The following is a 144,179-nucleotide window of genomic DNA, read 5'->3' as shown; positions in this document are numbered from 1 at the left end:
AAAATAAGTATACATATTAGGTATCGCCGCATCCGTAATAACCTGCTCTATAAAAATATCACATGACCTAACCCCTCAGGTGAATACCATTAAAAAAAAGTGTAAAAAAAGCAATTTTTTGTCACCTTACATCACAAAAAGTGTAATAGCAAGCAATCAAAAAGTCATACGCACCCTAAAATAGTGCCAATCGAACCGTTATCTCATCCCGCAAAAATCATACCCTACCCAAGATAATCGCCCAAAAACTGAAAAAACTATGGCTCTCAGACTATGGAAACACTAAAACATGATTTTTTATGTTTCAAAAATGAAATAATTGTGTAAAAATTACATAAATAAAAAAAAGCATACATATTAGGTATCGCCGCGTCCGTAATAACCTGCTCTATAAAAATATCACATGACCTAACCCCTCAGGTGAATACCGTAAAAAAAAAAAAACTGTGTAAAAAAAGCTATTTTTTGTCACCTTACATCACAAAAAGTGTAATAGCAAGCGATCAAAAAGTCATACGCACCCTAAAATAGTGCCAATCGAACCGTTATCTCATCCCGCAAAAATCATACCCTACCCAAGATAATCGCCCAAAAACTGAAAAAACTATGGCTCTCAGACTATGGAAACACTAAAACATGATTTTTTATGTTTCAAAAATGAAATAATTGTGTACAAATTACATAAATAAAAAAAAGTATACATATTAGGTATCGCCGTGTCCGTAATAACATGCTCTATAAAAATATCACATGATCTAACCTGTCAGATGAATGTTGTAAATAACAAAAAATAAAAACGGTGCCAAAACAGCTATTTCTTGTTACCTTGCCTCACAAAAAGTGTAATATAGAGCAACCAAAAATCATATGTACCCTAAAATAGTACCAACAAAACTGCCACCCTATCCCGTAGTTTCTAAAATGGGGTCACTTTTTTGGAGTTTCTACTCTAGGGGTGCATCAGGGAGGCTTCAATTGGGACATGGTGTCAAAAAACCAGTCCAGCCGTGTGCCCGTACAGCGGTTTACGACCACATTTGGGGTGTTTCTGTAAACTACAGAATCAGGGCCATAAATATTGAGTTTTGTTTGGCTGTTAACCCTTGCTTTGTAACTGGAAAAAAATTATTAAAATGGAAAATCTGCCAAAAAAGTGAAATTTTGAAATTGTATCTCTATTTTCCATTAATTCTTGTGGAACACCTAAAGGGTTAACAAAATTTGTAAAATCAGTTTTGCATACCTTGAGGGGTGTAGTTTCTAAAATGGGGTCACTTTTTTGGACTTTCTACTCTAGGGGTGCATGAGGGGGGCTTCAAATGGGACATGGTGTCATAAAACCAGTCCAGCAAAATCTGCCTTCCAAAAACCGTATGGCATTCCTTTCCTTCTGCGCCCTGCCATGTGCCCGTACAGCGGTTTACGACCACATATGGGGTGTTTCTGTAAACTACAGAATTAGAGCCATAAATGCTGCGTTTTGTTTGGCTGTTAACCCTTGCTTTGTAACTGGAAAAAAAATTATTAAAATGGACAATCTGCCAAAAAAGTGAAATTTTGAAATTGTATCTCTATTTTCCATTAATTCTTGTGGAACACCTAAAGAGTTAACAAAATTTGTAAAATCAGTTTTGCATACCTTGAGGGGTGTAGTTTCTAAAATGGGGTCACTTTTTTGGACTTTCTACTCTAGGGGTGCATCAGGGGGGCTTCAAATGGGACATGGTGTCATAAAACCAGTCCAGCAAAATCTGCCTTCCAAAAACCGTATGGCATTCCTTTTCTTCTGCGCCCTGCCATGTGCCCGTAAAGTGGTTTACGACCACATATGGGGTGTTTCTGTATACTACAGAATGAGAGCCATAAATATTGAGTTTTGTTTGGCTGTTAACCCTTGCTTTGTCACTGGAAAAAAAATATTAAAATGGAAAAACTGCCAAAAAAGTGAAATTTTGAAATTGTATCTCTATTTTCTATGAATTTATTTTTTACTCCATTTTACCAGTGTCATGAAGTACAATATGTGATGAAAAAACAATCTCAGAATGGCCTGGATAAGTCAAAGCGTTTTAAAGTTATCACTACATAAAGTGACACTGGTCAGATTTGCAAAAAATGGCCTGGTCCTTAAGGTGAAAATGAGCCCGGTCCCTAGGGGGTTAAGGGAAACTGTACAAAACATTTAAAAAAAAAAAAAAATTCAAACTGTAGCTCCTTTTACTTTAAATATGCAAACTGTAACCAATTTGAATTAGTATAATTAGATCCCTATTTTGTGTAGACCATTTTGTTATATAATATGTATAGTTTCACGTGAATTGGGCGGTAACGGTTTTGGTTGGTGTGGGTGTTTTTTCTTTTATGTATTTTATTCTTTTTTTAACTTAATTTTTAATATATTTCTGCTAGATTATATGTTCCCCGAGAGGTCATAAAAAGACCTTTGGGGGACACTGACACTTTTTTTTTTTTTTTTTCACCTTTTCCTTTTTATTTTTTTATTTTATTTGTATTTTATTAATATTTTATTGTATTATTTTTTTATAATTGGTTTATTACTTTTATTTTTTTAAATATATTTTGCCATATAATATGTCCCCCACAAGGTCATAGAAAGACTGTTGAGGGACAATGAACACATTATTTTTGCACTTTTTCCTTTTTCTTTTTTTTCTTTTATTTGTATTTTATTTTTTATTTCCTTTTTTTTATTTTATTTGTATTTTATTTATTTATTTTTTTGAAATTTCTATTATTTTTTAAAACATATTTTTGCCTCATAATATGTTCTCCAAAGGGTCATAAAAAGACTGTTGGGGGACAGTGAACACTCTTTTATTTTTCACTTTTTCCTTTTTATTTATTTTTTTATGATACTTTTTTATAATTTCCTATTTTTTTCCACATAACATTTTTATTTTTTATTTTATTTGGATTTTATAATATTTTTTTTTTTTTTTTTTTGTTATAATTTTTTTAATATATTTTTTCCACATAATTTGTCCCCAGGAGGTCACTGAAAGACCTTTGGGAGACAATAAGAGACTTTTTTGTACTATTTCCACTGTAACTGGAACATCCCAAGGAACCCCAGCTACAGGGAAAACAGCCCCCTGTGGGGGTTGGTAAAAGGTAGAGCTGATCAGAGTTTCCTGATCCTGCAGCTTTGCTCTTCTCTGCTCCAAGCCGCGTACAAACTGCACAGCGTGCCACTAACCTATCTGAGGAGAAGGCAGAAGCACAGATACACTGCTTTTGCCTTCTCCTTGGGTCTAGTGATGTCACTATGTAACGCTCCAGAGTGGCATTACCACCTCCTTTTGTACCCCCCATGTGGCAGGCGCAGCACTATAAAGTGCCTTTTGCGCTGTGGCATTAGAAGAATTTTGATATCTCTGACTTTTTAGTCCAACCAGACTGTCTGTTACTCTGTAATTCTTCTAGCGCCGTTTTATGGAAACAGTAGGTTTAAAGAGCACACCAAATGCTTGAAATAACTTCTTTATTAACTTCAACTTTTCTTCATATATAACACTGCTGCCTCCGCAGCAGATAGTTCATGTACAAACTTATGTTGCATAAATATTCACAAAATGGCGGTATGCAAAGGATGGTGGTTTAACTGTTCAATCATGTCATTCAACATAAAATGGTGGATATATTTCTCTCTTCAGTATCTGTACTCTCACTTTAAGTTATTTAAGCACTTTATATTCTCTCTGAGAGGTATATCTGAGATTTGCTATTGGTTTGTTTATATGCAATTATTTGATGATTGATTGCTTTTATGGCTTAGTATGATCTGGTATGAGCAGTTCGTATATGTATGTTTGCAATTTGGATTGGTGGAACTGTAAGTAAACATACATATAACTGGTTCAGTATACAGTTCTAATCACAATATTAACAATAGGAACATTATATAACTATCCTAAATACCTATTTTGGCCTCTTGTTTCCATAAAACACAGCTCTTAGTGGAGTGAATGTCTGTTCAGCTCCTCTCTGGTGTAATGATTCCAGCTAGGGAAATTTCCCACACAGGCTCAGTGTGAGGCTGGCTGTGATTGGTCAAGACTTCTGCTGTGTGTGAGGCTGGGCAGTAACAACAGTTTAACTCTATGCTTTCTGTTGTGTCTGTTGTATCATTTAGCTTACCTTACATTCATATAATGAATCTTACAGGCATATTATCTTTTCTGCTTCTGTGAACACAATATATAACTGTTACATGACATCCAAAAGATGCAGTCACAGTAAATAACTCTGCTTTTGTTTTTAACATATACACATAGTAACTGTATTAAGGTTATTGGCAGGTCTAGCTGTATAAACATATAAGCCGTATTAGCAACCTAGGACAGGTCTTAGCTGGCCAGCTAAACTCCCCAAAAAATTACCTATAATTCTATGTTCTTAGTGGTAGGACTTAAACATGAATTTGAGGAATTTTCCATCAGGTTCTCAACTTCAAAGTGTCTTTTATCACTCTCAAGTAGAACAACTAACTTCTGTATAGGACGTTCCAACTTGAGTGGAGTAGTGAGACGTTTTCCTTTTTTGTCAAGTTTTGAGTCTCCTATTTGTAACAACACTCTCATCCTTTTGAACTTTTAGAACTTTGGCCAATTTCCATTGACTTCTAGGTAAATCTTCTTCTTTTACTAACACTATGTCACCAACTTGGACATTTCTTCTGGGTGTTCAGATTGGTTAAGTACTCTTTCCTCCATCTATTCCAAAACTGTTCTGATAGATATTGAACTCTTCATCATCTCCTTTTAGCAAATAAATCCTCTTTGGTGAACTTGGCAGGTCGGTGGCTGTATGTAATCAGACTTAAGGTGAAGTAGATGGTTGGGAGTTAAAGGGTCCAAACTTGTTGGGTCGTTGATGTTATCAACTGTAAGTGGACGACTGTTAACAAGAGACAATACTTCATAAATTAGGGTCCTAATTGAAGCATCATCTATTTTTCTGTGTTCTTTTTCAACACTGAACTTAATACATGTCTTACAGTTCTGATTTGTCTTTCCCAAACTCCTCCTGTATGGCTTGCATGTGGAGCATTCATATGAAAATCACACTGTTTCTCTAACAAATACTCAGTTACTTTTTCTTTATCGATCTCTTTTAGAGCTTTCTTCAATTCATTCTTTGCTCCGACAAAATTAGATCCTTGTTCAGATCTAAGCTCTCTGACAGTACCTCTAATGGCTATGAAACATCTTAAGGCGTTGATGAATGCGTCAGTTTACATATTTTCTAACATTTCCAGGTGAATCGCTCTGGAACTCAGACATGTAAATATTAGTCCATATCTCTTGTACTCCTTGCGGTTTTGTTTGGTGATGAATGGGCCAAAGCAATCCATTCCGCTATAAAGAAATGGTGGTGATGGGTTTACACGATCTGCCAGTAAATCTGCCATTCTTCCATCAAACAGCTTTGGGTAAAGCTTCTTCCTTGATGCAAGGATTTGTTGTGGTAGTGATCAATAATCAATCTTGTGAAGGTAGAGTTTTTGGGTAGAATTGATGGATGCTTAACTCTGCTAGGTAGCAATGCATTTTCCAGTCTCCCTCCCACCTTCAGTATACCATCCTGCAGAACAAGATTAAAGGGCTTCTGTCAGCCCACTAAACCGTTTTTTTTTTTTTGCTTAATAATAACCCCTACACTGCGATTTATCCATACATAAGTAAAATAAGAATTTTGGTTCAGTAGAATTTGCTAAAACCCTATTTTTATAATATGTAAATTACCTTGCTACCAGCAAGTAGGGCGGCTACTTGCTGGTAGCAGCCGCATCCTCCGATGGTAATGACGCCCCCTCTGCTTGTTGATTGACAGGGCCAGCGGACGGGATCTTTCTCCGCTGGCCCTGCCTGTTTTCATTCAATATCTGGCGCCTGCGCCGCGGCCGTACCTATCTTCAATCGGCGCAGGCGCACTGAGAGGCGGCCACTCACTCGGCGCTTCATCCTCAATGCGCCTGCGCCGATGACGTCACATCTACACCCGGCGCAGGCGCATTGAGGATGAAGCGGCCGAGTGAGTGGCCGCCTCTCAGTGCGCCTGCACCGATTGAAGATGACCGATGACGTCACATCTACACCCGGCGCAGGCGCATTGAGGATGAAGCGGCCGAGTGAGTGGCCGCCTCTCAGTGCGCCTGCGCCGATTGAAGATAGGTACGGCCGCGGCGCAGGCGCCAGATATTGAATGAAAACAGGCAGGGCCAGCGGAGAAAGATCCCGTCCGCTGGCCCTGTCAATCAACAAGCAGAGGGGGCGTCATTACCATCGGAGGATGCGGCTGCTACCAGCAAGTAGCCGCCCTACTTGCTGGTAGCAAGGTAATTTACATATTATAAAAATAGGGTTTTAGCAAATTCTACTGAACCAAAATTCTTATTTTACTTATGTATGGATAAATCGCAGTGTAGGGGTTATTATTAAGCAAAAAAAAAAAAAACGGTTTAGTGGGCTGACAGAAGCCCTTTAAGCTTATACAATGGGTGGTTGTTTGGAAGCCTTTTAGGTTCTTGAATTAGTCTCTTCAACTCTTCACTGTAGAATCTCTGTTGAATGAGTCTTATGACTGTTTCTTCAGCTTTCATTCTTTCCTCTACATTCAATGATTCCTTCTTTCTGATTCCCTTTGCCTAACGTTGAATTCGAGCTACTACGTTTATGACTGTATTCCATTTTGGACATCTGGCTAGTCTTTCAAGTATGTCATCTTGACACGGCAGCAGTGCTCAATGTTTGAACAACCTTTACTTCTGGATCACCCATAGACAATTCTGTATGACCTTTACTGGGTATGATTTCCTTTTCCCAAAGGAACTCTGGGCCTGTGAACCAGTTTGAATTCTTCAATTCTGTTACATTCAGGCCTCTTGAAGCATGATCTGCTGGGTTATGCATTGTGTCAATGTGATGCCAACATTCCAGATTTGTTATTTCCTGAATTTTCTAAACTCTAATGGCGACAAAGATATGGAATCTTCGGGCTTTGTTGTTTATGTATCCTAGGACAACTTGTGAGTCTGTCCAAAAATATTCTTCATCTATTTTCGATTCCAATTCTTCTTTCAGAAACTTGCTTACTGATGCTGAAACAACAGCTGCTGTCAGTTCAAGTCTTGGTATTGTCTGAATACTGGTAGGTGCAACTCTGGCCTTTCCCATAACCAGGGAACAGTGTATCCTTTCTTCTCCTATCACTCTGATGTAGGAGCACTGACCATAACCTTAACTACTGGCATCTGAAAAGTGATGAAGTTCTATTCTTTTGTACTTTCCGAAATCATGAGGTACAAAACATCTGGGTATTCGAACTTCTCTCAAGTTTTGCAAGTGTCTTATCCAACTCTCCCACCTTGGCCTCAAATTTTCAGGTATGGGCTCGTCCCATCCCAACTTCTGTCTGCATAATTCTTGTAGTATTTCTCTTGCTCTGAGGATTACTGGGGCCAAGAATCAGAAAGGATCATATATAGAAGCCACTGCGGAAAGAATGGTACATGTAGTTGCAACTTTCTCTTCAATAGATACTTGAAAGAAGAACTTGTCATTCTCTACATTCCATCCCAATCCAAGTACATTCTGAACTGGAAGATGATCATAATTGAGATCTACATTCTTCATTGTTCATGCACGTTCAGAGTCACTGATGGATTCCAGTACCTCTCTGTTGTTTGAGATGAATTTGTGAAGGCGCAGGTTTCCTCTTGCATATAACTCTTGGCTTTCTTTCACTAGTTTGATTGCAGATTCTGTGGACTCTAGACTTATAAGACCATCATCTACATAAAAGTTTTTCTTCAGAAAATTTGCTGCTGATGGGCAATCCTTTTCATTCTGATTGGCCAGGTACTTCATACCATAATTGGCGCAACCTGGAGACGATGCTGCTCCAAACAAGTGTACTTTCATTCTGTATTCTGCTGGCTCTGACTCTGTATCTCCGTTCTCCCACCATAGAAACCTCAGGAAGTCTCTATTTTCATTCTTCACATGAAACTGGTGGAACGTCTTTTCAACGTCACACATGACCGCTACGGGATACTTTCTGAATCTATAGAGTATTCCAGGCAGAGTGTTTGTAAGATCTGGTCCTTTTAATAGATGATCGTTCAATGCAAAACCATCGTACTTTGCTGAGCAATCAAATACTACTCTAATCTTATCTGGTTTCTTTGAGTGGTAAACACCTTGATGTGGGATTTACCACACTTTTCTTCTTTAGGTTGGTTATTAACTTTCTCTGCATGTCCTTCAAGGATGCCTTCCATGAATTTCAAATAATCATTCTTGAGTTTGGCAAGATTTTTGTTATTTGGCAGACGAGGTCGTTCTCTAAAAGTTAAGGGCATTTCGAAATGACCTTGTTGATTCTGCTGAATACTTTCTTCTAGAGTGTGTACGAACTTTATTTCTTCTTGGGATACACTCTTTTCTTTAGAACTTATGTCTGCAAAGTCGGATTCACGGATCTTGATTACTTTTGCTGGACTTAGAGTTGGTAACTCTTGGACAGATATTTGATGACACAATCCTGTCACCTGTCTTGAGTTTGCAATCTGCTGTTTTCCTCCAACAACACCCCATCCTAGATCAGTTTAAACCGCGTAGGGTTCACCCTTTCCTCCTGTGATTACCTTTCGTGGTACCAAGGCTTCATGACAATCGTAGCCTATCAACAGTACAACACCAAACTCCTTCAGCGGGGACATTTCATGAGATAGGTGCTCCCATTTATTGGCTGTTTCACAGGTAGGTATGCGATCTAGATCTAGAGGTATATTGTCTTTTGTATAAGCTGGAGGTAGATCTAATGTGAAGTTTGAATGAAGTCCTCTAACTCTCAGTCCTTTGACCCTTTGACTGCTCACTAATGTGTCTCTCCCTGTCATTGTGGTGAGTTTGAGCTTCACTGGTTCTGTAGCCACTTGTAATTTCTTGCAGATTTCTTGATAAATGAAGGTGACGTCACTCTGGCCATCCAGTAGCGCATAGGCATATACCTTCTTGTTCCTCCTTTTAGGACTTGAAATGAACATTGGTACAACCATTGATGTGCCATTGCTTTCTCCTTCCCTCACTCTGCAAGAGAATACTGATACTTTCTTTTCTTCCTCAGTATCTTTAGGTATTGAGGATTTATCTTTCTTTGGACGTTCTTTATGTAGTGGTGTAGGATGGCGTCCTTTGCAAACGCTGCATGTGGCCTTTTTCTTACACTCCTTAGCAACATGGCCTTTTTATAGACATCCAAAACACAATTGGTTATCCAGTACAATTTTTTTCTTTTCATCTGGGGACTTCTTCAATTGTTGGCACTTGTGTATGGAGTGGTTCTCTCCACAGAACATACACTTGAAGGTAGTCTGAAGATTTGTCGGTTCTGTCTCTCTACTGATCCCAGTAGTGACTTTGAACTTGCTGTCATAGGTATCTGGACCTTTAACTGCTGTGTTGGTTGCAAAGCTAGTTGCTCTTGCATGTCTTATCTCTCTTGCAGGCCTTTCTTCTAATGATTTTAAGACATAAGATGATGTTACTGGATTAAATGCTATCCTTATTGACGAACTCAGAGAACTCTTTAAAACTTGGGAAGTTCTTGCCCGGATCTAACTGTTCAGTCACATAGCGATTCCATCTAGAAGCCACTTCTTCAGGTAGCTTAGCTAGCATCCTGTGATTCTCTAGATAGTCGTTCAGTGCTTCTAGTCCTTGAACATGTGAGATGGCATTGCCTCATGCTTGCAGGAAGTCACCATACTCTTGGAGTCTGAAGTGTTATTTAGAACCTATTTTAGGCTAGTTATTTAATTTCTCTCTAAAAGCTCTTTGTACTAAGAAAGGATGACCATATCTTGCATTTTTTTCCCCCAAGCTTGCTTGTAGGCTTCTTTGTCTTTTCTATAGAAGTTACCTTCAAGAACTTTCTTTGCTTCCCCACCAACATATCTCTGAAGGTAGAATAACTTGTCGACTGGACTGAAGCAATGATGCTCAATGGTCATTTCAAAGCTTGCCTTCCACTCTATGAACTTCAGTATGTCTCTTGAAAAAATACAGTAGGTTCCGGAACAGGAAGTCTAGATAGGACTGTTCTCTGTTGTCTTGCTGGGATAATGGTTGTAACATTCTCCTGAGCATTGCCGTGACATCTAGGAATAGAATCATCCGGTTCTATTTCACTTAGTTCTGAATTAGGTGAGTCCCTTTCTTTATCTTTTCTGGTAGAGATAGAGGGTAAATCCACACAAACCTTTTCCTAACACTGGACTAGGCCTCTCTTTGTCTTTCTGAGCAGGGATGGAAGGATAATGACTTATTTTCTCACTAAGTGCTGGAGATTTCCTTCCATTCTCCTGGGAGTATGTAGGAAAGTAGAAGTCTGCCTCTTCACTTAGTACAGATTTGAACCTATGACTACTCTGATTCATATCCTCTTCGTGTACTCTGAGTCTGCCTTCTATGATCTTAACTTCTTCCTGCCTTTCCAGACTTTTCATCTGTTGGCCCTGTGCTTCAATTTCAGCTTCCATTTGATGGCGCTGTGCCTCTATTTCAGCTTCCATTTGATGGCGCTGTGCTTCCATTTGACAGTGATGGCAGTTTCCATCTCCATTTCTGCTCTCTTGACAGCAAGTTGTTCAGCTTATTCCTTTCTTTTGGCTGAAGTACTTGGGGACTCTGATATGTGGGTGGCACTTCTGCTAGCGAAGGAAGTCACACTTGAGATTGTGGCTCCCCCTGAGGACCTAGCATAGTCTGTCATAAAAAGCTCATTCACTCTCCTTCTTGCTTTAACTTCATCATAGTTTGCTGCAGATGAAAGTTCTCTCATGTGCTTTACTAAATCTTTAGTGACCGCAGTACATGTGTCCATGTTCCTTACAATATCCTGGGAAGTCGTTGTAAACAACCGCAGGTTGACATATGCTGCCATAAGCTCTGATTCAGATTCTTCTACCGTCTCTACCATATCACTCAAGTTACTTTTTATACTTTCTTGTTTTAGCTTTCCACGAATTATTCTAATGTATAATTTCCACTTATCATACATTACGGCAAACCTTTTCTCTTTTAATGCTGCTTCTTGCTCTAAATTTTCCAGCATCTTTGGGGTTGGTTTTCTGTCACAAGATGAACGTCTTAGTTCATCTGTTTGGGCAATTTTTGTTTGAGGCAAGACTAATGCTGCATCAGACTCTTCTAACTCAGACAGGTTCTCTTGCTCTTCACCTTCTAGCCTATCTATCTTTGTATCCTCTAACAATGGCATGGTAATACTAGGCTCAGACATTTTTACTTTAAATGCTATAACAATCAGTAATAATATTAAAAGTCCTTTCACTTTAAATGCAATACTGACAAATGCAGAAATAAATGACTTTCACTTTAAATGCAATAGCAATAGATGCAGGCAATAAATGACTTTCACTTTAAATACTTTAGAGTCCGTGTACTACAAACTGTCCTTTGTAAAAAAAAGTATTTTATTCCTGAACATGAAAATGTCTCTTTATGCCAAAACCTATGTGCAATGATAAGTAGTAAAAGGAAAGCTCTGATCTTATTCTGAAGAGAAGGAACAAATGTTAGTCCTAAAGGAGACGTGTCTTTTCTTGATGTGATGCGATGCTCTGTGCAGACTTGCGATGCTCTGTGATGACTTGCGATGCTCTGTGATGACTTGTGATGCTTTGTGCTGACTTGCGTTGCGCTGGCTTGGATACGCTGTTGCAGGCTTCGGGGCTAATGGCAAGAAAATAGTTGACTGCAGTGCGTGGTCTCTCTGTGGATAGTGGTGCAGGCACTCTAGCTCTGGACTTTGGCCTCCCACCATGCGTCTCTTTCTCTCTCTAGGGATTGCAGGAGGGTTGGCGCTCTTTCTCGGATTATTTTGCCTTTGCCGTTGTGCCACTTTAAGAGTCGGCTGCAGTTTGACTAATGCATGCGTTCTATGGTCTCTATTGTAGCTCCGCTGAGGTTTCTTTGCTTGCTTACTCAAGGAACAGTTGCTGCGCGGTGGTATATGCTGGCTCTCTGCTGCTCTAATGCACTCTTTTCTGTGCAAGTTGAGGAGCGCTATCGCTTTGCCCTCTGAGGGTAATAGTTCCACTGTGGCAGGCGCAGCACTATGAAGTGCCTTTTGCGCTGTGGCATTAGAAGAATTTTTATATCTCTAACTTTTTAGTCCAACCAGACTGTCTGTTACTCTGTAATTCTTCTAGCGCCATTTTATGGAAACAGTAGGTTTAAAGAGCACACCAAATGCTTGAAATAACTTCTTTATTAACTTGATATATAACACTGCCACCTCCGCAGCAGATAGTCCATGTACAAACACATGTTGCATAAAGATTCACAAAATGGCTGCATGCATAAGATGGTGGTTTAACTGTTCAATCTTGTCATTCAACATAAAATGGTGGATATATTTCTCTCTTCAGTATCTGTACTCTCACTTTAAGTTATTTAAGCACTTTATATGCTCTCTGAGAGGTATATCTGAGATTTACTATTGGTTTGTTTGTATGCAATTATTTGATGATTGATTGCATTTATGGCTCAGTATGATTCGGTATGAGCAGTTCATATATGTATGTTTGCAATTTGGATTGCAATTTGGATTGGTGGAACTGTAAGTAAACATACATAAACTGGTTCAGTATACAGTTCTAATCACAATATTAACAATAGTAACATTATATAACTGTCCTAAATACCTATTTTGGCCTCTTGCTTCCATAAAACACAGCTCATAGTGGAGTGAATGTCTGTTCAGCTCCTCTCCTCTGGTGTATAATGATTCCAGCTAGGCGAATTTCCTACACAGGCTGGCTGTGATTGGTCAAGACTCCTGGGCAGTAACAACAGTTTAACTCTATGCTTTCTGTTGTGTCTGCTGTGTCATTGAGCTTACCTTACATTCATATAATGAATCTGAAAGGCATATTATCTTTTCTGCTTCTGTGAACACAATATATAACATCCAAAACATGCAGTCACAGTAAATAACTCTGCTTTTGTTTTTAACATATAAACATAGTCACTGTAGTAAGGTTATTGGCAGGTCTAGCTGTATAAACATATAAGACGTATTAGCAACCTAGGACAGGTCTTAGCTGGCCAGCTACACCCCACTATCTGCATTGTGTGATCCTGTGTCATCTCAGATATTTATTACCATTTCCTGCAATGTGTGTATGTATTTCCTTGTAAAACAATGTTAAAGTGTAATGTGCCTGGTTCACCAGCAGGTGGCGGCAATCTGTGCAGAGATAGTTTGCCTGGAGAGGAACCTCCTTGTTCCTTCCAGCCCTCTCTAGAGAGGGAAGAGTTTAGTCAGTGTTAAGCAGTCTAGTCTACCCCTTCTTAGGGGAAGGGTGTGTGTCGGCCAGCAAAGCACTGCCTGCTCTGGGTCTGCACGTTCTACATGGTTGCTTGTCCCCTCCTGGGCTCGCATTGCCTAATAGCCAAGCTTAGAGAGCTTAAAGCCAGGAAGAAGTTCCTAGGATTGAAGTAAGAGACAGACTACAGCTAAGCTAAGTTCCAGCAGAAGAGAAGTTCCTATTTACTCCATCTAACATAGCAGAGCTGAGAAAGCTAGCATAGCAGAGCTAAGATTGTTGCAGAAGTGTTTGCCTGCCAAAGTTAAGCCAATACCTTCTGATGACCAAGATACCGTTTGGAAACTGTTTGGATTACCGTTTATACCAATTAAAGTTGTGTTCTACGTTAATGCAAAGTCTGGACTCCGTTTATTCTACTTATTCATCACCCAAGTTCAACAACCCCCTTTTGCACTTGCTTCGGATTATACCACGTCTGGGATCCAAGGATATCCAGGTAGGAGCACCGTGACATGTGCATACAACATCTGCAGAGACATTGTAGGCCACTCTACACCACTCTGGCAATCATACATCTGGGTACCCACACTACCATCTACAAAGGGGACTCCATGTCCTCATTGATTAACTGCAACTGGCGTCACGACTACTTGCTCTATAAGAGGGACATATTTCGTACAAACATCCTAAGAGCAAGGGATACCCCAGACACGATCAGCTGTGTTTCTGCCTAAAAGGACAGGGGCCGCAAAACTTGGCTCTGGGGGCCGCATGCGGCCCCCCGGTCCGCGGGTTGTGCCTCCCTGCTTTAGAGGGTAGAGTCCTGACCAAGTTTTCACCCCTAGTAGAAGAGGAGATAATCCCAACTAAGGGTTCATGCACACGACCACGCGGTCCGCAATGCATAGGCACTGACTGTGGGGCAGACACATGCAGATCGTGGACCCATTCACTTGAATGAGGTCCGCGATCCACTAGTCCGCACCGCAAAAAAGTAGTGCATGCTACTACTATTTTGCGGTGCGGAGGCACGGACAGAAAACCCATGGAAGCACTCCGTAGTGCTTCCGTAGGCTTCCGATCTGTGGCTCCGTTCTGCACCGCATCTCCCGGATTTCGGACCCATTCAAGTGAATGGGTCCGCATCCGTGTTGCGGTGTGCACACGGCCGGTGCCCGTGTATTGCGGACCTGCTGTATGCGGGCTGCAATACAGCCCCAGCCAGGCAACGACCGTGTGCATGAGCCCTAAGACTGGGCCCCCTCTTGCCCTGTGCCCCATAGCAGTCGCATGGTCTGCTACTATGGTAGTTACACCCCTGTCCGCAGCATAAATTGACACGTTGCAGACAAAATCTGCACCACGGGTCAGGTTGCACAGCATGAACGATACAGATTGTGTCCGGATCTGTTCAGGGAAAAATTTATGGTTTTGCACGCAAGTGCAGTCAGTTTTGTCTACGATTGGGTTCAGTGGTTATGTTTTTTTCACGCGGATGCTATTAGATTTTGATGAGTTTTTCCCTTTACTTCTATGGGACCAGGGCCGCATGAAAAACAAAGAATATAGAACATGCTGCGATTTTTCACGTAACGCAGAGATGATGAAAAACAACGCTCATGTACACAGACCCATATAAATTAATAAGTCAGGATTCAGTGCAGGTGCTATGCTTTCACTTTATTCATTGCACTCGTACTGAAAACTCGCTCATGTGAAGGTGGCCTTAGAAACAAATGGGTTTTTTGCAGATCGCACGTGGACCCAATATACGGCAGTATTACCAGACACCCATATAGCCTGTGTTTACAATGGACCCTCAGGGTATGTTCACACCGAAAAAACGTATGCAGAATCCGCTTCAGGATTCCTTATGTTTTTTGAGGATGTGGTTTTTATACCAACAAGATTTTTCTCAGGTTCCACTGCAGATTTTTTCAGCAGCATGAAGATGAGACTTGCTAAAAACTCATTCAGTCTGCTGGTATGGTAAAACACTGTTAATTCTGCGGGGGGGGGAAACTATGGCGTTTCCGCAGTGTGTGAACATGTTTTTCTGCTATAAAGAAGAGGATAAAAATAAACACCAGAAAATAAATAAAAGCTTCAACGTGCTGCATTACAAAAAATAAATCCCAGAGAGACATTTAAAGAGGACCTTTCATGGGTCCAGACATTATGAAATAACTAGCAAGTTATGTAGGGCACTGTGCACGGATGTAATATTGCTTACTAGTTTGTCTGGGCGCCGCTCCGTTTGGCCTTTTAAAGGTTGTCAGGCAGCAGTTATTAAAAATACTGCAGTCTATGGTTCTATTCACACAGCCGTTTTTCCTTGTACCTCCACATTCATTTCTCCAATTGCTCCGCTAGATTTATTTCAAGCTGGCAGCTTAGGGGGCTCGTCCTTTCTCATTGAGCATGTCTTTTCTGCTGCAGTTGAAGGATGGAACTCAACTAAGCATGTATATCAACCTCCGTGAGCTGGACAGAGAATTTAGAAAAATAACAAACAGCAGGTGGCGCTATACGAATAGATTTCAATGGATAACTCAGCGGCTATACTAAATTTTGAATTACATGCCATTACAAAAATATTCAGATCCAGGTGCTGGTTTGAAAAATGTAGAATATTTTTTGTGAGACAACCCTTTATATATACAGTGGATATAAAAAGTCTACACAACCCTGTTAAAATGTCAGGTTTCTGTGATGTAAAAAAATTAGACAAAGATAAATCATTTTAGAACTTTTTCCACCTTTAATGTGACCTATAACTCAATTGAAAAACAAACTGAAATCTTTTAGCTAGAGGGAAGAAAAAATATAAAAATAAAATAATATATTTGCATAAGTGTGCACACCCTTAAACTAATACTTTGTTGAAGCACCTTTTGATTTTATTACAGCACTCAGTCTTTTTGGGTATGAGTCTATCAGCATGGCACATTTTGTCTTGGCAAGATTTGCCCACTCTTCTTTGCAAAAACACTCCAAATCTGTCAGATTGCGAGGGCACCTCCTGTGGACAGCCCTCTTCAGATCACCCCACAGATTTTCAATCGGATTCAGGTCTGGGCTCTTGCTGGGCCATTCCAAAACTTCTGATGAAGCCATTCCTTTGTTGATTTGGATGTATGCTTTGGGTCGTTGTCATGCTGAAAGATGAAGTTCCTCTTCATGTTCAGTTTTGTAGCAGAAGCCTGAAGGTTTTGTGCCAATATTGACTGGTATTTGGAACTGTTCATAATTCCCTCTAGCTTAACTAAGGCCCCAGTTCCAGCTGAAGAAGAACAGCCCCAAAGCATGATGCTGCCACCACCATGCTTCACTGTGGGGATGGGGTTCTTTTGGTGATGTGCAGTATTGTTTTTGCGCCAAACATATCTTTTGGAATTATGGCCAAAAAGTTCAACCTTGGTTTCATCAGACCATAACACCTTTTCCCACATGCTTTAGGCAGACTTCAGATGTGTTTTTGCAAAATATAGCCTGGCTTGTATGTCTTTCTTCGTAAGAAAAGGCTTTCGTCTTGCCATTCTACTCCATAGCCCAGACATATGAAGAATACGGGAGATTGTTGTCACATGTACCACACAGCCAGTACTTGCCAGATATTCCTGCAGCTCCTTTAATGTTGCTGTAGGCCTCTTGGTCGCCTCCCAGACCAGTTTTCTTCTCATCTTTTCATTAATTTTGGAGGGACGTCCAGTTCTTGGTAATGTCACTGTTGTGCCATATATTCTCCACTTGATGATGACTGTCTTCACTGTGTACCATGGTAGATCTAAAGCCTTGGAAATTCTTTTGTACCCTTCTCCTGACTGAAACCTTTTAACAATGAGATCCCCCTGATGCTTTGGAAGCTCTCTGTGGACCATGGCTTTTGCTGTCAGATGCAACTAAGAAAATTTCAGGAAAGACCAACTAGAGCAGCTGAACTTTATTTGGGATTAATCAGAGGCACTTTAAATGATGGCAGGTGTATGCTGACTCCTATTTAACATGATTTTGAATGTGATTGCTTAATTCTGAACACAGCTACATCCCCAGTTATAAGAGGGTGTGCAAACTTCTGCAACCAAATTATTTTTGTTTGTTTTTTTCTTCCCTCCACCTAAAAGATTTCCGTTTTTTTTTAATTGAGTTGTACAGTTTATAGGTCACATTAAAGGTGGAAAAAGTTCTGAAATGATTTATCTTTGTCTCATTTTTTTACAGCACAGAAACCTGACATTTTAACAGGGGTGCGTAGACTTTTTATATTCACTGTGTGTATATATATATATATATATATATATATATATATATAAAAAAAGGGAAAGTAGTGGCGGCACTGGAGACAAGCAGTGTGGGTGCTATGTCCAGGGATATTGCTGCTTACCCCAGATGAACAAGAACGAAGAAAGGACAGCACTCCAAGTAAAATTCTAGTGGTCTTTAATCACCCATGCAGATGGCAACGTTTCAGCTCAAACAAGAGCCTTTTTCAAGCTTCTAGCTTGAAAAAGGCTCTTGTTTGAGCTGAAACGTTGCCATCTGCATGGGAGATTAAAGACCACTAGAATTTTACTTGGAGTGCTGTCCTTTCTTCGTTCTTATATATATATATATATATATATATATATATATATATATATATAAATATCTCAAAGAAGAGGCAGCACTCAGGGATAAGGTGAAAAAACGACCCTCTTTATTTACCCTGTGCAACGTTTCAACTGCTCATTGCAGTCTTTCTCAAGCATAGCAATTGGTGTCACAGCATCTACATTTATACCCACAATGCTTAGTGAGTCAATTAACAGGGTGATTGGAAATAACATAATCAATAATGTATAAAAACGTGAATTACATAAAATTTTTCCATACTCATATGCAAATTCATTTATATATCATGTGTCAAAATCACAATTTTTACATACATGGTGACATCTCATAGGCAATTTTCAAAATTCACAAATAAACACTGCCTAGTTCATAAAGTGCCTCGTGCTCTGTGCTTAGGTTATAGTGATCACCTGACAGTGTTGATTAAGCGGTCAGTGGCCGCATGGTTTAAAAACTTTCAGAGTGGAGTATTGTGATGGCAGTCGTCTCGGCGTCCCTGAGGTCTCACCGCGCATGCTCGGTATCCTGGATACCGGTGTACACTAACAGAGAACGCGCCCAAAAGTGACGCCGGTCCTGATGCGCACACCAGCATCTAGGCACCTCGCCCGAAGCATGACGATACGCAGGGCGGCGTCTCCCTGTTCGGCCTCCCGGTCACATGACAAAGTCACGTGAATCGTTGCCTGACAACTAGGAAGCGCTTACCCTCAACACCTCGCCATCTCCAGGGTCAGTCAGAGCACGGCAATGAGACCTATATTGGGAAAGAGACAGCTAGAGAATGATCGGATTGTGAACACTATTCACATGGTTATTGCAGACAATTATAATATAATAGATACATAAATCAGGATTTCAAATCGTGAATATCGGAGGATTGTAGTCCTAAAAGGGACATAACATATATTGTATATTGAGTGGAGAAAGGGGGTGCGGTATATAAGGATGCACCACACAAGTGGTCACCCCCATATACCTAAAGGATCATAGGGTACAGAGTGTTGTCCACACCCCGCATCCCCACATTCCAATTCCACCCCCTATACATCTCCTGTAGCCATAACTTCCTCCATTCACGACTTATCCATGTGAAGCCATGATTCAAGTGTGAACCCCATTCTCTTGTTCTGGACCTAAACCGCCAAGGCGACTGCCACCATTCTCCTCCACCATGAAAATAACTCCTGCCACCATTCTTCTCCAAATGAAAAAGGATAATTAGAATAGACACCAAAGGTGATCACATAACCAAATTGGCAAACGAGGAAAATAAGCCCCCATGGAGGCGAGAGAGAACCCAACATTCTACATAATGTTCCACTTAAAGTCCACATTCAGACCCTTAGGTTTGAGTGACTGTAGGCGATGTATCCACCGCAGTTCCCGTTGTTTAAGGGTCACTGTACGGTCGCCACCTCGTCTACCCCTTTGAACCTGATCTATAATCATACATTTAAGGTCTTTCTCAGTATGGCCAAACTCCACAAAATGTTTAGAACTGTCTGAACTTATTGACCATTTGTCCATATCTGACAGGTAGGTTTTTTGGATCCTGTACGATTCTCTTCACACGCAGTAGTTGACTGCGTGGTAGGGACTCAATACAGGGTCTAGGATGACAGCTTTCATATCGCAATAACGTATTGCAATCAGTTGATTTGGTGAAGATGTCCGTAGACAATCTATCACCAACAATAGTCACCATTGTGTCAAGGAACTGGACCTGTTTGTTGGAGTGTGTTAATGTGAATACAATCTCACTGTCCATATCATTCAGATAACAGTGGAACTGTTCCAAGGATTCTATGTCCCCTCGCCATATATTTACAGTACAGACCAAAAGTTTGGACACACCTTCTCATTCAAAGAGTTTTCTTTATTTTCATGACTATGAAGGCATCAAAACTATGAATTAACACATGTGGAATTATATACATAACAAACAAGTGTGAAACAACTGAAAATATGTCATATTCTAGGTTCTTCAAAGTAGCCACCTTTTGCTTTGATTACTGCTTTGCACACTCTTGGCATTCTCTTGATGAGCTTCAAGAGGTAGTCCCCTGAAATGGTCTTCCAACAGTCTTGAAGGAGTTCCCAGAGATGCTTAGCACTTGTTGGCCCTTTTGCCTTCACTCTGCGGTCCAGCTCACCCCAAACCATCTCGATTGGGTTCAGGTCCGGTGACTGTGGAGGCCAGGTCATCTGGCGCAGCACCCCATCACTCTCCTTCATGGTCAAATAGCCCTTACTTTCAAAGTTTTCCCAATTTTTCGGCTGACTGACTGACCTTCATTTCTTAAAGTAATGATGGCCACTCGTTTTTCTTTACTTAGCTGCTTTTTTCTTGCCATAATACAAATTCTAACAGTCTATCCAGTAGGACTATCAGCTGTGTATCCACCTGACTTCTCCTCAACGCAACTGATGGTCCCAACCCCATTTATAAGGCAAGAAATCCCACTTATTAAACCTGACAGGGCACACCTGTGAAGTGAAAACCATTTCAGGGGACTACCTCTTGAAGCTCATCAAGAGAATGCCAAGAGTGTGCAAAGCAGTAATCAAAGCAAAAGGTGGCTACTTTGAAGAACCTAGAATATGACATATTTTCAGTTGTTTCACACTTGTTTGTTATGTATATAATTCCACATGTGTTAATTCATAGTTTTGATGCCTTCAGTGTGAATCTACAATTTTCATAGTCATGAAAATAAAGAAAACTCTTTGAATGAGAAGGTGTGTCCAAACTTTTGGTCTGTACTGTATATATATAGTATATATAGCACCACGCATGGCATTAACCCCTGATAAGGTGCCAAATCATGTACTAAAGCCCAAATAATATGCAATAAAAAATAATAATAAAGTAGATCCAAAAACAAAAGTGGTAGTGCCCCAATAATGTGACATCCAAGAAAAAAACAAGATGTATAATGCACACCCACATGGAGAGAAGTCAACGACAATGCCATGCAATTGTGCCCCGCCCATATCACCACAGCTAGTATGGCTATGTATACATTTGAGGGCATTTTTTTATTATTATTGCATTGCGCTGATTTAGAGCTAAAAATCATTTTTTCAATTGGTCTTTGTTTAAAAAAACAGAGCCCCTTTCTCTGTACAGCCTTGAGATTCTCTAGTAACAGGTTCTGTATTTTTACTGTTTGCCAGTCAGGCAGCCCAGCCGAAGACTCCTTATCTCTGATCTCTGACTTATACACTCATTATAGCTCAGTTCTTAGCTTACTGATAAGGTTTATTAGATGACCAGCACAAAGTGAAAGTAGGATTCACACAACTTCACACAACTTGTGACAGAATGGCTGAATATTTTAATACAGATCAAAATAAAAAATATATTTTTAGCCCAAAATGAGTACAATGCAACCGTAGAAAAATGCCCCTGAAGGTGTACATAGCCTTTTAAGGGGTTATCCAATACCATAAACTGCTCACCCATGTGGTGGGCCCCTCACAGGGAATATACTTACCCCGCTCCCTGCACCGCTCCTGGTCCCCTGACCGCCGCTGCTGCTTCTCCCCATGCGCCGATGAAAACATCTGGTGTTGGGGCAGAGCAGCCAATGGCAGACGGAGACGAGCCTCCCTAGCATCGCGGGTGACGTGGCTTATGTGATTCAGAGGTGCAACGTGGTAGAGATTGCCAAGGCAAAGCAAGATGGCGCCAGGAAATGAGTAGTACGAGTGCGTGAGACAAAAACTGCACATAGTCTGGAAGCCGTTCTCTACAGTATAACGCAGCATCAATTCCCTAACCACATAGGTACGGAAATAAGCACAATTACGGTACATCAAATTCACAACCCCACCTTCCAGAAATCCACTCACTGATCACATCATGCCACACACAATGTGTTGCCAATCAAAGTACACGCAAAGCCAGAATGGAAAATGATAACCCACAGTGTGTAAATACCATAACAATACAAAATGGCACAAGCAAAATAAAAATATATATGCATAATCACATGCCACCCATACCTTGTACATCGCAGCATACCATACCACCTGTGCTACAGTCACACATCTGCGAAGTGAAAACTATGTGATCACAACACCACACACAAAAATAACAATGAAGAATGGAAAGTGACCCAGCCATACACCTGAGATAACCCTAACCCACCACTCAACCCAAACATTTTGTGAAAAAATGCCACACATTATCATCACCCTAGTTATGTATACATCCATCACCACACCTAAAAAGTAGACTCATCATACCCCTACCCACCACTGACTCAACCCATACATATAGTGACGAATAACACCCAATATCACCCACCTGGTTAAATATCCATCTTTATTATTAAAATAACATAAAAAGTGTTGAAAAGGCTCAAGTGAGGCTTATAAGCCTTTTGCTTTTACTAAGAAAGCTCCTCCGTCTGCAAACACAAATCTGATAATTGATAGCATTGAATACAGTAATCATGTATTCACAAAAATATATAAAAATGTAAAAATGGGGGAGAGAGGGAGATCGCTGCCTATGTAAACTTAGATGCCACAGTCGCCATTGATCACAGCATCTAAGGGTTTAAACAGTCAGGATCGGTGACAGCACTGATCTTGCCAGTTGCAGCAGGCTGTCAGCTGTGTTAATGTAATGCTTGCCATGCTGTGTATTTATGGCATGAGGCGGGAAGGGGTTAAGGAGTATTATCCCCTTCCAGGTGCAGATTTTACTTTCCTGACACATCCTAATTTTGCAAATCTGACATGTGTCACTTTATACGGTAAAACTTTGGAATGCTTTTACTTATCCAAGCCATTCTGAGCAGTGATGGTCGGTCCGCAGTGTTCGCAGCGAACATCTGTGATCGCTGCCAGTTAAACATGCGGGCTGCCATCTTTAGTAAGGTAGACTCACCTGTGTGAAGCCGTCTGGCGATGCACAGGTGAGCCCTTACCTGTGCCTGTTTCGGGAGCCAGTCTGAAGACCGGCTGACGGAACTCCGGCACCGCTAGGCACGTCATCCTGATGAAGCGCCCCGGCGGCTGTTCTCGGAACTGCCTGCTCCCCGTCTCTGTATTCCAGTGATGGCCAGTTCGCCGTGTTCGCCAGCGAACACATGCGGGCGGCCATCTTAAATCACAAGTCCGGCGAGGCACAGGTAAGCCCTTACCTGTGCCTGCGCCCGCGAGCCGGTCTGAAACAAATGCGGTCACCAGGAGCAGGCAGTTCCGAGAAAAGCCCGATAAAGGCCTCCGGTGACTGTTCTCGGAACTGCCTGCTCCCGGTGACCGCATTTGTTTCAGACCGGCTCGCGGCACAGGCACAGGTAAGGGCTTACCTGTGCCTCGCCGGTCTTGTGATTTAAGATGGCAGCCTGCATGTGTTCGCGGGCTAACACAGCGAACTGGCCATCACTGCTGTATTTGATACCGTCTCGGGGATCAGGAATCTACGTGAACAGCCACCGGGGGCCTTCATCAGGATGACGTGCCTAGGGACAGGTAAGCGTTGTGGCTGTTCGCTGTCCATGGAGGACAGCGAACGGCCATCGCTAATTCTGAGATTGTTTTTGGTGAGACATCGTACTTCTTTATGTTAGTGGTAAATATGGGTCGATATGTTTTACTTTAATTTATTTAAAAAATAATCAGAATCAGAATTTATAAAAAAAAATTGAAAAAAAATAACAATAGTTATTAATTACCATTCACCATATGTCTACTTTATGTTGGTGTCATTTTGTAAATGTAATTTTTTTTAAGGCTATTTTCACATATGTGTATTGACATTCTGGTTTTGAGATCCAGCAGAGGATCTTAAAACCGGGCCAAAACGGTTCTGCTTTGTTCCCATTCATTCTGAATGGAAAGAGATCCATTCAGGATGCATCAGGATGTCTTCCGTTCAGGCAGCATTCCGTTTTGTGACCGGACACAAAACCACTGCAAGCTGCAGTTTTGGGTCTGGTCATCGAAACGGAAAAAAATCGATCCAGCACTACAATCCTTTTAGGATCCTTTAGGATCCAAAAAAACCTTATCCGTCACCCCTTGACTTTCAATGTATTTAGTGGCAGATCCAGTTTGTTCCGTTTTGATTTCCCCCAACCACATCCTAAAGAAATGGATGTATACTGATGTGTAATCAAAACATTTTGGTCAGGTTTTAAGATCTTCTGTCGGATCTCAAAACCTGAAACCAAAACGCATATGTGAAAGTAGCCTAAGGCCTCTTGCACACGAACGTGTGCGCCCCGTGGTTGTGCTGCGGGCCGCAATGCATGAATACCGTCCGTGAGACAGCCGCAGCGGATCGCGGACCCATTCCCCTTAATGGGTCCGCGATCCGGCCGTTCCGCAAAAAGATAGGACATGTTCTATCTTTTTGCGGAACGGAAGTACGGGACGAAACCCCACAGAAGCACTCCGTAGTGCTTCCGTAGGGTTCCGTTCCGTGCTTCCATTGCGCACCATTCCGCATCTCAAGTGAATGGGTCCTCATCTGTGATGCGGAATGCACACCGAACGGCACCCGTGTATTGCGGATCTGCAAATCTTCACATTCTAGAAATTTTTAGAAACTACACCTGTCAAAAAAAATAAGCAAACAGCAAAACAAACATCAATATTTATTACCCTGATTCTGAAGTTTACAGAAACATATTTTCTCCTGAATACAGCAACTGCTGTATGGACACACAGCAGGGCTCAGAAGGGAAGGAGCGCCATTTGGCTGTTTGAGGGCAGACCGCTTTAATGGCTCTTGGATGCTTTATCATTTGCAGAGCTCCTGTAGTACCAGTACAATGTAAAACCCTGAAAAGTTGCCCTATTTTGGAAACTAAACCCTTCAAGGAATTCGCCTAGGGGTATAGTGATTTGCCTGACCCCACAGGTGTTTCATAGAGTTTTTTTTAACCGCCTCCGGACCGCCTAACGCAGGATCGCGTTCCGGAGGTGGCAGCCCTGCGCACAGTCACGCATATATGCGTCATCTCGTGAGACGCGAGATTTCCTGTGAACGCGCGCACACAGGCGCGCGCGCTCACAGGAACGGAAGGTAAAAGATTGGATCTCCAGCCTGCCAACGGCGATCGTTCGCTGGCAGGCTGGAGATGTGATTTTTTTAACCCCTAACAGGTATTTTAGACGCTGTTATGATAACAGCGTCTAATATACCTGCTACCTGGTCCTCTGGTGGTCCCCTTTGTTTGGATCGACCACCAGAGGACACAGGTAGCTCAGTAAAGTAGCACCAAACACCACTACACTACACTACAACCCCCCCCGTCACTTATTAACCCCTTATTCACCACTGATCACCCCTGATCACCCCATATAGACTCCCTGATCACCCCCCTGTCATTGATCACCCCCCTGTCATTGATCACCCCCCTGTAAGGCTCTATTCAGATGTCCGTATGATTTTTACGGATCCACTGATAGATGGATCGGATCCGCAAAACGCATACGGACGTCTGAATGGAGCCTTACAGGGGGGTGATCAATGACGGAGGTGATCACCCCATATAGACTCCCTGATCACCCCCCTGTCATTGTTCACCCCCCTGTCATTGATCACCCCCCTGTAAGGCTGCATTCAGATGTCCGTATGATTTTTACGGATCCACTGATACATGGATCGGATCCGCAAAACACATACGGACATCTGAATGGAGCCTTACAGAAACATAGAAACATAGAATGTGTCGGCAGATAAGAACCATTTGGCCCATCTAGTCTGCCCAATATACTGAATACTATGGATAGCCCCCGGCCCTTATCTTATATGAAGGATGGCCTTATGCCTATCCCATGCATGCTTAAACCCCTTCACTGTATTTGCAGCTACCACTTCTGCAGGAAGGCTATTCCATGCATCCACTACTCTCTCAGTAAAGTAATACTTCCTTATATTACTTTTAAACCTTTGCCCCTCTAATTTAAAACTGTGTCCTCTTGTGGTAGTTTTTCTTCTTTTAAATATGCTCTCCTCCTTTACCGAGTTGATTCCCTTTATGTATTTAAAAGTTTCTATCATATCCCCTCTGTCTCTTCTTTCTTCCAAGCTATACATATTAAGGTCCTTTAACCTTTCCTGGTAAGTTTTATCCTGCAATCCATGTACTAGTTTAGTAGCTCTTCTCTGAACTCTCTCTAGAGTATCTATATCCTTCTGGAGATATGGCCTCCAGTACTGCGCACAATACTCCAAGTGAGGTCTCACCAGTGTTCTGTACAGCGGCATAAGCACTTCACTCTTTCTACTGCTTATACCTCTCCCTATACATCCAAGCATTCTGCTGGCATTTCGTGCTGCTCTATTACATTGTCTTCCCACCTTTAAGTCTTCTGAAATAATTACTCCTAAATCCCTTTCCTCAGATACTGAGGTCAGGACTGTGTCAAATATTCTATATTCTGCCCTTGGGTTTTTACGCCCCAGGTGCATTATCTTGCACTTATCCACATTAAATTTCAGTTTCCAGAGTTCTGACCATTCTTCTAGTTTTCCTAAATCCTTTTCCATTTGGCGTTTCCCTCCAGGAACATCAACCCTGTTACATATCTTTGTGTCATCAGCAAAAAGACAAACCTTACCATCGAGGCCTTTTGCAATATCACTTATGAAGATATTAAACAAAATCGGTCCCAGTACAGATCCCTGTGGAACCCCACTGGTAACATGACCTTGTTTTGAATGTTCTCCATTGACTACAACCCTCTGTTGTCTGTCACTCAGCCACTGCCTAATCCACTCAACAATATGGGAGTCCATGCTCAATGACTGCAGTTTATTGATAAGTCTTCTATGTGGGACAGTGTCAAAAGCCTTACTAAAATCTAGATATGCGATGTCTACTGCACCTCCACCGTCTATTATTTTATTCACCCAGTCAAAAAAATCTATAAGATTTGTTTGACATGATCTCCCTGAAGTAAACCCATGTTGTTTTTCATCTTGCAATCCATGGGATTTTAGATGTTCCACAATCCTATCCTTTAATAGGGTTTCCATTAATTTGCCTACTATTGATGTCAGACTCACTGGTCTATAGTTGCTCGATTCCTCCCTACTACCTTTCTTGTGAATGGGCACGACATTTGCCAATTTCCAATCTTCCGGGACGACTCCTGTTACTAATGATTGGTTAAATAAATCTGTTAACGGTTTTGCCAGCTCACCACTAAGCTCTTTTAATAATTTTGGGTGTATCTCATCAGGCCCCTGTGACTTATTTGTCTTCACCTTAGACAGCAAACTTAGAACATCTTCCTCTGTAAAGATACATGCATCCAACGATTTATTAGTCATTCTTTCTAGTGGAGATCCTTCTCCTTTTTCTTTTGTAAAAACTGAACAGAAGTATTCATTAAAGCAGTCGGCTAGCCCTTTATTCTCTTCTACATACCTTCCGTCCTTTGTTTTTAATTTAGTTATTCCTTGTTTTAATTTCCTTTTTTCATTTACATATCTGAAGAATGTCTTATCCCCTTTTTTCATAGACTGAGCTAGTTTTTCTTCTGCCTGCGCTTTAGAAGTTCTTATAACTTGCTTGGCCTCTCTCTGCCTAATCTTGTAGATTTCCTTATCTTCATTGCTCTGGGTTTTTTTTATAATTACAAAATGCTAGCTTTTTATTTTTAATGATTTGGGCCACTTCTGCTGAGTACCACAGTGGTCTCCTCCTTTTTTTGCTTTTACTGACAAGTCTAATGCAATTTTCTGTTGCCTTCAATAATGCACCTTTTAAGTAGTCCCATTTCTCCTGGACTCCATGTAATCGTTCCAGTCTGATAAGGACTCATTTATGACTAATTTCATTTTTGAAAAGTCTGTTTTTCTAAAATCTAAAACTTTTGTTTTTGTGTGGTGGGACTCTTTCACAGTTCTTATATTAAACCACACTGACTGGTGATCACTAGATCCCAAGGTTTCGCCTACAATGACATCATATACCGAATCCCCATTTGTAAATACCAAATCCAAAATGGCCTCCCTCCGGGTTGGCTCCTCAACCACTTGTTGTAGAGATAACCCCAGTAGGGAATTTAGAATATCTGTACTCCTGGTAGAACTTGCTATTTTGGTTTTCCAGTTTATATCTGGAAGATTGAAATCTCCCATAATGATAACTTTTCCTTTCATTGTCATTTTAGCTATTTCTTCAACTAGTAGATCATCTAGTTCTTTAACTTGACCAGGTGGTCTATATATCACACCTACACGAGTTACTGCATGGTTAGCAAACTGCAGCGTAACCCAAACTGACTCTATGTTGGCCTCACCAACTTGTATTAGGTTAGATTTAATGCTATCTTTCACATACAGGGCCACTCCTCCTCCTTTCTTGCCTTCTCTGTCTCTTCTGTATAAAGAGTACCCTGGTATGGTTATGTCCCAGTCATTTCTTTCATTAAACCATGTCTCCGTAACAGCCACTAAATCTACATTCTCAGATGCCATTATTGACCCAAGTTCATTGATTTTTTTACCTAAACTGCGAGCATTTGTAGACAGGACTCTGAGCTTATCATTTCTTAACCTCTGTGCTTCTGACCTGTTCTGGCATTGTTTCGGGGGGCAATTGGACTCTTTTATTTTCACTCTTTTGCCCCCCCTTCCTAGTTTAAATACTCTTTCGCAAATTCTTGGAGTTGTTCACTAAGTACATTTGTTCCTTTGAGAGAAAGATGCAAACCATCTTTTTTGTACAGTTCCTTTCTATCCCAAGTAGAGCTATCATGAGAAACAAAGCCAAATCCTTGCTCTTGACACCATTTACCAAGCCATATGTTGAACTCCTTTATGCGCCTCTGCCTATCATTCTGAACATTATGCACAGGCAGAACTTCAGAAAATGAAATGGTGGATGCAAAATCCTGTACGTCATTACCAAGTGTGATAAAATATTTTTTCACCTCTGACACTTCATTGCAAGCCAGGTCATTTGTCCCTAGATGGACAAGAACATCCACGTCCCCTTCCTGCTTTGCTTGCTTAACAATATTAATAATACGTCTTCTATCTCTTCTAGCAGTAGCCCCAGGGAGACATCTCACAAAACCATTTTCTTTAAGCTCCACACTTCTTATGATTGAATCACCCAGCAACAGCTGCTTCCTTTGAGACTTCACTTTATCTTTTTTGTTGCATACATTAGACATAGGAGTCGATGGTTTCTCACCCTCTGTGCTTGAGTCCATATCCATGTTGTCCTTACATTCTGAGAGTGCTGCAAATGAATTATGGAGAACCACCGACTGTGGGACATGTCTTCTATCCACCACTCTAAGACTTCCAGAACCTACAGTAACCCATCTGCCATTTCTGGGGGTCCTCTGTGGCAGTGGCATTGCAGCAGTCCTAGCTGGAGTTTGTTTAACAGATAATTTAAATATTTCAGATTTCAAAAATTCTATTTCCTGCTGCAGTAAGGAGAACTGTCTACTGATCTGACAGCATCCGAATCTCCAAAGAGTGGAACATGAAATAAATGCACAACAATTCCTGCACTGAACCAAGTCTGCCATTTTAAAGAGGAGAAAAAAAAAATAATTGTAACTTTAAATCAAACAAATCTTACCTTTTTTTTTTTTTTTTTGTATTGTTTCCACCTTCCAGCCTACCTCCTGACTATCTCCTGCAATATCTCTTTACTATACTTAATGTAGTACTTGAAGCTAATGAATTAGGCCAGCTAATGAGTCTGTCTCTATATATACACACACTCCTTCCCAAACTCCTCCCCCAGCAACAAATGTAACACCTTAGTGAGCTAGGCTCATTAGCAAACGCACAATAGCAAACAGCTGACCTACAGGGGGGTGATCACCCCATATAGACTCCCTGATCACCCCCCTGTCATTGATCACCCCCCTGTCATTGATCACCCCCCTGTAAGGCTGCATTCAGATGTCCGTATGATTTTTACGGATCCACTGATACATGGATCGGATCCGCAAAACACATACGGACATCTGAATGGAGCCTTACAGGGGGGTGATCACCCCATATAGACTCCCTGATCACCCCCCTGTCATTGATCACCCCCCTGTCATTGATCACCCCCCTGTAAGGCTGCATTCAGATGTCCGTATGATTTTTACGGATCCACTGATACATGGATCGGATCCGCAAAACACATACGGACATCTGAATGGAGCCTTACAGGGGGGTGATCACCCCATATAGACTCCCTGATCACCCCCCCTGTCATTGATCACCCCCCCTGTCATTGATCACCCCCCTGTAAGGCTGCATTCAGATGTCCGTATGATTTTTACGGATCCACTGATACATGGATCGGATCCGCAAAACACATACGGACATCTGAATGGAGCCTTACAGGGGGGTGATCACCCCATATAGACTCCCTGATCACCCCCCTGTCATTGATCACCCCCCTGTCATTGATCACCCCCTGTCATTGATCACTCCCCTGTAAGGCTGCATTCAGATGTCCGTATGTTTTTTACGGATCCACTGATACATGGATCGGATCCGCAAAACACATACTGACATCTGAATGGAGCCTTATAGGGGGGTGATCAATGACAGGGGGGTGAACACCCCATATAGACTCCCTGATCACCCACCTGTCATTGATCACCCCCCTGTCATTGATCACCCCCCTGTAAGCTCCATTCAGACATTTTTTTGGCCCAAGTTAGCGGAAATTATTATTTTTTTTTCTTACAAAGTCTCATATTCCACTAACTTGTGTCAAAAAATAAAATCTCACATGAAGTCACCATACCCCTCACGGAATCCAAATGCGTAAAATTTTTTAGACATTTATATTCCAGACTTCTTCTCACGCTTTAGGGCCCCTAGAATGCCAGGGTAGTATAAATACCCCACATGTGACCCCATTTCGGAAAGAAGACACCCCAAGGTATTCCGTGAGGGGCATATTGAGTCCATGAAAGATTGAAATTTTTGTCCCAAGTTAGCGGAAAGGGAGACTTTGTGAGAAAAAAAAAAAATCAATTTCCGCTAACTTGTGCCAAAAAAAAAAAAAATTCTATGAACTCGCCATGCCCCTCATTGAATACCTTGGAGTGTCTTCTTTCCAAAATGGGGTCACATGTGGGGTATTTATACTGCCCTGGCATTCTAGGGGCCCTAAAGCGTGAGAAGAAGTCTGGGATCCAAATGTCTAAAAATGCCCTCATAAAATGAATGTGGGCCCCTTTGCGCATCTAGGCTGCAAAAAAGTGTCACACATGTGGTATCGCCATACTCAGGAGAAGTTGGGCAATGTGTTTTGGGGTGTCATTTTACATATACCCATGCTGGGTGAGATAAATATCTTGGTCAAATGCCAACTTTGTATAAAAAATGGGAAAAGTTGTCTTTTGCCGAGATATTTCTCTCACCCAGCATGAGTATATGTAAAAAGACACCCCAAAACACATTGCCCAACTTCTCCTGAATACGGCGATACCACATGTGTGACACTTTTTTGCAGCCTAGGTGGGAAAAGGGGCCCACATTCCAAAGAGCACCTTTAGGATTTCACAGGTCATTTACCTACTTACCACACATTAGGGCCCCTGGAAAATGCCAGGGCAGTATAACTACCCCACAAGTGACCCCATTTTGGAAAGAAGACATCCCAAGGTATTCCGTGAGGGGCATGGCGAGTTCCTAGAATTTTATATTTTTTGTCACAAGTTAGCGGAAAATGATGATTTTTTTTTATTTTTTATTTTTTCCTTACAAAGTCTCATATTCCACTAACTTGTGACAAAAAATAAAAACTTCCATGAACTCACTATGCCCATCACGAAATACCTTGGGGTGTCTTCTTTCCAAAATGGGGTCACTTGTGGGGTAGTTATACTGTCCTGGCATTTTAGGGGCCGAATGCGTGAGAAGTGGTTTGAAATCAAAATCTGTAAAAAATGGCCTGTGAAATCCGAAAGGTGCTCTTTGGAATGTGGGCCCCTTTGCCCACCTAGGCTGCAAAAAAGTGTCACACATGTGGTATCGCTGTACTCAGGAGAAGTTGGGCAATGTGTTTTGTGGTGTCATTTTACATATACCCATGCTGGGTAAGAGAAATATCTTGGCAAAAGACAACTTTTCCAATTTTTTTTATACAAAGTTGGCATTTGACCAAGATATTTATCTCACCCAGCATGGGTATATGTAAAATGACACCCCAAAACACATTGCCCAACTTCTCCTGAGTACGGAGATACCACATGTGTGACACTTTTTTGCAGCCTAGGTGGGCAAAGGGGCCCACATTCCAAAGAGCACCTTTCGGATTTCACAGGTCATTTACCTACTTACCACACATTAGGGCCCCTGGAAAATGCCAGGGCAGTATAACTACCCCACAAGTGACCCCATTTTGGAAAGAAGACACCCCAAGGTATTCCGTGAGGGGCATGGCGAGTTCCTAGAATTTTATATTTTTTGTCACAAGTTAGCGGAAAATGATGATTTTTTTTATTTTTTATTTTTTCCTTACAAAGTCTCATATTCCACTAACTTGTGACAAAAAAATAAAAACTTCCATGAACTCACTATGCCCATCACGAAATACCTTGGGGTGTCTTCTTTCCAAAATGGGGTCACTTGTGGGGTAGTTATACTGCCCTGGCATTTTAGGGGCCGAATGCGTGAGAAGTGGTTTGAAATCAAAATCTGTGACACTTTTTTGCAGCCTAGGTGGGCAAAGGGGCCCACATTCCAAAGAGCACCTTTAGGATTTCACAGGTCATTTACCTACTTACCACACATTAGGGCCCCTGGAAAATGCCAGGGCAGTATAACTACCCCACAAGTGACCCCGTTTTGGAAAGAAGACACCCCAAGGTATTCGCTGATGGGCATAGTGAGTTCATAGAAGTTTTTATTTTTAGTTCACAAGTTAGTGGAATATGAGACTTTGTAAGAAAAAAAAAGAAAAAAAGAAAAATCATCATTTTCCGCTGACTTGTGACAAAAAATAAAAAGTTCTATGAACTCACTATGCCCATCAGCGAATACCTTAGGGTGTCTACTTTCCGAAATGGGGTCATTTGTGGGGTGTTTGTACTGTCTGGCCATTGTAGAACCTCAGGAAACATGACAGGTGCTCAGAAAGTCAGAGCTGCTTCAAAAAGCGGAAATTCACATTTTTGTACCATAGTTTGTAAACGCTATAACTTTTACCCAAACCATTTTTTTTTACCCAAACATTTTTTTTTTATCAAAGACATGTAAAACAATAAATTTAGAGCAAAATGTATATATGGATCTCGTTTTTTTTGCAAAATTTTACAACTGAAAGTGAAAAATGTCATTTTTTTGCAAAAAAATCGTTAAATTTCGATTAATAACAAAAAAAGTAAAAATGTCAGCAGCAATGAAATACCACCAAATGAAAGCTCTATTAGTGAGAAGAAAAGGAGGTAAAATTCATTTGGGTGGTAAGTTGCATGACCGAGCAATAAACGGTGAAAGTAGTGTAGGTCAGAAGTGTAAAAAGTGGCCTGGTCATTAAGGGTGTTTAAGCTATAGGGGCTGAGGTGGTTAAATTTGGACATGAAATAAATAATTTTATTTTATTTCAATTATATGTAGTTTTAGCTTCAAAGGTTTCATTTTTCAAATGTGGTAAGCTCCCCGAATTTTGTTACGTCATTTTTCCAGAGTACGACAACACCCCCATTGTTTTCATAAACTGCTGTTTGGGCACACTGCAGGGTTCAGAAAAGAAGGAGCACCATGTGTATTTTAAGGCTGCTTTGGCGATCTATACAGCACTAGTTGACAACTACAGAGGTTCTGAGGTGAAATAATAAAATAAACTTCCCTCATTTTAGATACCACACCCTTTGCAAAATTTACCAAGGGGTGTAATGAGCATTTTGGTGTTTTACAAAAATGTTTGCACAGCAGATGGTACAAGGTGAAAATTTCAGTGCCTAATATGTTGTGCCCAGCTGGTGCTATCTGAGAGCCAGACCACACTCATTGAATTCATAGACAGGTTCTACTGGGTACAGAAATGCCATAAAGGTGGATGTGAGCTGCTCATTGGGCACACTGCAGGGCTCAGAAGGGAAGGAGTGCCGTTTGGCTTTTAGAGGGCAGATTTTGCTGGAATAGTTTTTAGGTGCCACATTACATTTGCAGAGACCCTGAGGTATCCATACAGTGGAATCCCCCAATAAGTGACTGTGGATGAAAAGCTCCACCCCTTTTTACAGCTCCTTGCTCCCTGTGCTCAGGTCCCCCTTCTTAACCAGCCCATCAGTGACAGTGGCTCCAGATGAGCGCTCTGTCTCTCTGCTCAGCAGAGAAACTTTATCTGCAGGATGATCTGCAGACAGTGTCACTTGTTTGACTGCACACAACATCTGTGACCTTTCCTGACATGCAGCTACTCGATCTGCAGTGTGCCCCAGACCCTGATTTCTACACTCTGCACTTTGTGAAAAAGAAGCACAGGAGAGAGATCTCTGTGTTCTGCAGTTAATAATTTATGAAGACTGAAAACAAAAGTTCATGGGGATTAGTATGTGCAAGTGAGGTTGTGAATGGCAGGAGATGGTTGAACACTTGCTAAATCGAGAATCCATCATGCACACTTCATAGAGAAGGAGGAGGGGGCAGAGGCACACCATATAAGAAGCATTAACAGCTGAAGGAACAGTTCATGGGGCCAGGGATGGTATGGCACACTATATAATATGCAGTAGGCACAGTCTATGCTGGGTATGGCACACTATATAATACACAGCAGAAGGCACAGTTCATAGGGGTATAGCACACTATATAATAAGCAGCAGCAGACACAGTTCATGGGGGGTTAGGTACACTATATAATACACAGCAGCAGACACAGTTCATGGGCGGTATGGAACCCTATATGATAAGCAGCAGCAAGCACAGTGAGGCAGGGGAGGGGCCAGGGCACAGGTAGTGGGAGGGACCAGGAATGGGTAGTGGTAGTGGGAGGGGCTAGGGATAGGGCATGGAGGCCCAGTTAAGATTTTTGCTATGTGGCCCAGCCATTGTCTGAGGACCATAAGTGGAGCACTGTGGAGCTGTGTGAGAGCTTATTTTTTGCGGGTTGATTTGCCATTATCTTTGATTCTATTTTGGGGCACATATGACTTTTTGATAGCTTTTTATTTTATTTTTTGTAGTAGGACAAAGAAAATGCAGCAATTCTGCCATATCTTTTTGGGGTTTGTTTTTTCGGCATACACTGTGCGGGATGACATATTAACTTTATTCTGCTGGTCAGTACGATTACACAGATATCAATTTCATATCGTTTTTTTTACCATTTTTACACAATAAAAGCATTTCTGGAAAAAAAATCACGTTTCTGTGTCACCATTTTCTGAATGTTCTTGTGTGAGAGATTTTTTTTTGCAGAAAGAGATGAAATTATTATCATATCATATGAAGTGACATAATAGTATCATTTTGGGGTACATATGACTTTTTGATACAACTTTTTGACACAGCTTCTTGGGAGGAGAGGTGACCAAAAGATTGCTGTTATTGCATCAGTTTATGGGGGCCCATATCTTCTTGGACATAAGGTGCAGTTATTGTTAAAATGTCCCTAAGATGCCATGGGAATTTTAATATGACCTTATTCTACATTTTACTATGGAGCCTCATGGTTTTCCCTTCTGTACGCCATTACTTTTTGCATTTTTTATGTGCTGTGACATCACTACATTTTTCCTTTGATATTATTATATTACATTATATTAGCATTTGATATCAGATTGCAGTTACAGTGTTGTAACCAGAGGCGTAACTACTAGGATAGCAGGCATAGCAGCTGCTGTGGGGCCCAACAACTAAGGAAAGGGGACAATATCTACTCAGACATAATGTCTGGTTAGCGGTAATATAGAAGGTGGCATGGAAAATGTAATATGACCTTATTCTAAATTTTATTATGGAGCCTCACAGTTACATTTGCTGTTCAGGTTATCCCTTCTGTGCGCCATTGTTCTTTTGTACTTTTTGTGCTATGACATCATTACATTATTCCTGCACTGTGACATCATATGTGCATTATATTTTCATTTGACGTCACTGTTTGCATAATTTCAGTGTTGTATCATCACAGGGTAGATTACCTCTGTCCTGTGACAGCTCTGTGTGTATTATGCAAATATTATGACATTAAAGGAGTTATCTGACCCCTGAAATGCCCCCCATATGCCCGGGCCCCTCGCACACAATTTACTTACCTGGCTCCCCGGCACCCGTTTTGCTTCTGAAGCCCGCGCGGCCGCCACTGCATCTCCCTGTGCGTGGATGAAAACATCCGGTTTTGGGGAACAATGGCAGGCGGTAACGGGGACGAACCTCCCTAGTGTCCCTAGTGTGAAGGGCCTTGGCATATGAAGGGGCATTTCAGGGGTCGGATAATCCCTTTAATATGTGCCCTATTCCAATACTATGACTTCACTGTGCACATTATTCCGTTATTATTGCATCATTGTGTACACCTGGACTGTGACATCACTATGTGCATTAGGCAGCATTCACAGGACTGTGTCAGTTTTGCGGCTGTATGCACCCCTCATCGTGGTGTGGATCTATTGACTTCTATGGGTCCACAATCTGCATGTTGGAGCCAAATATAGTTCATATCCTCAGGGTTGGACTGGGGTTCGCAGCAAAGAAGATTATTCTGGGGGCCCAACCCCTACATCATCAATAATGTCTTAAAATGTTTTGATTCACAGAAATAGACCCTAGTGGCAAGTGACTGGCTCCAAAGGCGGCTACAAATGTTTTTCTTCTACTAGACCTTTGGGGCCCACTATGGTATCAGAGCCTGGGCCCACCAGAGGATCCTCTGGTACTCCGGTGGGGCAGTCCGACGCTGCATGAACCCAGAAGACCACCAAAGGGCATAGAGTTTGTACAAATCTGTGAAACTAGTCTAAGATCAATTCAGACAGTGAAGGGTCAATACAGTATACAGGCTATGGTCGGGACTGGCAACAGAGAATTAGAGTCAGTAAACAGACAGAAGTACAGTACATGGGCAGACAATCAGGACAGCACATCCTTTATTAGTAATCTAGCAAGCCAAGAACCTTCTCCCTGGCATGGAACAATTAGGACACACGTGCTCTGGCCCTTTATAGGTCAGCAGGAGCACGCAGATGCACTCTAAGGTAAGAGGGAGAGAGCTGGGCAGCAGAAGCAAGGCACTTCTTTCAGGGACAGCAGATGTGACAGCAGTTACCAGGCCCTCTACCAGCAACAAGAGAAGAAGAAGTGGGTCCAGGCTACTGGAATGAAGCAGGACAGTCCTGGTAAGTGATGTTGCTGCCCCTCTCCTCCATGTGAGCTGTAATGACCGGCGTCATGCACAGGGAGGGAAAAGGGAAAGCCCTGCCCAAGGGAGAGGGAAAGGTGGTGACCCCTGACTCACCTTGCAGCTGGCACCTGACTGCCCTGACGTCCCTAGACGGGTTCCTCACCCGTGCGGCGATCACGTGCCTAAACCCTGGCTTTCCCTAAAATGAGCCCTAGATAGTGAACGGGCCGGTGGGATCGTTAGTCCGCACCACTGACACTAAGAGGGAAACACCAGGGAGAGGACAGACAATACAGACAAACACATACACCCAGGTGGGCGACCACAGCAGACCACAAAGGTCCAACAGGGATCTGGAGGGTAACGTTCTGGACCAACAACCAGAGAACGCAGCAACACAGCTCCAGAGGGTCAGTATAGAAGTCCAGGCAGGAAGCTCTATATCTGGCAACCAGAGAAGTGGGAGAGGGGAATATAAGGAGGTTGGGAGTGCTGGACAAGGAACAGCTGAGGAGAAGGAGCTACGGATCCCTGAGTGAGCCAAAAAGGGTTGCAAAGCAAACCCAGAAAGCTACCATAAGGAAACAGCCCTATCTTACATAGAGCGCGCAGCCAACCGCTGCGACTTCCTGACCCCGGGTATAACGGAGTCAGGCGTGGTTCTTGACACCCTCGTGACATGAGCATGGGCCTCCAGTGTAACAATACATATTAGACAGCTGTTGGCTGACTGTTTGGCCAACAGCAATCTCTCCCGACCCCTCCATACCCATGCACACTCTGCTCAGCCGAGCATGCATGTCTCTTGAATGGGAAGAGGAAGAAAGCCGCTGCTAGGTTATCTCCCTGAGAACAAAAGCACAACAGCTGAAATCCAATAGTCAGATGCTTAACTCCACCGACATCTGCAATCAGGGAAGACTGAAGGGGGGTGGTTAGGCAGGGGCAGACAGGGAACTTAAAGGGCTTCTGTCACCCCACTAAACTCATATATTTCTTTTTGTGTACTTATAATCCCTATCCTGCCATATTGCCATACATTATGTTATTAATAATTTTCGTTCAGTAGATTTAGCAAAAAACGTACTTTTATGATATGCTAATTACCTTTCTACCAGCAAGTAGGGCGTCTACTTGCTGGTAGCAGCCGCAGAAAACCGCCCCCTCCTTCTGTTGATTGACAGGGCCAGCCGCGATCTCCTCCTCCGGCCAGCCCTGTCAGCATTTCAAAAATCAAGCGTGTTGATGCGGCGCAGGCGCTCTGAGATAAGGAGGCTCGCCTCCTCAGCACTCCCTCAGTGCGCCTGCGCCGATGACGTCTTCTCTTTTGGTGACGTCATCGGCGCAGGCGCACTGAGGGAGTGCTGAGGAGGCGAGCCTCCTTATCTCAGAGCGCCTGCGCCGAATCAACACAGGCGCGCGATTTTTGAAATGCTGACAGGGCTGGCCGGAGGAGGAGATCATGGCTGGCCCTGTCAATCAACAAGAGGAGGGGGCGGTTTTCTGCGGCTGCTACCAGCAAGTAGACGCCCCACTTGCTGGTAGAAAGGTAATTAGCATATCATAAAAGTAAGTTTTTTGCTAAATCTACTGAACGAAAATTATTAATAACATAATGTATGGCAATATGGCAGGATAGGGATTATAAGTACACAAAAAAAAAATGAGTTTAGTGGGGTGACAGAAGCCCTTTAAAGTGGCCCTGGAAACAAACCTAAAAGCGTCCCCATGTTATAAGGGAGTCCACATTGACAAAAGGTGGGACAACAGAAGTAGGCAGGGACAGCAATACCACAGTGTAGCACATGATAGGGTTATTGGGGAAGTTCTCTCGGGTCCTCCACACTCCATCTCCCCCATAACTCCCAACCTCTCCCACCCCATCAACCCACCAATAAAGACACTGAGGCAGATAATTGGAATTAAATGGCCACAGCAGCCTTTTATTAATATAACATAACATCAAAAAACATGTACACCATGAACCTGACGAAGGAGGTCCTGAAAGCCCTATTTATACTCTAAAACAAGTGCACCAAAACACCCGGGTAAATACAACTTGCCTCCAGCCGCGCCACACCAGCTCGGAGACCCCTGAGTGCTGTATCCCCTTTAAACCGACCGATTACCAAAACCTGGGAGTCCAGCCCCACCAATTGAGGCCCTCCCATCCACAAAACACCAAGTCCTAGCCCAGCTTCCAGGACCTCCTACCGCCACACCTGCCGTGACAAACAGATTCGACCTACCGCCACAAAAACAGGGGGGGTGGGTAGGAGCTCGTTCAAACTAAAGATGGCGCCGGATAGCCCTTGGCGCCACCCTTATAAACCCTCAGCTCCACCCCTACCCTCTAACCGCTACCTCCCACTACTTAACCCCTTCCTCACCTCACCAGCCCTCACCTACTTAACCTGCGTCCCCTCGCTCCCCAAAACCTATCATGGCAGCCTCCCTTAAAGGCTGTCGCCCCCCAGTACAGCTGTACTTGATAGGGTTATTGGGGAAGTTCTCTCGGGTCCTCCACACTCCATCTCTCCCATAACTCCCAACCTCCCCCACCCCATCAACCCACCAATAAAGACACTGAGGCAGATAATTGGAATTAAATGGCCACAGCAGCCTTTTATTAATATAACATAACATCAAAAAACATGTACATCATGAACCCGACGAAGGAGGTCCTGAAAGCCCTAGTTACACTCTAAAACAAGTGCACCAAAACACCCAGGTAAATACAACTTGCCTCCAGCCGCGCCACACCAGCTCGGAGACCCCCGAGTGCTGTATCCCCTTTAAACCGACCGATTAACAAAACCTGGGAGTCCCGCCCAACCAATTGAAGCCCTCCCATCCACAAAACACCAAGTCCTAGCCCAGCTTCCAGGACCTCCTACCGCCACAGACGCGCAACTTGAACCAACTACCTCAAGCTTGCGCGCCCCTCCACACCACCAATGCCCGTTCGATCCTGCAGACCCAGGGCCCATAAATCCACACCCACCGCATTAAGGTGAACCCCGTCCGCTCTCCAATAAGCCCCCTCGCCAGACTCCAAATCAAAATGCCGCACCACCACCGAACCATTCCGGGCCACAAATTTTCCTACCGCCCTATTCACCTTTATACGAGCCCTATTGATCCGCTCCACCGAATGCGCCTCCCGCCAACTCTTCCTCGGGACAATATCCGACCACACCACCACCAGCCCCGGAAACAAGGCCCACAACCTCAGCAAGTCAAATTTAATGTCTCTTATCAGCTCCCTCACCGGCTTCACCCCCAAATCATTACCACCCGCATGAACAACTAGGACATCCGGGGGGCGATCCAGCTGAACAAAACGATGCACCTCCCTCAAAACCCCTCCCCACAACATACCTCGATAGCCCATCCACCGGATGGCCGCAACATCCCTGCTAATACCCAACTGCCGCCAGTTAGGCCTAACATCAGCCCGTATTGCCCCCCAGAAAACAAAGGAATGGCCGATAATCCACACCAACGCCGGTGAACGACCTAAAATACAAAAGAAACAAGCAACATCAGAAAACAAGCCCTAATCCACAACCCATTAGACTTCCCCAAGCCGCACGTATGAGCGGAACCTACTAGACTCCCAACGCCCAATCCTCCGAATAACCACATCACTCATACTCCTCCGCGCAGCCTCCGTGGCTGCCCCTATCCTGAAAGAGTGACCCGTGTAGCACCTTGGATCCACCCCCAGGCTCCGCAAACACTTCTTCAACACAGCCAGAAACTGATACTGAGACAAAAATGCCCCATTCTCGTGCCGAAGCAACGGGGCGCCCACCTCCCGCAATCCCACGCCATACTCCCGCAAGCAGACCACCTGCCACATAGCACAGCCCGGAACCGGAAACAAACAAACACAACGACCCCGCCCCTCCTGATCCGTCTTTGACGCCCTCAGCCGAATCACCACCCGATCCGGGAACACATCCACATCATCATCCCGCAACCCTCCAGCACAGCGAACACTCCCACTCACCAGTTCCCCCAACCGAAACGCCCCGAAAAAGGCCAGCGATTACGCTGCCTTAAACAAACGAATCTCGCTCCCCGAGCTGCAAACCAACTCAACCTGCACCCCCAGTTTCAGCAACAAATCGAAAGACGCCGATCCTCTGACCGCCACCCCCTCCGCCAGCCCCTCAAAACATGCTGAACCACAAAAGCTTTGGTACAGTCCTCTAACCCCGAAACCCAAACGCCAGGCCCGCCATGCACTTGTTAACCCTGGCCACCGAACAACCCTCCTCTTTCTTCCACCCCAAGAACAGCACTAAAGGAATCTCACCAGCATCCACCCCCAACCCCAACATACCACACCAACCCACCCAAGCAACCCAAGCAGCCTCGTACGCCGCCCACGTACCTGCCGACAGGGACGCCCTGAACAGCCTGTTCACCGTACCTCCAAGATCTCCCACATCAACCCCGGGCACTCCATCCCGACGACGTCCGCGTCCGGCGCCAACTGCCGAAAACGATCCCACTGCGAACGAGAAAGAGCATCCGCAACACCATTAGAAACACCTGGCACACGTACCGCCACAGCCCAAACATTCAATGAAAAACAACTCAGAACCATATGCTGCAACAACCTCACAACCTGAGGGGAAGAAGCCGACAACTGATTAATTGCCTGCACTATCCCCAAAATGTCACAATGAAAACGCACCTTTTTGTTCCTAAACTTGTCCCCCCACAACTCCAAAGTCAATACAATGGGAAACAACTCCAACAAAGCAACGTTCTTGACCCAACCCTTCTCCACCCACAACGTAGGCCAGCGATCAGCACACCACTGCCCGTTACAATAGACCCCAAAACCAACCCCCCCTGCCACATCTGAGAAAAGGTCAAAATCCACACTATCCACCGCGTCCCCCAAAACCAGCGCCCTCCCGTTGAATTCCTCCAAAAACCGAGCCCACACCCCCAAATCCCCCCTCAGCTCCCTCCCCAAATGGATGAAATGGTGAGGAGCCGTCACCCCAGCGGTCGCCGCCGCCAACCACCTGCAAAATATACGCCCCATGGGCATAATCCGACATGCAAAATTCTATTTTCCTAACAATGACTGCAAATCCCGCAAACGAATCTTAACTAACCGGCTCGCCCCGGCCACCACCGCACGCAAATCGAACAACTTATCCTCAGGAAGCCTACACTCCATGGCCACCGTATCCAACACAATACCCAGAAAACTAAGCTCCGTAGTGGGCCCCACCGTTTTACCCACCGCCAACGGAACCCCAAAAGACGCAAACACCGATTGCAACGTAGCAAGCAATACCGCACAAACCCGGGAATCAGCCGGACCTAAACACAAAAAGTCATCGAAGTAATGAATGACCGGCGTACTCCCCGCCACCTCCTTCACAACCCACTCCAAAAAACAACTAAACGCCTCAAAATATGCGCAGGACAGGGAACAACCCATCGGCAAACACCTGTCCACATAAAAACCCCCTCCCAAAAACACCTCAACAAATGCAGGCCATCTGGATGCACCGGAAGCAGCCGAAACGCTGCTTCGATATCCGTTTTTGCCAACAAGGTCCCCGGACCCAACTGCCGAACCCACTCCACAGCCGCATCAAACGAGGTATTGACCACCGAACATAATTCGGGGTCAATGCCCTCATTGACCGACGCCCCATTTTGGTATGATAGGTGATGAATCAACCGAAACTTGTTCGGCTCCTTCTTAGGAACCACCCCCAAAGGTGAGACCCGAAAATTAGGCAAAGGCGGCCCCGAGAATGGGCCATCCATCCTCCCCAACCCCACTTCCTTCGCCAATTTTTCCGCCACCACCCCCGGATGATCCCCCGCCGAGCGCAAATTCTTCCCCACAAAAGGGGCCGGCCCCGGATCCGACGGGATCCTAAAACCAGAACTAAAACCTTCCCACAACAACTGCGCCGCAACCCGATTCGGGTACCTATCTAGAAACGGCAACATCTTTTCCACCCGCACTGGCGTCCTGCCCTTTTCCACCATTCCCCCCCCCCTGCTGCCATCCACCCCTAAAACACCGTGACGCTCCATGTCCTCCACCGCAGTTGGTGCACTCGTGCTTGAACTTGCACTTAGCACCGAACTTACAGGTTCCCTCATTAAAGAGGAAACACAATCCCTTTGCCACCGCTGTTGACACACCTGAAGTTCCAGCCCCAGAACCCCCATCCCCCCGAAAGGACTGCCCCTGCCGCCCCGGCGCAGTCACCCGCATCCACAAACCTATATCCTTATGGTCCCACCGCATAGTCGGGCGGACCGCTCTCCTCTGCCTAAATTGTTCATCGTACCGAAGCCAACCCACACCCCCATAAACCCGGTACGCTTCCCCAATCACATCCATGTAGCAAAACAGCGCGGACCAACACTCCGGCGCCCTTTCCCCAATCACGCTAGCCAGTATCGCGAATGCTTGCAACCAATTAGAGAACGTGCGCGGAATCAAACGATACCGCCGCTTCTCATCCTCTTCCTTCTTCCCCTCCTTGCGACGCGCCCTAGCCAGGTTAAACCTTTCCAGCGGCAACAATGAAAAAATTTCAATATACTCCCCCTTCCAAATCCTCTCTCTCACCTCCTGCTTCAAATGTGCCCCCAAGGGGCCCTCGAAACAGACATATACCTCCCCCTGCGCCGCATCATCAACTTTGCGCCTCTCCTCCTCCCCACCTACCTGCGTCTGCACTGAAACCGCCTCACTAATCCAACCGGGCACCACAGGAATCCCCGCACCAACCCCGCCCGGCTCCAGAGAAGCCTCAGGCCCCCCCCACGCCGGCAACGGAGACACCCCCGACCCTCCCAAACCAGCCACCCATCCTGCCAAACTCCCTAAAAGCTGGCTAAGGCCCCCAATTAATTCTCCTTGACCTCCACCAACCCCTACACCCCCATGAACACCAACTAATGCCTGCAATGAATTCCCCATGGTCCTACCTGGCTGCCCGGGCGCTGTGAACCCCGCAGCCATGGATCCGGAATCCTGATGATCCATCCTCTGCGACGAGACGTCATCACCGGGCACCACCACAGAACAGGAACCCCGCACCCCAGCCTCCAAGCTGCTGGGTGCGCCAGAAGATGGCGAAGATGAGGCAGGCGGCTCCTCTTCACGCCTGCGCTCCGCTGGGCCCGCTTCATCCCACTCAGCCTCCCAAGGCCTGGGCCTCCTGTGGCCTGTCACCACGCGCCCAGCCTCGCTTCCAGCACGTGCACCGCTCCCCCGTCGCGCGGGCCTCCTCACCCCAGGGGAGGGGGGGGACCCCGCAGGCCCTGGTCCGGATCCCATGTCGCTAGCAGGGGAAGGCAGGGGAGGAGAAACCCTGCCCTGCACAGGACTCCGCCGTACAGCGGGATTCCTCCCACGCCGGGAGGATGCTGCTGGGGGTCTGCTGCGTCCTCCCCGGCGCGGAGGGTCCCTAGAGGGGCTCCCAATCCGGCGCCGAGCCTGTGAGGTGTCACTTGGGCTAAGGCGCGCCGGCGGCCGTACCCGCCGCGGCCGTCTGCCCTCCGGCGACGCGCTAGCTGTGCCCGCCGCCTCCCCACTCAGCAGGCTGGATACCTGCGCCTCAAGCCACTCCGGGCCCCGCTCCTCTGCCACCGCCCGCAATCTTTCAAAAATCGCCTCCATCTCAGGTATGCTCTCACTGCAGCTCGTTCAAACTAAAGATGGCGCCGGATAGCCCTTGGCGCCACCCTTATAAACCCTCAGCTCCACCCCTACCCTCTAACCGCTACCTCCCACTACTTAACCCCTTCCTCACCTCACCAGCCCTCACCTACTTAACCTGCGTCCCCTCACTCCCCAAAACCTATCATGGCAGCCTCCCTTAAAGGCTGTCGCCCCCCAGTACAGCTGCACTAGATGCTGCCCCAGCAGAACCAGATACCACAGTTCAACACAAATTACTGCTGCCTGAGCCACAGGTTCAGGCAAACAGTTATCTAATGTGCATATCTGCTGTATGTAATACAAGACAACCAGCAGGCACTGAAGTTCTGGAGCTAATGGAGGACTTCCTAGATGACGTTGCAGGAAATATGGGTGCTTTGATAAAGTGTGCAGTCTGTTAGGGGACATTCACGCAATGACTTTTACAGTGGACGTTTGGCACTGTCAGCCGTGCTGAAATTCTGCCCTAAAAGCAAATTCGGGAACCCCCCTTTATAGTGTTTTATCAGGATATGGTGGAACCAGGTCTGTTACAGAGTATATGTTATATCCCACTGCCAACAATTAACATGTGATATGTAACTGACATACTTTTATGCTAACGGACCAAGAAATAACCAAAAAAGCAATTTGCATATTGATATAATTTTATTTAATAGATTAAAAGATACTTTTAAATCCTTCTTGAGCAGCAAAGAGGGCGAGAGCTCTCCTAAAAGCATTTCATTTGCCATGAAAAACACATCCACAGGATGAGATCTTCAGAGTGCATCAGTGGGTTTAAAGGGGACCTGTCATCTCTCCTGACATGTATTTAGTCAGTACTCTGCTCTGGGCTATTCCTCTGTCGTTGCTCCTAGAAATGGGCGAATAAATTGGCAGGTGGGTGTTACCATTTGTCTTACATAGTCCAATCAGTCCTGACAATGCCAGACTGTGTAGGGACAAAACCCCAAATGGCAACATTACTTAGTTGTCAATCTATTCTAGGAGTAATAACAGAGGAACTACACAAGGTAGAATTATGAGAAACGTTGCCCCAGAACTGAGATAACTTGGAGAATACAAGACATACATGGGCAGCACTCATGCTTTGCAGTGCTGGAGTCCTAGGCTCGAATCTGACCAAGGACAACATCTGCATGGAGTTTGTATGTTCTCCCCGTGTTTGCGTGGGGTTCCTCCAGGTACTCCGTAGACATATTCATAGGGAACGTAGATTGTGAGCCCCACTGGAGACAACAAGCAATGATATGTCTGTAAAGCGCTATAAAATAATAGGTACATGAGAGGAGTAGTGTCAGGTCCTCTTATCCTAAAGAGGAACCCAGGTTGTACAGTAGCACGATACGCTACAATCATCTATTGTTGGCATCAATGGACCTTTTCTTTATCCTTCATATAAAATAGCAGAAAATCCTCATTTCGGTTCCTTTATCTTGCATCATCAATAACATTTCTATTTATTTATTTTTTCTTTAAAAATCTAATATTATGTGGATTATCACGTTCTACGGTTTCACTTACGTCCTAGAACAGTGGAGTAAACATACAATAAACGCATTTCCAAATAAATGTTATCAGTGTACATTTAAATATCTAGGTCAGATGGAAGCAGTCATAGTAAAGAGGACCCGTCCCCTCTCCTAACTTATCTGAAGTGGTAAATATGTGTTATTCCCAGTGAAATAGCAATTCTGGAACAAAATTCTTATACCTCCCTGTTGTTCCTACATATTTATGAATAGATTGACAACTGGCTGTTAACATTCTGCTTTTTCTAAGGGGCTTGTCCCTATACATTCTGTAACACCCAGTTGTCAATTTTTTTATACATTTCTTTGAGTAATAACAAAGAAATAGTAGAACACAGAACTCTAGGAAAAGATGCTTTAGAATTGTTATTTCACGATGAATACAAGTATTTACTAAAATAGATATGTCAGGAGAGCTGACAGGTCACCATTGAAGGGCATCTGTCAGCAGTTTTGTCCCTATGACCCTGGCTGACCTGTTACATGTGCGCTTCACAGCTGACGGCATCTGTGTTGGTCCCATCTTCATATGTGTCCGCATTGCTGAGAAATTTTAATATATGCAAATGAGCCTCTAGGAGCAACTGGGGCGTGGCCATTACACCTAGAGGCTCTGCTCTCTCTGCAACTGCCACACCCTCTGCACTTTGATTGACAGGGTCAGGTGTGTGTCAAAGTGCAGAGGGCGCGGCAGTTGCAGAGAGAGCAGAGCCTCTAGGTGTAACGGTAACGCCCCCATTGCTCCTAGAGGCTCATTTGCATATATTTAAACATCATTTTTCTCAGCAATGCGGGCACACATGGACATGGCACCAACACAGATGTCTTCAGCTGCCAAGCGCACATGCAACAGGTCAGCCAGTTTCATAGAGATGTAGCAGAGCTAAAATTGACTCTGAAAACTCTGACAACACAATGTTATCTCGTGCCATCTTGTGACAAAAGCAATTGGAATACATTGAAAGAGTTAGTTAACCTTTTTGTGCCATTTTTTTACTTAACGCGTTAACAATCAAGTTTAGCTGGGCTGCATCTGTAGATACAAATCTGCTGACAGATGCCCTTCTAAAGGAATTGTCTTCTGGCTCCACTTAGAGGTCAATTATGGAAAGCAGTCTTACAGATGAACATGATAATAGCACGTGGTCTTGTAAGATTGCCCTGTTTGTAGCAATGCAAAAGGACATCAAATAGCAGCAGCTTAAACAGGAATGTATTGGTTTGGTTAGAAGCAAGTAGAAAAAATATTTTACAAAATATTTGATTGATATTTCTTAACTAATTTTAAAGTGTATGAACACCTGAAGTGTTTCTTTTTGTTGTTCATTTGGTTCCAAAATGCAAAATGAAGCTACATGCTAAATAGTCTTCATTAAAAGTGTCCTACCATTTGGCTTCTGCAGTGTGTGTGCAAGTCCTTCACTTAGCTAGTGCTGCTGCTGATCTGGAATACGTCAGCCAGAACTCTGCTCCTGTTTCTGACGGCTCTCTCTGCTCTCCACCATCCTTCTCTCAGAGTTAGGCCTCATGCACACAACCATGTCTGCTTATTGGTCCACAAACCACGGATCTGCAGAATACAGACACCTTCAGTGTGCAGTCCGCATTTTTCTCACTCCCATTACTAGAAATGCCTATTCTTGTCACAGTGCCACAATACGGACAAGAATAGGATATTTTATATCATTTGTGGAACAGATGCATGGATGCAGACAGCACATAGATGACCTCTGTGTGCTGTCCATTTTTGTTTTTGTCCTTTTGCAATCTGTAAACAATGCTGATCAGACACAGATACAAAATATGGTCATGTGCATGAGCATGAGTTTTCATTGAGACAGCCCTCTGATGTTAGCATAATAGCATCGGAGCATTTAATGCTCCGATGCTCTCCCTTTCCCTGCGCAGGATCGCGCAGGGCAAGGGCTTTTTTATTTACAATAACACATTGCCATGCGGAGGCTTCTGCCCAGCAGTGTGTTCAGTGACGTCACCGGCTCTGATGGGCTGGCTTTAGCGCTGCCCTAGCCATTTTACAGGCTAGGGCAGCGCTAGAGCCCGCCCATAAGTGCCACTGCTGGGTGGAAGCCTCCGCCTGGCAGCCCTAAGGAGAGCCCGGTACGTCACCGGATCTCCTGAAAATGCCTTTGCCCTGCGATGCTCTTGTCAGGGGGGCTGCCTGGGTGAAAATATGGGTATGTCCGGGTTCAGCTCTGAACCCAGACAACCTCTTTAACAAATTGGACTGTAGAGAGGTAGGAAGCATCCAGGAAAAGCAGCTTATAGAGCCTGTAGCAAGTGGGCCCACCTCTGAGTTTTGACCCCGTAGCAGACGCCTGCCCTGCTTCCACTATAGCTACGCCCCTGCTTTATGGGATGCAGAAAGAGGAATCATCACAGAAATGAAGCTGTGCTGATACATGAGAGCTAGTAAAGACAGCAGCAACCTGAACTCACATCCAGCATGTATTACTGGGACGGACACATCCATACCAGAAAAGTCTGACATTAGGAGCAGGTCGCAAACTGAATGTCAAGATGTGAAAAGGAATGGATGGATGAATATTGCAGCTGGAAATTTAGTGCAACTTTTTTTTTAAACTCAGGATAACCATTAACCTATGTAAACATATCAAGGGTGTCAATAGTTTATGGCAAAGGTGTCCATAGTTTAACAGGCAAATAAAGGCAAGCAAAAAAAAAACTGATTAATACATCATCACCATTTATATTGCTTTTGGAATGGCATTCTACCATATTTTACCCATGCCCTATATCAAATGTTGTGAGGAGGTAGAATTATATCCTATGAATATGTGAGGGCTGGGGCATAGATAAGAAATATTTTTTGAGATGTTCATGCATTTTATGTAGATAAAAAAAAGAAGAAGAAAGGATTGTAATAAAGGGTGATGTGGGACAAATTGGTTATGCAAAGAGGGAAATAAAATGTAGGTGCAACCGTTAGGTAAAATGAAGGAAGAAGATTGATCATGCCCTGGTTGATTATCTGCAATTAAGATCAAGGTGCAGGACCAAAAAAGAAAATTGTAGAAGATTGGATACACAATGTTACATGCAGTAAAATGTAACAATTGGGACAGTTCCAGTGTTACTGTTCTGATGAACCTCCAGGCCGTTGCCCTTTTGGAAATTGATTTTCACGTTGAGGGATCTTCCATGCTTTATAGTCAACATGCTTGAATGGCAATCTTATGAGCAGAACATCTTTCCTTCACACCAAAGGAATGGAGCATGTCTAATTACTTAGTACAAGGTCGATGTAAACAACACACAGTGAAGGGGGAGACGGACAAGAGCTAATTTCGATGTGGAGAACCCATAGAAGACTGTCTGGTGAATGTATCTCCTTGTACTATATGTCATATTTAGAATAATTGTCCTGAAATAAATTTCTTTTGCTGCCATCTACCGTTCCGATTTAACGCGGTAGCGTAGCACAAGGTAAGCCAGGAGGCGGAGTCCAATAAAGAAGCCTCCCAGCACAAGAAAGTCAAGGTACAGTTTTGCATCCTCAACATCGAGTTGTTGTAGGACTACATGAGGATCTTGGAATGTGCAGGGTTCTTCATTGCATTGTAATTTAGTTCGGTTCATGCCATAGATGGTCAGGATAACTCCTTCAAACCCATATCTGTGAAGCAAAATCAAAAATAACCTTAAACACAATCTTATTAAATATATTAAAGGGGTTTTCCGAGACAAGGAACCTATTTTGATGTGTCTAGGCTCACCTGTCACTGGCGCTCCATTTCCAGCACCGAGCTCCTTTCTCCTTCCCAATGGATTGGAAGTGTGACGTGCCATCTACATTCACATCACCGATGCTAGACAATTAATGGCCTCAGTGGTAATGTGTGTAGCCATGGCAAGTGACCACTGGCCACCAGCAGTGGCCAGTGACATTTCTTTTGCTTTTTAATCTCTACACCCTGCCTGGCCACATGAAAAAAGGGTCAATGTCTCGGGGAACCCCTTGAAATACAAGACATTGGAGGACATTGGTCACTGTAGGGGCCTAGTGTCATAGATCACAACCACCTGCACAAGCCAAGTAAGAGCATCCTAGCTTAAAGGGATTGTCCAGTCCAAAAAAAACTAAAAAAAAAAAAAAGGTCAAAATGGTTTAAAAAACCTTTAACAAAAAAAATGCTCACCTTCCCCTCCAGTTTTGCTACTTCTGCCCCTTCAGTTTTCCCCGATCCCTTTCAACGGTGATTTGCCACTGCTCAGCCAATAACCGGGTGCGGTGTGTTACCACTGTGGCCAGTGATTGGCTGAGCAGTCACATTTCCATGTTTAGCGGGGCCAGGAAGTAGAGACCAGAGGTGGATCTGGGAAGCCTCAGAATGGGAGAGAAATAGGATCGGTAAGGTGAGGATGACTTTGTCTTCCTTTTTTAAACCATTTGCCCCATTTTTCAAAAAATTTTCTAAGCGTACAACCCATTTAAAAGGAATTTAACTCCATAATAGCATTTTTTACAGACTAAAATCTGTTTTCTATTCTAATTATATATATATATATATATATATTTTTACCTTTATTATGAGGGTGTACATCTTACCTGAGCTGTACAGATCTGCTTTACAGCATGCACTTGAATGTGGGAAAACAAGGTAGGTAAACAGCGAATTTGAAATGGATGGGTGAGTGTTATGGGCATGCTCTGTGACCTGTGCAGTATCATTATGCCGGGAGGGGAAGAAGTTTAGTACTTAGCAAAAATAGAAATTTTACTCTATAAACCCTTCACACAGTCATTAGAGGGGTATTTTGCTTGTAAGAAGTCATCCTCTATCCACAGGAAAAGGGATAACTATTAGATCGGTGGAGGTTTGACTGCTGGGACCCCAACCGATCACAAGAATGGGGACCACGAACCCCTTGGAGCCCCCCAAAATGAAAGGAGAAGCAGGTCAGGCATGTGCACTGCTGCTCCATTCATCTCTATAGGAGCTCCATAAATCGCTGAGCCCTGTACTTGGCTATCTCCGAAACCCCCATAGGGATGAATAGAGCAGCAGGAGCCCGTTCTGCCAACCTGCCACTCCATTCATTTCAGGAGTACCCCATTCTCGTGCTCAATGGGCTTTCCAGCGGTAGGAACTGCACTGATCTAATAGTTACCCTCTATCCTGTGGATAGGGATAGCTTCTCACAACTTGAATACCCCTTTTATAAACACATTAGAAAGAAGAAGGTCCAATACTGACCCCTGTGGCACCCCACTGGTAACTGTGACCCTATTGGAGTATTAACGTGAACGAGGCTGAGGCTATGTGACCAAGGTACGGTGACGTTACATGGCCTAGAAAGAGGCCACGGCCCTCAAAGATGATTGGCAGGGGTCCCGGGTGTTGGATGCCCACTGATCTGCTATTGATGACCTACCCTGAGGATAGGTCATCAATATTTATATATATATATTTATATATATATATATATATATATGTCCAGCAAATAGTCACATTGTGTATCTCCATATTATAAAATATCTGTATAAGTTGGCATTAGGGGGGATTTGTCACTTCCTTCCACTCTGACCTGACATATGAAATGTATGAACTCCATTGCAGATAGGTTGGAATGGTTTTAAAGCTGACAAAGAAGCCTGAGAATAGTAACACCGGTATTGCCGTGACGGGGCCCACGAAGGTTGCAACCTGTGGAGAAAAGAAAGTACGTCATTCGGTGGGATTATATACTGCTTTAATCAATGACTATGGAGATAACCCAGGAGCACAGTCTCTTCTGTACTTCTTCAGAATAACCTTCAAAGGGTCATGGTAAAAAAAATAAACTCTCTAGAATGATTACCGATACAGAGAAGCTCCTGAAGACTTAGGATTCTTGAAAGATTACCTACCTTGATGCAAACTTTGGGATTCAACTTCTTCCTTACTTCTCATTATGCCTACCTTCCTCGTCCCCCATCCTTCTTGCTCATGTCCCCACATCTATTTTTTATATCTAAATAGTCTTTAAGGAAATGGTGTTTATTTTAATCTGTGATCTGCAGTCAACATGTTACAGAGCAGGAGGAGCTGAGCATGTTGTTTTATGGGAAAGTTTTATGGGAAACTATTCACTATAACTTGTATTTTAATCATCTTTATCTTTGCTCATTCTGGTCTTAGGAGTCCAGTGGGTGGTTCTATCAGTGATTGACAACCTTCACTATATATGCAAAAATATCTGACAATTACTAAGTAAGACCACCCACTTGACTCCCAAATCTAGAATGATCAGAGAAATACTGTAATTTTTCGCCCTATAAGACCCACCTGTTCTTAAGATGCACCTAGGTTTTAGAGGAGAATAAGAAAAAAATATTTTTCGTTAGACCTCAGATCAGACCAGCAATCAGACCCCCAATGTTATCAGACCTCAGCTCACAGCCCCAATCAGACCCCCAATTGTAATAAGACCCCAATCAGACCTCAGCTCAGACCCCAATGTGAATGACCCCCAATCAGACGTCAGATCAGAGCCCCAATATGAATAAGACCCCCCTTCATTCAAACCTCAGATCAGACTCCCAATTTGAATGACCCCCATACCTCAGCTCAGACCCCCATGCCTCAGATCAGACTCCCATACTTAATCAAATAAAAAATATATATATCAATTTACTGCAACTGCTGTCTCTCTCTGGACGCTGCCTCTCCTAGGATCCAGCTCTCTTGTTCCTGCAGCGCGCTGTGCTGTGACCCGACGCACACAGCGGGAGGTCACAGAGCACCGACATCCTCATGCTGTGCACAGTCACAGCTGAGGACCAGAAAGCAGTGAGTACAGAGCCCAGGGAGCGCTGCATTCACTGCTCCTTGATCCTCCGGTATTCACCCCATAAGGCGTACTAGCATTTTCCCCCACTTTGGGGGTAAAAAATTGTGTCTTATAGGACGAAAAATACGGGTTAAATGATTCTTTATAATATCCATCTGCTCAGCTCATCCTGCGCTATAACGTGCTGCCTGCAGACTGTACAGTATTTTCATGGTGACAGGTTCAGCTTAAAGATGCAATGGTCAATTTTGCCACAGCATCTGAGGAGGCTTTCCCTGGGAGCGCTGCGCTCCCAGGGCCTAAATGGCTTCCCAACGTGGAGATCAGGGAAGCTGTTCATTCTCTATAATTGCCTGGATCCTTCTGAAGAGTTCTAGGCTAACAGAGTGGTAGTTCCTATTCAGCCCTGCAGGTGGCAGTGCTCCATAGAAAAACAGCAAAAGTCCCTTACACTGCAATGTTATATTATTGCAGTGTGAGGGACAAGCAATCTAAGGATCACATCTCAAAGGTCCCTAAGGGGGCTTAGTAAGAATGAAAAAAAAAGTTTTAAAAAAACGAAAAAAAAGATAAATAAAAATTCAAATCATCCCCCCCTTTTCCATAATAAAAATAAAAAATAACAAAAGTAATGGTTCCGGGAAGGAGTGAAAAAATGTAAGATCACAAAAAAAACTCCCAAGCCGTCTCTTCTGCATTTCAGTTACTAAGAAAATTTGTGACGTAATTAAAGGGGCGGTCCAGGCTACAGATATTGATGACCTTTTCCAAGGACAGGCCATCAATATCAGATCTGTGTTCTGCTGATCGTCTCCCACTCACTTGCTTCTAAAAAAAGTTCTACAGATTGGTGCGGGTCCCAGTCTGACATTGGTGGCATATCCTAGCAATATGGCACCAATGTCTGAGGTGAGACAACCCCTTTAAGAGAATAGCTTATCAGTCAGCGAACAGGAGATGCAAGTGTGGAAACTGTTATATCTATCTACTAATTATCTATCTATCTACTGTATCTATCTATCTATCTATCTATCTATCTATCTATCTATCTATCTATCTATCTATCTTTAGTATCTATCTATCTACAGTGCTGCCCATAATTATTCATACCCCAGGCAAATTGTGACTTAAAGTTACTTTTATTCAACCAGCAAGTAATTTTTTGACGGGAAATGACATTGGTGTCTCCCAAAAGATAATAAGACGATGTACAAGAGGCATTATTGTGGAAAAAAAACATTTCTCAGCTTTTATTTACATTTAAGCAAAAAATACAAGATGTTCCGCACTGTGGAAAATCTCAGAGGACGTGGTCGGAAGCCAGAAGTGACACCTGTGCTGGCCAGGAGGATAGTTAGAGAGGTGAAAAAGAATCCAAGGATCACCACCAAGGCCATCCTGGTGAATCTGGGCTCTGCCGGTGGCAATGTCTCAAGGCAGACAATCCAACGGACACTGCACAATGCAGACCAAGGAGGACGCCACTTCTCCAGATTAGGCACACAAAAGCTCGCTTGGCCTTTGCAAAAGCTCATCTGGACAAAGAAGAAGACTTCTGGTCTTCTGTGTTATGGTCAGATGAAACAAAAATTTTATTGTTTGGTCACAATGATGTTTCCTTCATTTGGCATAAAAAAGAGAAGCCTTCAACCCAAAGAACACCATCCTCACTGTCAAACATGGTGGTGGAAACCTAATGCATTGGGGGTGTTTTTCAGCCAATGGACCAGGGAACCTAATCACAGTAAACGGCACCATGAAAAAAGAGCAATACATGAGGATTCTCAACGACAACATCAGGCAGTCTGCAGAGAAACTTGGCCTTGGGCACCAGTGGACATTTCAGCATGACAATGACCCAAAACACACAGCAAAAGTGGTGAAGAAATGGTTAGCAGACAACAACATTAACGTTTTGGAGTGGCCCAGCCAGAGTCCAGACTTGAATCCAATTGAGAATCTGTGGAGGGAGCTAAAGATGAGGGTGATGGCAAGAAGACCCTCCAACCTGAAAGATTTGGAGCTCATTGCTAAAGATGAATGGGCAAAAATACCTGTGGAGACATGCAAAAAGCTGGTCTCCAATTATAGGAGGTGTTTGATTGCTGTAATAGCCAATAAAGGCTTTTCTATTGATTATTGAGAAGGGTATGAATCATTTTGGACTGGACACTTTTTGCTCAAATGTAAATAAAAGCTGAGAAATGTTTTTTTTTCCACAATAATGCCTCTTGTACATCGTCTTATTATCTTTTGGGAGACACCTATGTCATTTCCCGTCAAAAAATTACTTGCTGGTTGAATAAAACTAACTTTAAGTCAAAATTTGCCAGGGGTATGAATAATTATGGGCAGCACTGTATATTCCCCTATAGGATATGCCATAAATATCTGATAGGTGCACGTCCCACTTCTGGAACTCATTCCTATCTTCAGAATGGGGCCCTGAAGTATACAGAGAACAAGCCATGCCTGCTTGGCCACCCTCCATTGACCACTATGAGATGAGCCAGGTCAGCTATGTTCAGAAGTCCCATAGCGGTGAATGGAGGGGTGGCAGCGCTTGCGCAGCTTGCTCTCCATTCACTGCTAAGGGACTTCAGAAAATAGTTGACCGTGCTCAGTAGCCCATAGCCATGAATGGAGAGGACACCACAAACATGCAGTGTGCCGTCTGTTCATGGCCTAATTCCGGAGATACAGTAGGAGTGGGTCCCAGAGGTGACACTTATAGCATATCCTATAAATATTCAATATATTTCCCAGATGGAAATAGCCCTTTAAAATAAATAGCCGACAAGATGCAGAGCTAGAAGAGAGATGGACCTTACCTGCAGTGGCGTACCGCCAATAGAGGCAGGGTACGCCACTGCTATGGGGCCCGCGGCACCGGGGGCCCCGGAGCGCTCGGAAGGCCCCGCCCCCTCCGTTTATTTTAGCTAAGTAGTAAGCAGTACACTAGTACAATTATGAAGAACACACTGGGCGGCGCAGGGACCGCGGCACTTGCCTTTGATCGGCGGGCCCCCTCCTCCCTCCTCCCTCCCCTATTAACCTGCTCATCATGCTGCCTCACTTGATTCTCCCGCCCGGCCAGCCTGCAGGTGTGTTCTAATTTTCACACTGGCCAATCAGCGCAAGTCAGCAGCACACAGAGGCAGCTGCTGATTGGCCAGTGTTTGTGGGTAGCAGGGACGGGCGCCGGACAGACACTGTCTGTACACATTCATTCTCTCTCTGACCTGAGCGAGAAGTGGAGTAGGCAGCTGCCTGGCTGTACCCTGCATCGATCCCAGCCTCAGACTGAAGGACTGCCTGCCCGCTCCTGACCGGACACGGTTGGTGCCGGACTGCCGGTGGTTTGTTATATTGGGAAGGGTCCCCAGCCAGGAATAGGATGGATAGATAGGTTAATGCAGGCAGCAGCAAGATAACTCATAGGGAGGGGGGGCCCATAGAGAACAGTCTGCTTTCCTTCTACTCTGTCCTGTATGAGCCTCCCTCCCCCTGAATCCTCTATGAGCCCCCTTAATGCCCCCATTACCCCAAAATGTCCAGGGGGGGGAGAAGTAGGAGGAAAGCACACTGTCCTGAGCATTTTGGGGGGCATTAAGGGTTTGGGGGGCTCATAGAGGACAGTCTGCTTCCCTCCTACTCTGTCCTGTATGAGCCCCCCCCCCTGAATCCTCTATGAGCCCCCCAATTACCCCAAAATGCCCAGGGGGAAGGAGGAGTAGGAGACAAGCACACTGTTCTGAGTCTCTCCGCCCCCCCTGAGTCCTCTATGAGCCTCCTGCCTCCCAACCCCTAATGCCCCCATTACGCCAAAATGCCCAGGGGGAGAGGAGTAGAAGGAAAGCACACTGTCCTGAGCATTTTGGTGGGCATTAAGGGTTTGGGGGGCTCATAGTGGACAGTGTGCTCTCCTACTCCTCCGACCCGGGGATTTTGGGGGGCATTAGGGATTCTTTAATGGGGGTGTGGCATGGGAGGAGCCAGGACAGGAGGTGGGATGGGCCAGGGGTGGGTAGTGGGCGGGGTTATGGGGCCCAATTCAAATGCTTGCTATGGGGCCCAGTGATTTCTATGTACGCCCCTGCTTACCTGTAAGGAGTTGGAGGCTGCACCAATTAGAAGCCCCAATGATTGTGCAACAAGAGCAGTAGACGTGGCAAGGGCGGAGAAGAGGAGGAAACGAGTGGCTTCGGGTGGCTGACCCGTCATCCAGTATACAATGCTGCAATATGCGATAGGGCAGATTACCTGTAAAACACAGGAGATAAAATAACTATAAATCATACGACGAAACAAGAGTTTCCAATTTTCATTCATTTCTTCAAAAAGTCTGGAATAAAACGAATATACTTCTGAAACTGACTTTTAGGTATAATTATAGAAAATACAAATACTGCTTGCCCCCATGTTCTTCCAACTCTATGTTGTGCATTTCCTTTATTATTCCTCCTAGAAATTATGAATTAATTACTAGCATTTCACAATGAAACTCCAGATGGGTGTTACCCATTGGGAGTGTGTCCTTGCACAGTCTGACACTATCCAATCTGTTCCACCAGGGGTCTTCAGTGAAAACTATTAGCAATATATTCATAACTTCTAACAGGAAAAATAAAGGAATGGCATAGCATAAATTCATAATAATAGATGCTCCAGAATTGTTTTTACACAGAGAATGCAAGTAGTCACTAAAATAGACATGTCAGGAGATGTCAACTGAACTTGTCTGTTTTGGTGAGACTGGCTAACCATCTAATATGTATGGGGGTACCAACTCTACCCTGACAGCAGATGTCTGAATGTATTTTGGAGGTTTGGTCTGGGGTCTGAATTTTGAGGATATGTTTTGGAATCTGAATGCATTTATGTTGCTATAGAAGCTGCAGATGCTCTGAAGAAGGGTAAAGCCGAAGATTTCTATGCAAAAACAGACGGGAGGAGTCATCATATTGGTCTGGGCTGGATGGAGATGAAAAGGAAAGAGTACTATCAGAGAAGACACCACCTATAAGTAACTGGATTTAACTGTTATGTTTTCAGTGATGTACTCCAGTGCTGGAGTACCAGAGGATCCCCCAGTGGGCCCATGCTCTGATACCATAATGGGCACCAAAGATCCAGGAGGAAAAACCTTATTTGGCTGTCTTTGGAGCCGATCACTTGGCCACTATGCTCTATTTCTGTGATTCAAAACCCCTTAAACTTTATTAATGATATAGTGGTTGGGCCTTGAGAATAATTTCCTCTGTTGGGCGCCAGGAACCCCAGTCCGACACTGGTGAACTCTGCAGCATAATCTGCAACCGTGATTATATGCTTAATTGGCATTGCCGCGTCTGAAAATATCCGAACTACTCCAAAATATCATGTAATTTATCCTGGACAGTGAATGACGTAAAAAAAAAATCCTAATGCTAGAATTGCCATTTTATGGTCACCTTGCATCCCCCAAAAAATAAAATAGAAATAAAATAGAAAAGTTGCATATTCCCCAAAATGATACCAATAAAAATTATACAGTAGCCAATAAGAGTCCTTACACAGATCCACTGGCAAGAAAATAAAAGTTACAAGTGTCAGAATGGGGACCGAAAGCAAATTTAAAAAAAAGTTTTCATTTTTTAAAAGTAGTAAAAAAATATATATATATTAATGTGGTATCTCAATAATCATACTGACAAACGGGTCATTTTTACTGTATACTGAACACTGTAAAAAACAAAACCCAGCATTTTTTGTATTTCACCCGTATGCATTTTTTTGCAGTACATTTTGTGGAACATTAAATGGTTGCATTAAATAGTACAACTCGTCCCGTAGAAAAAACAAGCCCTCATACACTATGTCAAAGGAAAAATAAAATGGTTATGAATAAAAAATGTTTGCCTCTTATAAGATGAGGAAAAAAAATCTAAAGTTGTTGCCAAAATTGACCTGGTCCTGAAGGGATTAAAGGGGATTTTCAAGACTTTTATACTGATGACCTATCCTCTGTATAGGTCATCAGTATCTGATTGGTGGGGTCCAACACCTGGGACCTCTGCTGATTAGCTGTTTGAGAAGGCACCAGTGCTCACAGTAGTGTCGTGGCCTTCATCAGTCACATCACCTAGGCACATCTCAGCCCCATTGAAGTGAATGGGGCTGAGCTGCGATACCAAGCACAGCCGCTATACAATGTACTGCGCTGTGCTTGGTGAGCAGAGAGGAGGCAACGGCACTACTGTGAGCACTGGTGCCTTCTCAAGTAGCTGATCGGTGGGGGTCCCAAGTGTTTGACCCCCAACGATCAGCTACTGATTACCTAATCCTGTGGAAAGTCTTGGAAACCCCTTTAAAATACAGTACACATTGAATATTGGGTCTAACAGTATCAAGACACTTTACCTGGAAGGGGACATCTGCCATTGTCTTGGCTAGATAATATGACTTTAGGCTGTACCAGTAGTTTAGGTGTTCTCTGAGAAAGACAGACATCTCCAGAGGAACTGCGGGTAAAGAAAAGACAGTGTTCTGATAGAGGACAACTAACAAGAAATTAGTAAGAGATTCGAGTATGATGTTATAATCATAGATGGCAGGATGATAGACAGAAAGAGAAATGGATGGAAAAGAAATTAAAAGATTCAAAAGAACCCAAGAGAAGAGAAATGAAGAAGAAAAAGAAGAAATGGAATGTGTTGAAGTAAAATAGTAAAGTAAGAGGACAAAAGGATAAAGAAAAAGATGTCCAAGAAGCTTGTCATAGACACAAGAGAAAAAGTCTGCTGTCTCCAGGAGGACCACTTGTCAACAAAGCCATTAATGCACCATCCAGAACATACCAGTCTTGAAGTTTTCTGGAGCCTTAAGCCTACCATACACATTACATCTTTGTCGGCCAAACTCATCAAAATCATTCATGTAGTGTTTATGTGGCCTCCTCTGATGGCTGATGTCGGTGGAAGTAAGAATCAGGCATGGGTGTTACCTAGGCAGTATTGCACCTTCCATGGAAGCAAATCAGACAGATGCCATGGTGGAAGAGGAGCTCGGTACTGAACTGCTTTCACAACTTCCCAATACAAGGAAATGGTTTTCCTTCAGCCGACATTAAGGGGATCTCATTGCTTAGAGAGTTATACATCTCCTATTGAGTTCTATTGTAGCTGTATAAATTCATATGTACTTAGCTTCCCCTAGTGGTAGCTGTAGACAGCCAGAACTTTATCATTTACAATGAAAATAAAAGCAGCCCATTTGGAGCTCACACTACATTTGGGGTGAACACCAGACATTTTTTGACATGTGCAACTTTCTCATGTGGAGCTCTAACAATTTCCATCACTAAAAGGGTGGTTTAACTTTTTTAAACTTTTTTAAAGCCACATTTTTTGCAGTGTTTTCTCCATTTATTAGTGAGTTTTACTCATTTAAATTTTCTCAAACCATCTAAACAACTTTTTAACTTGCCGGACAACCCCTTTAATATTAGTGCAGAGACTTTCGAATGTGGTTGCTTTAAAGTGGGCTTATATAGTTTGCCTGAAATGTGTTATTAGAGCCCCTTTAACATTCGGTATCAGTTTGGTGCCAGCTGATAGTAGCATAGGCAGACTTTTTTTCTAGTGACTATGACCAGCTTAAAGGGGTTTTCTCACAAAGAACATTTATCACCTTCCAGAGGATTCACCCAACTTCTCCCACACATCCACGGTATGGATCGGTGGTCATGCGGGTTCTATGTACAACTCTATGGTACTTTCAGAAACAGCCAATTGAGGGCACTTTGACTTCTTCGTAACTCCTATAGAGTTTTATAAAGCAACAGCCCAACCACCCCTCCATACTAATTCCGGATGTGGTTGTGAAGAGTAGTGAGGGGCTCAAGGCCTCATTATTAGGGATCGGTGGGGGTGTTCTTGAGAAAACTCCTTTAAGATTGAAAACTATGATGTTACCACTAAAAATAGTGAATGACTGAATAGTCGTTGCTCTTACAGGTCAACACAGTTGGCATAAGAGCTGCAAACATAAGAAAGAGCATGGAGAAGAAGAGGAAGCCCGTGTTATTGAATACTTTGCTGGCATCGTCACCAATGTGCAGGTACAGCAGCCCGATCAGAACCCCGATACACAGGTGAGACATGAAACGCAGGTGAGTCAGGACCTGGGAGGGTGGGAAAGGACAACCAACATCACATGTAATGCCCCCGTACGGAGAGAACATGTTGCCTGTAAGAAGAACACAACAGGCAGCATCATGTGATAGAAACAGACTCCTCGGGTGGAGATCGAAAGTCAAACTCATGGCCGAGGAGGGTTCAAGACAAACAATACAAAACCCCGAGTGCAAAAGGGAAGCTTTACGTTTACACAAATGACAAGAGGAACCCGGGACGGTATAAATACACTACTGGTGAGAAAAGTGCATCTTACCTCTCTCACTTCAGAACCTATGGTGGTTACTCCATGCCGCCCCCCAGACATCTGCCTATCTGCCCCATTCACTAATTCATACCGACCACCTGCTTTTAACATACCGTGTCTCTCAGGATGGAGAGGAACGTGCGTTTGAAGAGGATGCAGAACTGGTTCATGGAGCTTGTAGCAAAAGTATGGCTCTCGATGTGGCCAGAGACATCCTGCTGGAAGAAGAAAAGGGCTAGTACATAGTGAAGACATTTATGAAATAAAGGAAGATCAAATATTAGGCCTTATTCACACTTCAGTGTTTGGTCAGTGATTTGTGAACCAAAACCAGAAGTGAAGCCTACACAGAGGCAAGGTATAATGGAACGATCTGCACTTGTTCTTTGTTTTGGATCCGCTGCTGGATCCATTTTGGTTCACAAATCACTGATGGAATAATTGCTATAAAATAAAATAACCATTGCCCATTAATTCAACCATTGTTCCAACATTGCCGCTCCAGTGGTCACCACCAGTTCTGCAGTGATGACATGTCTTATGTAATGTCCCGGAGTGCCATTTACCACTCTGCAGAGGGAGGAGTTTAGTTAGTCAGTAGGTCAGTGTAGCCTACCATCTCCTGGGGTAAGATTGTGTGTTGGCTAGCAGAGCACTGCCTGCTCTGCTAAGCCCAGAGGCCCAGCCTCTGACGTCTACATGGTTGCCTGTCCCCTCCTGGGCTGGCATTGCCTCCTTCCAAGCTGAAGTAGAGTTTGAGGTACTCCTAAGAGACAGACTACAGCTAACGTAAGTTTCAGCAGAAGAGGAAAGTTTCTATTCATCCAGCATAGCATAGCAGAGCCGAGAGAGCTACCACATAGTAGTGCTGAGATTGTTGCAGAAGTGTTTGCCTGCCAAAGTAAAGCTAATACCTGCTGATGACCAAGATACCGTTTGGAAACAGTTTGGATTACCGTTTATGTCAAGTAAAAGCAATTTTTCACCGTTACCACAAAGTCTGGACTCCATTTATTCCACCTTCTACACCATCCAAGTTCAACTACCCCCTTTTGCACTGCTTCGGACTACACCACCTCTGGGATACACCGATATCCAGGTAGGAGCACCGTGACACGTGCATGAAACATCCACAGAGACATTTTAGGCCACTCTACACCACTCCGGCAATCCTACCTTGGGTACCACCAATACCATCTACAAAGGGGACTCTATGTTCCCGTTGCTTAACTGCAACTTGCCTCACGTTTACTTACTTTAATAAAGGGACATATTTCGTAGAAACCTCTTGAGGGGCAAGGGATCCCCCAGACGATAGCAATAGGCCGCTGCATCCAAGTGGCGACAAAAACTCCTATAACGCCTAGTGCAGTGTCCTGAAATACACTGTTTAATGTTGTGATTGTGTTTCATGTAAACTCTCCTTGTAGAGATGTTCTCATAAAGTTGCATAGGGAGTGGGAGGTTCTAACAAGCCTCCCAGGGTTAACTCTGCCCTACACTGAGTGTGTTCAGAAAGCAGGAAGAAGAAGGTCTGTGTGTGATGCCTGAGGACAACCTGCACCTCAGCTTCCATCTTCCTCCATAGTTAATTCTAGGTACCAGCCCATAGAAGGGAAAATATCACAGTATCTCCAGAAAACTCAGAGAGGTAATGAAGATATTGACAAAGGAAGGTAACTGTATATGACTCCAGCCTCCTTTGCATTAGGTGGAGAGATCGCAAGCTATCTGCTACCCACCATACTTAAAGACAAAAGGATAATTTGTCTGAATATAGTATTCCTATAAAAAGAAAACTGAAGTATAGGATCATACAGTACAATAAAAACCGCATTAACCTCCACCTTGGAGCATTAAGAGAGAGAAAGACTGACTGTGATAAAGGACCATTCCACATGCAACTTCTGAGAACTAATGGGAATCATTGTAAAAGCTGCTCTGATGTAAATGCCTTTACATACATTGATAACCTGTGGATCAGCTTCAGTAAAATACAAGGAGTTTATTTAAAACTCTAGTCTCTTTATTCCATATTATCTTAACTACTATTCTCAACATTTGCACCTAACGGTGCTGGTGTCACGAACCAGGGGCCGAGCCACAAGCACCCTAAACATCACCACCATCAAGGGCACCTCAACCAACATCTGGCTGATGTTCCCTGCAAAAGAGAGTGCCCCGGAAGATCTCATGCTGTCTTCCCATCCACTGCACTGCCGGCCCCAAGGGACAACGAAACCGTGAGTACTACTATCCTCGGCACCTTATCACTAGTACGCTCACACCCGAAATAATCCTTAGGGAGCCCTGGCACGCTGCATAGAATTGGCGTCACGAACAGAATCTAAATCCTTTGTGCCTTATAGAACAGGATTTGTGCAATATAACTGTGTGCCATATTGCCATAACCTTATGTGAATAAGCCCCACTTGCTTTATTCAGAGACTTTGCTTGATTCATGTTTTATTGGGCTGCAGAATTGTTCAAATCGCTTGGAATTGCATGGACATACTATACAAGTTTATTAATACAAAGTCCCATTGCTTGCTGTCAGTTGTACTGCCCCATAACTGTGAGCTACGCCCTGTTAGCGGCGGGAAAAGAGAAGCCAATCCTCATATCCAAAATAACTTCTTGCCGTTGTACCAATACCAGCACTGCTGCCAGTACTTACGAATCCAGGGCCGCCTCTACTGCGTTGCAGAACGGACCTAGGGGGAGGGCCGCGCATTAGAAGTGAGCGTGACATGCGTGACGCGAGACAACGTGTGGGTGAACGAAAAAAATAAATAGGGAGATCAACAGCCCTTCTCCACCGAACAAATATAATAGTGAGTGCCGCTGGGAAGAAGTAACCTTAAGCGGGACTGTTTGGGAGCATAATCGGCCTTACAGAGCACCATACTGCTCTGTATTAAGTGTCACAACGTCTCTTAAAGGGCCAGACACCCACAAAGTAGCAGTTGCCCATAGCAACGAAACAAGTGTGTAAAACGATATTTAACCTGCATTATATTGAAGGCCTGTCACTGCCATGTCTTAACAAGGAGATAGTGTGCAGCCTGACCTCAACAGGTCCCCGGCAGTAGCCGCAGCTGGTCCTAGTGCATCACCAGCCGATGCAGGACCAAGCATGATGACTTTAAGCGTACTTTCACACTAGCGGCAGGACGGATCCGACAGGCTGTTCACCCTGTCGGACCCGTCCTACCGCTATTTCGCCGTGCCGCCGTACCACCACTCCGTCCCCATTGACTATAATTAAACTAAAAAGTCGGACATGCAGTACTTTTAGTCCGGCGGCCTTTCGACGTGCACTGCCGTGCTGTGCCGGAGCTCCGCCCCGTCCCCATTATAGCCAATAGGGGCGGTACGGCGGCACGGCGAAATATCGGCAGGACGGATCCGACAGGGTGAACAGCTAGTGCTAGTGTGAAAATAGCTTAACAATGCCTTATTTCTTTGGAGCACCCTGGTTTCCACGATATTCTGGGGAAGCTCATACTTTAAGGGAATTTAAAGATTTTTTTTTGGCTTTGTTTAGATTGTACCCTGTGTCAGCAGAACAGCAAATGGAAATCCTCAATTGGAAGGTGCTGCCCTCAGAAAAGTGAAATCCTGGCCCAGCTCAGAGAGAAAAACACTGGAGCAGATATTTGGACGACTCTACACCACTTTTGAACCCAGGACTGTGTCAGAGGTCAAGATGAGATTCTTCAGCAAGCGACAGCAGCCTGGTGAGTCACTTAGAGACTTTACATTGTCCTTACAGGAAACCTTGCGGGCTGTTATACAGGTAGACCCCTATGAAGCAGAGGATCAAGATAACCAACCAGTAATCCTGAAACCCAATACTTAAACACTCCTGTGGTGCCGAGCTGCCCTTGGACTCCAAGGTGAGTATTATCAAGCCCTGGTAGAACCCATCAACCTGGAGGGCCATCCTCTAGTCCAAGCTACAAGAAGCCTAGTGACTGTTTATCAAGGTAAAGTGCCGATTCGTCTCCTGAACTTGGGTAGTAAAAGTATAACTTTGACCAAGCACTGCCCTGTTGCTCAATTGTTACAAGTCACTTTTCAAGATATTATCAGTGTACCTGCAGCTACGACTGAACAATCTACTGAAAAGCTGAATACTCCAAAGACATCTCGGTGGACAGAACTCCATGTGGGAGATGCTTCTACACCTGAGGAACAAATTGAAGGAGTCTTAAAAGTCGTCAAGGAATATCATCAAGCCTTCAGTAAACATCCTTCAGATTATGGAGAGGTCAGTGTAATTAAGCACACCATCCCTACCGGTTCACACCCTCCAATTAACTAGGTACTATGTACCAATCTGTCAAAAAGATGATCCAGGAGATGAATGGTTTAAAAATCATCAAAGACAGCCTTAGTCCATGGGCTGCACCTCTAGTCCTTGTCCGAAAGAAAGATGGTAATATTCGGTTTTGTGTGGACTACAGGAAGATTAATCAAATTACCCACAAGGATGCCTATCCTTTACCAAGAATCGAGGAGTTCTTGACAGCATTAGGATCCTCAGCTTACTTTTCTACCATGGATTTAACCAGTGGATACTGGCAGGTACCCATGGCTCCTAAAGATCGTTAAAAAACAGCATTTACTACCCCTATGGGCCTATTTGAATTTAACTATATGCCGTTTGGACTTTGCAATGCACCTGGAACTTTCCAAAGAGTAATGGAATGCTGTTTAGGCCACAACAACTTTGAAACTGTCTTGTCATACCTAGATGATGTAATCATCTCTAAATCCTATGAAGACCACTTAAAACATCTTGCAGAAGTTTTTCAAGTCCTCATCAAGCACGGACTCAAGATCAAACCCTCTAAGTGCTACCTACTAAAACCAGAAGTCAAGTACCTGGGACATATTGTCAGTTCTGAAGGTGTTAAGCCAGATCCAGAGAAGATAGCTGCAGTCTGTAATTGGCCTACTCCTACCACATTAAAAGAGGTGAGAAGTTTTCTTAGTTTTGCAGGATACTACAGACATTTTATCCCTCACTTCGCCCAGATTGCTGAGCCGATACAAGAACTCCTGAGAGGACATCCCAAGAAGTATCAGAAAGCCCAGATACCATTCGAGTGGAATGAAGACAGAGATATAACTTTCCAACTCCTGAAGAAAAAGTTGACCAAACCACCTGTCTTAGGCTATCCATATTACCAACAGCCATTCCATCTCTACACTGATGCCAGTAAGAAAAGCCTGGGAGCTGTCCTGTCTCAACTGCAAGAAGGTAAAGAGAGAGTAATTTCTTATGCTAGCAGATCTCTTAGAGGGGCCGAGAAAAATGACCAGAACTACAGTTCCTTCAAGCTGGAATTCCTCGCACTTGTGTGGGCTGTCACTGAAAAATTTAAAGACTACATCGCAGCAACCCCATTTGTGGCCTATACTGATAACACCCCACTGGCGCACCTAAACACAGCCAAGTTAGGAGCCTTAGAACAAAGATAGGCCTTACGTCTTGCCAACTACAACTTCGTGGACAAGTACAGAACAGGAAAGTCAAATGAAAATGCAGACGTCTTATCTCGTCTTCCTACCACAGAAGACCCTACTGAACAGGAAGACAATTGGGAAGAAGTAGAGATGCCGGCTTTCTATAAACATTTTGCTCAACAGGATGCTATCACCATCAAAGGCCAAGGTAAAGAAGTCCTCAACTTCCAAAAGCAGAGAAATCCAGAACCCCAAGTAGAGAAACAAAGATGGATAATTTTGCAAGCAGAGAGGAGGGTATTAGGTGAGCTACAAGACTTACTAGTGAAAGAACACCAGAAAGAATCCACAGAAAGAATGCAGATCTAGAGCTGCTCAAGCTATGGAGACACAGAAAGCAACTCTTAATGCAAAAGGGACTAATAATGAGAAGAACCCTAGATCCCATCACCAATGATCGGCTGTATCAAATTATAGTGCTGCGCCGAGATGCCAGAATTGCCCTCGAAATGTACAACGACAGGTCAGGACACTTTGGTGTACAAAAAACAGAAGCTACCATCCGCCGAAGATTTTATTGCGTTGGAATGAGAGAAGATATTGAGAATTGGTGTAGAGAATGTTCTACTTGTGCCATTGGAAGAAGTGAAAGACATGACCAAAGAGCACCATTACATCCCATCGTAAGTAAAACACCTCTAGAAATAGTGGCCATTGATCACGTAAATCTAGAACCAAGTCGCTCAGGATATACCTACGTCATGACAATAGGTGATCACTACACCAAATTTGTAGTAGCTGTATCTGTTAAAGACTTGACAGCTAAAACAACCGCAAACGTTTTCTGTAAGAATTTCCTGTTGCCCTATGGATGCCCTGAAAAGATTCTCACAGATCAAGGATCTGCTTTTGAATTCCAACTCTTCCATGAACTATGTTCACCTCACAATTGTCAAAAGATGAGAACAACAGCGTACCATCCTCAAGGTAACGGACTTTGCGAGAAAATGAACCAAACCTTGATTGAGATGTTGAGAGCTGAACCATCTGCTAAAAGAGCTGATTGGCCAACTCTACTACCTCAATTGATGTATATTTAAAACAACACCATCCATTGTTCTACGGGATACACTCCATATTACCTTATGTTTGGCCGTCAAGGAAAATTACCTTTAGATCTCACCTTGGATGTACAAGTTCCAGATTCCATCAATCCTCTACCACAAACTGATTGGGTCAGTGAACATCAAAAACGCCTAGCTGATGCCCAAGAGATTGTTCAGATTCACATGGCGAATGTACGCCAAAAGCAACAGAAAGACTATGATCAGTCTGGAAAAGCAGAACCTTTAAGAATTAGTAACCATGTGTGGCTGAAAAATAATCATTGCACCAGTAAACTGGATAGTAAATGGGAAAGAGAACACTACGTCATCACAGCTATTCCCAATCCTAAAACTGATATCTACGAAATCACCAAGGAGAACAGAGCACCACAAATAGTGCATTGCAACCGTCTAAAGCTGTGTTTGAAGGAAGAAGCTCCAATCCAAGAAGAAACTCCATCCACAGACCAAGTGTCTGAAAAGTCACCTGATCCAGAGGAACCAACACAGTCTATTGCAAAACTATTATTGGAATCAGATCCCCTACAGTGGTTTCTTATGCCGGGACTTAACTTTCTTGTTCCCGCCAAGACTAATGCAGCCCCACTTCAGCCGGAAGAAGTACCTCGTGAAGGATCCTCAGAAGCTCAAGAAGTACCAAGTGACCTTGAACCAAGGCCTATAGAGCCACAGCTACTTCGGAGATCCGACCGGACCACTAAAGGTCAGCCGCCTGCCCGTTATAGGGAGTACCTACAACAGCAGCCGAGGAGGAGACTTCCAGCCCTTCCAGTTCAACTGTGAGTACATGCTTGAATCATTTTGAGCTACAGAGCCAGAGTAAGAGACTCATTGCTTTGATTATTTGCCTCGCTCTAAGGGACTCTCTAAAGACTCCTTTGCCCTTGTTTTGCAACGTTCAAGTCAGGTGCCCGGAGATGGACTTTAACGCACTAGAGCCCTCCATGATATTCTACAGCCTTTGTGCTTCATACCCAGGGAACGGACTCATGCCCTGTGAGCCCCCTGAGGAGTTTACTTTTTGTTTAATGTTTATGGACTATCCTGATCTTTACTGTTCGCTGTACCAGGTCAGCGCCCCAGTTCCCCATTTACAAGAGAAACTACGGCCCTTGTCACTCATTTTATATTGTGATGCTCCTGATATATATGTGCCTAACCCAATTCTCTTGCAGCCAAAGAAAATAGAAACCACAAGAATGGGTTAATGGTATGGTGAATATGCATGAATGCTCTTTTTGTTTTTTTCAGGTGATGCATCATCGTGGCAAGAGTGTGTCAAGGGCGACTTACGTTAAAGAAGGGGGGGGGGGTGCAGTGTCCTGAAACATACTACTTAATGTTGTGATTGTGTTTCATGTAAACTGTCCTTGTAGAGATGTTCCCATAAAGTTGCATAGGGAGTGGAAGGTTCTAACAAGCCTACCAGGGCTAACTCCGCCCTACACTGAGTGTGTTCAGAAAGCAGGAAGAAGAAGGTCTGTGTGTGATGCCTGAGGAGAACCTGCACCTCAGCTTCCATCTTGGAGGGTTACAAAACCTCCATAGTTAATTCTAGGTACCAGCCCATAGAAGGGAAAAGATCACTGTATCTCCAGACAACTCAGAGAGGTAAAGAAGATATTATATAAAGGAAGGTAACTGTCGTGTATATGACTCCAGCCTCCTTTGCATTAGGTGGAGAGATCGCAAGCTATCTGCTACCCACCATACTTAAAGACAATTTGTCTGAATATAGTATTCCTATAAAAGGAAACTGAAGTATAGGATTATACAGTACAATAAAAACAGCATTAACCTCCACCTTGGAGCATTAAGAGAGAGAAAGACTGACTGTCATAAAGGACTATTCCCCCATGCAACTTCTGAGAACTAATGGGAATCATTGTAAAAGCTGCTCTGATGTAAATGCCTTTACATACATTGATAACCTGTGAATCAGCTTCAGTAAAATACAAGGAGTTTATCTAAAACTCTAGTGTTTTTATTCCATATCATCTTAACAACTACTCTCAACATTCGCACCTAACGGTGCTGGCGTCACGAACCAGGGGCCCAGCCACAAGCACCCTAAACATCATCACCATCAAGGGCACCTCAACCAACATCTGGCTGATGTTCCCTGCAAAAGAGAGTGCCCCGGAAGATCTTGTGCTGTCTTCCCATCCAGTGCACTGCCGGCCCCAAGGGACAACGAAACCGCGAGTACTACTATCCTCGGCACCTCATTCACTAGTATGCTCACACCCGAAATAATCCTTAGGGAGCCCTGGCATGCTGCACTAGGCCTGTAGTGGGTCTGTTGCACTTATAAATCTGTCACTGGAAAAACCTTTGAAATTATTTTTTTTACATACAAATGTTATTCAGATTTGACTGTAATCAGACCATTTGCACTTTTATGTGGTTTTCATGTTTTTGGTGTATGTTTTGACACAGTTTATGGGGTACGGTAATGGGGCAGCCTAAAAGCAGGAAATGGTGAAAAGTGAAAAAATATATATAACCATGTTTCCCCTTCTAAATTTCCCACCACACCAGTATCATTGCTTCAGTAGCCTACACTGGTTCTGAAGTGATGACATCATATGCATCATTTACATGACTGCCGCAGCCTATCACTGGTGAAGCTGGGATGTAGAGCAAATGACTAGTGAGATCAGTCACCCACCAGCTATGGCACCTGCTCAGCTCCTGAGCGAGTGCCATCTTCAAAGACCCACAGATGTTGGGAGGGGTTAAGATCCCCATACACATAAGAGAAAAGTCAGTCAAACCCACTAGAACCAGACAACTATCTTATGCATGGTGGCCTCCTGACTCCCGTTTTTTTTTCTCTGGGGCATTCACACGACTGTATTTTCTGTCTGCATCCAATCCACATTTTTTGCAGATCGGATGCAGACCCATTCATTTTAATGTGGCCTCAAAATATGCGAACAGCACATCATGTGCTCTCCGCATCCATATGTCCGTTTCGCGCCCCCCCCCCCCCCCCAAAAAAAAATAAAAAAAATAAAAATAAATAGAGCCTGTCCTAAGAATAGCCATTTCTAACAAAGGATGGGATGTGCTGATCCACAAAATACAGAACATGTATGGCCGGATTCCGTGTTTTGCAGATCCGCAATTTGTGAACCGCAGGCCGTAAAGAGTGAAATGTGGAGGTCAAATATCTTAATTTCCTCACCCTGCTGCAGAAGACATGTAAGAAGAAAGCCCTGCAGGAGGAAGCCCTGCAGGAGGGGAGGAAGGAAGCGCTTCCCTCAATCAATGTGGATCCCAAGATGGAAACAATCTCCTAACAATTTTGCTGCAGTTAAGAGATGAGGCTGAGATTATACGGAACGTCAATCCTCCCCTCACTAAAAGCAAGTGACTTGCAATAAATTCTATATTACTTCAGGTCCATGCGCCTCCTTATTGAGAACACCAGTGACATATGCAATTTAGAGCACGAGGATGCAGCTGAATACACCTCATGTCATCTTCTCTGTGAAGGCCTGTGTCATATTGCTGCCTAGTCGTCCTGAAAGCAGGAGGCAGAGCAGCGATGTCATCAGGTTATGGGGTCAAGGCTTTTAAAGGGGTTTCCCAGGCCTTGCAAGCCCTCGTTAATTACTCATAACTCAACTGTAGAAGAACATTTGTAATATACAGTACTTATCGTTTCGAAGTTGCGATGATTGGACATTCAAGAACATGTTCACATGACGCTCCTGCTGATGTCACATCCTGGGTTATGGACAGAACTTTACTTCCACAGTCCATGTTGGAGAGGTGCCGTGGATGGCGCCAGAACTATTTGCTAAAAGTTGTTCTTTTAGACTCTAGAGAGTGACCAAGTTTTCACCTCCAGTAGAAGAGGAGATGATCCCAACTGGGCCCCCTCTTGCCCAGGGCCCCATAGCAGTCGCATGGTCTGCCACTACGGTAGTTACGCCCCTGAAACCAATGTCTCTGGTTTGTTTCCATCCTGTATGTAGCACTTCCTGTTCCTGTATCCAACCAAACCCATGATGCATTTCTCCTTTCTCTGCCACAGCTCCAGCACCGTCCCTAATAACACCCAGCTATTTTATAGCTCCTCCCACCCAGCTATTTACATAGACACTCCCCTATCACTGCCCCTAACACCACCCAGCTAGTTCATAGCTCCTCCCACCCAGCTAGTTACATATACACTCCCCTATAACTGCCCCTAACACCCAGCTAGTTTATAGCTCCTCCCACCAGCTAGTTACATAGACACTCCCCTATCCCTGCCCCTAACACCCAGATAGTTTATAGCTCCTCCCACCAGCTAGTTACATAGACACTTCCCTATCACTAAATAAAAAGAGAAATCCGCGCTGATCAGAATCGGTGTAAGTTCACATTAGGAGTAAATAAGGAGTGTCTTTGCGATGTTATTCCTCAGTATCCTGCGTGGATTATCACAAAAGTCGATGCTCTAATCTCCTAGAGAACAGAAGAAATGGCCCGACATAGTGAAGTACTGAGTTTAAATACAAGGATTTATTCTACTCACAAGATCCATAAAACAACAATCATATAAAATGTGCACGTCCACTCATCGAACGCCCGATCCGGGTTTCGCCTCCGCTTCGTCAGGGGCACCTGTGGACTCATCTAGATTGCTTCTTTTTCAAGGTAATGTGGGCGTTACCACAACCTCGATTCACATGATTATAACATAACAACATTCCCCATATCATTTACAAAATTCCAATACAATCATATTCACATACATAAAAATCAAATACTGCATTTAAAAACAGTTTTTCTGACATATCTTTAAAATCCATGAAAATACCTGTCTCCTCCTCTTTTAGTCATGTGGTTGATTACACCCATTCATCTTCTACTCCATTATTCTCTCCTACACCACAAAGATTTTACCCACCGTCATCTCAGCTCCACTTATCGTTCACCACACCAGCGTCAATATGCACTTTAGTTTTTACATTTTACTACACTTATCCCCTTCTAATAGATATCCTAATATGCATAACCCCACATAAAATATACATTTTCTTTTTTCATTGCGTAAAATAACCCACATTTTGATATCTATCTTGCAAGTGAGAAAATTTCACACCAACTTTCCCATATTGTTGCCAAAGGGTTATATTTACAGTCACAGATTCACAATTCTTGAATGTGTTGCATATCAATGGTTTATTGTGGAAGGTGCCCACCTCACAACAAAGACCGCAGCGCAATTAGTGAACATTGATTCGGGACTGCAATTTTGTTGCAGATTGCGTGGTAGTTTGTTCTTTTTTTTTATTATTATTATTATTATTATTATTATTCAGTCTTTCTTTTTGTTTATTTAGTTTGTATTGGGTGTATTTGTTTATTTGTCATTGTATTTTATTTGTAAGGTGTTTTTGGTGGGATTTCTGATCAAGTTTTCTATGGATATTTTTTATTTTAGAGCAAGTTTTAAATGTAACACGGAGGAAGTATTGACATTAGAATAAGAAAGTAAACAACCGAATGATTTAAAGGGTATTTTTTTTAGAATTAGAAAAACATAAGATTAAGGCCTCATGCACACGAACGTTTTTTTTCACGGTCCGCAAAAACAGGGTCCGTAGGTCCGTGATCCGTGACCGTTTTTTAGTCCGTGGGTCTTCCTTGATTTTTGGAGGATCCACGGACATGAAAAAAAAGTCGTTTTGGTGTCCGCCTGGCCGTGCGGAGCCAAACGGATCCGTCCTGAATTACAATGCAAGTCAATGGGGACGGATCCGTTTGACGTTGACACAATATGGTGCCATTTCAAACGGATCCGTCCCCATTGACTTTCAATGTAAAGTCAGGAGTTAATATACCATAGGATGGGAGTTTTCTCCAATCCGATGGTATATTTTAACTTGAAGCGTCCCCATCACCATGGGAACGCCTCTATGTTAGAATATACTGTCGGATATGAGTTTGATCGTGAAACCTCATTTCCGACAGTATATTCTAACACAGAGGCGTTCCCATGGTGATGGGGACGCTTCTAGTTAGAATATACTACAAACTGTGTACATGACTGCCCCCTGCTGCCTAGCAGCATCCGATCTCTTACAGGGGGCCGTGATCAGCACAATTAACCCCTCAAGTGCCGCACCTGAAGGGGTTAATTGTACTATCATATCCCCCTGTAAGAGATCAGGGCTGCCTGGCAGCAGGGGGCAGACCCCCCCATCCCCAGTTTGAATATCATTGGTGGCCAGTGCGGCCCCCCCCCCCCCTTCCTCCCTCTATTGTAATAAATCGTTGGTGGCACAGTGTGCGCCCCCCCGCCCCCCCCCCTTCCTCCCTCTATTGTAATAAATCGTTGGTGGCACAGTGTGCGCCCCCCATCGGCCCCCCCTCCCTCTATAGCATTAACAACATTGGTGGCCAGTGTGCGGCCTCCCATCTCCCCCCCCCCCCCCCCCCCGATCATTGGTGGCAGCGGGTTACTAGCAATAGTACAATAGTTAAAGATTCATACTTACCTGTGAGCTCGATGTTCGTGTCCGGCCGGGAGCTCCTCCTACTGGTAAGTGACAGTTCATTTAGCAATGCGCCGCACAGACCCTGTCACTTACCAGTAGGTGGAGCTCCCGGCCGGACACGAACATCGCAGCAGCAGCCAGCAGCAGGTAAGTATGAATCTTCTACTATTGTACTATTGCTAAGTAACCATGGCAACCAGGACTGTAGTAGCGTCCCGGTTGCCATGGTTACCGATCGGAGCCCCAGCGATTAAACTGGGACTCCGATCGGAACTCCGCTGCCACCAATGATGGGGGGGGGGGGGAGATGGGAGGCCGCACACTGGCCACCAATGTTGCTAATGCTATAGAGGGAGGGGGGGCCGATGGGGGGCGCACACTGTGCCACCAACGAATTATTACAATAGAGGGGGGGGGGGGGAGGCCGCACTGGCCATCAATGATATTCAAACTGGGGAGGGGGGGGAGGTCTGCCCCCAGCTGCCTGGCAGCCCTGATCTTTTACAGGGGGATATGATAGTACAATTAACCCTTTCAGGTGCCGCACCTGAAGGGGTTAATTGTGCTGATCACGGCCCCCTGTAAGAGATCGGGTGCTGCCAGGCAGCAGGGGGCAGTCTTTTACACAGTTTGTAGTGTATTCTAACTAGAAGCGTCCCCATCACCATGGGAACGCTTCTGTGTTAGAATATACTGTCGGTTCTGAGTTTTCACGAAGTGAAAACTCAGCTTTGAAAAAGCTTTTATGCAGACGGATCTTCGGATCCGTCTGTATAAAAACTAACCTACGGCCACGGATCACGGACACGGATGCCAATCTTGTGTGCATCCGTGTTCTTTCACGGACCCATTGACTTGAATGGGTCCGTGAACCGTTGGCCGTGAAAAAAATAGGACAGGTCATATTTTTTTCACGGCCAGGAAACACGGCTCACGGATGCGGCTGCCAAACGGTGCATTTTCCGATTTTTCCACGGACCCATTGAAAGTCAATGGGTCCGCGAAAAAAAACGGAAAACGGCACAACGGCCACGGGTGCACACAACGGTCGTGTGCATGAGGCCTAAGGAGGTGAAAACCACTTGAGATGTGATCACATTGGAGAGATATTTAACTGAGGAAAAAATTCCGGAAGGCTTAATATGGCAATTACCTCTGAGTTCAGAGGATGCTCATGATTTGGAAGAATGGGAGAAATTAATGAATCAGTGTGGCTTTAATGTTATGCGTTTTATTATTAATAGAAGAAAAGATAAATTGAAATGTATTAACAAAGCGATAGATGAGATTCAAGAGAAGCTAGAACAGTTTAATAAATTACCGTAGATGACTATGTGGAATTATCTAAATTATGTCAAAAAAATGTGGCAAAGACAGAAATTGATGTAAAAACAAAAAAACATAGGAAATATATTAAAATATCAGAAGATTATCGACATAATAAGATATATAAATGGAAATCTAAAGGAAAATGAACATATTGTGATCCTCGATAAAACAAGATAAGAGGAAGTCATGTATAAACTACTGCAGGATGAAACCACGTATAAGAGATTGAGGAAGGATCCTACCCTACAAATGGATATATTATTGATGAAGGGTAAGGAAATGGGTATTTTGAATGTAAAAGAGTTTGAATTTATTCAGATTAAATACTCAGTTATGCCAGTGATCTACTATCTGCCCAAAGTTCATAAAAATGTCATGGATCCCTCCCCCCCTTGGCCTATTGTATCTGGGATCAATTCCCTGACTAGCCGGCTAACTGAATATGTTGATTTTTTTTACTGCAAAAATATGTGAGCAAAACCCCTTCTTATCTTAAAGATACAGGAGATGTGTTAAAACTTATAAAGAGTTTGTGCCAATATACAGAAGGTATGATACTGGCCACTGTAGATCTCTGTATACTGTTATCCCCAAATACAAGGGTCTGAATGCTATTAAAGACTGTCTTGATAAAGATCAAGAAATGACAATTGAACAGGAGACATTTATATTAGAATGTTTTGAATTTTGTTTATGTCACAATTTTTTTTTGGTTTGATGGTGGCTGGTGCTTGCAGTGCACCGGGACAGCGATGGGGGCGAAATTCGCCCCCAGTTTCGCCAACCTATTTATTGGTTCATGGGAAGAGGAATTTATAAAACCAAGGTTGGGTAAGAAAGATAGAAAAGGAGAATTGATTATGTGGAAAAGATATATTGACGATTGCCTTCTGATAGGGAAAGGAGATTGTGAGGGATTAGAAGAATTTTTGTGTTATATCAATACGAACGAATGGAACTTGCGGTTTACAGAAAATGTGAGCCACAAGTGTGTTGATTTTTTGGACTTTACCATTTTTGCTGATGAAGGTAGATTAAAAACAAAAACATATTTTAAACCTACAGATACAAATGCATATATTTCCACGACCAGTTGTCATTACAAACCCTGGATTAAGAATATCTCTAAGGGACAGTTTAAGAGAGTATATAGAAACTGCACTCATTTGCATGACTATGAGGAGCAGAGTAGCATGATAAAAAAAAAATGTTTTTTGGAAAAAGGCTATAAGAAGGAAGAACTAGAGAGAGTTTCACAGAAGGTGGTTGAGGAAAGCGTTAATTTGCAAATCAATAGAAGGAAGAAGGAAGAAAAAGACTTGAGTTTTATTACACAATTCAACAATAATGCACGGCAAGTAAAGGAAGCTATGAGAGAAAGAATTGGTCTGTCCTTAAAAATTACCCCATATTAGGAGATATTATCCCCAAAAATCCTACAGTTATTTTCAAAAAAGCACCTAATCTAAAGAATAAACTTGTACATAGTTTTATATTCACGCAATCTGGTAAAACTAATAAACATCGTTTCACATGGTGCGGTTTATGCTTATCGTGTAAGAATCGTCTGAAAGAAAATAAACAGTGCAGAAAAGGAGCAACGGTACCACTCCTAAAATAATGGGAGAACTTTTGTGTGAACATAGGAGTGTTGTCTACATGCTGGAGTGTCCATGTGGCCTCCAGTATGTAGGACGGACTACTAGGAAACTAAAAGTCAGACTTCAAGAACATATACGAAATATAAAAAAAGGATTAGATACACAGTGTCTCTGCACATTTAAAAAAAATACTTAACAAAAACCCAGAAGGTTTGAGGTTTATTGGACTCGAACAGGTCCATAATAACTGGAGGGGGAGGGGGGAAGTCCATTGAATAGAATAAATCGAAAAGAAATACAGGTGAAACTCGAAAAATTAGAATATCGTGCAAAAGTCCATTTATTTCAGTAATGCAGCTTAAAATTAGAATATTGTGAAAAGGTTCAATATTCTAGGCTCAAAGTGTCACACTGTAGTCAGCTAATTAATCCATACCCCCTGAGCAAAGGGGACCTCAAAATTGTTACTTTGGGGTTTCATAAGCTGTAAGCCATAATCATCCATATTATAAAATATTACAAATAAAGGCTTGAAATATCTCGCTTTGCATGTAATGAGTCTATCTCATATATTAGTTTCACCTTTTAAGTTGCATTACTGAAATAAATGAACTTTGCACGATATTCAGATTTTTCGAGTTTCACCTGTAGAATGGATCTATAAATTGGGAACTTTGTACCCTGATGGTTTAAATGTTGAATTTGACATAAAGGAATGTATAATAGATAAATAAAATATGGGTTTGCCATTGATATGCAGCACATTCAAGAATTGTGAATCTGACTGTAAATATAAACCTTTGGCAATAATATGGGAAAGTTGGTGTGAAATGTTCTCACTTGCAAGATAGATATCAAATGGGGTTATGTATATTTTATGTGGGGTTATGCATATTTGGACAAGTGTAGAAAAATGTAAAAACTAAAGTCCATATTGACGCTGGTGTGGTGAACGATAAGTGGAGCTTAGATGACGGTGGGGGGGGGGTGTAGGTAAAATCTTTGTAGTGTAGGAGAGAATAATGGAGCAGAAGATGAATGGGTGTAATCAACCACATGACTAAAAGAGGAGGAGACAGAGGGAATTTTTATGGATTTTAAAGTTATGTCAGAAAAACGGTTTCTAAATGCAGTATTTGTTTTTTATGTATGTGAATATGATTGTATTGGAATTTTGTAACTGATATGGGGAATGTTGTTATGTTATAATTGTCACGGGGCGCCAAAGGCGCACTCGGTCTCCCATCAGCTGCAGACCTGCTGCTTAGCTTCGGGAGCGAGGATCTGTGTTTGGCCTCGTTCCCAGGGCGGCTTTGCTAGCTGGGAGGCTCCCTGCTCCTAGGTTTGCCTTGAGCGCCAAGCTGATCACTCGGTGCTCGACTTGTCTGTCTGTCGGTCATGTGATGCTGGCCACGTCACATGACCTTCAGACCCCACTATAAATACAGGCAGCCTGCTGGCCACAGGTTGCCTGTTAATTCTAGGTTCCTGGCTATTTGTTGGACTACTGATTACTCACCTGATCCTGTTCCCTGATGATCCTTTGCCTGATCCTCCTGTACTGCGCATCCCTCCTGGTATTGTGACCTCGGCTCCCACCTGACTACTCTTTGCGGACTCCTCTGGTACTTCTCTACTCTCCTGGTATTTGACCCCGGCTTCTCCTGACCATTCTTTGCTTAACCCTTTGTACTGCGTAGCTCTCTTGGTTCTGACCCGGTCCATTAACATTCCGTTATTTGTCATGTATGTCTTCCCAGCACGTATCCTAAGTTAGGGACTGCCGTCTAGTTGTTCCCTGTCATTAGGACTTGCAAGGCAAGAAGGCAGGGCCAGGGGTGAGGGTGGAGCACAGTAGTCACTATCCTCCCCCCTGTGTGTAGTGTACGTGACCGTCACAATAATCATGTGAATCGAGGTTGTGGTAACGCCCACATTACCTTGAAAAAGAAGCAATCTAGAGGAATCCACAGGTGCCCCTGACGAAGCGGAGGCGAAACCCGGATCGGGCGTTTGATGAGTGGACGTGCACATTTTATATGATTGTTGTTTTATGGATCTTGTGAGTAGAATAAATCCTTGTATTTAAACTTAGTACTTTACTATGTCGGGCCATTTCTTCTGTTCTCTAGGAGATTAGAGCATCGACTTTTGTGATAATCCACGCAGGATACTGAGGAATAACATCACAAAGACACTCCTTATTTACTCCTAATGTGAACTTACACCGATTCTGAGCAGCGCGGATTTCTCTTTTTGTTTGGTTTTCAGTTAATTGTGGAAGGTGCCGACCTCACAACAAAGACCGCAGCGCAATTAGTGAACATTGATTCAGGACTGCAATTTTGTTGAAGATAGAATGTTAGTTTGTTTATTTAGTTGGGATTGGGTGTATTTGTTTATTTGTCACTCCCCTATCACTGCCTCTCACAACACCCAGCTAGTTTATAGCTCCTCCCACTCCTCTATTACTGCCCCGCCCATGGACATAACATCACAGGAAATAAAACAGAGCTGCGTGGACAGTGTCATGTGACCACAGCCCAGAACGGGAGATAGGAGCAAATTTACAGCGACATTCATAAATGATTTTTTAAAGGATGTTGATGCAAACTGGAAAACCCCTTTTAGGATGAGTTTTGGGGGCTCGCTGGGTCCTACAAAACCCCTTTATGAATATGTTAGTACTGTCTGTGCAGCTGAAAGATATGTACATACGCTTATCAATGCAATGCTGGAGTTACCAGCTCCATCCACCATAAGATGTACAGAGCTGTGAAGTTCCAGTGCCAACTCCCAGCATCGGAGCTACTCTCAGACAGCTGATCGGTGGGAGTGCCAGGTGTTGGACCTCGCCGATCTGATACTAATTACCTATCCTAGCCACCAACATCAAAATCCTGGACAACCCCTTTAAAGGGGTTGTCCCACAAATAATATTCTACAGCTACTGGATCTTAAATACTTTTGTAATTGCATGTAATAAAAAAATTTATTATAGGTGCTGAGTAAGGCTGGGTTGACATCACGTTTTCCCCAAACTTTGAACGTATACAAAAAACGTATGTACAGTACAGACCAAAAGTTTGGACACACCTTCTCATTCAAAGAGTTTTCTTTATTTTCATGACTATGAAGGCATCAAAACTATGAATTAACACATGTGGAATTATATACATAACAAACAAGTGTGAAACAACTGAAAATATGTCATATTCTAGGTTCTTCAAAGTAGCCACCTTTTGCTTTGATTACTGCTTTGCACACTCTTGGCATTCTCTTGATGAGCTTCAAGAGGTAGTCCCCTGAAATGGTCTTCCAACAGTCTTGAAGGAGTTCCCAGAGATGCTTAGCACTTGTTGGCCTTTTTGCCTTCACTCTGCGGTCCAGCTCACCCCAAACCATCTCGATTAGGTTCAGGTCCGGTGACTGTGGAGGCCAGGTCATCTGGCGCAGCACCCCATCACCAATTTTTCGGCTGACTGACTGACCTTCATTTCCTAAAGTAATGATGGCCACTCGTTTTTCTTTACTTAGCTGCTTTTTTCTTGCCATAATACCAATTCTAACAGTCTATTCAGTAGGACTATACACAATCCACCTGACTTCTCCTCAATGCAACTGATGGTCCCAACCCCATTTATAAGGCAAGAAATCCCACTTATTAAACCTGACAGGGCACACCTGTGAAGTGAAAACCATTTCAGGGGACTACCTCTTGAAGCTCATCAAGAGAATGCCAAGAGTGTGCAAAGCAGTAATCAAAGCAAAAGGTGGCTACTTTGAAGAACCTAGAATATGACATATTTTCAGTTGTTTCACACTTATTTGTTATGTATATAATTCCACATGTGTTAATTCATAGTTTTGATGCCTTCAGTGTGAATCTACAATTTTCATAGTCATGAAAATAAAGAAAACTCTTTGAATGAGAAGGTGTGTCCAAACTTTTGGTCTGTACTGTATATGTTTTTTTAACATTGTAAAAAATAAGTATACTTTTTTTTTTACCAGACTATACAGGATACAAGAACGTGGTGTGCTGCCTTTCCTTTGCTTCTCTATTGTTCTAGACCAAGGATCAGCAACCTCCAACATGCCATCAGCTTTGAAACTACAACTCCCAACATGCAGAGTTACTCGGCTGTTCTTGTAACTCCCATATAAGTGAAAGGAGGATTCTGGGAGTTGTAGTGCCGGAGGTTGCTGATCCTAGCCGTAGACTATGTTTCATAGTAAAGAAGGAACCTTCGCCGTTAATGAGTACTTACCAGGGGGCAGAGCTCTAGTTCTCTGATGGTCGACTTGCTTTTTTCCCTACTAATGGGGCACAGTCCGTCTTCCACCGCCCGGAATAATAAGGGGTTCAGGTCTCCATACTCCCCTGATGCTATTTCAATAACTAGGTAGGCAGGAAGAAAAGAGAGATACAGGTCGCAGCAAAAAAACTGCAAGAAACAAATAAAATCTAAGGATGGATGCACGCAGGGGTGCACCTAACCTTTCTGCTGCCTGAGGCGAAAACTGAAACTGCGCCCCCAATGCCAATTTCTTAACCTAACCCCTTTGCCACAATTAAAGCACTCCTTGCCCATGGCCCTTCCGCTGCCCCCCTTTTGCCCCTACCTGGTGCTTCCTGAGGCGATCGCCTCACCTGGCCTCATTGGTGATGCACCCCTGGATGTACGTGTGACTTACTGAAGTCTGCGGGATTGTGGTAGGTCGGACAGTGTAGTCCTAGGCTCTTCAGATATGGGATGAGGTGGGTGACAGACCCTCGATATATGCACTGCCCCTGACTGAGAATATAAAGCTGAAAACGGAGAAAAGAGCGCAATGCCTGTCATACAAAATAGGCGACAGGACTATAAACGATAGAATAAAATACTAATTCGTGGACACAGACCTTGTCAAACATTTCGAAAAGTTTTGCGCTCGGTTGGTGTATGGTGCAGATGATGGTGCGGCCGCCTTGAGCCAGAGAGTTCAGCAGAGAGACCACCTGGAAACAAGATGCGCTGTCTAAACCACTGGAAAGACAAGGAAAAGAAAAATTAGGAGCAAAAAATACGGATGATGTCCGTGTGACGTTCGTGTTGCATCTGTTTGGGGTTTTTTTTGCGAACCCCTTGAAACAATGCCTATTCTTGTCCGCAAAACGGACAAGAAGAGGATATGTTCTATCGTTTTTTTGCAGGGCTGTGGAACAGACATTACGGATGCAGACAGCACATGGTTTTCTTTACCTGTATCTGTCCATTAAGAAATGTCTGATTGCTAATAATATGATTTATATTAAAAGTAGTTATCAAAAGAGGATGGACTATCCTCAGGACACGTTATCAATATATGATTAGTAGGGGTCTAATTCCAGGCACCCCCACCATTCCGCAGTTTGAAAGGGATGCAGTGCTCCAGCAAGTGCTGCGGCCTCCTCACAGCATACCAAGCACAGTGCCGTATCTTATATAGTGGCTGTGCTTGGTATTGCAGCCCAGGTCCACTTGAATGGGTCTAAGCAGCACCGAGGCCATGTAAATGATGAACGTGACATCACTGGCCTAGAGAGAGGGCGCAGTACTCACCAGTGTGTCGCGGCCTCTTCAAACAGCTGATCGTCGAGGTGCTCGAGACTGTCCCACACCAATCAGATTGATGACCTATCCTGAGGTTTTGGATGGTGATGAATGTTTGCAGGAGGAGAATCGGGCACCATGACAGCGTGTTACAGTGTTTACTGGTGCACCTAGACTTTTCATACAATTCTCTTCATGGACCAAGGGCTTATATTTCTAGTTGGGATGTGATGGACTGTGAAGGCTAGCCCAACGTCTCCTACAAATGAAAGTTGACTGCACCCTTCACCTTCAACTAGTGGCCATGAAGTCCAATGTATGTTGCCTTCAGCCTTCTTGCCCTTTCTTAAGCCATCCCAATTATGCTTTATCTAAAGTTGTCCATACACATAAGAGCAAAGTCGTCCAAAGCAGGACCAGGGGTGTCTCAACTGTCCTCCGACAGATGATGGAGCAGGCATGTTGTTCTCAGGGGGAGTTAGGATAAGTTGCCAGCGGCTTGATCCCTTCTCCCCTCTGAAAATACATGAACTCTCAGCAGAACTGTGCATGAATGTGTATGGTGAGGTCAGGAGGAATAGCTATGGCAGTTGAAGATGTAGGGACATCTTAAGAGCAGAAGAAGGCATTTGTCAGGAGCGAATTCTTAGGATACATACTTTTGAGTGCAATGCGCCACCCCTGCTGGCAAATTACACTGCGTGCAGAATTATTAGGCAAATTAGTATTTTGACCACATCATCCTCTTTATGCATGTTGTCTTACTCCAAGCTGTATAGGCTCGAAAGCCTACTACCAATTAAGCATATTAGGTGATGTGCATCTCTGTAATGAGAAGGGGTGTGGTCTAATGACATCAACACCCTATATTAGGTGTGCATAATTATTAGGCAACTTCCTTTCCTTTGGCAAAATGGGTCAAAAGAAGGACTTGACAGGCTCAGAAAAGTCAAAAATAGTGAGATATCTTGCAGAGGGATGCAGCACTCTTAAAATTGCAAAGCTTCTGAAGCGTGATCATCGAATAATCAAGCGTTTCATTCAAAATAGTCAACAGGGTCGCAAGAAGCGTGTGGAAAAACCAAGGCGCAAAATAACTGCCCATGAACTGAGAAAAGTCAAGTGTGCAGCTGCCAAGATGCCACTTGCCACCAGTTTGGCCATATTTCAGAGCTGCAACATCACTGGAGTGCCCAAAAGCACAAGGTGTGCAATACTCAGAGACATGGCCAAGGTAAGAAAGGCTGAAAGACGACCACCACTGAACAAGACACACAAGCTGAAACGTCAAGACTGGGCCAAGAAATATCTCAAGACTGATTTTTCTAAGGTTTTATGGACTGATGAAATGAGAGTGAGTCTTGATGGGCCAGATGGATGGGCCCGTGGCTGGATTGGTAAAGGGCAGAGAGCTCCAGTCCGACTCAGACGCCAGCAAGGTGGAGGTGGAGTACTGGTTTGGGCTGGTATCATCAAAGATGAGCTTGTGGGGCCTTTTCGGGTTGAGGATGAAGTCAAGCTCAACTCCCAGTCCTACTGCCAGTTTCTGGAAGACACCTTCTTCAAGCAGTGGTACAGGAAGAAGTCTGCATCCTTCAAGAAAAACATGATTTTCATGCAGGACAATGCTCCATCACACGCGTCCAAGTACTCCACAGCGTGGCTGGCAAGAAAGGGTATAAAAGAAGAAAATCTAATGACATGGCCTCCTTGTTCACCTGATCTGAACCCCATTGAGAACCTGTGGTCCATCATCAAATGTGAGATTTACAAGGAGGGAAAACAGTACACCTCTCTGAACAGTGTCTGGGAGGCTGTGGTTGCTGCTGCACGCAATGTTGATGGTGAACAGATCAAAACACTGACAGAATCCATGGATGGCAGGCTTTTGAGTGTCCTTGCAAAGAAAGGTGGCTATATTGGTCACTGATTTGTTTTTGTATGTCAGAAATGTATATTTGTGAATGTTGAGATGTTATATTGGTTTCACTGGTAAAAATAAATAATTGAAATGGGTATATATTTGTTTTTTGTTAAGTTGCCTAATAATTATGCACAGTAATAGTCACCTGCACACACAGATATCCCCCTAAAATAGCTAAAACTAAAAACAAACTAAAAACTACTTCCAAAAATATTCAGCTTTGATATTAATGAGTTTTTTGGGTTCATTGAGAACATGGTTGTTGTTCAATAATAAAATTAATCCTCAAAAATACAACTTGCCTAATAATTCTGCACTCCCTGTACAATGGTTTTATTTTATTTTTTTAGCAATAGCGCTAGGCTAGATCATAAGTTTAGTGATGTATTGTATGTTTTTTACCTCGTAGGTTCATCAAAGAACATGACGGGTGGATTATTGACTAGTTCCAGAGCAATGGCTAAACGTTTTCGCTGACCTCCAGACAGGCAAAGCGTACGAGTTTCAGCGCATTCAAGGAGACCCAGTGCTGTTAAGATCTCATTTACCTGTAAAATATGACAATAACCTAAATATGTGACGAGAGACAGAACCTTCCAACAAGGTAAAAACAGTCAGAGCTAAAGGCACATTCTGTACTTGAGGCTGTAAAACGATGCTCACCAGTTTTCTCTTCACATCCATCTTCTCATTGAGCTTCAGGTTGGCAGAGACCTACAATAACACAAGTCAGTACATCATCATCATCGACCTGACCAAGATCCAGTCTAGTATTACCTCTTCATAAGTACTAAGGCTCCCCAGGTATCAGCCAATAGACAAAAGTGGGCCTCTTTCTGGGCTCATGTTTTTCTAAACTCATGCCACCCCTTGACAGGGGCAGTTGTGGTTGCGACTATAGGAGTCATAATAGTCACAATGGCGATCCTCACATTGGCGCTCCCAGGTCCATGCAGTGATGGGCGGGGTGAACCCTTTCTTCCTATCGTGGCACACCCAGGTTTGGAGTCTCCTGCCTAGTGTTAGGTGGGGTGCCCTTGGTGTTGGTGGGATTTAGCAGCAGAAGGCAGGGCTTTCTCAGGATACTGGAGAGGAGAGACACTTCAACAGAGCAGGATGACTGTACAGGGAAATGACGAGGCCAGATTTAAGGGCTATGTAAACCTTTGGGGGCAATTTTTTTTATTAGTGCATTATGATTTCAAAATAATTTTTTCAATTGGTCTTTATTAAAAATATGTAGTCCTTTTCTCTGTACAGAGCTGAGATGCTCTACTAGCAGGATGTGAATTTCTTTTGTTTTCCACCCTGCATAACGGAAACCAGACGGATCCCTTATGCTTGCCCATAGACTTCTATTAGGACGGATCATAACGGAATGCCTCTTAAAGGCTTCCATTTTGCATTCCGTCTGGGCATTCCGTTATATTCCTTTATAAACTGAACCTATAACTGAATGCCATTAACGGAAGAAAAAAGAAAAAGAAAAAAAAACAGGATCCCGTAAAAAAACTGATCCTGTTACATCAGTTATCATCAGTTTGAGCCATTTCCATCTGAGATCCGTTTTTTTTTAGACAGGATCCGGATATGTCTGACAAATGCATTGAAATACCGGATCCGTCTCTCCGGTGTCATCTGGAAAAACGGATCCGGTATTTATTTTTTTCTTTCACAGATTTAAAGGTCTGCGCATGCGGGGACCGGAAGAACAGATCCGTCAATGCGTCAATTTTAATGCCGAATCCGGCTCTAATACATTTCAATGGAAATGAATGCCAGATCCGGCATTCCAGCAAGTGTTCCGGATTTTTGGCCGGAGAGAAAAATGCATCATGCTATGGTATTCTCTCCGGCCAAAAATCTTAAGAGGGACTGAACTGATGCATACTGAACGGATTGCTCTCCATTCAAAATGCATTAGGATAAAACTGATCAGTTTTTTTCTGGTATTGAGCCCCTGAACTCAATACCGGAAAAGAAAAATGCTAGTGTGAAAGTACCCAAAGGCTGTACCCATCTTTTTGCTGGATCTGGCATGGTTAAGCAAAAACGCTTCTGTCATGATAGTACAACCATCTGCATCCGTTATGAACGGATGCGGTTGTATTATCTTTAAAATAGACATGATCCGTTTTTCTCTGACACAAAAGAAAACTGATCCGTCACCCATTGACTTACAATGGTTTTAGAAACAAATTTGTTTCCTTTTGTGTCAGATAAAAACGGATCCGTCACCGTTGACTTACATTGTGAGTCATGACGGATCCGTCTTGCTCCACATCTCAGAACGCACTCAAAAACGTTGTTTGCAGCGCTTTTGTGTGCGTCATGGGAACGCAATGAAATGGAACAGAATGCATTCTGGTGCACTCCGTTCACTTCAGTTAATTTTTGTCCCCATTGGCAATACATGGGAAGAAAACTGAAGTGTTTTCCTCCGGTATTGAGCTCCTACGACGGATCTCAATAGCGGAAAGAGAAAACGCAAGTGTGAAAGTAGCCCAAAAAGTCCTGCATGCAGGACTTTTTTTTCTGTCTAAAAAATGGATCTTAGAAATGGTTAAAACGGATGACAACTGATGCAACTGTAACAAAACGGATCCTATTCAATCCTATGCATAGCTGATGTAACAGGATTTTTACAGAATCCTGTTTTTTTTTCTCTCTCTCTTCTTCTGACGGATAAGAAGAACGGAACGCTAAACAGTAATGTGAAAGCACCCTCAGTAGTTTGGAAGGGTGCCCAAGGCAACTGACCCAGTACATGTGCAGTGAAGCCCACAGCTACATTCATCCGTACTGACATGTTTGTCCATGCACTGACCCTTTTGTAATGACCCTCAACCTTCTATGAAGGTCAAGGCTCTTTCTCCTAAGAGGCCAGCACTGGTTTTCGACTTAATACCAGCTTCCCACTGTGGCCCTTTCACACCTTGGATGCTGGCTGCACACACTCTAACTCCTGCGCCCCCCAAAAAAGGGGTGGAAAGAGCCCAAACCCAGCAACTATCTCTAAAGGCTGAGGGCATTAACCCTCAGCTTCCTGTATTCAGCCTTTAGGATACAAGAATTGCATACAATTTAACCCCTTAAGCAGTGAACCACTGTGTGACTGCATAAACTACAGGCATCATGTAATAGAGCAGATCGAATTGGATGTTCAATGTCTTGGGTTTCCTTTAAAATGTACCTTACCTTTGCATAAACTTTCTTAAAACCTATCTTAAATGTGCTAAAAAGAATTTTTGTAGTATACTTTTTTTGTTTGTTTGTTTTCCTAGTGAAATAGGCACCTAAACTTCTTGTGCTTTGGAATCTGTACACTAGTACACTGCTGACAGTGGTGTACTGGTGTACGGATTCCACTGTGGCCGCAGTGACCAATTTACAGAAGCAGCAGCAGCGATGTGCTATGTGAGCTCCTGCCTCTGCTTGCTCTGTTCTGCTAAAGCATTGCCTGTACCGATGTGGTAGGCAATGCTTTAGCAGGGTGGAATGAGTGGACGCAGGCAGGAGCTCATGTAGCACAGCATTGCTCCTGCCTGTGCCTGCTCCAGTAAAGCCTGAGTTCAGGTGCCTTTTTTTGCTAGGAAAAAAAAAAAAAGCAAAGTACTGGGATAATGCACACAGTGATATCACAGGGCAGCGATAATATACACAGTGATGTCACAGTACATACATAATGCACACAGTGATGTCACAGTATAAACATAAGGCACACAGTAATGTCAGAGTACATGAATAATGCACACAGTGATGTCACAGTATATGAATAATGCATACAGTGATGTCACAATACATGAATAATATACACCGTGATGTCACAGTATACAGTATGAATAATGCACACAGTGATGATGTCACAGTACATTAATAATGCACACAGCGATGTCACAGTAGATTAAAGGTGTTTTCCAGGCTCCTGATATTGATGACCTGTCCTCAGGATATGTCATTAATATCTGATCGGTGAGCGTCCGACACCCCCGCACCCCCACTGACCATCTGTTCCCTGCATCCTCTGGTACTGGGATTAGCACTGTGAATGGAGCAGGAAGCACAGCTGTATTCAAAGTATAGTGGTCGTGCCAAGTTACTGCAGCTTAGGAAATGAGGTGCAGTAACCCAGCATGACCACTACACTTTGAACGGAGCTGTGCTTCCTGTTCCACTCACAGTGCAAGTTCCAGCACCGAAGACTGCAGGGAACAGCTGGGGTGGGGTTGCAGGGTGTCCGACCCCCACCGATCAGATATTAATGACCAATCCTGAGAATAGGTCATCAATATCAGAAGCCTGGAAAATCCCTTTAATAGTGCACACAGTGAAGTCACAGGAAAAGGTAAATATAGACAGTGATGTCACAGGACAGGAATAATGCCCACAGCGATGTCACAGCACAGAGATAATGCACACAGTGATGTCACAGTACAGTAATACTTCTCATAGTGATGTCACAGAACAGAAATAATCAATACAGTGATAATTTGCATAGTGATGTCACAGTACAGGGACCGTGCGTCTATGGATGTCACTGTGCCGAGATAATCCACTCAGTTATGTGACAGCACAAGAAATTGCGCAAACAATGATTCCACAGTACAGGATAACCAGGGGTGTACCTAGCCTTTCTGCGGCCTGAGGTGAAAACTGCAATGGCGACCTTCCCCCCCCCCATGCCAATTTCTTAACCTAACCCCTTTGCCACAACGAAAGCGCTCATAGCACATGGCCCTTCCGCTGCCCCCCTCTTGCTCCTACCTGCTGCTGCTTGTGAGGCGATCGCCTCACCTGGCCTCATTGGTGGTGCACCCCTGAGGATAACACACACCATGATGTCACATCATATAGAAGAAAATGGAAAAAATGCTCCAGCACCACGGTGGATAGTATGAAAAGTCCCGGTCTTTATTATCACCAAGAATCCAGGTAAATACAGCAATCAAACAATACTGGTGATCCCTCGGTTCCCAAAATCATGACTAAGAACACGACTGTTCGAAACGCGTAGATCTTGGGAACCGAGGGATCACCAGTATTGTTTGATTGCTGTATTCACCTGGATTCTTGGTGATAATAAAGACCGGGACTTTTCATACTATCCACCGTGGTGCTGGAGCATTTTTTCCATTTTCTTCTATTTGCAAACGGGACTGGCTTGGGTCCGCTCCGTGCACCGCCGTGCAGGACGTCGAGGTGAGCTGGCTGTAACCTTTTCTTATAATACGATGTCACATCATAGCACAGGTACAATGCACACAATTAAAGGTCATCAAGTACACTGTGACATCATAGCATTGGAAAGAAAATAATGATGTCATCATGCAGGTAAAATGAATACCTGATGTCACAGTACAGAGATAATGCAAAAAAGTAACTCCTTCCTCCATTACCTGTAGACATCACAAACTGAACATATGTCTGAGTAGAGATGGGCCCCCTTGGTGGTTTGGCCCCCATAACAGCTGCTATACCTGCTACCCTGGCAGTTCCACCCATGCTCACCATCATGGCTTCCTTGACAGTCAGGTGCGGCAGTAGCATGTCGTCCTGCATGATATAACAAGACATTTTCCGGAAGGTTCGTAGCTCCCTCTGTTTTCCATTTACCAGAATCTCACCAGTCATTCCACTGTCCCTGTCAGAAGAAAATACTGGGATTAATGGGATCATTCTGATGCTACGTTGAAGAACAGTTTCTATATTTTACCCCATAGGTTGTCCTTCCAACCTCAAAAATAAGAGAGAGTAAGACGAGACCATGACACTGAGACCACGTGAGAGACCACGTGAGCTACCAATGAATGGGGTTGACTTGTTATGAGATAGTCAGTCAGGTAGTGGTCAATGATATCATGGGAACGTCCAACACAGCTTGCCTAAACTACTGCCTATCCGAGACAGCCCCATGGATGTCCCAACCCAACACTTTTCAGTTAGAACGACAAGAAGGTGACACAAACAACAGTTAACAATTATAAGGAAAGAAAGAGTGACCTGTGAGAGATCGGAAATGTGTCTTGTAGCCACAGTCCCCCAAAAAAAGACCCATAGAGGAGGAGGAGAGACCGGTAGGACCTACACCCACCTATCTGTCCCATGGATCCCCCTTCCAGGTCACCTGCACTGGGGCTAGAGGCGGCTGGACATAGCCGCTGATGAAGAAGTCTGGAGCTTCTGGTTCTTCTGTAAATAAAGGCCTCTTGCAACGAAGAGATTAGAGGTGGGTTTACACCGGGTGCCGAGAAGCCAATTGTTGGGAAGGAAGCGTTCCTTCCTGACAGTCGGCTGCTCGTTCAGTGGAGGTGAAGGGCTGTATTTACATGCAGCGATCACCTCCACAGTATGAGGACGATCAAAATCATTGCTCCTGGGCAGCAGAGTGCTGTTTAGATGGAACGATCTGCTGGCCTGGAACGATGATTGAGGTGTCCGCTTCTCCGATCATTTCACCGATGAACGAGTGTTTCACTCATTCATCTGGTGATCTGCAGCACCTTTAGACAAGAAGATTATGGGGAGTGAGTGTTTAAAGGAACGTTTGTTTCCGATAATCAGCCCAATATTCGGATTGTGTAAATCCACCTTTACATACAGTACAGACCAAAAGTTTGGACACCCCTTCTCATTCAAATAGTTTTCTTTATTTTCATGACTATGAAAATTGTAGATTCACACTGAAGGCATCAAAACTATGAATTACCGTAACACATGTGGAATTATATACATAACAAACAAGTGTGAAACAACTGAAAATATGTCATATTCTAGGTTCTTCAAAGTAGCCACCTTTTGCTTTATTACTGCTTTGCACACTCTTGGCATTCTCTTGATGAGCTTCAAGAGGTAGTCCCCTGAAATGGTTTTCACTTCACAGGTGTGCCCTGTCAGGTTTAATAAGTGGGATTTCTTGCCTTATAAATGGGTTTGGGACCATCAGTTGCGTTGAGGAGAAGTCAGGTGGATACACAGCTGATAGTCCTACTGAATAGACTGTTAGAATTTGTATTATGGCAAGAAAAAAGCAGCTAAGTAAAGAAAAACGAGTGGCCATCATTAGTTTAAGAAATGAAGGTCAGTCAGTCAGCCGAAAAATTGGGAAAACTTTGAAAGTAAGGGCTATTTGACCATGAAGGAGAGTGATGGGGTGCTGCGCCAGATGACCTGGCCTCCACAGTCACCGGACCTGAACCCAATCGAGATGGTTTGGGGTGAGCTGGACCGCAGAGTGAAGGCAAAAGGGCCAACAAGTGCTAAGCATCTCTGGGAACTCCTTCAAGACTGTTGGAAGACCATTTCAGGGGACTACCTCTTGAAGCTCATCAAGAGAATGCCAAGAGTGTGCAAAGCAGTAATCAAAGCAAAAGGTGGCTACTTTGAAGAACCTAGAATATGACATATTTTCAGTTGTTTCACACTTGTTTGTTATGTATATAATTCCACATGTGTTAATTCATAGTTTTGATGCCTTCATAGTCATGAAAATAAAGAAAACTCTTTGAATGAGAAGGTGTGTCCAAACTTTTGGTCTGTACTGTACATGTGTAATGTGGGTGGATTTATCATTGAGACTTTTTTTTAAAAAAAAGTCGCAAGAAAGTCCCAATCTCACTCCAGGAGGAGGGTGGAGCAGGAAAACTGGAGGAGCTTCTCTAGACAAGTGTTAGGTCTAAATATAAGACAAATTTATCAAGTAACATGAGAGTAACATTTGATAAATGTGGCATAAAGTACTCCAACACAGACTCAAGCAAAACTGATAAATCCCCCCCTAAAAGACACGGACAGCCCCCACCGAACAGAGATGGTAAGGTTTCTGGCTTCTTGCCCATACCAAGGGGCTTTTAAGCCATTTTTCTGGCCTCCTGTCACTTGAGCATTCTTCTCACAATTTTGCATGTGCTATATATTTTGCACATTACCATCAGGAGTTAAATGCATCAACTACGAGGATTGTGTTGTCTAGAGCGCTGCCTCTGTCCCTGATATTCCCTGAGACTGGCCTTTTTCCAGCTGCCATGATTGATGTAAAAAATGAAAATCAGACATCATATAGTATACATGACAATCTCTAACAAAGCTACAACCAGCCCTGCACCTCACATGGATCCAGAGATCTCCCCATTCATTGCTCCAATTGCTCTGCTACACTTATTTCAGACTGACAGCTCAGGGGGTGTGCCCTTTATCAGGGGGCGTGTCCTTTCCGCTGCTGCTCTCTTCCTGCAACTGACACAGTTTCAAACAGACGATATGGCTGGTGGCAGTTGAAGATTTAAACTGAGTACGTGCGACCACCTCAGTGAGGTAGACAGAGAAATAAGGAAAAGAACAAACAGCAGGCGGCGCTCTGTACTGGCCTCCAGTGATGCAAATGAGGTCACCACTGCAGCCAGTGATCACATGACCATGTCAAAGCCTTATCGATGGAGACCTGTATACAGGAGTCCTTCAATTGGGATGTGGGGGTAAGACTGAAGGGCGGTCATTATTATTTTATACCAGTCTATGCTGTTTTTTTTACAACCCCTTTAATGCAGCCTCCAAAAGTAAATGAACATGATATTTTAGATACACCCAGGGCTCAAATTAGATAATGTATTAAATAAACTGCTTATTTATGACATCCCAAGCATTACCTATGACCTTGTTTACCTAGTTTAACTGGGGAGTCTGTCAGCAGTTTTGTCCATGCTAAACTACTAACAGCACTAGGTAAGGCTGGGTAGAGAAGTACAAATATACCTTCTATTATCATGAGTAGTTTGAATATGAAGTTTTATTCTGCTCCTGCAAGTGCCCAGGAGGTGGAGCTTCACTATGAAGTGCTCTCTGCACTGAGTTACTTCCACTCCCCTCAGCTCTGAGTGACAGCTGTAGTGTTCTCCTGGTTGGATATCATGACTTCATATTCACACAACTCCTAATATAAAAGCTCCACATGAGGTATGTTTGTACTGCTTTCCATATCCCCTATGTAGCGCTGTCAGCAGTTTTGCCTAGTCGAAACTACTGACATTCTCCCCTTAACAAGGTTGAGAATAACATAGTTGCCGACAGTCCCGGCTTCGCAGAGACTGGCCCTAATTTTCAAAAACAGTCCCTGCAAATTCAAGCATTCCTGTGCCAAAAATGGGTGGGGTATATGTAAGCCCCACACATCAATATGCTGTTCTGCCCAATTTATAGGTATTCCCAGGGTGGGGCCTGTTTGTCCCGAATTTGCCTGCTGCAAACAGGTCAAAACTAATGAAAGCAGATTCCCCACAAGCGCTGCGGTATATTAAAGGGGATGTGTCACTGAAATTGTTTTCTGCCAGTTAAAGCCAGACAGTAGCACATACTGTATACTTCTTTTTTTCTAATCTGTTTTTATTTTCTGATTGTAGATTTTTTTTATTTTCTGAACATGATTATGGGGGTGGCCATCTTGCCTGAACTGTTCTTAACAGAATTCAGAGAGATGCTTTACATCATCTACATGGGTCATAGACACAATGGACAGGAGGGGACATCATTGACTTATATAGATCTAGATCTGCATTGGTCGGTATATATTGACTACCATTTTCTGTTGCACTTTGCATATTACTTGTATAGGCTATTGGATATTTACCTTATGGGATCCTAATATTTGGCATAAGACCTATAGGGGCTGCTTTGTTCACAGCTGATTTTTGCGGCGTTGTGCACTTTTTACGAGTTCGGGAAATGTTTTTTTACAGTATAAATAAATTTCTGAAGTTATTATGTGAAGTCTCACAAGACTTCGCGAAATAATAACTTCGGCTCCTCAAAGCCAATACATTCTAATACTGTACGGAGCTCCTGCTCCGTACAGTATTAGAACAACGTTTTATGCGAATCGACTTTGGATGTTTCAAATAAAGTCGATTCGCTCATTTCTACTTACAATAACTGATGGACATAACTGGCCAAAAAACTGAAGTGTGAACTTGGCTTTAAACGCCTTGCCAAATAGGATTACGAAGCAACGTACTGGGGTTATATGTAGTTATTGAATATGGTCACACCGCCGATGTATTTATTTTATTACATGACTGCTGCTATTGTTATTTCACCATGATATTTGCAACACTAATACATTTTTTATTGTTAAAGGCTATGTACACCTTCGGGGACAATTTTTTAAAAAAGATTGCATGTTACTAATTTTTGGCTAAAAATCATTTTTTCAATTGGCCTTTATTTAAAAAATTTGAGACGTTCTATCACAAAGGGTTAACAGTTTTTCTAGCTGTGTGACTGGTACTTTCATTTTCCTGTCAGCTCCTGGTCTGACGAAAAAGACAGAAAATCCAAAGGGTGCTAGTAGAGCATCTCAGCTCTGTACAGAGAAAATGACACCATATTTTTAATAAAGACCAACTTAAAAAAATATATTTTTAGCTCAAAATGAGTATAATGCAATAATAAAAAATATTACCCCAAAGGTCTACATAGTCTTGTGGCAGATTCATTCTAATATACACAGCGTAGACTCATTTTGGAGCAATTTTTATATATTGGTGTGCTCATTGACTTCTATGGGAGAGTTTTCTAGGCATGCTGTGTGACCTGTGCAGAGGTCAGGAGGGAATAGCTAAGCTGTTATATCACCTATTGTGAGTGGGTGGATCCTGTGTTATCTATACACAGAGGTTAAATGTCATTGTAATCCTGCATGTGATGATAAGCAGGTAACTACAATAAAGTGATCTGTACAGACCAAGAAGTGGCGCCTTTTATTAGACTTAGTGGCCTGTGCGGAAACTACAGGATTTTTATGTTTTTTGTTTAAATATAGACATTACATGAAAAATTTAAATAGTAATCACCAAAAATTCCTTAAAATTATGTTTAACATAAAACCGTGATTTAAACAACAGGTAATTTTTGAATGATGAATTTCCTTTAAACGAATCAGAATATATTTCCTATTTGTAACGGTACCTGCTTACAAATCTATATTTCGCTAAGCTTTGCATGCTCATGATTACTATGTGCTACATCTGCACTTGTGTGAGAATGGCCGGACATGTGGCAGGCGCAGCGCTCTGAAGTGCCTTTTGCGCTGTGGCATTAGAAGAATTCTGATATCTCTGACTTTTAGTCTAACCAGACTTTCTATTACTCTGTAATTCCTCTAGCGCCGTTCTATGGAAACAGTAGGTTTATAGAGCACACCAAATGCTTGAAATAACTTCTTTATTAACTTCAACTTTTCTTCATATAACAATGCCGCCTCCGCAGCAGATAGTCCGTGTACATAACACGTGTTGAAAAGGTATCACAAAATGGTGGTATGTATAAGATGGTGGTTCAACTGTTCAATCTTGTCATTCAACATATAAAATGGTGGATATAGTAGTATAGACAAACTGCTCACTCCCCTTACAATTCTGGATTGGGTGCTCTAGTCTCAAATTGATTCACTCAAATCAACAAAAGCGTAATGGATAAATATATATTATGAGACTGGCACTCACTCGCATGGAAATAGAGCAATAATAGTGGTGTTGTTACACAATATTTAATTGGCACAATATATTAAAATACAACATTACAATACAATGTTAAAATACTAAACGGTCGCTGCAGCGGACATACAATGACAATATCAATCCCTAAAAATACCTAAAATCTTCAATAAAACAAAAAAAAAATCCAAAAAGAAGGGGACCATGAGTCCTGAATGTGCAAAATATCACAAGCCAAAAGTGTCAGTCTATTCCTTATAATAGTATTGGCATTTCTTTCTTATATGTAATATAACATGAGAATCCATGCAAGGCACTTTTTCAAATATTCGGGATTGTCCGATATAAATATTCGATAAAGTATCCGATCGGACACAAAGTTTTTACTCACAGGTGAATGTCGATTATCCTGCAGTCCCAATATTCGATCCTTTTGATTTTTACTCACAGTATTTATTCATATTCCCGTGGTTATCGATGTTTAGCGTCCCACCTGGTTCGTTCGTCACTGGTTTCTCTCGATCGTTATCCACAAATCTCAGATCCGGTTATACGATCAGGGTGTAATATCGCGAGAGATGAACTTATACTTGTACTGACCAGTTTGAATAGCTGAAATTTCGGATCTTTATCTTTGGAGCGCTCCAATTCTTTTATATGTATCCGGATATTAATAGACGAACTTCCAGTGGGGGTCTCTTCTTGGGGATGTCTTTGAAAAGCACCAAACGCGTTTCGGGGATCTCCTTTCCCCTTCCTCAGTGGTGACATCCCAACTTCCTGTGATTCTTTTTATATCCTTTTCAAGATGCATGTAAGATCAGATCTGAAGTAAAGGATCTGATCTAAAATACCAAAATCTGGTCTGGAACCCAAAAAACGCATATGCGGTTTCCATGCGTTTTTTTGGGGGAAGATGCGTTTTTTGCGGTATAATGTGCCCCATGGTCTAATTAATCTAATCTATAAAGGAAATAGTCCAGAAAGATTGCTAAATGGTCCATTCATAACAAAATATATCAATATGCGGATATCCTGTAACAAAAGTCAATTCTAAGTGCTATACTGTGAATATTAATTTAAAGTGCATCAATATTTATACATAAATCATATTACATAAATATAAAACATACAAGTGAGATAAATATAATAATACATATAGTATACTAATAAATATAAATATAATAAAAAAGTGACGGTGCATCTTTTCAGGTGTCACTTTTTTATTATATTTATATTTATTAGTATACCATATGTATTATTATATTTATCTCACTTGTATGTTTTATATTTATGTAATATGATTTATATTGCGTGACACTGCCTATATCACGCAACGGACGATGTGCCTCCACCTCGTTATTAATAAAACTGTATTTCATGGCTTGGTGGTGAAACATCCAATAACCCCCACACTATACCTGTTACCCAAGGTTCACAAATCACCATCCAAGCCCCCGGGCAGGCCAATAGTTTTGGGGTGTGGTGGGTTGTGTCAACCCATTTGTCGCTTCTTGGACTTTTACCTCAAGCCATGCGTCGAATGTCTGCCGTCATATGTGCGTGACTCCACTGATGTGCTAAAGCGTCTGGAAAGTGTCCAGATGGAGGGTGATATGTACCTCGTAACTTGCGACCTGGAGTCGCTTTACACCTGTATTCGACATGAGTTGGGATTAAGAGCCTCCAACTTTTTCTTGCAGACGAGGAACTTGTTACCGGATCTAGTGGAGTTTTTAATGATTTTGTTGGATTTTGTTTTGACTCATAATCATTTCCTGTTCAAGGATCGGTACTATCTCCAATTGCGAGGAGTGGCGATGGGGGCGACTTGTGCGCCCTCATATGCCAATTTATTCCTTGGCTTTTGGGAACCCGAGTATGTACAGCAGGCAATGGATGAAGCAGATGGTCAGGTTATATCCTGGATGCGATTTATAGACGACATTCTGTTTATTTGGCAGGGGTCTAGGACAGCATTGGATTCATTCTTGGTACAGCTTAATATGAATGATTGGAACATCAGGCTGACACAGACCATATCTCAACATCAAATGACGTTTCTGGACATCAACATCAAGACATCTGCAGATGGTACCCTGTCAACTGGAGTTCACCTTAAGGACACTGCTGTTAATGCTCTTTTGCATGCCTCCTCCTTCCATCCTCAACACCAAAAACGATCTATACCGATTGGACAATTCTTAAGAGCAAAAAGATTATGTACCACAACAGAGGATTTTGAAGATGAGTCAATGTTGCTTCGGCAACGCTTTAAGCAAAGAGGTTACCACCCTGTGGTCATTGAACGGGGGTATCAACGGGCGGTAAATACATCTCGACAGGCCCTGCTCACAACTAAACCCAAGAAAGTGTCAGATATTACATCTGATAGAACGCGACCAGTCTGCATGATCACAGACTAAAGCACACAGTGGAAAACCTTTGTGAGGTTCTGGCCGATTTTGCAGACTGATCATGTTCTTGACTCAGTGCTTACTTCGACTCCCACATTGGTATCTCGACGTAGCAAAAATCTCAATGACATTTTGGTATCCAGCCATTATGTCCCACCAAAACCCCAGGACTTTTTGTCCCAGACCAGGGGGCCTAGATGGGGGTCGATATCCTGTTGGCACTATAGTATCTGTAGGGCCATGGTCAAGACTGACTCTTTTCATGATTCTTCAGGTAAAATGTATATAAGATTGTGCATTTCATCAATTTTAGCACCACGGGTGTTATATATTATGCGACATGTCCATGTGGATTAATCTACATTGGCATGACAACTCGTGAATTGCGCATACGTATTCAGGAACATCAAAGCGATATACGTCCGGCATACAAAGTTGGTGATGATGATAGAGAACGGATAGTGAAGCTCAAACCAGTTGCGCGACACTTCCGCTTGAAACACAATAACCGATGGCAGGACCTGAAGGTCCGTGGCATCGACAGAGTGAATATGGGTTCTCGGGGTGGTGACCTGTTTAGGCGTCTAGAACAGGTTGAAAGTAAGTGGATAGTTAAATTCCAGACCCAGGTACCATATGGGCTCAATGACAAGGTACCCTTTGCCTCCTTTCTGTGAGTAGCTCCTCCTTGAATCTCCTTGCTGTGTCCAGGTCTTTTTATGTTTTATGTGATGGTGGTGTGTGGGAGAATCTCTAGTGGGCTGTGCATTATGCGAATGGCTGACTAATCTATGAGTGTGTGTATGTGTTATGTCCCCTGGACACTCTGTGTCTCTCAGGTACTGCTGGCAATGCTGCCAGTATCTGCTCAGCAAGTTACACACACAGGCCGATGTACTACTTAACCAGAGCAAGGTTTATTACTCAGAACATTATGGCATTCTTACATGGAGGAGTCTTATTCCAAACAGCTTCTGTCCTTATCAGATGTAATCCCTTCTCAGCCTCATGTGTCTGCTTCCAGTTCCCCTCACACACCGTCTGACTTCCTGGTACAGCTCCTCCTCCCCCATCATGCATCAGGAGAAAGAGGCTAAAGGTCACAGTGATCTATCACAACATCACACCTCCTTTCCTTCCCAAAAAAAAAAAAAACATAACAAGAGAACAAAATGTTGAACACATCACATAACAAGGCAAGCGAGATCAGTTCAGCAAGTAGTATCTCCAACTCAGTTCTGTGATTTCCGCAGCACTTCATGAGCCCTTTGTCTCTGTTCCCTGACCTCCAATGTGTCCCGTAAGATTTCAGCACTTTGCCAGCGAGGCGTTTGACGTCTTTGACGGGTAGACTTACGCAGAGGCACAGCACCGGGAGGGATAGAGTCAGTCAAGGGTTCTGGAGATGTCAGTGGGCGTCCCACAGACAAATCAGGCTCTGTAACTCCAGGCACATGTCCGGGCTCCTCAGGAATATGGTCACCAACCAGTTCAGGGTTTGGTTGTAAACTTGTGGGATCATGCCAGACACCATGCCATATGTCACCAGCAGAGTTCAGAGTAGACTCTGGTGGGTGGTTAGAAAGAGGGGTCGGTTTTGTCACTAGTGGCCGGCAAATGCGTTTCCTCAATTGTGAAAGGTGTCGCCGAACACAAATGCCTTCCTCCAGGCGGACAAGGTACATTCTTCTGCCAAGAGTTCCATCAATAACGCCCGGAAGCCAAGGAGGCAAAGCTCTGTAAGTCCGATACCATACAAGATCACCGGCACGGAATCCCAGACGGCCCGGCGGAGGAGGTGTTGGTGACTGTTCCTGCGGACGAACTAAATCAAGTTTGGTGCGGAGATGCCTGCCAAACATAAGAAAAGCCGGTGACAGCCCAGTAGTAGCGTGTTTCGTGTTACGGTACATGATCAAGAATTCCAGCAGCTTCTCTTCTGACAGTCCAACCTGGTCCAGAGTGGACAGTAAGTGCTTTTTAAATGTCTGCACAAATCGTTCTGCCAGCCCATTTGAAGCTGGATGATAAGGAGCTGTTTTGTAGTGTTGGACGCCCAAGCTACTAAGGAAGGATTGAAACTCATGCGATGTAAATTGAGTTCCATTGTCGGAGACTATGGCTGTTGGCAAGCCATATTGAGCAAAGAGCTTCCTTAAGACTAGAATGGTAGCAGCTGAGGTAATAGAAGGCATTTGAAAAACCTCCGGCCATTTTGAATGCGCATCTACCACGATCAAATACATTTTACCCTGGATGGGGCCAGCAAAATCAAGATGGAGTCTGGACCACGGTTCTGTTGGCCATGGCCAAGGTTGCAGGGTTCCTCTCTTTTGGGGTCGCTGGGCTTGACAGCACCCAGGACATTGAGCAATATAATCTTCAATTGCTGTATCCATTTGTGGCCACCAAACATAGCTCCGGGCTCGCTGCTTCATGCGCACCACACCAGGATGGCCTTCATGCAGTATCCTTAGCATGGTTGATTGCAAGTACTGGGGTACAATCACTCTATTGCCCCATTGTAGGCAACCAGCATTAGTCACAAGCTCACATTTTCTGGCAAAGTACGGACGAAATTCACCTGAAACTCTCTCTGGCCATCCAGTCTGAACATAAGAGAATATCTGAGACAGGAAAGGATCTGTGGCTGTATGTCTGGCAATCAGGGAGGTGGACATGCAAGATTGTGGCCTGTGTACTTCCACTACACGTACCTCTCTTAGTGGGTGGTCATCTCTTAGTGGCAATCTGGAAAAAGCATCTGCATTGCCATGGGTATCATGGGAGCGGTATCTGATAGAATAAGCATAAGCTCCTAAAAATAAAGCGTACCTTTGTAAGCGAGATGCAGTTGTTGTAGAAATTCCTTTCTGAGGGTTCAGTATTGACAACAGAGGTTTGTGGTCAGTGATAAGTGTGAACTCCCGACCATAGATGTACGCGTGAAATTTTTTTGTGGCCCATACAATGGCCAAAGCTTCCTTGTCAATCTGGGAGTAGTTTTGTTCCGCTGAGGTTAAAGACCTGGAGGCAAAAGAAATGGGGCGCTCCGTGCCATCCGGCATGACATGGGAAAGCACGGCACCCAGTCCATAAGGCGAGGCATCACAAGCCAGGATGACGGGTTTCTTTAAATCATAGTGGACCAGAACTCGAGAAGACAGAATGAGTTCTTTAGAAAGCCGAAAAGCTTCTTCACATTTGTCTGTCCATATCCATTTAGCTCTTGCATCCAGTAAGCGATGTAATGGGTAGAGCTGGTGTGCTAGGTTCGGCAAGAAACGGTGGTAGTAATTTAGGAGGCCAAGGTAAGACCTGAGCTGGGTGACATTCCGGGGGGTAGGGGCATGGGTAAGGGCTTTAACCTTTTCTTCAGTAGTGTGTAACCCATGTCGGTCCACCGTGTGGGCACAAAACTCCAGCTGAGACTTGAGAAATTCGCATTTTGAAAGATTGACACGTAAACCATACTTTTGGAGTCTCTCTAGCACAGCTTCAACATTCTTTCTGTGTTCTTCATCAGTGGGACCAGTGATGAGCATGTCATCCAGTAGACATTGGGTGAAAGGTATTCCTGCCAGTACCTCATCCATGATCCGCTGCCAGATGGCTGGAGCTGGGGCTATGCCAAAAACCATGCGGTTATACTGGAATAATCCTTTATGAGTGTTAATGGTCAACAGATGGCGTGAATCTGGGTGTACTTGCAGTTGCAGGTAAGCTTGCTTTAAGTCTATTTTTGTAAACTTTTGCCCCCCAGCCAGTGAGCCAAATAAATCTTCAAGTCGAGGCAATGGGTATTGATCCACAAGAAGTTGGTTGTTCAGAGCTACCCTGAAATCACCACAAATCCTAATGTCTCCATTCTTTTTCTTGACAGGCACAATTGGTGATGCCCATTCACTTCTATCCACTTTCGTTATGATCTTTTCAGCCAATAGGTGGTCCAGCTCTGCTTCCACTTTTTTTCGCAAGGCAAAAGGTACTGATCTTGCCTTACAAAAACGAGGTGTAGCACCAGGCTTCAAGAGGAGGTGGGCCATCTTTCCTTTTACGGTGCCCAAAGAGTCCTCAAAAACCTCTTTAAAACGTGACTTCAGGGATTCCACCCAATGGTCTACTTTAGAAAGCAATGTACATTGGGCAATGGTAAAAGGAGGCATGCCCAGGGCTTTGATCCAGTCCCTTCCATACAGCGGAGGACCTCCATTCCTTACAACATAAAGGCGTAGACTTTGACTGCGGTTGCCTAATGTAACAAGGGGTTTTACATAACCCAAGGGCTGTAGTAGTTCCTTGCTGTAGGTTTGTAGTGTGAGCTTTGTAGGTTTTAGCGGCAGGGACAGACCCGATGCCTTTAAATCAGTCCATGAAATGACAGACACAGCTGCCCCTGTATCAACATCCATGGAGACAGGACAGCCATTGAGTGTGACATCCACTTTAATCGCAGGAGTACTCCCAGTTACTCGAAACAGTCCAACATGCTGGACACATGTCTCCTCATCAGAGCTAAAACCGTTATTGTCCATATCCACACGGAATGTCTGTTTACGTCTATCTTTTGTGGTAGCGTTCGGGGAGCGAGAGCTGCGGCAAACGCGCCCAATATGACCAGTCTTTCCACAGCGAAAACAAACGACATCCTTGAACTTGCAAGCCGGCGCACTGTGAGTAGTGTTACCACAACGGTAGCAAGTCGGGGTCCCAGAGACAGAAGAATTAGGGTGGCGAGGTTTAAGCTGAGTGGCAGGGGACGGGCGTCTCGAGCGTTGAGTGATAGCAGTGTGGAATATTTCCTCACCCTGGCTTGCAGGAGTTGTAGGTGGTGCCATCAGTAGGGTGGCGTCCCGTGTTGCCAACTCCATGACCGTAGCAAGGTCAGTGGCTTTCGTCAGAGTCAAGTCGGGTTCTGTGAGTAAACGTTTCTGTATGGCTGGGTCGCAGAGTCCCATGACGAACATGTCACGGAGAGCCGTCTGTAGGTAGTCTCCAAACTGACAAGTGGCAGCTAGTTTACGTAAAGCAATGATATATGTCTTTATATCCTCCTCGGCCTGCTGCCTTCTACTGTAGAATTTAAACCGCTCTGCGATTTCTAACGGCTTCGGGTTGTAGTGTGTATGTAGCGTCTGAATTAACTCAGGCAGGGACTTAGAGGCTGGCTTGTCTGGAGAAACAAGGTCTCTGAGGGTTCCATATGCAGCTTGACCCAATGCAGTGAGAAAAACTGCAACTTTCTTTTCAACAGTCACATTATTTGCTTCCATATACTGTTCCAGCCTCTCCACCCAGGAGATCCATGACTCAGCTGCAGGATCAAATGGTTGAATAAACCCTATGAAAGCCATGTGTGCTAAAATCCACAATCCTCGTCGCCACTGTTATGTCCCCTGGACACTCTGGGTCTCTCAGGTACTGCTGGCAATGCTGCCAGTATCTGCTCAGCAAGTTACACACACAGGCCGATGTACTACTTAACCAGAGCAAGGTTTATTACTCAGAACATTATGGCATTCTTACATGGAGGAGTCTTATTCCGAACAGCTTCTGTCCTTATCAGATGTAATCCCTTCTCAGCCTCATGTGTCTGCTTCCAGTTCCCCTCACACACCGTCTGACTTCCTGGTACAGCTCCTCCTCCCCCATCATGCATCAGGAGAAAGAGGCTAAAGGTCACAGTGATCTATCACAACATCACAGTATGGCATTCAGGTGTGGTACACATGGCGTGTTCTGCATGTGATTATGGAGGTATACAGAGATGTATGGACTGGGTGGGGGTATTATGACAATATGTGCACATTTAGAATTAGGCAATTATGAAGGGTTCAGTTCATACTTTATAGTATCTCTCACATGATGGATCGTATTCCATTCATGTTTCACTCTTTTTTTGTGCCACTATTTTCCATTTTTATTATTTTCAGGCACTTAAATTCATACATCTCTCTTTCCCCCTGTGTGTACAATTACATGTGGCACATAGGGATAAAGAGAGGAGCACTTCACTTCCAACCCTTAGGTTGGTCTTACATGTCATTTATATGTGATGTAGTATTTCATTGGGTATCATGATGTGTATATGATATGTATCATTTTCACCAGTTAATCGACATTTTTTCACAGGTCACACTTGATCTTTTCATTCACAGCACATTCATATAGAAAAAAAAATATTTTGCGCATGCGATTATATTTTCACTTTCCTCTAATTTTAGTTTGATCCTATTTTTTACACTGAATTATTGGAGACTCTAATGTGTTCCCCTAAAAAACATATAAAAAAACCATATAAAAAAAAACATATAAAAAAACTTAAATATAAAAATACAAATAAATAATATAAAAATATAAAAATATACTCTTACCCCAGTTGGGACTAGTAATGTGGTAACCCAACTCTCTTTGTGCGTCCCCTCTCATGACAGATGTCTATGTGTGCCGCCCCTGCCCTTAGGGTGTTGTATCGACATATTTTATATTGTATTTGAAATATACTTAATGGTGTTATTATACATTTATACAAATTGCTAAACTGTGGGTTATTTGTATTGAGTTTAAATATTGCAAGTATGGTCTTGTAGTATATCATTTAGATAGTGGCCAATCCAGATGCCCTCAACCAATATGGCGGTTGCGGTGCGCCCGACGGTCTGCGAATGCACCGGGCTGGGGCGCCGCCCGCCGCTCCTGGATGACGATGATCGTCGCGCAGTTATTGCGTGACTGTCCTCCTCCGGACCGGCTGGGCGTGGCTTCCGGCGCGGCGTTCATGGCAGACTGCCGGGCGCCATGTAGAGAGCATCCGCCATTTGATAGTATTCAGGTGAATCGAAACAGACGGATAACAGGCCAGCCAATGAGATTGGTGATCTGATGAATGACTGCCGATCAGCAAATAGGACATAGCTGTTCCACCTATTTAAGGGACTATCCTCATCACACCAGCCAGTACCCCTTGAAAAAGCTGAACGCGAAACGTGCGTTGGGGAGCGGACCGGTGGTGTTGCTGTGTGGTATATTCAGTTGCTTGGTCAGTATTTTCTATGTGCCTATTCTAATTGTAGTCACCATATTGCCTCAGTTAGCCTTTGTGGCGTGTATTATCACCCCCAAAATTGGTATCTGTTGTACAATGTATGCATATGGGTTGTATGATGCAATTTTGGAGCCATAGCGGTCAGGTCTAATATACCTTTCTACTGATGACCAATCAAGATTTTTTCACGTGCACTTTATTATATGGTCCTCTTGGTTTTTAATATGTATTGTGACCTGTGTTAAATGTCTTTGTGTGACTTGTGTCAATCATATGCGTTTTTGTGATTTTCTAATAAAATTATGCTATTTTGGATTACTTTGGTACCATTAGTGTTCTTTGTACTATATTGACCCACTCCTTTTGGTCGGTTTTCATGCTATAATCAAAGGTGGGCCCTGAACTTGTTTTGGGCTATATATAGGTTCCTTATCATTGTACAGTATAGACATGCATTATACGCAGCAAACATTATTATTATACTAATACATCGGTATACAATAAAATACATAATTACATGATACATGATTACACAATTAGATACATAATACAAGATTAGTTATACTTCATAATAAAACCAAAAAAACTTGATTAATAGTATGGGGGACACAGCTAATTGATCATCCTTCATGAATAAATACTTAAAAAATCGTAAACAATTAATCTCAATATATATTGTAGATATGATACAAACATTAAATCCATATATTGTCTACATGGGTGAAGTAATAAGTGAATTGATGAGAATAATTAATAAATAACGTGTGTGACATCTAGATGCATATAAACGACCCAAAATACATTAAAAAATGTAAAATTAAATAATACATGAAAATAAATGTGAGTAATAAAGTATAATGCACGTGATGCAAAATATACAGTTGCAAGAAAAACCCTATGTGAACCCTTTGGAATAATATGGATTTCTGCACAAATGGGTCATAAAATGTGATCTGATCTTTATCTAAGTCACAACAATAGACAATCACCGTCTGCTTAAACTAATAACACACAAAGAATTAAATGTTACCATGTTTTTATTGAACACACCATGTAAACATTCACAGTGCAGGTGGAAAAAGTATGTGAACCCCTAGACTAATGACATCTCCAAGAGCTAATTGGAGTGAGGTGTCAGACAACTGGAGTCCAATCAATGAGATGAGATTGGAGGTGTTGGTTACAGCTGCCCTATAAAAAACACACACCAGTTCTGGGTTTGCTTTTCACAAGAAGCATTGCCTGATGTGAATGATGCCTCGCACAAAAGAGCTCTCAGAAGACCTACGATTAAGAATTGTTGACTTGCATAAAGCTGAAAAGGGTTATAAAAGTATCTCCAAAAGCCTTGCTGTTCATCAGTCCACGGTAAGACAAGTTGTCTATAAATGGAGATGGTTCAGCACTGCTGCTACTCTCCCTAGGAGTGGCCGTCCTGTAAAGATGACTGCAAGAGCACAGCGCAGACTGCTCAATGAGGAGAAGAAGAATCCTAGAGTGTCAGCTAAAGACTTACAAAAGTCTCTGGCATATGCTAACATCCCTGTTAGCAAATCTACCATACGTAAAACACTAAACAAGAATGGATTTCATGGGAGGATACCACAGAGGAAGTCACTGCTGTCCAAAAGAAAATTGCTGCACGTTTACAGTTTGCACAAGAGCACATGGATGGTCCACAGCAGTACTGGCAAAATATTCTGTGGACAGATGAAACCAAAGTTGAGTTGTTTGGAAGAAACACACAACACTATGTGTGGAGAAAAAGAGGCACAGAACACCAACATCAAAACCTCATCCCAACTGTGAAGTATGGTGGTGGGGGCATCATGGTTTGGGCCTGGTTTGCTGCGACAGGGCCTGGATGGATTGCTATCATCGAAGGAAAAATGAATTCCCAAGTTTATCAAGACATTTTGCAGGAGAACTTAAGGCCATCTGTCCACCAGCTGAAGCTCAACAGAAGATGGGTGTTGCAACAGGACAACGACCCAAAGCATAGAAGTAAATCAACAACAGAACGGCTTAAACAGAAGAAAATACACCTTCTGGAGTGACCCAGTCAGAGTCCTGACCTCAACCCGATTGAGATGCTGTGGCATGACCTCAAGAAAGCGATTCACACCAGACATCCCAAGAATATTGCTGAACTGAAACAGTTCTGTAAAGAGAAATGGTCAAGAATTACTCCTGACTGTTGTGCACGTCTGATCTGCAACTACAGGAAACGTTTGGTTGAAGTTATTGCTGCCAAAGGAGGTTCAACCAGTTATTAAATCCAAGGGTTCACATACTTTTTCCACCTGCACTGTGAATGTTTACATGGTGTGTTCAATAAAAACATGGTAACATTTAATTATTTGTGTCTTATTAGTTTAAGCAGACTGTGATTGTCTATTGTTGTGACTTAGATGAAGATCAGATCACATTTCATGACCAATTTGTGCAGAAATCCATATCATTATAAAGGGTTCACATACTTTTTCTTGCAACTGTATATTGAAAAGACACCCTCCTCGCCCTCCAATTGTGTGAAAAACCACAAATATATATATGACATATATACAGTCCTGATCAAAAGTTTAAGACCACTTGAAAAATGGCAAAAAATCATATTTAGCATGGCTGGATCTTAACAAGGTTCCAAGTAGAACATTTTTTGAGCATTCAATTTAATGAAAACAACGAATAAACTGAAACAGGCTGTTTTTCAGCTGATCAAAAGTTTAGGACCACATGCCTTTAAAAGGCCAAATCTGTGCAAAGATGTGGATTCATTGTCATTTTCTGTCAGGTAGTCACACATTGTGATGGCAAAGGCAAAAAAACTCTCCCTTTTTGAACGTGGTCGGGTTGTTGAACTGCATAAGCAGGGTCTCTCACAGCGTGCCATCGCTGCTGAGGTGGGACGCAGTAAGACAGTCATTTGGAATTTCTTAAATGATCCTGAGGGTTATGGAACAAAAAAGTCAAGTGGAAGACCCCAAAAAATTTAATCAGAACTGAGCCGGAGGATCCAATTGGCTGTCCGTCAAGACACTGGACGATCCTCGACCCAAATTAAGGCCCTTACTGGTGCTGACTGCAGCCCCATAACCATCAGACAGCATCTGAGACTGAAGGGCTTCAAAAACAAAAAAACGTCTTCAAAGATCTCGTCTCCTTGAATGCCACAGAACTGCTCGTTTGGACTTTGCAAGAGAGCACCAAACATGGGACATTCAAAGGTGGAAGAAAGTTTTATTCTCTGATGAGAAAAAATGTAACCTTGATGGTCCTGATGGTTTCCAACGTTACTGGCATGACAAGCAGATCCCACCTGAGATGTTTTCTACACGCCACAGTGGAGGGGGCGCCATAATGGTCTGGGGTGCTTTTTCCTTCAGTGGAACAATGGAGCTTCAGGAAGTGCAGGGGCGTCAAACGGCCGCTGGCTATGTCCAGATGTTGCAGAGAGCATTCCTCATGACTGAGGGCCCTTGTCTGTGTGGTAACGACTGGGTTTTTCAACAGGGCAACGCTACAGTACACAATGACCGCAGAACAAGGGACTTCTTCCAGGAGAATAACATCACTCTTTTGGCCCATCCTGCGTGTTCCCCTGATCTAAATCCAATTGAGAACCTTTGGGGATGGATGGCAAGGGAAGTTTACAAAAATGGACAACAGTTCCAGACAGTAGATGGCTTCGTGCGGCCATCTTCACCACTTGGAGAAATGTTCCCACTCACCTCATGGAAACGCTTGCATCAAGCATGCCGAAACGCATTTTTGAAGTGATAAACAATAACGGTGGAGCTACTCATTACTGAGTTCATGTTTGGAAGTTGGATTTCTGTTTTCGGGGGGTTTAGTTTTTTTTTGGAGGTGTGGTCCTAAACTTTTGATCAGCTGAAAAACAGCCTGTTTCAGTTTTATTCGTTGTTTTCATTAAATTGAATGCTCAAAAAATGTTTTGTCTCAATCCCATTTCTTCTTGTTGCATGTTGAAGCTCTACTTGGAACCTTGTTAAGATCCAGCCATGCTAAATGTGATTTTTTTGCCATTTTTAAAGTGGTCTTAAACTTTTGATCAGGACTGTATAAGTACGTAACCATAAAAAGAAGAAAATGTGGAGTGTAGGAATAGGAATAAATAGTGACTGTGCTAATGAATGGTGATACAAGATGTCTATGGGGGAAGGATGGAAGGGGGAGGGAAAGGGGGGGGAAAGGGGAATTGTACGTGTGAATTTGACCAAAAAGGAAGAAACTGGTATTCACTCAAAACTAATGCATGACCGGTGTACCATAAAGTGCAATACAAAAATGGTATATGGATGCTAAACCCCTAGTGAAAAAGAAAAAAGAGAAAAAGGAAGGGAGGAAAGTAAAGGGAAAAGGGAAAGGGAGGGGAAGGTGAAAAAAGGGGGTAGATAGCCATAGCGTCAAAAAATGAGTAACATGCAATCATAAAAAACAAATTGCCTCCAAAGGTGTACATTGCCTTTAAATCCCCTTATCTTAAATGTTAGAAAAGACCTAAAAACATCAGACCAATATGGAAGCCTAATCACACAATCATCTCAACAATTTCTTTCAACCCCCAAAAAGGGTACATTTCCCTGTTAGGGGTGCGCACAATGATCAACGGTGATTACTTTCTACATCCATGTACAGGACAACAATTTTGCATTCCATCCTTCAACTTTTTGTCTTTTATACTATTTCAGGTTAAATCGATTCGCTGACACAAAGCACGAGGAAATTCGGCTTCTAGACGAATTGATCCTGAAATTCGGATCGAATTCCACTTCGTGGGATTCGATTCACTCGTCTCTAGTCATGAGTCATGACGTTAGGTCATTATTTATGTCCTTCCCATTAGCTAAATGCCATTTAGTCTGGCCTCTCTGATCGATATAAACTTCCAGTTTCATGTTTTAGTTGGTAAATGTATTATCACATAAGGACTACAAGTAGCAGCACACTGCCATGCGCAAAGACACATGCAAACACTGGAAACATGAATAAATGTAAACCGCCTCACTGCTAATTTCTACATCTATCAGATCAAAATTGTGTCGGGCCCATCTACCAGTGACAAGGTGCCTTCTAAGAGATGGGACCTACACTATTAGACTTGCCTCTCCTGGGTCTAAGCCTACAAAATGTCAGGACAATGTAGAATCTAGCTATATCACACTCTGATTAAAATCCCTGGTCCAAAAGGGGGCATCCACTCCCCCAAATGTACAATGCGTAGCATCTGGAGGTGCTGGTCTAACTGTTTTTTATATTGTGTTGTCAGATATATAGACTGTTACACTTTATAACTTGCATATAATCTGTACATCCGATCCCCCCAAAAAAAGGATCGGATGCGGACCGAAACTAAAGTCGTGTGCTCCACAAAAGCTTTGTTTGTCCTGCTTTCCCAAGCCTCTTTCTAGTGATGTCAGCAGTTTAGCATGGTCAAAACTGCTGAAAGACTCCCTTTAAGTACCTGTACCACCTGTAATATATACAGTGGCATGAAAAAGTTTGGGCACCCATGGTCACAATTACTGTTACTGTGAACAGTTAATGCTACTTTCATACTAGCGTTAATATTTTCCGATATTGAGATCCGTTATAGAGTCTCAATACCGGAAAAAAAAAACGCTTCAGTTTTGTCCCCATTCATTGTCAATGGGGACAAAATCTAACTGAACAGAACGGAATGCCCCAAAATGCATTCTGTTCCATTCTCATACTGGAGAGAAAACTGCACCATGCTGCGGTTTGCTTTCCGTCCTGGGATGCGGAGCAAGACGGATCCTTCATGACCCACAATGCAAGTCAATGGGGACGGATCCGTTTTCTCTGACACAATCTGACACAATAGAAAACGGATCAGTCTCCCATTAACTTTAAATGGAGTTCATGGCAGATCTGTCTTGGGTATGTTAAAGATAATACAACCGGATCCGTTCATAACAGATGCAGATGGTTGTATTATCAGTAACGGATCCAGCAAAAACACTAATGTGAAAGTAGCCTAAGCAAGCTAAGCAAGCAAAAGTATGGAAACCCAAGGAGATGGGTGCACTCAGATAACTTTGACTGAGGTCTCAGACCTTACATAACCTGTTAGGAAAGACCAGGTTATGCAGATTTCAAAGCTTTATAAATAGACTCCTCTAATCTGTCCCAAAAAAAAATCCCAGCAGCCATGGATTCTTCTAAGCAGCTACCTAACAGTCTGAAATGAAAATGGTTAAGGCCCACAAAACAGAGGAAGGCAATAAGAAGATAGCAAAGCGTTTTCAGGTTGCCAAATGGCAGGTAACAAGAACACTTGAAGGCGAAGAGAAGGTATGGAAGGCCAAGAAAAATTTGAGAGACAGCTGCTTGTAGGATTGCTAGTAAAGCAAATCAGAACTCCCTCTTGACTGCAAAAGATGTTCAGGAAGATTTAGCAGACTCTGTAGTTGTGGTACATTGTTCTACTTTTCAGGGACAAATATGGCCTTCATAGAAAAGTCATCAGAAGAAAACTTCTCCTGCGTCCTCACCAAAAAACTCAGGGTCAGAAGTTTGCAAAAGAGCATCTAAACAAGCCTGATGCATTCTGGAAACAAGTCCAGGGGACCGATGAGGGTAAAATTAGCAAAAAGTATGTTTGGAGAAAAAAGGGCACAGAATTTCATGAAAAGAACACCTCTCAAACCATTAAGCACGAGAGTGGATTAATCATGCTTTGGGGTTGTGTTGAAGCCAATGGCATGGGGAGCATGGGTACAGCCAGACTCCTGGCTCCTGGCTCACTTGCAATAAATTTGACTGTAGTGATAGTAGGAGTAATAGAGGAACTTTGCAGAATAAATGATGTCCGGACCTTCAGATTAAGTTCAAACGTTGCTTTACTTGAAATAACTTGCATCAAAACAGTATACAGCTTTGGTCTCTTGGTCCCAGCAGGTTTTGGAAATGATTGGCAGGAATGAGTACTTCTGCTTTAAATGTGGAGCTTGCAGGATAAACGTCTGCTTGGGAGCTCTGTAACTGTGGCAGGATTAGCTTCTGCACGTATCTGTAACTTCTGCTGTGTGGGGACAGACTAGCTGAGGAGTAATAGGCTTCTCCTAGGACTCTGGACTTATCTCACAGATGGATTCTCAGGGGATGCTTTCTTTCTGGAACTCTGGAGTTTGGCTGTAGTTTCTGCTCTCTTCATCCAGCAGAGCTGAAGGTGCTCAGACTGGGTATATGACCACGTCTCAGCCGAGACTATGTCCTTGCTGTCCTCCCTAAGAAGTGGTTCTCCTGGACACTATCACACAGCCTTCCCCTAGCAGGGGTGGCTGGCACTCTCACACTAACTTCCTTCTCCACCCATACTGCAGAATGTGGGTCCAGCCCACCTCTCCACAGAGGGGGAGCTAAGCTGGAATAAACCATTCCAGCTCAGATACACTAAACTGTAACTTGTACCTGCCAATGAGTTGCTGCCACCTGCTGATAACCAGGCTAATTACATGAACAATTACTTTTAACATAGCTTTATATGCACATTTCTGGAGGACATAAGCAAAATCACATATGATGACAGTATAAAGGCTCTTAGAAGATAGTAGCAGGGTAGAGGCATGTAGTAACACAACTCTGGGGTGTCACACTTGCACAAGACATTTGATGGCATTGTCAGTTATGGATATAAGTGAAGTTAAATCGACAAATACCAGTAACATCCACCTTCTAAACGCTCTGAATCTGAAATCAATCTCAAGTGATACTCAAGATCAAAACATTGATCATTTTTTCAGTGTCCTTTTAAAGGAAACCTGTCACATAGTACACACAGTCCAATCTATGGGCTGCAGTTATAGAGCAGGAGAAGATGAGCAGATAGATATATAGAGCACATTTATTAAGACCGGTGTTTTAGATGCCGGTCTTAATAAACCCATAAGCTGGCAGTGGATCTGCCGAAGTTATGTAGAGGCGCCGGCCTCCTCATAATTTCGGCAGATCCTCCACCAGTTCTAAGTGTAAGACAGCTTTCCAGCTGTCTTACATTTAGTCCCTGTCGGCCCGTTCCCTTCCCCGCCCACGCTACACCCACTTTTTTAGACCTGGCGTGAATGAGGAGAAGTCGCAGATTGCAGTGCAACAAGCTTCTAATATAGGCGTATTTCAGCTTAATTAATGACCCCCTTAGTTCTGTAGGAAAAGATTCAGTATAACTTTTATTTCAGTCAATTCCTGCTCATTCTGGGCTTAGGAGTCCAGTGGGCCGTCCTATCAGTGATTGACAGCCTTTCCTCTATGAGGAGACGGTCCTATCAGTGATTTTCCTGTATAACTGTGTATGCAGAGATCACTGTCAATCACTGATTAGGACAGCCCACTGGACTCCTAACCCAGAATGAGCAGGAATTATTATTCTAATGGTTATACTGAATCTTTAGCAAATAAATCTGTTCAGCTCCTCCTGCTGCCTACAGATTACACAGAATTTTCTTGGTGACTAGTTCCCTTGTAATATGCTTTTCTCTAACAGTTGGTTCTCCAAGTGATTCCGCAGGAAGAAAATATGGCACATTGACCTAGTTATGCAGGAAGTAAGATATGGAACGTGTCAGTAATTAGATAGATGAAAGAATATATGGAACAGGGACATAACTATACAAGATAGAATATGTAGCACATTTACAAAACTATACATAAAAGAATATACTGTGTTCAGTTCCTTTTTTTCTCATGTGTGCTTAAAGGCTATGTACACCTTTGGGGAAAATTTGTTTTTATTATTGCATTGTACTAATTTAGAGCAAAAAATTAATTTTTAAATTGCCTTTTATTAAAAATATGGCGTCCTTTTTTCTGTACAGAGTTGACATGCCCTAGAAGCACCCTTTGGATTCTCTGTATTTTTCGTCAGACCAGGAGCAGATGGACTCCTTATCTCTGCTTTCTGACCTTATAAACACTCATTAAAGGGGTTCTACAGTCTGTTTTAACTAATGATCTATCCTCTGGATAGATCATCAGCATCTGACCGGCGGGGGTCTGACACCCGGGACCCCGCTGATCAGCTGTTTGAGAAGGCAGCGGCGCTCCAGCAGCGCCACAGGCTTTTCACTGTTCACCGCTGTCCCAGTGACGTCACGACTAGTATCAACTGGCCTGGGCGGGGCTAAGCTCTGTTCACTTGAATGGAGCTTAGCCCCGCCCAGGCACGTTGATACTAGTCGTGCCGTCACTGGGGCAGCGGTAAACAGTGAGAAGGCCACGGCCCTACTGCCAGCGCTGCTGCCTTCTCAAATAGCTGATCGGCGGGGGTCTCGGGTGTCGGACCCCCGCAGGTCAGATGCTGATGATCTATCCAGAGGATAGATCATCAGTTAAAACAAACTGCAGAACCCCTTTAACGCTCAATCCTTATCTTACTGATGAGAATGTGGCTTAAATAGGTGTTTATGACCTCTCAGAAGTTTAGGTTTATTAGATGGCCAGGACAAAGTGAAGGAAAAGTACCAGTCCCACAGCTAGAAAAACAGTTAACCCTTTGTGACAGAACGGCTCAATATTTTTAATAAAGGCTATTTGAAAAAAATAGCCAAAAATGAGTAACATGCAGTCTTAAATTTTTTTTGCCTCAAAGGTGTACATAGCCTTTAAAGAAGGCTGGTATAACTGAAACTTAAAGGGGTTATCTGGGTTGTGGATATTGGTGACGAATCCACTGGAGGATCCTCAGAAGCTGAAAGTTCTGTACACTATGTTTCCAGTGTTATTGTACTACAGCTCAGCTCCTATTTAATTGAATTGGAGCTGTGCTGCATACCCAGAATGACCAATACACAGTGTATAGAGCTGTCTGCTTCCTGCACTGCGTCTGCCCGAAACAGCAATCGGTGGGGGTGCTGCATGTTGGACTGGCACCGATCTGATATTGATGACCTATCCTGAGGCTAGATCACCTAGCCTAGAGAACCCCTTTAAATAAAATAAAAAAGACTGGCACAGATATACAGTTAGTGATACCAGCCATGTATGTAGCCATGTATAGAGTAATTACATTTTCTTGATGAATTGCTCTTCTTACCTGTATCCAGCCAGGATGTTCATCAATGTGGATTTTCCGGCACCAGAAGGTCCCATAATTCCAATAAGTTCTCGATTGCCGAACAAGCCAGACAAGCACTTCAGGAGTGTCTTGTAACCTGAGAGGTCAACACATGGACTTGTAAAGAGATTTTATGAATCGTTTAACTAAATATTGAGTTTAGAAAACTTTAGATAACTAAAACTGAAAAAATAGAGATCAAAGGAGATCAGTGTAAAAAGTTGCCCTCCACTTCACCCACTTAATCTGACTCTTCATACAGCTGTATATCTGCTGCTTCCCTTCAGTCTATGAGAAAACTTGGTTGCCTGCAGCCACCACTAGAGGGAGCTCAGGGCATAGGAATTTATACAGTTGTAGAAGCTGTAGAAATCTCTTTGCACAGACCTCCCCTTGTGGTGGCTTCAGGAAAATGCACTTATCATGTTGGGAACAGATGGAAAGACTTCAGCACTGCCTACTTACCCCCTCCCTATCCTCTATGGCAGTCACATAGTCTGCTTCCATTGGCGGTACGCCATTGGGCCACCACTGAGGGAGCTTGGTGCATGCAGACTCATACAAGTTCCATTGAGCTCAATTTTAGCTGTATAACTGTATACACAGTGAACGCTTCCTAGCGGCTGTTGCCGCCACTAGAGGGAGCTCTGTGCGCGCACACTCATACAGATTCCACTGAGTTCAATTCTAGCTATATACCTGCAAATGCAGTGAGCTCCCCCTAGTGGCTTATTACAAAAAGTTAGCCCTTTATTTATGACTAAAAGTTTTGTTCATTGAACCACTTCTTGCTGGCTCTCTGCTGGACAGCAATGTATATAAATACATACATGTACATATTTCTCACTTATATACAGTATACAAATTTACTTAAAGGGGTTGTGTCACGAAACATATTCTACATTTTTTAAACCAGCACCTGAATCCGAATACTTTTGTAATTGCATGTAATTAAAAATTTAGCATAGACAGTGAGCTATTCAATAAAATGTATGGCGCCACCTGCTGTTTGTTATTTTTCTTATTATTTGTTCACCTCACTGAGGTGGTCGCACACGCTCAGTTTAAATCTTCAAATACCACCAACCATATGTTCTGTTAGAAGCTATGGCAGTTACAGGGAGAGAGCTGCAGCAGAGAGGACATGCCCCCTGAACTGCCAGGCTGAAGATCATCTAGCAGAGCAATTGGAGTAGAGAATGTGGAGATCTCTGGATCCATGTGAGGTGCAGGGCTGGTTCTAGCTTTGTTAGAAAGAGATTGTCATATACTATATGATGTCTGATTTTCATTTTTTACATAAATCATGGCATAACCCCTTTAATTATTACTTTTGTTCATTTCTTTGCACTGATTTCTATGACTTGGGCTACTTTCACACTGGCGTTTTGGCTTTCCGTTTCTGAGATCCGTTCAGGGCTCTGACAAGCGGTCCAAAACGGATCAGTTTTGTCCTAATGCATTCTGAATGGAAAAGGATCCGCTCAGAATGCATCAGTTTGCCTCCCATCAGTCACCATTCCGCTCTGGAGGCGGACACCAAAACGCTGCCTGCAGCGTTTCGCTGTCCGCTTGACGAAACTGAGCAAAACGGATCCGTCCTGTCTCCCATTGACTTTCAATAGAGTTCATGACGGATCCGTCTTGGCTATGTTACAGATAATACAAACTTTCATGACGGATGCATGCGGTTGTATCATTGTAACGGATCCGTTTTTTGCAGATCCATGACGGATTCGGCCAAAACGCAAGTGTGAAAGTAGCCTTATATGTAATATTTTGTATGTATTTTAGCTCTTATTTCATTGACCACTCACCTCTCTTCCTCCAATATGGCCCTTCTCTTACGGAATACGATAAATCCTTGAACTCAATATCCACAGATGACCGCTTTGGAAGGTGGCAGAAGCGTCTTGCATCCGTAATGTGGTTTTCCACCTTTTTCAGGTGGGTGGCGAGGAGGGTTGTGTCCTGTAGGTGCTGGCAGATGTCATCTTCAGTGGTGTTAGAGTCCTGGCCTGTAGATGGTACTTTCTCTGCCATAGGTAAGCTGGATGGATCCCCACTACTTCAGTCCTAAAATCACACAGATTTTACGTTAAATAATCTGTGCAACATATGCCATGTGCTGCATCAACACTGCAAACCTCTACCCAGTGCATTGTGGTCCGACAGTGCGGTATACGCATCACTTTCCAGATGCTCAACATCTAGTGTATTAATTTTTGATGGTGGAGTACTTAGCCCTGTTACCAAGCACTGTGCATAAATTATCCGTTTTTACAATGACATCCAGTTTACATTAATATTTATGTATCGTATATACACGTGTTGCATGGTCCAGATGGTTGACATATTCTTCTGTATGAGCCTAAAAGCAAACAATGGAAAATTGATGGTGGAACCCCACTAACTTTTACTATGGGGCCCCGTAGTAAATGCACGATCTCATTTCTCATCAGCTAATGCATTTTTCCTGTATCTGACATCATTATTTGTGTTAGTCTTAGGGCTCATGCACATGAATGTATTTTCTTTCCGTGTCCGTTCCGATTTTTTTGCAGACCGTATGCGGAACCATTCATTTCAATGGGTCCGCAAAAAAACCCGAAAGTTACTCCATGTGCATTCCGTTTCCGTATGTCCTTATTCCCGTTCCAGAAAAAAAAGAAATAGAGAGTCCTATTATTGTCTGCATTACGGACAAGGATAAGACTGTTCTATTAGAGGCCGGCTGTTCCGTTCCACAAAATATGGAATGCACACGGACGATCTATTTTTTGCAGACTGCAAAATACATACGGTTGTGTGCATGAGCCCTTATGCTGTGATGTCACAGTGTACATGGTGTTATTCCTATACTATGATATGATGGTATTCATTATTCTTGTATACCATGATATGTGTGTATTATCCTATTTATTATGACGTCACTGTGTACACTATATATGTATTATCTCTGTACTGTGACATCACTGTGTATATTATCTCTGTACTGTGACATCACTGTGTATATTATCCCTGTACTGTGACATCACTGTGTATATTATCACTGTACTGTGACATTACTGTGTATATTATCCCTCTACTGTGACATCACTGTGTATATTATCCCTATACTGTGACATCACTGTGTATATTATCACTGTACTGTGACATCACTGTGTATATTATCTCTGTACTGTGACATCACTGTGTATATTATCCCTCTACTGTGACATCACTGTGTATATTATCCTTGTACTGTGACATCACTGTGTATATTATCCCTCTACTGTGACATCACTGTGTATATTATCCCTGCACTGTGACATCACTGTGTATATTATTCCTCTACTGTGACATCACTGTGTATATTATCCCTGTACTGTGATATCACTGTGTATATTATCCCTCTGCTATGACATCACTGTATATATTATCTCTGTGTGACATCACTGTGTGTATTACCACTGTACTGTGACATCACTGTGTGTATTATACCTGTACTGTGACATCACTGTGTGTATTATCCCTGTACTGTGACATTACTGTGTATATTATCCCTCTACTGTGACATCACTGTGAATATTATCCTTGTACTGTGACATCACTGTGTATATTATCTCTGTACTGTGACATCACTGTGTATGTTATCCCTGTACTGCGACATCACTGTGTATATTATCCCTGTACTGTGACATCACTGTGTATATTATCCCTGTACTGTGACATCACTGTGTATATTATCCCTGTACTGTGACATCACTGTGTATATTATCCCTGTACAATGGTGTCACTACCTTTATCATCTCTACAGGGAGTGCAGAATTATTAGGCAAATGAGTATTTTGACCACATCATCCTCTTCATGCATGTTGTCTTACTCCAAGCTGTATAGGCTCGAAAGCCTACTACCAATTAAGCATATTAGGTGATGTGCATCTCTGTAATGAGAAGGGGTGTGGTCTAATGACATCAACACCCTATATCAGGTGTGCATAATTATTAGGCAACTTCCTTTCCTTTGGCAAAATGGGTCAAAAGAAGGACTTGACAGGCTCAGAAAAGTCAAAAATAGTGAGATATCTTGCAGAGGGATGCAGCACTCTTAAAATTGCAAAGCTTCTGAAGCGTGATCATCGAACAATCAAGCATTTCATTCAAAATAGTCAACAGGGTCGCAAGAAGCGTGTGGAAAAACCAAGGCGCAAAATAACTGCCCATGAACTGAGAAAAGTCAAGCGTGCAGCTGCCAAGATGCCACTTGCCACCAGTTTGGCCATATTTCAGAGCTGCAACATCACTGGAGTGCCCAAAAGCACAAGGTGTGCAATACTCAGAGACATGGCCAAGGTAAGATAGGCTGAAAGACGACCACCACTGAACAAGACACACAAGCTGAAATGTCAAGACTGGGCCAAGAAATATCTCAAGACTGATTTTTCTAAGGTTTTATGGACTGATGAAATGAGAGTGAGTCTTGATGGGCCAGATGGATGGGCCCGTGGCTGGATTGGTAAAGGGCAGAGAGCTCCAGTCCGACTCAGACGCCAGCAAGGTGGAGGTGGAGTACTGGTTTGGGCTGGTATCATCAAAGATGAGCTTGTGGGGCCTTTTCGGGTTGAGGATGGAGTCAAGCTCAACTCCCAGTCCTACTGCCAGTTTCTGGAAGACACCTTCTTCAAGCAGTGGTACAGGAAGAAGTCTGCATCCTTCAAGAAAAACATGATTTTCATGCAGGACAATGCTCCATCACACGCGTCCAAGTACTCCACAGCGTGGCTGGCAAGAAAGGGTATAAAAGAAGAAAATCTAATGACATGGCCTCCTTGTTCACCTGATCTGAACCCCAATTAGAACCTGTGGTCCATCATCAAATGTGAGATTTACAAGGAGGGAAAACAGTACACCTCTCTGAACAGTGCCTGGGAGGCTGTGGTTGCTGCTGCACGCAATGTTGATGGTGAACAGATCAAAACACTGACAGAATCCATGGATGGCAGGCTTTTGAGTGTCCTTGCAAAGAAAGGTGGCTATATTGGTCACTGATTTGTTTTTGTTTTGTTTTTGAATGTCAGAAATGTATATTTGTGAATGTTGAGATGTTATATTGGTTTCACTGGTAAAAATAAATAATTGAAATGGGTATATATTTGTTTTTTGTTAAGTTGCCTAATAATTATGCACAGTAATAGTCACCTGCACACACAGATATCCCCCTAAAATAGCTAAAACTAAAAACTACTTCCAAAAATATTCAGCTTTGATATTAATGAGTTTTTTGGGTTCATTGAGAACATGGTTGTTGTTCAATAATAAAATAAATCCTCAAAAATACAACTTGCCTAATAATTCTGCACTCCCTGTATACTGTGACATCACTATGTATATTATCCCTGTACTGTGACATCACTGTGTATATTATCCCTGTACTGTGACATCACTGTGTATATTATCACTGTACTGTGACATCACTGTGTATATTATCACTGTACTGTGACATCACTGTGTGTATTATCCCTGTACTGTGACATCACTGTGTATATTATCTCTGTACTGTGACATTACTGTGTGTATTATCCTGTACTGTGACATCACTGTGTATATCATCCCTGTACTGTGACATCACTGTGTATATTATCACTGTACTGTGACATCACTGTGTATATTATCACTGTACTGTGACATCACTGTGTATATTATCTCTGTACTGTGACATCACTGTGTATATTATCCCTGTACTGTGACATCACTGTGTTTATTATCTCTGTACTGTGACATCACTGTGTATATTATCACTGTACTGTGACATCACTGTGTATATTATCCCTCTACTGTGACATCACTGTGTATATTATCACTGTACTGTGACATCACTGTGTATATTATCTCTGTACTGTGACATCACTGTGTATATTATCTCTGTACTGTGACATTACTGTGTGTATTATCCTGTACTGTGACATCACTGTGTATATCATCCCTGTACTGTGACATCACTGTGTATATTATCACTGTACTGTGACATTACTGTGTGTATTATCCTGTACTGTGACATCACTGTGTATATTATCCCTGTACTGTGACATCACTGTGTATATTATCCCTGTACTGTGACATCACTGTGCATATTATCCCTGTACTGTGACATCACTGTGTATATTATCCTTGTACTGTGACATCACTGTGTATATTATCCCTCTACTGTGACATCACTGTGTATATTATCCCTCTACTGTGACATCACTGTGTATATTATCCCTGCACTGTGACATCACTGTGAATATTATCCCTCTACTGTGACATCACTGTGTATATTATTCTTGTACTGTGATATCACTGTGTATATTATCCCTCTGCTATGACATCACTGTATATATTATCTCTGTGTGACATCACTGTGTGTATTACCACTGTACTGTGACATCACTGTGTGTATTATACCTGTACTGTGACATCACTGTGTGTATTATCCCTGTACTGTGACATTACTGTGTATATTATCCCTCTACTGTGACATCACTGTGAATATTATCCTTGTACTGTGACATCACTGTGTATATTATCCCTGTACTGTGACATCACTGTGTATGTTATCCCTGTACTGCGACATCACTGTGTATATTATCCCTGTACTGTGACATCACTGTGTATATTATCCCTGTACTGTGACATCACTGTGTATATTATCCCGGTACTGTGACATCACTGTGTATATTATCCCTGTACAATGGTGTCACTACCTTTATCATCTCTATACTGTGACATCACTATGTATATTATCCCTGTACTGTGACATCACTGTGTATGTTATCCCTGTACTGCGACATCACTGTGTATATTATCCCTGTACTGTGACATCACTGTGTATATTATCCCTGTACTGTGACATCACTGTGTATATTATCCCTGTACTGTGACATCACTGTGTATATTATCCCTGTACAATGGTGTCACTACCTTTATCATCTCTATACTGTGACATCACTATGTATATTATCCCTGTACTGTGACATCACTGTGTATATTATCCCTGTACTGTGACATCACTGTGTATATTATTCCTGTACTGTGGCATCACTGTGTATGTTATCCATGTAGTGACATCATTGTATATATTATCCCTGTACTGTGATGTCACTGTGTATATTATCCCTGTTCAATGGTGTCACTACCTTTATCATCGTTATACTGTGTCATCACTGTGTTTATTATTCCTGTTCTTTGACATCACTGTGTATATTATCCCTCTACTGTGACATCACTGTGTATATAATCCCTGTACTGTGACATCACTGTGTATATTATCTCTGTACTGCGACATCACTGTACTGTGACATCACTGTGTGTATTATCCCTCTACTGTGACATCACTGTCTATATATCACGGTCGGCGTGGCTATCACATACGTGACACAGAGGGAGGGAACGAGGAAGGCCCTGCCCAAGTGAGAGGGAAGGTGGTGACCCCTGACTCACCTTGCGGCTGGCACCTGGCTGCCCTGACGTCCCTAGACGGGTTCCTCACCCGTACGCCGATCACGTGCCTAAAGCCCTGGCTTTCCTTGAGCTGAGCCCTAGATAGTGAACAGGGCGGTGGGAACACTAGTCCGCACCACTAGCTCTAAGGGAAAACACCAAGGGGAGGACAGACAACACAGACTCAACATATAATCCCAGGTGGGCGACAACAGGAGACAACAATAAGCCCAACAGGGATCCGGAGGGTAGCACTCTGGAACGACAACCAGGATTCACAACTCCAGTGGGTCAGTATAGATGTCCAGGCAGGAAGCTCTATAACTGGCAACTAGAGAAGTGTGAGGGGAGAATATAAGGAGGTTGGGAGTGGCAGACAAGAAACAGCTGAGGAGGAGAAGCTACGGATCCCTGAGTGAGACAAAAAGGATAGCAAGGCAAACACAGAAAACAATCACTAAGAAACAATGTGATCTTTAGATATAGAGCGCGCAGCCACCCGCTGCGACTTCCTGACCCCGGGTATAACGGAGTCAGACGTGGCTCTTGATACCCTCGTGACAGTATATTATCCCTTTACTGTGACATCACTATGTGTCTTATCCCTGTGCTGTGACATCACTGTGTGTATTATCCCTGTACTGTGACATCACTGTGTACATTATCCCTGTACTGTGACATCACTGTGTACATTATCCCTGTACTGTGACATCACTGTGTACATTATCCCTGTACTGTGACATCACTGTGTATATTATCACTGTACTGTGACATCACTGTGTATATTATCCCTGTGCTGTGATATCACTGTGTATATTATCTCTGTACTGTGACATCACTGTGTATACTATCTCTGTACTGTGATATCACTGTGTACATTATCCCTGTACTGTGACATCACTGTGTACATTATCCCTGTACTGTGACATCACTGTGTACATTATCCCTGTACTGTGACATCACTGTGTATATTATCACTGTACTGTGACATCACTGTGTATATTATCCCTGTACTGTGACATCACTGTGTATATTATCACTGTACTGTGACATCACTGTGTATATTATTCCTGTGATGTGATATCACTGTGTACATTATCCCTGTACTGTGACATCACTGTGTATATGATCCCTGTTCTGTGACATCACTGTGTATATTATCCATGTAGTGACATCACTGTACATAATATCCCTGTACTATGATGTCTCTGTGCACGTTATCCCTGTAGAATGGTGTCACTACCTTTATCATCGTTATACTGTGACATCACTATGTGCATAATTACTGTCTATGTACTGTGACATCACTGTTTATATTATCCCTGTACAATAACGTCACTGTGTATATTATCCCTGCACTGTGACATCACTGTGTACATTAACCCTGCACTATGACATCACTGTGTATATTATCCCTGCACTGTGACATCACTGTGTACATTATCCCTGTACTGTGACATCACTTTGTATATTATCCCTGTGACGTGACATCACTGTGTACAATATCCCTGCACTATGACATCACTGTGTACATTATCCCTGCACTGTGACATCACTGTGTATATTATCCCTGTACTCTGACATCACTGTGTACATTATCCCTGTACTGTGACATCACTGTGTATATTATCTCTGTACTTTGACATCACTGTGTACATTATCCCTGTACTGTGCATCACTGTGTATATTATATCTGTACTGTGACATCACTGTGTATATTATCCCTGTTCTTTGACATCACTGTGTACACTGCGTGCAGAATTATTAGGCAAATGAGTATTTTGACCACATCATCCTCTTTATGCATGTTGTCTTACTCCAAGCTGTATAGGCTCGAAAGCCTACTACCAATTAAGCATATTAGGTGATGTGCATCTCTGTAATGAGAAGGGGTGTGGTCTAATGACATCAACACCCTATATTAGGTGTGCATAATTATCAGGCAACTTCCTTTCCTTTGGCAAAATGGGTCAGAAGAAGGACTTGACAGGCTCAGAAAAGTCAAAAATAGTGAGATATCTTGCAGAGGGATGCAGCACTCTTAAAATTGCAAAGCTTCTGAAGCGTGATCATCGAACAATCAAGCGTTTCATTCAAAATAGTCAACAGGGTCGCAAGAAGCGTGTGAAAAAACCAAGGCGCAAAATAACTGCCCATGAACTGAGAAAAGTCAAGCGTGCAGCTGCCAAGATGCCACTTGCCACCAGTTTGGCCATATTTCAGAGCTGCAACATCACTGGAGTGCCCAAAAGCACAAGGTGTGCAATACTCAGAGACATGGCCAAGGTAAGAAAGGCTGAAAGACGACCACCACTGAACAAGACACACAAGCGGAAACGTCAAGACTGGGCCAAGAAATATCTCAAGACTGATTTTTCTAAGGTTTTATGGACTGATGAAATGAGAGTGAGTCTTGATGGGCCAGATGGATGGGCCCGTGGCTGGATTGGTAAAGGGCAGAGAGCTCCAGTCCGACTCAGACGCCAGCAAGGTGGAGGTGGAGTACTGGTTTGGCTGGTATCATCAAAGATGAGCTTGTGGGGCCTTTTCGGGTTGAGGATGGAGTCAAGCTCAACTCCCAGTCCTACTGCCAGTTTCTGGAAGACACCTTCTTCAAGCAGTGGTACAGGAAGAAGTCTGCATCCTTCAAGAAAAACATGATTTTCATGCAGGACAATGCTCCATCACACGCGTCCAAGTACTCCACAGCGTGGCTGGCAAGAAAGGGTATAAAAGAAGAAAATCTAATGACATGGCCTCCTTGTTCACCTGATCTGAACCCCATTGAGAACCTGTGGTCCATCATCAAATGTGAGATTTAGAAGGAGGGAAAACAGTACACCTCTCTGAACAGTGTCTGGGAGGCTGTGGTTGCTGCTGCACGCAATGTTGATGGTGAACAGATCAAAACACTGACAGAATCCATGGATGGCAGGCTTTTGAGTGTCCTTGCAAAGAAAGGTGGCTATATTGGTCACTGATTTGTTTTTGTTTTGTTTTTGAATGTCAGAAATGTATATTTGTGAATGTTGAGATGTTATATTGGTTTCACTGGTAAAAATAAATAATTGAAATGGGTATATATTTGTTTTTTGTTAAGTTACCTAATAATTATGCACAGTAATAGTCACCTGCACACACAGATATCCCCCTAAAATAGCTAAAACTAAAAACAAACTAAAAACTACTTCCAAAAATATTCAGCTTTGATATTAATGAGTTTTTTGGGTTCATTGAGAACATGGTTGTTGTTCAATAATAAAATTAATCCTCAAAAATACAACTTGCCTAATAATTCTGCACTCCCTGTATATTATCCCACTACTGTGACATTACTGTGTATATTATCCCTGTACTGTGACATTACTGTGTATATTATCTCTGTACTTTGACATCACTGTGTTTATTATCTCTGTACTGTGACATCACTGTGTATATTATCCCTGTACTGTGACATCACTGTGTATATTATCTCAGTACTGTGACATCACTGTGTATATTATCCCTGTACTGTGACATCACTGTGTATATTATCCCTGTAATGGGACATCACTGTGTAAATTATCCCTCCACTGTGACATCACTGTGTATATTATCATTGTACTGTGACATCACTGTGTATATTATCCCTGTACTGTGACATCTCTGTGTGTATTATCCCTGTACTGTGACATCACTATGTATATTATCCCTGTACTGTGACATCACTGTGTATATTATCCCTCTACTGGGACATCACTGTGTATATTATTCTTGTACTGTGAGATCACTGTGTATATTATCCCTCTACTATGACATCACTGTGTATATTATTTCTGTGTGACATCACTGTGTGTATTATCCCTGTACTGTGACATCACTGTGTCTGTGTATATTATCCCTGTAATGTGACATCACTGTGTATATTTTATCCCTGTACTGTGACATCACTGTGTATATTATCCCTGTAATGTGACATCACTGTGTATATTTTATCCCTGTACTGTGACATCACTGTGTATATTATCCCTGTACTGTGACATCACAGTGTACATTATCCCTGTACTGTGACATCACAGTGTACATTATCCCTGTACTGTGACATCACTGTGTATATTATATCTGTACTGTGACATCACTGTGTATATTATCCCTGTACTGTGACATCACTGTGTATATTATCCCTGTGACGTGACATCACTGTGTACATTATCCCTGCACTATGACATCTCTGTGTACATTATCCCTGCACTGTGACATCACTGTGTATATTATCCCTGTACTGTGACATCACTGTGTACATTATCCCTGTACTGTGACATCACTGTGTATATTTTCTGTGTACTTTGACATCACTGTGTACATTATCCCTGTACTGTGACATCACTGTGTATATTATATCTGTACTGTGACATCACTGTGTATATTATCCCTGTTCTTTGACATCACTGTGTATATTATCCCACTACTGTGACATTACTGTGTATATTATCCCTGTACTGTGACATTACTGTGTATATTTTCAATGTACTGTGACATCACTGTGTATATTATCCCTGTGCTGTGACATCACTGTGTTTATTATCTCTGTACTGTGACATCACTGTGTATATTATCCCTGTACTGTGACATCACTGTGTATATTATCCCTGTACTGTGACATCACTGTGTATATTATCTCTGTACTGTGACATCAATGTGTATATTATCCTTGTACTGTGACATCACTGTGTGTATTATCCCTGTACTGTGACATCACTGTGTGTATTATCCCTGTACTGTGACATCACTATGTATATTATCCCTGTAATGTGACATCACTTTGTATATTATTCTTGTACTGTGAGATCACTGTGTATATTATCCCTCTACTATGACATCACTGTGTATATTATTTCTGTGTGACATCACTGTGTGTATTATCCCTGTACTGTGACATCACTGTGTCTGTGTATATTATCCCTGTAATGTGACATCACTGTGTATATTTTATCCCTGTACTGTGACATCACTGTGTATATTATCCCTATAATGTGACATCACTGTGTATATTTTATCCCTGTACTGTGACATCACTGTGTATATTATCCTTGTACTGTGACATCACTGTGTGTATTATCACTGTACTGTGACATCACTGTGTATATTATCCTTGTACTGTGACATCACTGTGTATATTATCCTTGTACTGTGACTTCACGGTGGACATTATCCCTGTTCTTTGACATCACTGTGTGTATTACCCTTGTACTGTGATATCACTGTGTATATTATCCCTGTATTGTGACATCACTGTGTATATTATCCCTGTACTGTGACATCACTGTGTATATTATCCTTGTACTGTGACATCACTGTGTATATTATCCTTGTACTGTGATATCAGTGTGTATATTATCCCTGTATTGTGACATCACTGTGTATATTATCCCTGTACTGTGACATCACTGTGTACATTATCCCTGTACAATGGTGTCACTACCTTTATCATCTCTATACTGGGACATCACTATGTATATTATCCCTGTACTGTGACATCACTGTGTATATTATTCCTGTACTGTGGCATCACTGTGTATGTTATACATGTAGTGACATCATTGTATATATTATCCCTGTACTGTGATGTCACTGTGCACATTATCCCTGTTCAATGGTGTCACTACCTTTATCATCGTTATACTGTGACATCACTATGTGCATAAATCCTGCCTATGTACTGTTACAGCACTGTGTATATTATTCCTGTTCTTTGACATCACTGTGTATATTATCCCTGTACTGTGACATCACTGTGTATATTATCTCTCTACTGTGACATCACTGTGTATATTATCCCTGTACTTTGACATCATTGTGTATATTATCCCTATACTGTGACATCATTGTGTGTATTATTCCTGCACTGTAACATCACTGTGTATATTATCTCTGTACTGTGACATCACTGTGTGTATTATCTCTGTACTGTCATTACTGTGTGTATTATCCCTCTACTGTGACATCACTGTGTATATTATACCTTTACTGTGACATCACTATGTGTCTTATCCCTGTACTGTGACATCACTGTGTACATTATCCCTGTACTGTGACATCACTGTGTACATTATCCCTGTGCTGTGACATCACTGTGTATATGATCCCTGTTCTGTGACATCACTGTGTATATTATCCATGTAGTGACATCACTGTATATAATATCCCTGTGCTATGAAGTCTCTGTGCACGTTATCCCTGTAGAATGGTGTCACTACCTTTATCATCGTTATACTGTGACATCACTATGTGCATAATTACTGTCTATGTACTGTGACATCACTGTGTATACACTGCGTGCAGAATTATTAGGCAAATGAGTATTTTGACCACATCATCCTCTTTATGCATGTTGTCTTACTCCAAGCTGTATAGGCTCGAAAGCCTACTACCAATTAAGCATATTAGGTGATGTGCATCTCTGTAATGAGAAGGGGTGTGGTCTAATGACATCAACACCCTATATTAGGTGTGCATAATTATTAGGCAACTTCCTTTCCTTTGGTAAAATGGGTCAAAAGAAGGACTTGACAGGCTCAGAAAAGTCAAAAATAGTGAGATATCTTGCAGAGGGATGCAGCACTCTTAAAATTGCAAAGCTTCTGAAGCGTGATCATCGAACAATCAAGCATTTCATTCAAAATAGTCAACAGGGTCGCAAGAAGCGTGTGGAAAAACCAAGGCGCAAAATAACTGCCCATGAACTGAGAAAAGTCAAGCGTGCAGCTGCCAAGATGCCACTTGCCACCAGTTTGGCCATATTTCAGAGCTGCAACATCACTGGAGTGCCCAAAAGAACAAGGTGTGCAATACTCAGAGACATGGCCAAGGTAAGAAAGGCTGAAAGACGACCACCACTGAACAAGACACACAAGCTGAAACGTCAAGACTGGGCCAAGAAATATCTCAAGACTGATTTTTCTAAGGTTTTATGGACTGATGAAATGAGAGTGAGTCTTGATGGGCCAGATGGATGGGCCCGTGGCTGGATTGGTAAAGGGCAGAGAGCTCCAGTCCGACTCAGACGCCAGCAAGGTGGAGGTGGAGTACTGGTTTGGGCTGGTATCATCAAAGATGAGCTTGTGGGGCCTTTTCGGGTTGAGGATGGAGTCAAGCTCAACTCCCAGTCCTACTGCCAGTTTCTGGAAGACACCTTCTTCAAGCAGTGGTACAGGAAGAAGTCTGCATCCTTCAAGAAAAACATGATTTTCATGCAGGACAATGCTCCATCACACGCGTCCAAGTACTCCACAGCGTGGCTGGCAAGAAAGGGTATAAAAGAAGAAAATCTAATGACATGGCCTCCTTGTTCACCTGATCTGAACCCCATTGAGAACCTGTGGTCCATCATCAAATGTGAGATTTACAAGGAGGGAAAACAGTACACCTCTCTGAACAGTGTCTGGGAGGCTGTGGTTGCTGCTGCACACAATGTTGATGGTGAACAGATCAAAACACTGACAGAATCCATGGATGGCAGGCTTTTGAGTGTCCTTGCAAGGAATGGTGGCTATATTGGTCACTGATTTGTTTTGTTTTTGAATGTCAGAAATGTATATTTGTGAATGTTGAGATGTTATATTGGTTTCACTGGTAAAAATAAATAATTGAAATGGGTATATATTTGTTTTTTGTTAAGTTGCCTAATAATTATGCACAGTAATAGTCACCTGCACACACAGATATCCCCCTAAAATAGCTAAAACTAAAAACAAACTAAAAACTACTTCCAAAAATATTCAGCTTTGATATTAATGAGTTTTTTGGGTTCATTGAGAACATGGTTGTTGTTCAATAATAAAATTAATCCTCAAAAATACAACTTGCCTAATAATTCTGCACTCCCTGTATTATCCCTGTACAATAACGTCACTGTGTATATTATCCCTGCACTGTGACATCACTGTGTATATTATCCCTGTACTGTGACATCACTGTGTATATTATTCCTGTGATGTGATATCACTGTGTACATTATCCCTGTAGAATGGTGTCACTACCTTTATCATCGTTATACTGTGACATCACTATGTGCATAATTACTGTCTATGTACTGTGACATCACTGTGTATATTATCCCTGTACAATAATGTCATTGTGTATATTATCCCTGCACTATGACATCACTGTATACATTATCCCTGCACTATGACATCACTGTGTATATTATCCCTGTACTGTGACATCACTGTGTTTATTTTCAATGTACTGTGACATCACTGTGTGTATTATCCCTGTACTGTGACATCACTGTGTACATTATCCCTGTACTGTGACATCACTGTGTATATTATCCCTGTACTGTGACATCACTGTGTATATTATCCCTGTACTGTGACATCACTGTGTACATTATCCCTGTACTGTGACATCACTGTGTATATTATCCCTGCACTGTGACATCACTGTGTATATTATCCCTGCACTGTGACATCACTGTGTATATTATCCCTGTACTGTGACATCACTGTGTATATTATCCCTGTACTGTGACATTACTGTGTTTATTTTCAATGTACTGTGACATTACTGTGTGTATTATCCCTGTACTGTGTTCTTCATTGTGTTTATTTTCCTTGTACTGTGACATCACTGTGTGTATTATCCCTGTACTGTGACATCACTGTGTATATTATCCCTGTTCAATAACTTGATGGTGCATATTATCCCTGTGACATAACTGTGTATATAATCTCTGTACTGTGACATCACTATGTATATTATCTCTGTACTGTGACATCACTGTGTATATAATATCTGTACTGTGACATCATCCATGTACTGTGACATTACTATGTATATTATCCTTGTACTGGGACATCACTGTGCATGTTATCCCTGTACAATGGTGTCACTACCTTTATCATCTCTATACTGTGACATCACTATGTATATTATCCCTGTACTGTGACATCCAGTGCCAGCATTGAGGGGGGGGGGGGGGGGGGGGGCAAATTGGGCAATTGTCAAGGGCCCCATTCCTCTAAGGGGTCCTCTGCTTCAGTCCCGATATGTCCATATATGAAGTCAGTGTCATAAACATGAAAGGGGTATTCCCAAGCATTGTCATTATGCTTAGGGACACCTTGTGTATATTAATCTAATTTAGACTCTATTTTTGAAATGTCTCTGTGGGGATTTAAACTCACAACTTTCTACATTTAGGGCAAGAACCTTAACTACTGGGCTATAGAGCCCAATGCTATGGCAGTGCTGAAAAACCTCATAGAAGTTTCTCTTGTATAATACAAGAGTAACTTCTATGCTGTTATTAAGGCTACTTTCACACTAGCGTTTTGGTTTCTGTTTGTGAGATCGGTTCAGGGCTCTCACAAGCGGTCCAAACTGGATCAGTTTTTCCCTAATGCATTCTGAATGGAAAAGGATCCGCTCAGAATGCATCAGTTTTCCTCCGTTCCGTCTCCATTCTGCTTTGGAGGCGGACACCAAAACGCTGCTTGCAGCGTTTTGTTGTCCGTCTGACGAAACTGAGCCAAACGAATCCGTTCTGACACACAATGTAAGTCAATGGGGACGGATCCGTTTTTTATGACACAATCTGACACAATAGAAAACGGATCCGTCCTCCATTGACTTTCAATGGTGTTCAAGACGGATCCGTCTTGGCTATGTTAAAGATAATACAAACGGATCCATTCTGAACAGATGCAGGCGGTTGTATTATCTGAACGGATCCGTCTGTGCAGATCTATGACGGATTCGCAGCAAATGTGAGTGTCAAAGTAGCCTAACAGAGGAGAAACTTCTATGATGTTTTTCAGCACTGACATAGCATTGAGCACTATAGCCCAGTGGTTATGATTCTTGCCCTTAATGTAGAAGGTTGTGAGTTCAAAAAAGCTTTTTAAAAATAGAGGCTAATTAAAACTTAAATACACAGGGTGTTCCCAACAATGAAAAAATAAATTTTATTGAGGAAAAATGAAGCAAAACATAACATATGATCAAATAACAACCGTATTAGCCTACCAACCTTTTTAACTTATGTAACCAGTATTTTTAAAATGTTTCTGTGAAGATTCGAACTCACAACCTTCTACAATACAGGTAAAAACCTTAACCACTAGGCTATAAAGCTCAATGCTTGATTAGTGTTGAAAAACCTCATAGAAGTTTCTCTTGTATAATACAAGAGAAACTTCTATGCTGTTTTTAACAGAAGAGAAACTTCTATGAGGTTTTTCAGTACTGACTTACCATTGAGTTCTATAGCCCAGTGGTTAAGGTTCTGGCCCTTAATGTAGAAGGTTGTTTGTTCAAATCCCTACAGAGCCTCTCTAAAAATAGAGGCTAAATAAAACTTAAATACACAGGGTGTTTCCAACAATAAAAAAAATGTATGTTATTGAGAACAAAATGGAGCAAAACCTAAAATATGATCAAATAACACCAGTATTAACCTACACCAGGCATGCTCAACCTGCGGCCCTCCAGGTGTTGTAAAACTACAACTCCCACAATGCCCTGCTGTAGGCTGTTCGGGCATGCTGGGAGTTGTAGATTTGCAACAGCTGGAGGGCCGCAGGTTGAGCATGCCTGACCTACACCAACCATTTTAACTTGTGTAACCAGTATTTTTAAAATGTTTCTGTGGAGATTTTAACTCACAACCTTCTACATTACAGGTAAAAAACCTTAACCACTGGGCTATAGAGCTCAACGCTAAACTACTGTTGAAAAACCTCATCGAATTTCTCTTGTATAATACAACAGAAACTTCTATGAGGTTTTTCAGCCAAAAATATAGCATTGAGCTCTACAGCCCAGTGGTTAAGGTTTTTGCTCTTAATGTAGAAGGTTGTGAGTTTGAATCCCCACAGAAACATTTAAAAAATAGAAGTTTAATGAAATATAAATACACAGGGTGTCCTCAACAGTGAAAAGTTAGATTTTATTGAGAAAAAAAAATGGAGCAAATCGTAAAATATGATCAAATAACACCCGTATTAACCAGTATTTTTTGTTGGTAAAGGTGGCAACCCTAACAACCCCCCACTCAGGACCACTATAGGCCCCCCTAGCTAGGACTCCCTTTGGAAAAAATTTTTTTTTTCTTTTCATCGCGATATTCTGACTGTCATCACTTTTTTATAGTTATGTCTACGGATATGTGTTGGGTCTCATTTCTTGCGGGACAATCTTTCGTTTTTGACAATACCATTTGGGTTGTGTATGACTTGATCACTTTTTATTAAATTTTCTTAGGAGATAAAGTGATGAAAAAAACTCGAAGCTGCCTTTTTTAAATTTTTTCCTGTTACGCCATTCACCATATGGGCTAACTTTTTTAAAATACTTTAATAGTATGGGTGCTTTCGCATGCGGCGATGCCCATCATTTTTATTTTTGTTTCTTTTTATTTTGGGAAATGGGGGTAATTTAAATTTTTATGTTTTTTTATATTTTTATAACTTTTTTACATTTTTTTTCTTTTTGTTAAGTCCCCCAAGTGGACCACAACTTACAATCATCAGATTTAAATTTCTCCATTATTCTGTGTAGAAATCACTATATCACAGTTCAGTGCTGCCATCTAGTGGCCTGAACTGGAATATACTAACAATGATCCTGGAAGCCTAGTACAGGCTGCGGCTCATTTTTAGAACTGGGTGCTTTCCCCGATCTCCGCTGGGGGAAGGCGCGCCTGAAGAGGAATCCTGCGCTTCCGGTTTTTAAAACACTTTCAGATGCCGTGAGTAAGGAGAACTCATTGCTGTGAGGGTAGGGGGCATGTGGTGTATTCTATGGCCATAAGGGTGAAGATCTGTGTGAGAAGCTTTATGGGGTGTAAATCTGTGAGGGAGCGCCAGAATCGACAGAATGGAACTGTGTTGTTAGTACATTATTACAAGATTTGGGGCCCCACTTTTGATTTTGCCCAGGGCCACATTTTGTCTAAAACCAGCCGTGGTGACATCACTGTGTATGTTATCCCTGTACTGTGACATCACTATGTACATTATTCCTGTTTATTAGAGAAAAGAAAATAATCATAAACATTTCATGTTGCTCATGACGGTGGCCATTGTGACGTGGGCCGCAACGCAACATTTGCTATCGGGCCCTAGATATTTCTGAGGGTGAAGGATATTGCAGCTTAAAGAGGTTGTCCACTCTTTTTTATACTGATGACCTATATTGAGGACTTCCGGCACCCCTGCCAATCAGCTGTTTGAATAGAAAGCAGGGCTTGTACAAGCCCTGCCTTCTCTTTATCGTTTACCTGCTCGCTGTCAACACTGCAGCAGGGAGCAGGTGTAATTACAACTATGCCGTCCCCATTTACTTCAATGGGACAGCTCCTTCCTGTTCAAGTAAATAGGAAGGAGTCGTCCCATAGAAGTTAATGCGAGAAAGGAGTTGTAATTACACTGCTCACCACTGCAGTTGTAATGGCGAGCAGGTAAACTGAGAAGAGAAGGCAGCGCTTGCAAGAGCACTGGGATCTTTTCAAACAGCTGATCGGTGGGGATGACAGGAATCGGTTTACTACATTGTTTTTAAAAATAGTGTTTGTGTAAATAGTGGAATTGTATCTGTCTAAGGAAACATTGAAGGAAGTCTTTGAAAGGAAGTCTGTCAGCAGTTCTGGCCATGCTAAACTGCTGACAGCAATAGGTAGGGGCTGAGGAGAGCAGTGCAAACCAGGGCCGTTTCTAGGGGCGGGCGGGCCGGGCGGCCGCCTGGGGTGCTGTCAGAAGGGGGGCGCCGGCAGGGGCGCCCTATTGTCGTTTCTCTGCCTGTTTTTCCTCTCGTGCCGTGCGCCCCCCTGGCTCCCTCCCTCTGAGATCTCGCCTGACCCCTGCGCCCGAGTGCCAAGTCCTCTGTCCGTACGTACCGAGTCCAGTCACTCAGCTCCGGTACGCGCGATACGGGCGGCACTTACTGACGTCACGCGCCTGCTCCTCCCACTAGGCGGCGCAGGTGCGTGACGTACAGTGAGTGAGTGAGCGCCGCTGCTGAAAAGAAGCCTGCTGTGAGGATCCGGGACAGTAGGTCGACTTTGGTGCAATGTGGTTAAATTAAACAATTTTTTTTACAATGGGGACAGTGACACTGTGGATGGTCTGTGGGGGGTGGGCATTAATTACAATGGGGGGCGGGGCCACTGTCACTGTGGGAGACATAAAAATGGGGGCCACTGTCACTGTGGGGGACATTAAGTTTAATAAGGATCACTATGGACATTATTTAGAATGGAGGCTGCTGTGGGTGTCATTATAACTGTATAATGTCTGATAGGCCTAGTCCTGAGTTATATTACCCTGCCCATGCCCTGTATAATAATGTACCCATCCCTGATACCCCTTAGTTATATTACCCCGCTGGGGTAATATAAATAAGGGGTATCAGGGTACATTATTATACAGGGCAGGGTAATATAACTCAGGACTAGGCCTATCAGACATTATACAGTTATAATGACACCCACAGCAGCCTCCATTCTAAATAATGTCCATAGTGATCCTTATTAAACTTAATGTCCCCCACAGGCAGGCAGTGCGGGCGGCGGTCCTCACCTCACTGTACCTCACGCACTGCGTGACGTAGAGTAGTGAGGTGAAGACCGCCGCCCGCAGAGCCTGCCTGTTACCGCCCGCCCGGAGCAGTGCTGAGAAAGAAGCCTGCTGTGAGTGAGAGCCTGAGTCTGTGGGACAGTGTGTCACTGTGACCGTCCGTGCAATGTGGTGACACATTTTTTACAATGGGGAGACACTTATTTCATCGAGCAGTTTTGAGGGGGGGGAGTTTTTTTTGACAGGGGGGGAGTATTTTTGACGGGGGGGGGGGGGGTGTTTGACAGGGGGGGGGAGTTTTTTTGACACTCGCCCTGAGAGAAATTTTACCTAGAAACTGCACTGGTGCAAACATACCTTTTGTGAAGCTTTTATTATCATGAGTAGTGTGAATATGAACTTTTTCCCTGCCAGGTTCAGTGTGAAGTGCTCTCTGCATTGCGCTGCTCCTCTCCTGTGCTTTGACTGACAGCTGCAGCATCCAACCGGGAGTAAGCTACAGCTGTCACTCAGAGCTGAGAGGAGGGGCTGTGAAGGAGCTCAATGCAGAGAGCACTTCACAGTGAAGCTCTGCTTCATGGGCTCTTGCAAAAACAGAACCTGGCAGAATAAAACGTTATATTTAGAGATGAGCGAATTTTTTAAAAATTCGATTTGACCGGTTCGCCGAATTTTTGGAAGAAATTTGGTTCGATCCAAATTTGTTTGCGGCGAATCGTGTTAAAAATCAGCTATTTCGTGGCTGCAGAGAGCCTTTATAGTGGTGTAGAATACTGTGCCTTGCAGTAACACGTCTATGGAGTCTGCTTTGGTAGTGAAATAATACTGTGAGTCCATATTACATGCAGATGACAGGCGTCGCTGTTAGAATCACTGCACACTTCACTTATTTGGGCAGTCACGGGACCAAAACTGACCAAATAACTCAAGTATGAACTCAGCCTTAGGGCTCATGCACACGACAGTATTTTGCGTTCAGTATACTGGCCGTTTTTGTAGTTCAGTATGCGGAACATATACTGAACCATTCATTTCAATGGTTCAGCAAAAAATACTGAAGTGTCTCCGTGTGCATTCCGTTTCAGTATTTCAGTATTTCCGTGCCGTGAAAAGATAGAACATGTCCTATTCTTGTCCGCAAATCACGGTGCTTGGCTCCATTCAAGTCAATGGGTCCGCAAAAAAAACGGAACACATACGGAAATGCATCCGTATGTCTTCCGTTTCCGTTCCGTTTTTTGCTAAACCATCTATTGAAAATGTTATGCCCAGCCCAATTTCATCTATGTAATTACTGTATACTGTATATGCCATACGGAAAAACGGAACGGAAAAACGGAACAGAAACGGAAACACAACGGAAACAAAAAACGGAATAACGGATCCGTGAAAAACGGACCGCAAAACACTGAAAAAGCCATACGGTCGTGTGCATGAGGCCTTACAGGTCGATGTTAGCGCTAAGAAGAAGCGCACTCCATTTACACCGTCGTCAGCTGATTTCACATAGATGTCTACAGAACCTGTTCTATTAAACGCTTATACAAGTAGAGCCCCCCGACAGACTGGAGAGGGTGTCAGCAGTAAGTTTGTGTGGACGTCACTGATTATTTTGCCCTTCCTCTGATCCGTCAGAACAATAACCCACAAAAAACAGATCCTGTCTGTGGAGCATCTGCCTTCACTCGGTCAGCATTTGGTCAGTAATCCATAAGTATTGCTAATGGCAAAAAAAAAAAACAGGAATGGATCCAAAACAGAGATGACACGTGAATGGAATATTTGTATGTCTTCTGTGTTTTGTACCCACTCCTGCTTTTGTCTACCAAATCATAAGCCAATTCTGATGGGACCATACAGGCCATACAGCTGCTACACTGACAGGATCCGTTGTGCGTCCCATTTTTCCTTCCTTCTGACAGATCAGAAGAAGGGTCAAATAAATGATGACGTCAGCAAGGCTGAAAGGCAAAATAGTGGCCCAGTCATGAAGTGGGGAGGGTGGGAACAGCATGAGAAGTCCACAGAGTGGCCCTATGACATAGTGGTGAGGTGGAAGCAACATGAGGAGGCCACAGAGCTGCCCAATGACAGAGTCTGGAGGTGGCGGCAGCATCAGGAGGAGGCCACAGAGTGGCACATTGACAGTGTGGCAGTGGGGGCAGCAGCATCAGGAGGAGGCCACAGAGTGGTACAATGACAGTGTGGAGGTGGCGGCAGCATCAGGATGCCACAGAGTGGTAAGGTGACATAGTGAGGAGGTGGCAGCAGCTTGAGGAGACCAGAGTGGTAAAGTGACATAGTGTGGAGGTGGCAGCAGCATGAGGAGACCACAGAGTGGCAAGGTGACATAGTGTGGAGGTGGCAGCAGCATCAGGAGGCCAGAGAGTGGCAAGGTGGCAGGGAGTGGGGGAAACCCCCCACCGTGCGGTATCAAAGGGATAACGGGTAGCTGCTAGGCCAGGATCAGGGAGCAGGTCACCTCCTAATGCGTCCCTAATTCTGACCCTGACTCCTAACTGTATGAGCCAACCCAGATGGTAGGAGGGCTCATACTCCGGAACCTCGGGGCCCTACTAACCCTCAGGAAATCCCTGGACTAGGAGCAGGGTAAGACGACCTGTTCCTCCACAACACGGACGAACAGGAGTCTCCACTGGCTAAGCTGCAAGGAGAGGGGAACACATACAGCATATGGAGATGGCAGGTAAGTGAAACCAGTAACACACCTACCTGCCACAGACACACTGACTGGAACCCGTGCACAAGTGCTGATGTCCACACCAACATAAAAGGACACAGCACACACCACAAACCACACAGGAACCCAGGACACCATAGCTGCAATAACGTGAGACACCACAAGAACATAATCTTAACATCTTCTATGACCACAAGGGTGGCCCTCACTGGACAGATGGCATATGAAGACCAGGAGGATAACTCCAGCATACACCATAGCTGGAGTACCCCTCAGCTTCAGGCATCCAGCAGAGGCTAAATAGCCCAAGCAGCCTCACCCACACCCACATAAACCCAGTGTTAAAACACTAGGAAGGGAGTTAACCCTTCCAACACCAGACAAGGGGAGGAAGCCACTTAAAGGGGAAGTGCACACACAAACATAGGAAAGCTACACGTTGCCGCAGGCAACAACATGCGTGGCAACATGTCACAGCAATCACCCAGAAGGCCGAGACACTGCCACCGCATGCACACACAGCAACACGTTGCCGCGGGCAACTGCAAATGTAGCAACAGTGTCACAGCGCACACCATAGGCCATGACAGTGGCATAGTGTGGAGGTGGCAGCAGTATCAGGAGGCCACAGAGTGGCAAGGTGACATAGTGTAAGGGGGGCAGCAGCATCAGGAGGCCACAGAGTGGCAAGGTGGCATAGTGTGGAGGTGGATGGCAATAACAGTACCCACTGAAGATGGTGGGTGTAAGAAGGAGCACTTGGCATCAGATGTGTTGCATCAGGCTGGTGGCAGCATCAGAATAGTAGCTGAGGCAGGTAGCCAGAAGAAACCAGTCCCTTTTGTCAAAGTGTTGGTGCAGCACCATGGATGATCTAGTCAGATGCATCAGGCATTGGTGGGTGGAAATCCTGGCTGATCTACGCCTGATTCATCTTGACAAAGGTCAGTCTCTCCACATTTTGGGTGGAAAGGCGAGTTCTTCTTGGGGTAACTATGGCCCCCGCTGCACTAAACACCCGCTCTGATGGGGGGCGTGGCCTGGCTAGTCATGTGAGCGGACGCTGAAGCTCGCTCTCCCAGACGGGACTTCTGTTAATCCTCCTGCATCCACTCAATATAGAGGCACAAAACTCTTCAAACTAGCGCTAACACTCACTAGTGGTCGGGCAGACCCGCGCGTGACCGTCATGACGCAACAGAATAAGACGGAGAGAGAAGGGAAGGAGAGAGGGCCTGCGATGCACGTGAAGCAAGATGGCGCAGGAGCGGGGATGAAAGCAGCGGCGGTGGCAGTGCGACTGGAACAATTCGCAAGAGTAGCTCCTACTGGCGCCCGAACAGCTAGTGATGAGCCAAAGAAGGGGGACCTCTGGTGGTGGGTGTACTCCCCCCTCAATACATGTGCAAAAAGCCTAAAGAATACAGAGGTCCAGGGGGTTGCTGGATAGGCCACAGTAAATATGGTAACTGCAGAAGGTGAAAGCAGTGTAGAGCCTCCACAAGACACGGCAGAGCCTATCATCACCGATGTGTTTAAAGCTGTCACAAATTGCAGCAAAGCGTTTATTTCCCTCAATACTCAAATGGGGAGCCTACAAGAAAATATGTCCTTCATCAGCCATGATCTAAGGAAGGTCTCTAAGAGGTGGAGGTTAAACGCCGCCTGAGGGAGTGACGGCTACCATATTCAATGCTATATCCATCTAAGCTAAGAGTTGTGGCAGAGGGAAAGGTCCACGTCTTTGAAACGGCTAATGCGGCGGTGCAATGGCTAGAGTCTACAAGCTGGTCAGCGGATCCTGAGCCATCTTCTGGATGACCCCCCGTTGCCGAGAGGAAGAGCGGGACTAACTCAGCTGTCACCTCAGATGATAAGTATATCAAGGGGACTGGGTCTTCAGTTTAGAGTGTGACAGGGATACCCGGGACACTGAAGTTATTGTATGGTCACTAAGAGTCTTTATAGGGAGGAAACTACAGCAAAATGTACTGTAATATGTTATATGATATTGTACTATGTTATGTAGAATAGGATGCATATATGTTCTCTATGCAAGATGAGTCCAGGAGGAGAGTGAATTGGAAGTGGAGTAGCCTGAGATCTATTTTTCACAGCTTAGGTATAAGCTCAAGGTGCCCGCGTTTGTTGGGTATGCTTTCGTTTTACAGCCCTAATCCCTGCGTTGCAGAGGGAAATGTGTTTATGTAGGTGTACTATGTTTGTAAGTTTTGGGGAACCGCTCCATAACCGCTATATTATCTCTCTTAGTAATACTATGGTATGACACCCACTAGATGGGAGTCAGAGTTGGGGAAGGATACTTGGAGTGGAAGGGGTGTCCAGAGAATTCTATCTCTAGGGCAGCGGTTCTCAACCTAGGGGTCGCGACCCCTTTGGGGGGTCGATCGGCCCTTTCCGGGGGGTCGCCTGAGGCTTCCTATTGTGGGTCCAGGCCCGTCGCTAACAGACAGGCAAAACAAGCAATTGCTTGGGGCCCCGAGCTGGTTGGGGCCCCGAGCTGGCCCGGGGCCAAGCAGAGCCGGTGCTTGTTTTGCGGCTGAGTAACTCAGAAGATCCGATGGTATATTCTAACCCCCAGGCATTCCCATGGTGACGGGGACGCTTGCCTGGCTGTTAGAATATACCATCAGATCTGAGTTTTACGAGCTCAGTGAGATCGTAAAAACTCAAATCCGATGGTATATTCTAACCCCCAGGCGTTCCCATGGTGACAGGGACGCTTGCCTGGGGGTTAGAATATACAGGGCCACGCCGCTCACAGCAGTATATTTATAAACTAATCAGTAACTACTTTAACTTTAATCATTGCTCATTGCTGAGCTCTTTACTTGGATTATAATTTATTTGGATATGGGATATCTTACTTTGTCTTAGCTCCGGTAATAGCAGGCAGTGCGGGGGGCGGCGCTCACTCACTGACGTCACGCGCTTGCTCCTCCCACTAGGCGGCGCAGGCGCGTGACATCAGTGAGTGAGCGCCGCCCCCCGCACTGCCTGCTATTACCGGAGCTAAGACAAAGTAAGATATCCCAAATCCAAATAAATTATAATTCAAGTAAAGAGCTCAGCAATGAGCAATGATTAAAGTTAAAGTAGTTACTGATTAGTTTATAAATATACTGCTGTGAGCGTCGGGGAGGGAGATCTGTGGATGGCACTGTAGGGGGATCTGTGGATGGCAGTGCCATCCACAGATCCGCTTACAGTGCCATCCACAGATCCCCCCTCCCCTAAACAGTGCCATCCACAGATCCCCCCTAAACAGTGCCATCCACAGATCCCCCTCTAAACAGTGCCATCCACAGATCCCCCTCTAAACAGTGCCATCCACAGATCCCCCCTAAACAGTGCCATCCACAGATCCCCCCCTAAACAGTGCCATCCACAGATCCCCCCTCCCCTAAACAGTGCCATCCACAGATCTCCCCCCTAAACAGTGCCATCCACAGATCCCCCCCTAAACAGTGCCATCCACAGATCCCCCCCTGTTTAGGGGGGGGGATCTGTGGATTGCACTGTTTAGGGGGGATCTGTGGATGGCACTGTTTAGGGGGGATCTGTGGATGGCACTGTTTAGGGGGATCTTTGGATGGCACTGTTTAGGGGGGAGATCTGTGGATGGCACTGTTTAGGGGGATCTTTGGATGGCACTGTTTAGGGGGGAGATCTGTGGATGGCACTGTTTAGGGAAGGGGGGATCTGTGGATGGCACTGTTTAGGGGGGATCTGTGGATGGCACTGTTTAGGGGGGAGATCTGTGGATGGCACTGTTTAGGGGAGGGGGGATCTGTGGATGGCACAGTTTAGGGGAGGAGGGATCTGTGGATGGCACTGTTTAGTGGGGAGATCTGTGGATGGCACTGTTTAGGGGAGGGGATCTGTGGATGGCACTGTTTAGGGGGGATCTGTGGATGGCACTGTTTAGGGGGGGGGAATCTGTGGATGTCTTTGTGATTAATTACTCAACTTTAATTATGTTCAATTTGTAGCAATAAAAATATATCCTGCATATCAGATATTTACATTACAATTCATAACAGTAGCAAAATTAGTTATGACGTAGCAAGGAAAAAAATGTAATG

General features: G+C 43.3%; 1 protein-coding gene across 1 annotated transcript; it reads right to left on the bottom strand.

Annotated features, from left to right (window-relative positions):
- Positions 1-49,977: 49,977 nt before the first annotated feature.
- Positions 49,978-118,398, bottom strand: ABCG4 (ATP binding cassette subfamily G member 4). The gene is made up of 14 exons (XM_040424926.1): positions 118,173-118,398; positions 116,335-116,452; positions 90,826-90,958; positions 85,981-86,031; positions 85,720-85,865; positions 82,724-82,847; positions 82,516-82,630; positions 82,089-82,219; positions 61,899-62,000; positions 61,357-61,525; positions 59,764-59,864; positions 57,466-57,624; positions 52,117-52,235; positions 49,978-50,203 (listed from the first exon to the last, which is right to left on the bottom strand). Exons 1-14 carry the CDS (start codon positions 118,396-118,398, stop codon positions 49,978-49,980), a joined length of 1,920 nt encoding a protein of 639 aa, XP_040280860.1.
- Between the last annotated feature and the right edge of the window lie 25,781 nt (positions 118,399-144,179).

This window comes from Bufo bufo, chromosome 1 (genome assembly GCF_905171765.1).
Source record: "Bufo bufo chromosome 1, aBufBuf1.1, whole genome shotgun sequence".
Taxonomy (NCBI): domain Eukaryota; kingdom Metazoa; phylum Chordata; class Amphibia; order Anura; family Bufonidae; genus Bufo; species Bufo bufo.
This window is presented reverse-complemented; position numbering and strand designations above follow the sequence as displayed.

Excerpts from the sequence above, each read along its gene's own strand:
- ABCG4 (XM_040424926.1), bottom strand. The coding sequence starts at position 118,398 with ATGGCAGAGAAAGTACCATCTACAGGCCAGGACTCTAACACCACTGAA. Across the intron at positions 116,453-118,172 it reads GCCATATTGGAGGAAGAGAG|GTTACAAGACACTCCTGAAG; the intron begins GTGAGTGGTCAA and ends TTGACCTCTCAG. Across the intron at positions 61,526-61,898 it reads TCTCCATCCTGAGAGACACG|GTCCTGACTCACCTGCGTTT; the intron begins GTATGTTAAAAG and ends CCACCCTCCCAG.